The 144,179-nt window shown below is 38.0% G+C and overlaps 2 long non-coding RNA genes across 3 annotated transcripts; one reads left to right on the forward strand and one right to left on the reverse strand.

Moving 5' to 3' along the window:
* Positions 1 to 5,275: 5,275 nt before the first annotated feature.
* Positions 5,276 to 78,666, reverse strand: LOC105476227 (uncharacterized). Of its 2 annotated transcripts, XR_011610370.1 has the most exons (6): positions 78,332 to 78,666; positions 76,876 to 77,026; positions 62,001 to 62,139; positions 8,468 to 8,659; positions 6,172 to 6,263; positions 5,276 to 5,323 (listed from the first exon to the last, which is right to left on the reverse strand). It is a non-coding gene; the product is annotated as an uncharacterized lncRNA (long non-coding RNA). The 2 variants fall into 2 exon arrangements; XR_983970.3 differs by lacking the exon at positions 5,276 to 5,323 and having other exon boundaries at positions 5,838 to 6,263.
* An 89-nt stretch (positions 78,667 to 78,755) lies between these two features.
* Positions 78,756 to 116,159, forward strand: LOC139357383 (uncharacterized). Its single transcript, XR_011610371.1, has 3 exons — positions 78,756 to 79,995; positions 115,119 to 115,463; positions 115,867 to 116,159. It is a non-coding gene; the product is annotated as an uncharacterized lncRNA (long non-coding RNA).
* Positions 116,160 to 144,179: the final 28,020 nt, after the last annotated feature.

Genomic DNA, 144,179 nt, shown 5'->3' on the forward strand with positions numbered 1-144,179 from the left:
CACATTTCAACCATGCAAAGAGGAAACATGGAAGTTCTCCTTTGATAGATACAGTTGACACGTGGCCCAGGAACAAAAAAGCAGAGGCACTGTCAATATGTTGTAAAATATTAATGCATACAATTTTGGAAATAAGATTTTCAAAGGGTGTTATGCCCACCAAGATTTTTCAATACCTAATCAACAGTTAAATCATTTGAAATAAAAGAGATGAAGCCAGACTAGAGAATTTAACCAACAATATTGGGAAAACATTATTTCATTACACAAATCAATACTATGATTTTCTTTTCTTTTCAAAACATACTCTGTTTGTGTGTGTTTATGCTCGTGTGTTTGTATGTGCATATACATGACTTAGCTGACAAAAAAAAAGCTTCTTCAAAAATTAAAATCATGACACAGAGATTCTGAGGCATTCAGGGATGACCCCAGGCTTGCCGTCCAATTCAAGGTCACTGGTGCTCCTGAATATGCATCCAGGCAGCTGTGAGTACTGCAAGCTAAGAGAACTAGAAAGGCAATAGGAAACAAGAGAAAATCTCTAGCTTTGCAGGCTGTTAAGTTAATTTTCTTTAAAAACAAAAAATGACTATATACCATGAATACTGTCTAAGCCATAGATAAATTCAGTTGTTTATCTGGACCTGATGCTTAATGGATAAATGCATCTTTTAAAAATGCAGATTCTGGGCCGGGCGCGGTGGCTCAAGCCTGTAATCCCAGCACTTTGGGAGGCCGAGACGGGCGGATCACGAGGTCAGGAGATCGAGACCATCCTGGCTCACACGGTGAAACCCCGTCTCTACTAAAAACATACAAAAAAAGTAGCCGGGCGAGGTGGCGGGTGCCTGTAGTCCCAACTACTCGGGAGGCTGAGGCAGGAGAATGGCGTAAACCCGGGAGGCGGAGCTTGCAGTGAGCTTAGATCCGGCCACAGCACTCCAGCCTTGGTGACAGAGCAAGACTCCGTCTCAAAAAAAAAAAAAAAAGAAAAGAAAAAAAAAATGCAGATTCTGATTTAGTGTATCTGGAGTAGTACCCAAGATTTTGCATTTTAACCAGCTACCATGTGATGCCTGATCGGCTGATCTATGGGACACATTTGAGTAACAAGAATTCTATAGATCCTGTTTCTAGGCAGAATTGCTTTAAGACACTTTCCTTATGCTCTCTAGGAGAACGTTTTTAAATTATATTTTACTCATTTGTTCCAGGACCTCCTACATCTCACAGAAAGGGATTTTTTATAACTAACCTGAGGTTTTTCTACTACAATCAGTCACATTTCTTCCCATGTCTTTCTCAGTGAAGGATGGCTGGCTCTCTATCTTCTTAGATTTAAGGATAATGTCACAATATTACCCTGCCTCCTTCTCTGCCAGGATGATATATCCCAAGCTTTCTTTTATTTTCCTTTTTTTTCTTCTTCTTCTTTTCTTTTTTTGAGTTGAATACATTTTCAAATTGATTTAGAGATGGGTTTTGAGTGTTTTTTTCTATAAATTTCCCCAATTGGTTGTTTTCTACTGTTTATCTCTTGCCTATTTTGGATACAAGACATTCCACCACTGAAGAGAGTCCCTGGTGGCCAATAACACATCTATGCATCCCCAAGCAGCTACCATTTAGGGACATAAATGGAGGGATATATGGAGTTCCATTTATTTATTAAGGGTTCTGAGAAAATGCCAGCATAGGGATGCACCATGGTAGCATTCTCCAGATGTTGAGAAGTCTGACTTGGTTTGGGGGCCACTGGTGATTATTTCTCTTCTAATGTAATCATAGCACCTGAAGGGAATATTGGGTCTCCAAGCATGAACAATGCAAAGAAATCTTGAATTGAATGACCCCTATGGGTACAAGTCTAAGCTGACTGACTGTGACTGTGACGGTGACATTCATTTCCTGCCTGCTGCCAGTGCTGAAATCATGGTTAGAGAGAAGAGCAGAAGTTAATTGCCTCAGGGAAAAGATCCCTGTGCTAATCGTCACATTAAAGTTCACATTGCATTAAAGTTTCTAGCTCAGGTTTATTCCAGCAGCTGGGCTCAAACGAGCCATGGAATCTCATGTCTGTACATAGTGACTCTTCTCCAGAGAAATTTTCCACTTCCATTGAGACTGAAATGGGAAAACATTTAGTTTGAACTATAGTTTGAAGACGTCAGTGGGTCCAGGAAGCCCGGAGTGAGAGAGGAAACTTAATTTTGTCTTGTGTGGGCCAGATCATACCAAGAGGGGCTGGCTCTCAGACCTAGAGATTCAGGTAGGCTAAAGGGTCATTTATTAGACCTGATAAAGATGATTCTGAATCATGTTTTCAACTCACCACAGCAGGACAGATAGCAACCACAACCAACTTAACAAAGAAACCCCAGGAAATATCAACATTTGATTGGTTTATTGGGTGGAAGGCAAGAGCTTGAGATCGGGAGTTATCTTTTTTTTTTTTTAATAAATGGGGCCTGACCTATCACCCAGGCTGGAGCGCAATGGCGATTTTTATAGGTGCAGTCATAACTCACTAGAGCAAACTCCCGGGCTCAAGCAGTCCTCTGCTTCAGCCCCCTGAGGAGCTAGCATTACAGGTGTGCACCACCACGCATGGCACAAGTTATTTTTTATGAGTACTCAGCATATCAGAGCCATTCTCACCTTCCCTATAATCCGTACCCTTTTACATCTCCTTCATGTTACATTTATTATACAAGGCAAATCTGCAGAGTAAAGTCACCAAAGTGCTGCCAGGGTAACCTGGACTCTAATTATGAGTCCAAGTTAATCATTTAATAGTGCCGTGTGGTCTCAGACAAATTACATAGTCTATTTAAACCTCAGTTTTCCAATCCTCAAAGTGGAAACAATAACATTTATTTTGCAACTTAAATTTTTATTTTATTTTTTCAGCATTAAATGAAATTGTATGTAAAACAATTTTAATACTGTGCAGATGGCAGACACTTCGGAAATCTTCTTCAGATCTCATCTGTTTTGACTCCTTTCTTCTGAATCCTTCTAATCTGAAGCTGTCTAATTGTGTTCTGCTTGAGGTTTTTATATTTTGACTTAAATGTAGGTCATTTGTTTACCAAATATGAAAGTCAAGTCCCCAGGGATAATATTTCTTCATCTGTTGCTTTAAATTTCCCTGAGAGACCCAGAGAGTTTTGTTTATTTAAATGCACTTTACATTTTGAGCTTCTGCTAGTGCCAGGCATCCTACTGGGCACTGTGAAGTGCACAGCAATGAACAGGACATGGCAACTGTCAGGAGGAAATATGGTATTTATTAGAGAACTAGCTAATTATATTGTAAAGAAGATTCTGATAAACACCATAGAAAAGGTGGAATTAATGAGGAGGGAGAAGTTAATTATCTAGTGGGAGTAATGAAGAGAAAGAAATTAATTCCTTCTCAGGAGGTAGGGGAAGACTTTTAGAGGAGGTGGTATTTATGCTAGACCTTGAAGGAAAGACCTTTATTTCAACCTCTTGTTCTTCTGTACTTAGAAAGCAATCACTCTTTGAATCATGCTAAATTGCTAGTAGTCAATAGTGAAACCAACCCATAGCATTGTCTGTTGAATTCCTGCATCACTGCATTACGAAAAGAGCACTGGACAGTCCCGTAGAACTGTACTTCCACTTCAAGGCAAGGCATTCAACCTTTCAATGCAAGTAGCTGATTTTTTGTTTTTTGTTTTTTCTTGGCTTTACACATTGCTATGGTTTGAATGTTTGTCCCCTCCAAAACTCATGCTGAAATTTAATTGCCATTGTAACAGTATAAAGAGGAAGCACATTTTAGCAGTGATTAAGCCAGGAGGCCTCTACCTTCATGGGTGGGATTGGTGTAGATATAAAGGGTAGGTTCAGTCAGACCCCACTTTCCCTCTCCTGCCCTCTTGCCTTCCACTATGTGATGACATAGCAAGAAGGCTCTCGCCAGATGCTGGCACTGTGTCACTGGACTTCCCAACCTCCAAAACTGTGAGCTGATAAGTTTCCATTTTTATAAGCTACCCAGTCTCAGGTATCCCGTTATAGCAGCACAAAACAAAGACACATTTCTTTGCAACTTCCTCTACCTCAGTGTAGTTTAAAACCAATTTCCTCTCACTCAGTAGAAGCTGTATTACCATATGCTTCATATTCCAGAAGAAAATAAGTTTTTTTTTTTTTTTTTTTTTTTTTGAGATGGAGTCTCGCTCTGTCGCCCAGGCTGGAGTGCAGTGGCGCGATCTCGGCTCACTGCAAGCTCCGCCTCCCGGGTTTACGCCATTCTCCTGCCTCAGCCTCCCGAGTAGCTGGGACTACAGGCGCCCACAACCGCGCCCGGCTAATTTTTTGTATTTTTAGTAGAGACGGGGTTTCACCGTGGTCTCGATCTCCTGACCTTGTGATCCGCCCGCCTCGGCCTCCCAAAGTGCTGGGATTACAGGCGTGAGCCACCGCGCCCATCCGAAAATAAGTTTTTTAATGTAGTTAAACACAATACTATTTCAGCCATTATTTTAAAACAATTATATTATTGACTCATTATTCATCTTTATTTATTTTTAATTAATTTATTAACTAATTTATTTTGAGACAAAGTTTCACTCCTGTTCTCCAGGCTGGAGTGCAATGGCGCAATCTCAGCTCACTGCAACCTCCGCCTCCCAAGTGCAAGCAATTCTCCTGCCTTAGTCTCCCGAGTAGCTGGGACTACAGGCACTTGCCACCACGCCGGCTATTTTTTTTATTTTTTAGTAGAGACAGGGTTTCACTATGTTGGCTGGGCTAGTCTCAAACTTCTGACCTCAGGTGATCCACCTGCCTCAGTTTCCCAAAGTGCTGGGATTAGAGGCATGAGCCACATCGCCTGGCCTCATTATTCATCTTTAAATGTCTTCCTTAAACCCTGTCAGCTCCTTCATATCTCCTGTTTGTTGAAACATACAGAACTGGACGTAGGGTGCTGGGGAGGCTGCAGCCAAGATTTGGAATGAAGAAACTGATTATCCTCAGCTACACTTTGCTCAAGGCCCACCCATTTGTTCATGCAAATACAACCAGATATAAGCTGCCTTGAAAGAGTGTGACCCTATGCACTCTCTGTCAATTGACCTAAATTCCAAATTGTCTCAGTTAATAAAAAATAAAAATAAAACAAACAAAACTAGCCTTTAAAGTGTTTCTCTAGGTCCCAAGACTGTGTCTGCTTGCTTGCTGGGTGGGTGGCATTGGGCTCTCAGCCTCAGAGCTAGCTGAGAAGCAAGATATGCTCCACTTGCCTCCTGCAGAATTTCTCCCTCCTGGGTTAAATGTGTTTAACCTTTGGAATAAAGCAATATGATATTCAAACATCTTCTAATGAGGCTCTTCAACTTAGGTCTTTGAGTTTTTATTCACCTGAGTGATTTCCCTTAAGCTTGTAAAAATAGACAATTGCCAGGTTTAATACCATCTCTTCTTGTTAAGAAACCAGCAACCAAAACTGTCAGTCAGCTAGGACACTATAATTGTGTTAGTGCTTTAGCCACATGAAAGCACAGACACATTGCTGCTCAGTCTCATCTGAGGTGTAGCTTTGGTTAACACCACTGACAGTATCAACAGTCTTTCACAGACTCTAAAAAGAACTATCTTCTGAACCTGCCGAGAGAAGTAGGAGGCTACTATTTCTGTACATAGGTAATATGCATATTTACTATGACTGTTCCAGGAGAAGAAAAACTAACCCCCAAAAATAAATCTATTCCTAAATAACTACCTAAGGGAGTGTTATCTTTTAGGATAAACACTAAGGGGAAAAAGCATCCTGACTCTATAAAATGTCCTGTGTTTGAATTGAAGAGATAGGCTACAGATGAGCTCCAGAAAAGTCTAGTTTGGTCATGACATTCATTTGGGTCTTAATTTTGTTTGTGTTTTGACTTTGTTTTACTATGAGAAGGGATACTAATCTCTTTTCTCCCTAACGATTAAGGATATTGTGCACATTACATAACACAAAAGATGTAAAACATCTTTGAGAGTAAAAGCAATAGGAGAAAATTAGTAAGGCAAAAATACTTTTTACTTTAGCTCCCCAATTATATCGATGAAGTGAATCAGACTTATTTTGCATTACTTTTTCTACATCCACATCAAGGTTTTGTGGGTCGAGGATACCAGGCATACCTGAAGGATTCATAGTTGGGAAACAATGTGATGCTCGGAAAAATCACTGGGCTGATGATTCCAGATGGGAGAGAGGATGCAGGATCCTGGACCTAGGGAAAGAGCAGTAGAGGTACTGATGTCCTGCTTATTGCCTATTGCTTGGCAGTGTCTTTAGAATTAAAGGGACAGGAAGAAACAATTATATCACATTTTTAAGTTAAAAGAGACTTTTACAGATGAGCATCTCTAGAATAAGTCACACTGATACTAAAGTAACCAAGAGGGTTCTGTCCTAGGGGACTGAAGACAGTATATCTGAAAAAGGGTGACTATAGAATTGCAGTTTAGTGTTGTTACTCACATATAGAGCTCTTTACCCCCAACTTGATAAAAAACTGAGCACCATTTCTGGTCTTTGTCTTGACCCATATTTGAAGCCAAGAAAGGGGACATAATCAATGTTTCCTCAGGGACACAGAATTCATGGGCCTGGCTTCAGGAATCCCTGAAGACAGCTTGTCCTGGTGACTGGGCTTCTTCAATCCTCCTACCGAGGTGCATTTAGGCCATGCACAGGGAACGAGGAGTTCAGTGGTGTTTTGGAGGCAGGGCTCTATGACTTTCACTCTGGCTTCCATCTGATTGGAATCACAGTCTGCACAGGTCCTTATTGGACATGGGTCTTTTCACACTGCAGAATTCAGAGAAGTAGAGTATGGGCTTTGAAGAGCATAGAATATACACTAAAGAATAGGGCCTGGACTTTGGAGTCAGACAAATGTCAGGTCAAACCACAGATCTACCCATTATCCAGTCAATGACATATTCTGTCTTCATTTGTCAGTTGGTAACAATCATGTTTCCTCTGTGCTCGTGAGAATTAAAATGCAACCCAGCATATGTCTGGCACAACTAGAAAGTTCTGAGCACTAGCTCACTTCTCTCATGCAATCTTTATGACTGGTACACAGCAGGCACCTTGCTAGTGGGAACAATGGTTACAGCTGAATTTGAACAAGTTCAAGAGAAAATGTAATTTATGGTTAATAAAATGTTAATTTAGAATATTCCTAAAGGAGCAGGAAGCTGAATTCTCTAAACATGTTTAGTATTTTATAAAGTAACTCTTAAGACTCTACAATTTTTTGTTTTGTTTTTGTTCCTTTTTGTTTGTTTGCTTTTTTTCCTCCTAGCTGCTGAAATAAAGATAGTATCAGCATTACTATTTGCAAAACTTTATTCACAGCAGCGGCACATATCTCCCAAGCATCTAAGTAGCCTGGGGTCTTCCACAAAGAGTTGTATGCTTAATCAGCCCCCAATTCCTTGAGGATGAACTTGAGTATAAATTGTTAAGGTAGCTGCTTACCCTGGGAAATGAATTCCGTCTTTCTGGCATAAATGCCCCATCTGATAAATGAGAATATGAGGGTAATGAACAGAATTTGCAGTCCCTGTGCTTTCTGGTAGGAGGTGAATTACTAAGAGTGACTAGACCCCAAAACATGTGTTTCTGGTAACTCCTTCTCATTCTCTTCTCAGGAATGTCACTGTCTCCTCTCACTTCCTGATGATTTCCCCACAACCCTACCACCAATGGGTCCACCCATTCATTCCTTCTTTATTGACGAACAAGCTCTGAAGACTTAAACACAGCACCTGTTCACAGAAAAGCTAGGGTCCCTTAACTAGGTAAAGTCTAAGGTCAACTCACTGATAAAAAACTGTAGTGAAAATATAAATATAGCCAGCTCTGCAGCACCGCTGACTCTCACAGCAAAGCTAACGAGGTAGTTGAGGACAAGGCTTCTAGCCTGGGTCAACTTGGATTTGAGTTCCCTTTCTGCCATTTAATCATGATATGGCTTCAGGAATCTTAAGTCTCTGAAACTCATTTTTTTTGGTTTGTTTCTAGAGTGGATATCAAAATAGCAGCATTAAAAAAATTAACATTTAAATTAAAAAATACAGCAACATTACATATATACATATATATGAAGAGAGAGAGACATTATAGTGTCCCTCACAGCAAGTCCTTGATATGTCTCATTTTGTTTTTCTCTTAATTAATTCAATTAATATTTTTTATTATATGCAAGTGTCTATCGCTAGCAGTTGGGATGGAAAGTATGGCATGATTGATGTTATAATGGAGGAGAAAGGTGTTGCAATGATGGTAGAGTCTCAGAAATCCTCCAAGATTCCAGGAGGGAGGAAGGTAGAGTAGTTAAGAGTGGAGACACTGGCATGAGAGGATGCTTGTCAGTGAGGACTAAAAAGGAATGTTGTACACATAAAGATTCACTGAACATACGGATTTCAGGAGCTGCACAGTTTTTCAGACAGCACTGAGTCTCTTCCATCTTTTTGTGACCCAGATGGGAAGCGAGGCTTTATAGGATGTCCACTCTGGCTGTTGGAAAGTCCTGCTGGGTAGTCTTTAGAGTGCTTCTGGGATGATGCATCAATTCCACATCCTCCTGGAGTCCTCTGAGGGAGTGGTAGACTGGGAGGGGAAGAAGGAAGGACAAATGGAAATTAGAATCATAGGAGCTTCAGTGATAGCTCACCTTACTACAAGTTCCAATATCAAAGCAAGTCTTCTAATTTTCCCAGACACAGACAGGTAGCTCTGATGGTTCTGGAAGGTTCCCAGAGTACTCTGAGAAATAGATAGAGAATTTGCATAATTCCTGACAAATCTTCTTATATTTTAGGGGTAAACATACCTGGGTTCCATTTCCAGATTGGCCTCTTATTGGCTGTGCAACCTTACACAAGTATATTTAATTTCTTAAATACCCATTTTTCTCACTATAAAATGGAAATAATGAGAGAATACAATGGGTTTATAATTTTTGAGATGCACAAAATACATGATACTTTTGATATATTTTAGTGTCTGACCTTCAATAGACAGCAGCTATTGTAATTAATATTTATTTATTTATCTATTATTTGAAATGCCTATAGTCTGGCTCTATTAAGGAATCAGCCCATTTTAGAGATCAGGTCTATGAAAGATAAATGAACAGAAACTGCAAACTTTAACAAAGGAGAAGAAAAAAGGTTGGGACAGTTGCACGAGATGAGCTAGTCTGGTAGACTTGGTGAAGGGCCTTCACGCTAACAGGAAGGGGTTAAACACTGGTGCCACTGGAGAGAATGGCACAACAAGGTTTGTGGGGAGAGGGGAGGGCATGCATTTAAACCAACAGACAGAGAAGACGCCTTTCACATTTCCTACCTTCTAAGTCTCTGTGGAATTGGAAGAATTAATGAACTAATATCTATAAAGTACTTGGAGGCTATCAAATAAAACAACTATAGAAATCCCAAGTAGTAGTATCATGTTATTAAACATTTATTGAACATAGTACAGAATATATAGGAGCTATACTTTCTACCCAGAGGGTTTAGAACCTAATTGCAATATTTTATTCATCATCTTGAGGGCAGAGGGAATTCTAAATAAACAATAAGTTTAACATATCTCCAAAGGATTAAAATAGATATTGCATCTGATCACCATAATTTACTCCCTGAATTTCTGGAATGTAATTTTATTGTCATTATACAATACAAACAGTTATACTGATACTAATGATAATGATACAAATCAAATAAATTATATGCCAGACACTTTTCTAGGTACTCCGTGTATGTTATCTCCAATCCTGACAACAAATTCTGAAGAATGAGATTAATATCCTCATTATAAAAATGAGTAAATTGGGGCTTAGGGAAGTTATCCAAGATTACAGAGCTAGAAAATAATGTATTTGGCCCTATAAAACAGCAGAGACAAAGATATTCTAGCTTATAGATTATCTATCTTTTCCCCATAATCTTTTGAGATAGTTGAATAGTCTAGCTGTATACAAGCACTATAACTCTAGTATCTGTCTACTAAATTAATAACTAAAAGTTCTTAACATAGACTCTATAGATACTCTTTAAACTGTTCATGGAATGCTGTAAAATTCTTTGCAAATTTGTATTCCTAATGTGTTCTGCATTTTTCAGAGGAGTGGATTTAGAAACTTCATTAGATTATTAAAGGAGTTCACAGTCCAAATAAGATTAAAAACACTGAGCCCACCTTGGGCCAACTGTGTGTATTGGACAGGGTCCAGAAATATGCTTAGCATGAACCCCACCCTTAACTTCATATATAGCTCAGATATTGAGGGAGTCAGTGATCTACATGTGAATGAGAGATTCAACCTTCTTGCAGCTTTCCCCAGTTGATGTTTGTACTTCCTGTTTTTCAGTCACCCCTTGTGAGCCAGGGATATTAACTATACTACAAAGAGTTGTACCAGTCTAGTCCCAGGCCCCTGTCAAATACCATCTCTTCTGTAATATATTCCTTAACTCTCACAGAAAAGTTAATTACTCCTGCATTTATGTGTATCTCACTATAAACCCATATTCAAGACATTATATAGCATTGCAATTATGTATGTGTTTATCTCCTTCATCAGAGTCTGCAGTTCTGTAGGGCAAGAGCAATATCATAATTCAGTTTTTTTCCTATCTATATCATGGGACCTAGAATATAATCAGTACTCAACTAAAACTTAATAAATAGACAGGTAGTTAGACAGATGGATATACTGGCACATGAATATTCTTTTTATAGTATTGAAAACTAAGATATTGAAGGGCATGTATTAGGACATAAGAACCCACTAATTTTAGGCCAAGTTATACACAGACTTATATTAGTAAAAGTGGTTATGATCATGGGAAGAAGATGCCTGTCACACATTAATTGATGCTTTCCCTTTACTAATGGTTATAGAAGAATAATTCAATGCAACAGAATTTTGCAAAGGGTATAGCTTTTCCATTTAGAATAAAGTTAGGTGATTGGCTATAGTGTGCTGTAAAACTTATTTCAGTTTTCCAGTTCTCTAAAAAAGAAACACTCCAGTTGACTTTCCAGCTCCTGCTTTATGTAACTTGGCTTAATAGAGCAAAAACTTCTCATGATCACAAAAGCCTAATATTAGCACCTCAGTAATGTATTTAAGTTGCCACCTACCCATATAGGCTACCGATCCTTGGAGGAGCCTAATAGGACAGGAGAATTCCTGCTATTTTAGAGTGCCATTGACAGTGAAGAGGATAATAATCTTAAGCAATCTATCAGGCTTACATTTAGTGAAAATTCATAGCTTGTTAGCCTGGCTAATCTCTGAGTTACCTGTGTTTGTACAGAAAATCCTGTTATCTCTTATCCTATCTATTCCCGTGGTGATCAATGGGGCTGTATTCATGGCAGAAACCAGTCCTGATGACGTCATCCTCATCACCATGGGAACACTGTCTTTTTGCAAAGATGAGAGTTAAGTCCCTCCTAACAAAAGTCCAAGGGCTCTCTTGAAATATGATGAGAATTTTCCAGTGGGATTTAGCTATAATCCATGAGGGGTGACATGAAAGAATAAGCATTTATGAATTTTACCGAAAGCCCATGAATTCTAAGACTTAAAAAAGAAAATCTTATCTTCAAATAATAAAGAGATAAAAAGAATCCACTTTTACAGAGGCAGTTAGGTGTTTACCCAATAGAATAATCTGTGTGTTTTATGCTTTCCTCAGGTGTACCAGAATAGCCTTCCAACCCTTCAATCTACACTGCTGCCTGGCATCTCAGGAGAACCTGGTCCTAGAACAGAGAAATGTTTTCTGGACTATTTTGGTACAAATCTCTTATTTCTTCAGGCTGTAAAACAGAGTTGTACATTTATTACTCTTTGGTAAAGCATACTGACTTCATGAATTTGTGGCTTATTTTTTTCTCATTTGTTCAGTGGTGGCTATAGTAAGAAAGTTCTGAGATTTTCGCCCAGGCAAAAAAAAAAAAAAAATAAAAATAAATAAAAAATTATTGTGGCATGAAAGATAACTCTTTGGTTTCTAAATGGATATGTTATATATTCCTTGGATACAGTATTCTCTAGAGTAGGAGGCCCCAAATTCCGGGCCATGGACTGGTACTGGTCTGTGGCCTGTTAGGAACTGGGCCACACAGCAGGAGGTAAGTGGCAGGTGAGCCAGCGAAGCTTCATCTGTATTTACAGCTGCTCCCCATCACTCACGTTACTTCCTGAGCTCCACTTCCTGTCATATCAGCGGTGGCATTAGATTCTCATAGGACTGTGAACCTGATTGCAAACTGTTTATGTGAGGGATCTAGATTGAGTGCTCCTTATGAGAATCTAATGCCTGAGGATCTGTCACTGTCTCCCATCACCCCCAGATGGGACCATCTAGTTGCAGGAAAACAAGCTCAGGGCTCCCACTGATTCTACATTATGGTGAGTTGTATAATTATTTCATTATATATTACAATGTAATCGTTATAGAAATAAAGTACACAATAAATGTAATGTCCTTGAATCATCCCAAAACCATCCCACCTCCTTCCCACTCCACCCCCGGTCCATGTAAATATTGTCTTCCACAAAACCAGTCCCTGGTGCCAAAAAGGTTGGGAACTGCCGCTCTAAAGGAAACCTTGTCTGTGGCAATATGAAGGTCACAGAGAAATATTTTGTTTTATACTTTATTCTGTCACTAAAGTTTCATGTTCATGCATTTTCCATAATGTCAGAAGTCATGGATAAGTCTATGAGAAGCTGAGGATATGGGCATGATCTCTGTGTTGCATCCCTAAAAATTTCTGGCTGGTGGTTTCAACAGCCAATGGGGCCCTAACAAAGTAGGCAGAGTCCTGTCCTTTGATGCATGGAACCAATCACTCTGCTGTGGAAGTTGAGGAAAGGGGGACATAAGTACTAAATCCATGACTTCTGGGGTCATAAATCCCTGACTCTGAGATGCAAATATAAGAAAAATTTGACACTTCAGGAGTTAAAGGCACTTCTAAAGTGCAAGACATCATTTCCTCTTACATCTGAAACCCCAACGTCCCTCAGACTCAGGCTTAGAGAAGCAGAGTAGCTTACTTAAAATCCCAGAATTGATGGATGATAGAACTGGATTTGAAGCTGTACTCTGAGATCCATGCAAAAAAAATTTGAGTCCTTTTTAGTAAAAAGATTCAAAGCTGTTAAAGCTGTTCTTGTATTGTATCCAGACACCATTCTAGTCTGAGTTGCTTACCACATGTGCCTTATTCCCCACCTCACCACACATTATACTTTCATCTTCACAAAAGACACTGCAATATCAATGACGCAAAAGTTCATCTATTATTTTTCCAACATGAATAAGAGACAGGAAAGACCAGCAAAGTTACACAGCAGAGAAAACCTGAACTTTTACTTAGCTTCAGCATTGAATCCAGTGTAATTTTTGAAACTGATTAATTTTGGAAAGCTTTTGAAATTTTGCACTTACTTGGAGATTATACGAAATTGAATTAAGAGGCTCTTGACTCTCTGCTAGCTGGGATATAGATCAGGGCTCAGACTGGCTGCTGCCTTATGTTGGCAAAGTAATTTAGGCAATTCATCCACAGCCTGCCTTCTGATCTGTTAACATGGATGTAAGAACTCGTGATGGGTTTAGTCTTATTGATTGGGTGCTCGAGTGCTTGTGGGAACTAGGATGCTGTGATATTGCAAGCATAGTTCAACACGTGGCCCACAGTGTTGCTGATAAAGAACCCTTCTAAAACGTCAAGCTGATTCTTACTCTCACTCCCCACCCCAACACTCTAGTAACTTTCTTTTCCATCAGAACAATGCCAAGCTCCTTTTTCTGACATTCAGGTTAACCACAATCTGGCCCCACTTCACACCTATCAGCTACCCTTTCTACTACACAGACCAGCACCTGCTCCTTTGCAAATGCCAAATTCTTCATTTGGGACTTTATACTCCTCACTTCTCCAGGAACTTCAGGAAACCTTCTCCCTGTCTGCCTGAGTTTTGTAGGAATGTTTTCTTTACTAACACAGCATCTTATATATGGTATTCAGCACACTGTATTGTAATCAGTGGTTTTCTTGTACATACCACTACAATTCGAAGACTCTGGGAACAGGCACTCTCCTACCTACCATATATTTATTCCAAGTATTTACCTTGGTATATTTAGTAAACTAGTAAATGAATACTCAGGGTTCATACTTCAAGAAGACACTGGGGATACAAAATATACAACGGGACTTGCTTATCACAATTGTATAATTTTTTAATCTCAACTTTGGAAACCTAAGTAACTTATGTGCCAGGAAAAAACATGCACATTTGCTCTGGGCATATTCTATGACTTTACATTTGTGAACTGGCTGGCATTTGTGGTTCGGTTTCAGGTACCAACTGAATCCCCAGGTTCTGAGCTACAGCAAGGCTGAAGGTGAATTTTTTTAAAAAGGCAGCTGAGTATAGGCTCTAGAAGCAAACATGTAAAATTCAGAAGGGTTGAACTGGTGAGCTGATTGGTGGGAAGTGATGGCCACATCCAGAAACCAGTTAAATGTCAGTACCAGCATGTCGTGAATAAAAGAAACAGCCACACTATTTATCTGGAAAATCTCCAGAGATAGAAACTGGGCAGACTGTAGAAATGTTCAAAATAGCCAGAGACCTTTAAGGTATACCTTCCACCTCCAATAATGCATTGATTTATTTTTCCTCGCATATCAGTTCCTTCCATAGCTTTTATTATGTCTTTCAGGGTGCCACTATCTTCCCAATAACCTAAAAATATGACACTTAAAGATTTGGGTGATTTCTTATTTCCAGGAGGGAAGAAGGAAGAAAAAAGTTACGGTTGGTATATGGTTGTTTACATAACTGGTTACAGGGAAGTTGCTTCTTTGCTCAGAACCAGAGGTGGTGCCTCACAGAAGCATCGTTTCTTTGGATAAAAAAGATATATAGAGAAGGTGTGGTGCCCCTTGGAGATGCATCAGCAATTTGAGAGAAATAAGTACAAGGGAATAAGTACAACGGGAGAGATTAAGAATCTTAAAAAAAAGAAAAGAAAAAAGAAAAGAAACAAGATAAGCAAAGCCATATTTTATTTCTCTCCACACCATATGCATCATCTATTAAATTAGCTGCACTTGAGGATATGGTTAGACAAAAGCAGTCTATCCACAAAATGCCTTGGAATGGAGCAGAAAAAGCAAAACAAATGAAAACATTAAATTAACTTCATACAAAGTGTCTCTAAAAAAATAAACACATAAAATAGGAATAAAAGCATTTAACCTCTGGTTTCTGGTCTGGCATGTAAAGAGGTTAGAAATTACTGTTCCATTCTAACAACATGTAAAAGTCTAAACAAACTGAAAAGAAATAAGCAACTGTGCGTAGATCCATCACAGGGCAAACTGCTGCTCCTAACTTGGCAAGATCAACAGACAAATACAGAGAAGCACAACTTACTGGAGCAAAAACCCCGTAGGGGAAACCACTATGGGAATCAGTGCCAAGGTAGGAAAAATCTAAACTGTAATTGACAAGTTGCTTGAGGGTTACTGTGGACAAGTCTGAGAGATTAAAAATTTTAGCTTCTTATTAAGTCCTGCCCTCAAGAGAAACTTTTTTATTTATTATTATTATTATTTTGAGATAGGGGGTCTCACCATGTTGCCCAGGTTGGTCTCAAATTCCTAGGCTCAAGCAATCCTCCTGCCTCATCCTCTGGAGTAGCTGTGATTACAGACACGTTACTATGTTCAGGGGAAACAGTTTAATCATGCCCTAACCTGCCAGTGTTTTTTCAAAGCCTGACTAACCTAGGGAAGGAGAATGCCCAATTCCAGCTCCGTCTAGCCATCCTGCCTGACTTAACATGGCAGGAGGAACTGAGAAGCACTGGAAAAAATTCACAGTCCAAGGGCAGAGGCTCATCAAAAGACTAATACCTAATCATAGAGCTATCAAACGCTTCCCCTCCCTCTGCATCTTACCATATTACTAAGGCCTATTTACAACCTAGTACATCATGTCCACCTTTTGACAACAGCAACAACAAAATTACAAAGCACACTAACAAGCAAAAACAGTTTGGAGGATGGAACACACATCAGGACCAGAGTCAGATATAGCAAGACTTGGAATGATCAGACCAGGAATTAAAAAGCATATAACCTAAGGATTTTAATGAACAAATGCAGACAACATGCAAGAACAGGTGAATACCATAAAAAGAGAAATGCAAATTATAAGAAAAAATAAAAAAGAAATGCTAGAAATCAAAAAACCTTAATGGAAATAAATAATGCCTTTTGTGGGCTCGTTAGTAGACTGGACACAGAAAAGAATCTCTGAGTTTGAAGATATTTCAATAGAAACTTCCAAAATTGAAGAGAAAAGACAAAATACTAAAAAAGAATTCCCAAGAACCATGGGACAACTACAAAAGGTGCAATACATGCCTCATGAGAACACAAGGTGGGGGAGAGAGAGACAGAGAGAAAGAGACAGAGAGAGACACACACACACACACACACACACACACAGATGAATCTAAAAAAATTAAAACAGTAGTGACTGAGAACTTCCTTAAATTATTATAAGACACAAAGCTACAGATCCAGAATGTGCAGAAAACACGAGGCAGAATAAATGCTGAAAAACCTACACCTGGGAATACCCGATTCAAACTGCAGAAAATCAAATACACAGAAAAATATCTTCAAAGAACCTGGGTGGGTAGAAGGCCAGGGAGAACCGCTACCTACAAAGAACAAACATAAAAATTACATCTGACTTCAGAAGCCATGCAAGAAAAAAGAGAGTGGAATAAAATACTTAAGGTGTTGAGAGAAAACAACAACAACAAACAAACAAACAAACAAAAATCCCCACCAACTTAGAATTCTGTGCCCTATAAAATTATTCCTCAATAGTGAAGGAGGAAAAAAGTACTTTATCAGGCAAACAAACATTGAGGAAATTTGTTGTCAGTAGGCCTGTCCTACAAGAAATGTTAAAAGAAGATCTTTACAGAGAAGAAAAATAATGTAGGTTGGAAACTCAAAACTACATAAAGAAGGGATAAAAGAGGCATACCTCAGAATGAATACATGAAGGTAAAATAAAAACTTTTATTTTTCTTATTCTTAGTTGATCTAACAGATAGCTGTTTGTTTAAATAGTAATAGCAACAAAGTATTTGTGTACATATGCACATACTTATGGACACTTACAGATACTTATATATAAGTGAAATGAATAACAGCAATGATAAAACAAACAGGAATGAAGATTTAGAAAAATTTTGTTATTATGAAGTACTTGTGGTACCTCTGAACTGGAATAGTGTTATTTGAAAGTAGACTTGGATCCATTGTAATATATATCACAAACTCCATGGCAAGTATTTTAAAAAAGTGAAAAAGAGAAATATAATTGACTAAGAAAGGAGAGATAATGAAATTCTATAAAATGATCAGTTAAAACCACAACAGGCAGAAAAAGTATGGAAGACAAAAACAAGAACAAAGAGAAAAGGCAACAAAGAGAAAACAGTCACAAACATGGCAGATATTAATCCAACTATATTGACTTTAAATGTTAATGGCCTAAGTATGCCAATTAAAAGACAAAGATTGTTAGAGTGGATCAAAAACAAAACCCATGCATATGTTGTCTATAAGAAATCACTTTAAATATAAAGGCACATATATACTAAAAATATAGGGGTGAAACAAGATATATCAAGCTAATGCCAATCAAAAGAAAGCAGGAGTAGCTATATTAATTTCAGACAGAGCAGCCTTGCAAGAAGACATAATAATCCTTGATGTGTATGTGCCTAACAATAGAACATCCAAATGTGTGAGTCAAAAACTGATAAAGTTACAAAAAGAAATAGATTAATTCACTATTACTATTGAAGACTTTAACACTCCACCAGGCAAGAAATCAGTAAGGACGTGGATGGACTCAAAATCATCAATCAACTGGAAATAATTGACATCTATAGATTATTTTGTCTAACAACAGCTGATTATGCATTCTTCTCAATCTCACATAGAATGTTTTTCAAGATAGATCACATTCTGGACCATAAAACACATCTTAACAAATTAAAAAGAAGATATATCATATAGGATCTGCTTTTAGACCACAGTGGAATTAAACTAGAAATCGTTATCAAAAAATAGTGCGAAAATCCCAAAATACATGGAGCTTAAACATCATGCTTCTAAATAACAACTGGGTCAAAGAAGAAATCTTAAGAAAAAATTTAAAAATGTTTTGAACTAAATAAAAATTAAAATATGAATTGTCAAAATTTGTAAGACACAGCAAAACTAGTGCTTGGAGAAAAATGTATAGCAGTGCATGTATATATGTATTTAAAAGAGAAAGATCTAAATTCAATCTTCTAAGTTGATATTTTAGGAATCTAAAAACAAGAACAATTTAAATCTGAAATAAGCAGAGAAAAGACATAACAAACAGTAGTATAGAAATCAATGAAACTGAAAACAGGAAATCAATAGAGAAAATCTACAAACCAAAAGCTGATTAGTTGAAAAATCAATTAAATTTAATTTAAGCCTTTAGGCCAGGCTAAACAAAATTTTAAAATTACTAATGTTAGAAATGAAAGAGAGGATATCATTGCAAATCCCATGGACATTAAAGGATAATAAAGGAATATTATGAAAAACTCTATGCCCACAAATTTTATAACTTAGATACAATTATACAATTCCTTGAAAGACATAATCCGCCTAAATATATATATTTTAAAAAACACTCTGAATAGGCTTATATTTATTAAGAAAATTGAATCATAAATCAATAAACTCTCAAAACAGAAAGTAGCAGATGCAGATGGGTTCACTGGCGAATTCTAGAAAATATTTAGGAAAGAAATTATACCATCTATTTACAACCACTTCAAGAAGATAGAGCAGAGGAACACTTCCCAACTCATTTTGATTATGCTAGCATTTCCCTAATTTGAAAACTAGACAAATCATTACAAGAAGAGAAAAATACAGACAAATACCTCTCACTGACATAGATATATAAATCCATACCAAACTAATAATAAATCAAATCCAATGATGTACAAACAGAAGAATTCCATACCATGATCCAGCTGAATTTATTTCAGGTATTGAAGGCTAGCTCAACATTTGAACATCAATTAATGTAAATCATCACTTTGCCAGGCTAAAGAAGAAAAATTATATGATCCCAGCAATAGATATAGAAAATAACTGACAAAATCCAACACTTATTTATGATAAAAATTCTCAGTAAACAAGGAAAAGAGGGGCATGCTCTCTACTTGGTAAATAACATCTACAAAAAACTTACAGCTGACACTGTACTTAATGGTGAAAAAGAAGATGCTTTCCAGGTAGTATGAGGAACAAGGAAGTCAAGGATGTCTCCTCTTGTCACTGATTTTAATATTGTGCTGGAAGTCCTTGATAATTCAATCAGATGAGAAGAAGAAATAAAATGTACGCAGTTTAGGAGTAAAGAAATAAAACTATGTTTCTTCACAGATGATATAATTTGGAAATCCAAAGGAATTGACAAAAAAACTCCTGAAACCAATAAACAATTCTAGCAAGGTTGAAGGATACAAGGCTAGTATACAAAATCAATCATTTTCCTATATACCAGTAATAAATAAGCAAAACATGAAAAATTAAAAAGACATTACCATTTACACTAGCACTCAAAAAATAAAGTACTTAGGAATAAATGTCACAAAACACACAACAATCTATTTCAGAGAAAACGACAAGACGCTGATGATAAAAAATAAAAAATAAATATATGGAGAGATATTCTATATTCTTGGTTAGGAATCAATATCATCCAGATGATTGTTCTTCCTAAATTGATCTATAGAGTCAATGCAATCCCAATAAAATCCCAGCAAATTATTTGGCAGATACTGACAAAGTGATCCTGAAATTGATACGAAGATGCCAAAGACTCAGAATAGTAAACTCCATTTTGAAAAAACACCAAGTCAAAGGACTGACATTGAATGACATCAAGGCTTACTCTCAAGCTACAGTAGTCAAGACAGTTTAGTATTTGCAAAAGATTAGATAAATAGCTCAATGGAACAGAGTAGATACCTCATAAACAGACCACATAAAGACAGTCAACTCATCTTTGACAAAGAAGCAAAGTCAATACAATAGAGTAACTGGACATCTAAATAAAAATAAAATAAAACTAGACACAAACCTTACACCCTTCATGATCTACTCTAAAACTCCTAGAATATAACATCACACAATACCTAGATGATCTTGGATATGGTGATGACGTTTTATGTACAAGACTAAAGGCATAATCCATGGAAGAAATAATTATATACTGAAGTTTATTACAATTAAAACTTCTGCTCTGCAAATGATAATGTGGAATGACAAGACAAGCCACAGACTGAGCAAAGATATTTGCAAAAGACTCATCAAAAAAAATAGTTTCTAAAATATACAAAGAACACTTAAAACTCAACAATAAGAAAATGAACAACCTGATTAGTAAACGAGCAAAAGATTTTAACAGACGTCTTACCAAAAAAGATATATAGATGGAAATTAAGCATATGATAAAATGTTTATCATCATATGTGATTAGAGATTTTGAGAAGTTCAAGACTTCAGTGAGGAAGTAACTGCTAATGTGGTGGAAATAGCAAGAGAACTAGACTTAGAAATGGAGCCCAAGGATATGACTGAACTGATGCAATCTCATGATAAAGCTTTAATGGATGTGAAGTTGCTTCTTACGAATGAGCAAAGAAAGTGGTTTCTTGAGATAGCATCTACTCCTGATGAAGATGTTGTGAACATTGTTAAAATGACAGCAAAACATTTAGAATATACCATAAACTTAGGTGATTAAGCAGCAGTAGATTTTGAGAAGACTGACTCCAATCTCGAAAGAAGTTCTATTGTGGGAAAAAATGTTACCAAACAGGACTGCATGCTGTAGCAAACCCTTTCACGAAAGGAAGATCCAATTGTTGCATCAACTTCATTGTTGTCTCATTTTCAGAAATTGCCACAGACACCCCAAACTTCAGCCACCCCCACCCTGATTGGTCCCCAATCATTAAGATTGAGGCAAGATCCTCTGCCAGCAAAAGGATGACCACTGCTGAAGTCTCAGATGATCATTCACATTTTTTAAGCAACAAAGTATTTTACATTAAAGTATGCACATTGTTCTTTAAACATAATGCTATTGCAACTTAATAGATTACAGTATAATGTAACCATAACTTTTATTTGCATCGGGAAACCAAGAAATCCTGTGACTCAATTTATTGTGATGTTTGCTTTATCGCAGTGGTCTCAGACTGAACCTGCAATACCTCCAAGGTATGTATGTATATATACACACCATCATACTATACAGCTGAGACTTAAGGTGCAATAAGTAATGGACTAGTAATATGTAAATGCTGTATTTTCTGAAAAAAGATAAAATCATATAACTGAAAACTACTAGAAAAAAGGACAAAATAGAATAATATTGACTGTTGTGTAGTTTACATGTGAGAGTCTAAAACTACTGACACTAAATAGTAAAAAATTAAAATCAAACTGTAAAATATTGAATAAGAAAAAAGATTAGATATATGATTTAAAAAGAATACAAAGGTCATTCCCGAGAAAAATACAAATTTTTCTAAATTCCAAAATATACTTTTAAAAATAGCAGGAAGACATACTCAATAGAGAAAAACATTGTACATATAATATAAGCAGTAATCATATAAGTTATAATGCAGTGTTAAGGTCAAACATAACAATCATATGTTAAAGAAGAATAGTTTTGGCTCGCCTACTTATATAAAGTAGGTTTTCAAATTGGATAATAAAGTTAAACTCAATTATTCTGTACACAGGAGATATATTTAAACCATAAATATCTAAAATAAATAACATAATCACATTGAAAGGTGGGGGAAAAAGAACTAAACCAACCAATTTTTATCATAGAATTTTGACTATATGTTCTTAGTACTGGAGGAAATAGAAGTACAAACACATCTTGAACTTTTTGTAGGTTAAATATTTTTGTTGGTTGGATGTAGCAACTATGAAAACTATTTTGTGTATATTTTAGAATTAAACAGATGAGTGGCTGTGTGTTAATATTGTTAGAATCCAGAGTTCTTACTGTGGAAGAAATATGCAAATATGCAAATATGGAAGGTGGGAAGGGAAGGAGTTGTGGGGTTGAACTAGCAATGGAAGTGATGATGTGCTGGGGGCCCTGGGGCTCTGGTTTTAAGAAATTTTGCTTGGTTGAGGATACATTTCAGTGTATTCCATGATACAATCTTAAGTATATTTGTGCACTCGGTGCCTAAATATTCCAATTTTTCTTTATTACTAAGACATACCTGGGACGACCATATATTTCTCTTCCAATATGGACATTTTTCAGAGTGAAAGTGCTATTACTATAATAATAGCTACCCTGGGTCTGCCCCAGGCAAACTGGGATTTGCGACCATCCTGCATATATTCCTCAGGCTGCATGTGGTCCATTTGGTTTCTTTATCCCCATTTAACAGCTTTCACCTTGATAAATACATGGGTAGTAAGGAAAGGCAATCCTGAACTAGACCCATCATATATACTGGGCCAGCAATTATGGGAGGCTTAAGCTATCCTGGAACTTACATATTTGGATTGGTTAAAATCTAATGCCCATGATTAACTCATCAGAGACTGGTTTTCCTCCTTTGTAAAATGTGGGGAATAATAATTAGCTCTAGATTTCAACAAGATAATATAAATTACCTGGAATAGTTAATTGCTCTCAATAATTGCTTTTGTTATTTTTATTGTTTTTACTTTTGTTGTTATTATTTTTTTTCCTTAACATCAACTTCAAAGGTTAGCTTAAAAACATAATCAAATTTTCATTAATAACCCATTACAGATTAGTCATCTATGAATTTATTTAATCCCCTTTAGGAACATTAATTCCTGTTTTACTTCTTAATGAATTCCATAAACTTTATTACCTGCTGTGTAACATGGCATTTCCTTTAAATTGCTTTAACTTAGCTTTTCCAAGCATTGATAGATTCCTTAGAGTTCTAAAATCCAAGTATTTTGTATATAAACCTCTTTTGATCTAATTTCCCTTTATGAAACTATTACTGTTGCCAGTCATAGCCTTTCATATTCATTGTAATTCTAGAGCAAACGATTTTACTATTATTGTTCAAAATTACATTTGAACCCAGAAATCTGAAACTTAGCTCTAGCTTCATGAACATGATGGAAGAAGCAGGTCCTTGAAGGACGGAGTCCACTCCTTGGTCTTTCCCTTATGGTCTGTATTACCATAGCCTTTAGAATAGAGTTCTGAAGGTCTGGATGAACTTGGTCACTAACTCAATGGATTACATGAGAGAAAGTTATCCCTAACGAGGGATATTACTATATAAGTATCATGACACTACCACATCCATGTGAATTATCTCCCTCAAATCGAAGGGAGATTTCCCAGAGCCTTCCTTTCATTGCACCTACCTTTCTGATTTTAGTCTTGTTGAACTTCAAATAGAACATTGTTCCAAAGATTAGAACAGTAGAATCAGTAACATGCACTTATTGAGTGCGTTTTAGGGTTCAGTGCAGCGTTGTCTCTTTGTGAGAGAGACTTAAGAGAAATATGAGGTATGATGTTTATCTTGGTGGACCAAAAGTCTAACTGGGTAGACTAGATAAAGACACATAAAAGCTAGAAAACAAGACAGTACAGGCTACTTGTGCTGTACAAGTTTAGAAAGAAAATTAGTATGAGGAAGAAACTGATGGACCTCACTACTATATCCTGGGCAAGGGGAGGAATAATATAGGAGAAATCATATAGGAGAAACAATATACATCTATAGATAATGTACACACATATATGCATATGTCTATAATTGTTTTATCAAATGTAAATGTATCTATTCTTTATAAAGATTTTTATGCATATGGTTGAAAATCATAGAATCAAAAATTTATAATTTAAAAAGCAGTTCCTGGCCGCACCCCTCCTCAGCACCAATTCCCAGATGTGAATCATTTTCAATAGTTAGAGATTTCCCCCCCAATATTAGCCTCAATATTTCAAAAACATTTAAACATTTCTAATCTCTATTCTTTTAATTTTTCTATAGCTTCTATCAACTTTTTACTTTGTAAAAGGTTGACTTCAATTTTCACAACTATAAATACATATGTTCTCTCACATAAAAACATACAATCTTACACATATACTCTCAAAAATTTTACCTTCTCACATCTTCCCAATATAGCTATGCTATAACTTTTATTTAAAACACATCATTCTTCAAGCATTACTTACTGCTGAGCCACATTGTTTTAAATTTAACTTTCCTGTTGGAAATGTTGGTTTACATCTCCTTTCCTGTGCCTTCTTTTTATGTTCCTTGGTGTTGATGACAGAATGAATCTTCTCCCTCTCTTCCTCTCACTTTCTTAGTTTTCCAGGGACCTAATATCCCTTTATATCCCAACATTATGTCAGCAGAATAAATATTTTCTCAGAATTGCCCATCTTTATTTGTGGGTGCCCTCTGTCTTCTCCAGTTCAGCCTGGTACTTGCTGGCTTACTCTGCGCCGGCTGTCCCCCCATTGCCTTTGTCATCACGCGGGAGTTCCCCACACCTCTCTCCTGTATTGGATTCCTCACTTTTTGGATATCATCTCTTATTGGTTGTTGATTTGCTTCTTCATTGTACTAAAGCATGTCCTTCAGTAACCTCCTTAGAAAGAATACTTGGAGGCAAACTTTTGAGTACTCACACATCTAAAAACGTCTTTATCTTCACCTCATATTTATTTCATAGTTTAGCTGAAGGGAATTCTAGGTTGAAAATTCTATTTTCTTAGAATTTTGAAGACATTGCTACATTCTTTTCTGTCTTCTAATATTGATGTCGAGAATATGATTCCTGATTATCTACCTGTGACATTTTTTTCTATCTAGAAATTTTTAGAATCTTGTCCCCAAGGTTTTTGAAACAACATACTTTTACATGGCTCTTTTATTTTCTCAGTCATTATTTTGAGTATATGTTGAGCCTATTTAATCAAGAAACTCATGTTCTTTCATTCTGGAGATTTAACTTTAACATTTTTCTTATTATTCATTTATTTTATAGGTTCTTACTCTGTTTTTCTGTCCTTTCTTTTTGCTACTTATATCAGAAAAAAACGTTAGTCGGATATAGACGAACTGCATTTTCTAATTATTTCTCTTATTTTCCTAACTTTATTTTGTTTTACTCTTTTTTGTTTTCTGGGATATTTCTTTAGATTTAGTCTCCAATCTTGAACTGAATTTTTAATATCTGCATTCACATTTTTAATTTTAAGAGCTTCCTTGTTCTCTGAATATTTTTTCCACCTCATTTTCTTCTTATTTCAATGATCAATAAATTAAATCTTGTCCCTTTGAAGAATGCACATTTTTAAAGTTTTCTTCTGATCATTATATTGCTTTTCTGTCCTCCAGTTCCCTTTTTTAATATTTTTGTTTTTATCTTTGTCTTTTATATGAAAGATTTTCCTGAAATATCTGGGATTTCTTAGTTGACCATTCATATTTGAAATGTGACTGACTAAACATCCCTTGCAAGTCTGTACCCCTAGAGGAGCTTCTGGGCTGGCAGGTTTTCCTGACTGGGGTCATTGTGTGACCCCTTCCCATTAGTCTGTGCAGGTCTCAGTTCAGTATCTCAGAAAGAAATCTCTATTCTAGATCTCCAAACCTCTAATCAAGAAACAGGAGTTTCTTGGTTAAAGGGGTTCAACATATGCCCCAGATAATTTCGAGCATTACAAGCCTGGCTTTCAGCCTTTTGAGAGCCAAGAGGGCAGGAGAGCAGATGCAGCAGGGAGCAGTGAGTAGGCTCACAGTCCTCCCTTTCCAGGAAGTGAACTCTGTGTCCAGGAAGCAGTCCCTTGGGTGTGATGGTTCTATCCAGAAAGTTTCTGTTTCATCTCTTCTAGGAGTAGATTTCTAGTCTTCTGTCTGGAAGAGGAGAGACAGTTTCCTCTTGGTGCTGGGTGGGAGAGAGGATCTAGGGTAAGGCTGCCAGGAAAAAGTACAGGACACAGTGAAATTTCACTTTTTATTTTTTTCTTTTTGAAATGGAGTTTCGCTCTGTTGCCCAGGCTGGAGTGTAGTGGCATGATCTCGGCTCACTGCAACCTCTGCCTCTGCCTCCCAGGTTCAAGTGATTCTCCTGCCTCAGTCTCCTGAGTAGCTGGGATTACAGGCACGTGCCACCATGCCTAGCTAATTCGTTGTATTTTTAGTAGAGATGAGGTTTCACCATGTTGGTCAGGCTGGTCTCGAACTCCTGAACTCGTGATCCGCCTGCCTCAGCCTCCTAAACTGCTGGGATTACAGGCGTGAGCCACTGCGCCTGGCCTGAAATTTCACTTTAAGGTAAACAATGAACATTTTTGTTTGTTTGTTTTTGTATAAGTATGACCCAAATTAAAATGTGTATTTTACATTCAATTTTATTTTGATTTTTTTCAACTTTTATTTTAGTTTCTGGGGGTATATGCGCAGGTTTGCTGCATGAGTATATTGCATGATGCTGAGGTTTGGAATATGAAACCATGAAGTGAGCATAGTACTCAATAGGCAGCTTTTCATTCTTTACCCCACTCTCTTCCTCCTCCCTTTTGTCTCTGCAGTGTCTATTGTTCCCATCTTTATGACATTCCATTTTAATTGGGCATCTGCATTTTTTTATTTCAGTAGGTTTTTGTGGAACAGGTACTGTTTGGTTACATGCATAAGTTCCTTAGTGGTGATTTCTGAGATGTTGGTGCACCCATTACCAGAGCAGTGTACACTGTACCCAGTGTGTAGCCTTTTATCCCTCACTCCCCTCCCACCCATTCCCCCAAGTCTGTATTTTTGTTTGCTAAACCTGGCAACCTCAATCTGGAATGACTTTGAACTTTTCACTACTATTGTTCCTTCTAGGCCAATCTGCACCTCCACATTCCAAGGTATCTGGCTGGAATCACTAATATTTCAAGTTTCTGGAGTTCTGTGGTAAAAGACTGCATCTGGCCATTCTTGCCACCCGCCAACATAGGTTTCAGTTTTCTCTTAATAGTCAGCTAACATTTCTAGTTTGCTTCTGGAGTTTCAGGTAGTGTTATCGTTTCCTCTTAGTTCCTCTGTACTTGAGGGTTCATACTTTAAAAACAAACAAACATACAAACAAACAAACTCTTTGCTCACATTTTGGTGGGATCTCCAGTGTTCTTCAATTCACTATGTTTAGTCAAGAATATTCAATTATATTATTTTTAAATGTGTGAGTAATAAGTCGTAATGAAGATCATTTGCTGTCTGGTTAAACAAAGCGGTTTAACCACGTGCATTTATCTTCCCCTTCTTCCCTTTCTCCCTAAACCCCACTACATGACGCCAAAATTTTCTTAAGGGTAACAATTATAGGAGACCAAGTTTCAACTAGTTTTTTGGAAGACAGAACAAATGAAATGACTGTCAAGGACTGAGAGGACAGAGGGAGCTCCAGCTTAGCACCCGCACATGGTGAATACTGTCAAAGAACAGTCCATTTGCCCGCCCCACCCTAACTCTGCTTGTCCAACAGAAACACCAGGTGTCTTGGCAGCGGGAGATGATATGCTGAACTGACAAGAGGCTCCCTAGTTTAAGGTCCTTGTACTGGAAAGCCCCTCAGAGACCTTCCCATGTGCTGGGTGTCCAGACGATGCTCCCTTCACCCCACCCCACCCTGATGCAGGAATGATAATTCTCTGGAGATACAGAAATGGAAATGGAAAGGGCTTATCATGTGCATCAACACAGAAGACAGCATGAGTGAGGTATGAGGCCCAAAGTAGGGAAATGGTTTGAGAAATACCTACAGAGAGAACCTCAGGGCCCTTCCCTGATCTGGCTTCCAGAATTCTGCCTGGCATCTATCTTCCCATCTCATCCGCATCCCTCATATAAGGGATTAGGAGATTTCCTGGAGACATAACAGCCCAGAGCAAAGATTTTCCTGCATGTACTGATAGTGACAGGTCTCCGAATAAAAAGGACAATTATTATTCAATGTATTTTAGTGCCCCCAGAACTCAAGAGGCCCACACGTATCTACGCAGAAACTCACAGTCTGCCTTTTGTGGCCTTGCTCTTTAATATGAACAGACTTTAATGTGAACAAACAGGCATTACCAGACTTCAGAACTTTGAAGAAAATCTTTGACTCCAAGAAAAAGGGAGAAAAGGAACTAAGAGAAAAGTGAAACAATACAGAGAGCACATGCACACAAACCCCCTTCAAAACATCATGATTAATGTTTCCTGAGAACAAATCGAAGATATTGAATCCATCACAAAAAGCAGGGTGCTGTTAAATGAAATAATCAAACCAGAAAGAGAAGTGGTAAATATAACTAAAGTAAGAATAAAAGGTGGAAATATAAAATTAAGGAAATCTTCTAGAAAGTGAAACAAACTAAAAGAAGAATAGTAGAAAGATAATAAAAGTAAACTAAGGATAAATGAGTCCAACATTCAACTAGGAGTCCAGGAAAAATAAAACACAGAGATAAAAATTACCGAAGAAATAATGTGAGAAAATTCTCAGAACGGAAGGATGCTTGTGAGTCTTCAGAGCTCTCGAGTGCTCAGCATAATAAATCATGCACACATGCACACACATAGGCATGCACACACACGCACACATGTGCACACATATACACACATGCACACACACAGGCATGCATACACACGCACACATGTGCACACATATACACACATGCACACACACAGGCATGCATACACACGCACACATGTGCACACATATACACACATGCACACAAATGCACACACATACACACACGCATGCACACATGCACACACACATGTGCACACACATGCACACACATACATGGGGACATAAGCATATTATTTTGAAACTTCCAAACAATGGGGCAATAGGAGAGAAGAAAAATATAGAACATCGCACCAAAGATCTTGGATAGAATAGTGACAGATATTTTCATCAGCTATCTGATTTGGGATGATAATAATGTCTTAAAATCCTGCAGGAAAATAATTCCCAGTCTAGAAGTCTATATCCAGCCCAAACAGCTCTCGATGTTTAGAGAACTGATTCTCAAATCTTTATATGTAACAAGTCACCTGTAGGTGGGGATCGACACTCCGCGTCTCTTACAGACTCCCTGGTGATGCCAGTGCCGCCTGCCAGTGACCTACGCTTTGAGTAGCAAGGTTTTAGGAGATGAAAAACTAAGGGATTAAACCAGATAAGAAGAAGCCAAATAATCTTGGAAACAGGTGAATAAACACCAAGGGAAAACCCAAGATTACGGATATGCAGAAAGACTAGAGCTATCAGTTCAGACTTCAAGAGATGGAGGGAGATGGATGTAGTTTTTCAGAGAAAAACACCAAGAAACTGATATTTTCAGAGATGTGAGAAGGAAAGTATTTTCAAGGATTGGAGAGATATGGAGAAGCTAGAAAAATAGCCTCAGGTGAACAGAAAATACACACATTTAAAAAGGCACGGCAATTATTAATTCTAGGGAAAACAAAGCATTGTACAAGAAATAAAACACGCTCGTAGCACAACACGTGGCTCAGTATTAAACTCTGTGAGTCATTATTTCAATCCAAATTTCTGCTAGTTAACAGGAGGTTGGTAGAAACTGCAAAGTACATATTGGTGGGTAACTAGTATAAATGAAAATAAGTAGGGTCTATATAAAATTAGTAAAACATGAAACAGCAATGTAAGCACATTTGTTAAAAAATAGAGAATAACGAGCAAAAAAGAAGCGACTGATTCCTTTGAAAGAGGCTGCTTCTGGGGAGGAGAAGGAGATCGTGAAGGAGTAAGGCAAGGAGGGGCTGATTTGGGCATACACTTTCAGTATCATCTGACTTCAAATGTCCTATGTGTATGACTTTGATAAAAATTGAGCATGTGTAGTTCTAGTGACGGTAGGAAAAATGTTATTTTTGTGTTCATCCCACTGGATTGTGGCATTGTAGCTAATTCCATCATTTGTTACTCTCTGAAGGTGCCTGCAGGCTTAGAGAACTAGACACTGAAAACTCAGTGCCCATTCATTGCTAAGTCTAATGAGTTTGTTCTCCGTGTTCCATTCATCTCCACCAGCAGGCAGACCTCTGGCCCCAAAGGCCCAGGCAAGGAGATCAAATCAGAAATGGCAACCTGATCTCACCTGTGTCCTTTATTCATTCTGACAAGCCACAAGAAAAAGTCACTTGGTACCTTTTAACAGGCCACTAGCTAGATCCAGGAGAGAGGATTTTTATCAGTGAGGAAAAAAAATGCTGCTGTTCTGCAAAACTCCAAAAGTAAACAGAGACATTTTCTTTATAAACCATTTACAAAATGATATGGCAAGTTTGGAGCAAAAGAGACTGTGCATTTTGCCAAGGAACTGAGCCTCTTTTGGGGATGCTTTCAGATTTCCTAGCCATAACCATTTCATGTCAAGTGCCACACAGCCATTCTCAGAGATACACACTACATAAGGAAGAAATGCAGTGAAGCAGATAATCCCAAATACTTCTGAACCTTCAAATAATCATTTAAAATCTCCTTTAAAATTCACTTATTTTTCCAAAGGATTTCTTTTTCTTTTTTTTTCTTTTTTTGGCTGGACTAATCGTTGTTAGAATACCCTGAATTTATGCCTCCTTTATTGCTTGTGTAGCTAATACCATGGGAATATGTGCAGTTCAGAAGTCTGTTGGAAATGGGAAAGAAGGAAAACTAGCCTTGGCTTGATAATTTGCTATAGCTAATTCATAAGCCACACAAGAATGTCCATTCATAAATTACCTCTGCCTCTGCAATGCAGAGAAGTCAGATTAGCATCAGACTTCAGCTGAATCAGTATTTCCAACATTTTAGAATCCTCTATATTAAACAAATGTTCAAAAAAAATCAGCTGTCCTTTGAATTTATTCACCCCCTCCATCCTTTCATTCATTCATCTATTCCTTCATTTCTTCATGCATTCTACATTTATTTATTTATTCAACAAATACATATTGAGCATTACTATATCCCAGGATCTATGCTGGCTACAGGGAAAATAAGGAGTAAGTAAGTCATGAATAATCCTTTCCTTTATGAATGAAGCTTACAGGCTAGTCTAGAGCATTAAGCACAAGATTCATCTGGTGAGCTTATTATAATGCATATTCCTAGGTTCCATCTCTGTAGGTTCTAGGCAGTAGATATGGCTTTGAACACAGAAATGCGTTCTAAGGGGAGACTGAGGAAAACAATCCTACAACCTCACTTTACAAATCACTGGGAATAGAATTGCTCCAAATATCAGTGTAGAAGAGGTCATGGATTATGTGGCAGTTGATCTCAAGGAGAGTCTTATAGACATACGACACCATTTGTACATATTTGTCCCACTGCTGCCATTCTCTCTACTGCTGGACTAGCTGAGGCCAGTGTTCTGGAGCAGTTGTTTGAGCTCTCATGGGTGCTCCACAAGCCCAAAGAGTGTGTTAAGAATGGTGCTACATGGACCACCATAAGCTACAGCTGCTACTATGCCATAGGGACAGCAGTTAGACTCTGCTAGCAGGGGCTGCCAGTGCTGAGACTGCTGCTATATCAAAGCAATCTAACCAGATGGTAGATGGCAATACCATTTGAAGGCGGGGGTAACACTACCATTTGAAGTGTACTTCCCATAGAGTTCCCTGTGGATCTCTGCAGAACAAATACCAGAAATGTATTGACTGAAGCAGAGGTTCTCAAACTTTGGCAGGGATCAGAATCACCCGGAGGGCTTGTTAAAATCAGATTTCAGGCCCACATCTCCCAAGTACTTGAGTCAGTAATTCTAGGGGTCACGGTGGGGGTTCTGAGAAGTGGTAGTTCCAACAAGTTCCCAGGTGATCCTTGTTGCTGGTCTGGATTAGGAAGTCACGCATGTTAACAGAGTAGGCTTCAAGGTGCTCCATCCTACGTGGCTCTTTGAAAAAGACCTGCCCAGATGCAAATGACTGTAGAATCTGGAAGTGCCATTTGCAAAAATAAATAGTAAACAAATGAATAAATATGGTGTACCTTTTGCAAAAATGATACTACTTTCTTCAGGAAGGAGAGGCAAAGGCAAAATTATAAAGCCCACATTCCCTGCATTTGCTTTTTCTTTTCCAGTATAGAACCCTGCAGGTTGGGAACTATTTATCACGATTTTGAGTAAAACCAATAGGTGCAGCTCTTTTTCTATACCTCAGCTGAATATGAAATTATACTTGGAATTAAACTATACTGCAAGTTTGATAAGATATGTCTTTTTACTCTCCTGTTTCTTTTGCTTTTTAGTTTTTAAAAGAGTAATAAAATAACCTTAATAATAAACCTAACCCAGACTCATTTTTAACAGCTAAATAATTTTATTTCCTAATTATAAAAGTAGCAAATGCTCATTTTTGGAATATACAGAAAGTTACAAGTAAGGTGTGTTTTCACTTAAATATTTGATATATCTGAGAAGAATGTTCCTGCATATGACATTACGTCATAAGCATTTTCTCATAGCATTAAACTATTCCTTGGAGAAAGTAATCTATTCATAAAGTGTGAGAAGAAAAATATGGCTGCCAAAAATATAGTTGTATCTGTGGAGAGGAGACAAGGTAAAGTTGTAGATAGAAGTTAGCTTTTATTGTTTAATCAAGTTCTACAACAAGACATTCAGAGATGAGAACAGAACACAAAGTGCAATTTCCAAAAGAACAGTTGTCCTAAACTGTCATAGCAATGTAAACAAACAATTCCTTTTCATCTACCTACAGCTCCTAGATGAATTAATAAACAAATCTCCCTACTCTTAGTCTAACTTTTGCTGCTCTGTTAGTGTGTAAATATTACATAGCTACCTCTTTCTATCCTAAAGTCTTTTCAACCATACATCTTTACCCAATAAATATATATTTTTAACACCTTGTGAAACCATGAATCAAGCCATTATTTGAGCTAGTCAAATAAAATATTTCTTTTTAATTAATCAACATACCCTTTGTTAGTGATTCTCAAATTTGGCTGCGCAGCAGAAACACTGGGGTGCTTTTAAAAAATTGCTAAAGCCAAGAACCCATCCCTCAGAGATTCTATTTTAAATAGTGTGAGGGAGTGAGAATGAGAGATATCTGGACTAGCATCACAGGCCTCACCTGGGAATTCGTTTATAAATTTAAACTCTCAAGCTCCACTCTGGATCCAAACAATCTGAAACCCATGGTGGGACGCAGCCATCTGTGCTTTAACGAGCCCTAAAGGGGGTTGTTAAAACACAGATGGCTGCGTCCCACCCAAGGTTTCACGTGATTCAGATGCCCACTAACGTTTAAGAACTGTGGCCTTAGGCCATCAAACCATTTAGATACATTTTTAAAAGGCCAAAGTATTTGTTTGACTTTACAAATTATCATTAACCACTTAACAGTTAAGAGCATTCACTTTGTGGCCAGATTCAGTGGCTCACACCTGTAATCTTAGCACTTTGGGAGGCTGGGGTAGGAGGTGGGATGATTTCTTAAGACCAGGAGTTCGAGGCCAGCCTGGACAGCACAGTAAGTCCCCATCTCTACCAAAAAAAAAAAAAAAAAAAAAATTAACTGGGCATGGTGGCGTGTGCTTGAGCCCACTGGGAGGTTGAGCATGCAGTAAGCTATGATCACATCACTGTACTCGCATGGCCTTGGTAACAGAGTGAGAACTTGTCTGAAAAAAAAAAAAAAAAAAAGCATTGACTTTGCATGAGGCCTGGTACTGACTGATTGTTTTACATGACTTTATATTGATCCTTTCATCAATCCACCAAGGAGGTACTATTTTCCAGTTATTTCAATGAGAAAAGAGACACAGAAGTAAAGTTATTTTCCAGGTGCCTATAGCTGATAAGTGATGGATTTAGGATTTAGGATGTAAATGTGAGTAGTGTAATTCTAAAAACTCAAGCTCTGAGCCTAACGATAGCATCACAAGGACTCTAAATATATGCCCCAATTTTGCCCACCTTCTGGCAAGTTATCTGACCTCCACACTATCAAAACGTTAATTGTGGTTTAAATACATAACCCTTTTAAGTAACCGCCTTCATCAGCAAACTTTAGAGGGCTCTCCAGTCAGGCTCTCCTTGCCATTTGGAGTGTCTTGGTCAGTGTAACAGGAAACTAGAGGTGTCTTTTTGAAAGGGGAAAACAATCTGAAGTTCTGATGGAATGACTTCCATCTAGACCATGCATACCTTTGGTAGGGTCAAAAACACTCTGAAACTAGAGCCCTTTGCATTTCAGTCCTACGTCACTTAAAGTTCTCATACAGACTTGACCTTGGTTTCTGGACTCGAACTTGGATCTTTGGCTCATGAGCCGGCACAGTGTTGTCCTAGATAGCTCTGAAGAGATCTGGGTAGTAATCCTTTTGATTCAGTAAGTGGTATAATGTAGGGGAAAGTGCCTTGTAAGTAGTAAGCTCTGTATAACTGCAAGGCATTACCGTAAAGAACAAAAGAACATGCACCACAAGGGAGAGACTTAAGCAATTAGGAAAGAAAAAGAGTTTGGCTTATTTAAAGAAAGACAGATTCTCTACAAAATAACTTCAGGTGATGAGACGGACGCTTTCTATCTCCTTTTTGGCAAGGCACAGGGCACGAGGGAAATCATCCTGTATCTTCGGGTCTCGGTTCAAGTTCTGTCCTTGATGTTAACATTTTTATAACTGGATTTGACAAGTCTTCTCTCTTTCTCTGATTTTCTGAGCTACCACTGCAGTAAAACATTGTTGTCCTATATCTACAATTTTCTCCCCAGAAAAATCCCTAAGTGGGCTTTTTTCCTCAATATCATTTCCTCCTTTTCTATGACCTAGAAGCACATTCTCCTCTATACCGACTCAAGAGGCCCATCTCTCTGTCCTCTCATGGGCCTGTGAGTTGCTTCTGGTCCTCACTGGACTGTGTCCTGCTATGCTCTCGATTATTTAGACCTGGCTCACCTGGGGCTTTCAATGGGCCAGTGGTTTTCTTACTACTGGGATACTTTGTGCTTAGCCCAGAGAATTGCTTTCCAACAATTCCTTCACAAATCCTTAAAAATACAGTTGAAAAAAGGAAAAAATGGCTATGATAATTCCAGAACATAAAAAGAAATGACTAATACAATTTAAAGCCAAATTGGGAAAATGATCCAGAAGTGTATCCATCCAAAGATAATTCCGTGTTGCTGTCATCAGAATTCACCTCGAGCTTTATCTTAGTTTTCCAACTAGGCTTGTTTTTTTTTAATTATTATTATAGCGGTCCAATCAATATCAGCCTTTTATTGTATCTCAGAGCCATGCTATAATAGATTACTGAAAAGAATCCAAAAATATTATTATCAGTCCAATACTTGTGTTAAATCCTTATAGTAAATAATATAGTGAAGAGAAATGCCATGATAATTTCCACTCAAGGTGAAAAATGAAAAAATAAAACAAATTTTGCAAAACCATTCTGTTCTTTGAAGGTCAAGGCTAGGCAGATTGCATCCCATATCCTTCCAGGGTAAACGCTGACCCTTGAACAGATGCCTGGTTGCGTGAATGTCAAGCTGGCAAAGGGTTAGATCACTTGATTATGTATGGAACACAATGAAATATAGAAGCTTGCTTTCTTTGAAACTGTAAAACTTTAATTTTATAAATGGAAAATTTTATAAATTTCAACTATTCATGTGAAATAATTTGTCATTAAGGCATCTCCCAGGAGGAGCAAGGGATAGAACGGCCACAACCCTTTATCTAAGGGAGCTGCAAACTTGCACTGGAAAAGAAAAATCAGGCAGGCTAAACAGAGAAGATGGGCAAAGTCTCTCTGTTCTTCTAATGTCTTTGCTTTTGATCCAATTCAGTTTGTGTTTTTAAAACAAAATCTACCCCTAGATTCCGTCTCTGCTTTTATATGGCAGCAGAAAGAGAAGCAATCACTATGGACACTGAACATGTCATGTGCTAGCTGAAGAGAATTCTGACTTCTCAGATAAGTGACTGGATTAAAGACAGAACATGTTTTTGTTTCTGTTGCCCTTGTCAGCTTTTTACCCAGATTGCCTTTCTTGTTTTCCTTTCACTTTTTGCCTTTTTGCCTTCAGCATTCCTTAGTTCTTCGTTCAGTGGCCAATCCTTGGTCATAACCTCTCACTTGCCTGATAACGAGCTAGTCTCTTTTTTTTTTTTTAATACTTTAAGCTCTAGGGTACATGTGCACAACATGCAGGTTTGTTACATATGTATACCTGTGCTATGTTGGTGTGCTGCACCCATCAGCTCGTCAGCACCCATCAACTCATCATTTACATCAGGTATAACTCCCAATACCATCCCTCCCCCTCCCTGCTCCCCATAATAGGCCCTGGTGTGTGATGTTCCCCTTCCAGAGTCCAAGTGATCTCATTGTTCAATTCCCATCTATGAGTGAGAACATGTGGTGTTTGGTTTTCTGTTCTTGGCGATAGTTTGCTGAGAATGATGGTTTCCAGCTGCATCCATGTCCCTACAAAGGACACGAACTCATCCTTTTTTATGGCTGCATAGTATTCCATGGTGTATATGTGCCACATTTTCTTAATCCAGTCTGTCACTGATGGACATCTGGGTTGATTCTAAGTCTTTGCTATCGTGAAGAGTGCCACAATAAACATATGTGTGCATTTGTCTTTATAGCAGCATGATTTATAAGGTACTTCCACTCATCTTTTCCTGGTGTTTCAGCATTCTAGTTCACCCACTATTTTTTGGCCATATCTTTCCTGAGCCAGGGTCGACAGCTCAAATATAGGAATGAATGATTTCTGCTGGTGCACCAAGTCAGATTGGTGACACCTTCTCTTGTCCTGTGCCTGGAATCCATAAGCACAGTAAAGGAACTATAAATCAGCCCCTGTTTACCCTGCTTCATAGTGCATTCAGATGGAATTTTCTTTCTAAACAAACAGCAAATGTATTTGGGTTAAAAACTCAGACATTAGAATGAGGAATTGTGTTTGCATAAAGACAGAGAGACAGGTTCTGATGCTAAAGAAATATTAGGGAACTAGGCTTTCATTGAACAATGATGATATAAACCCTCCCATGACCTTTATGCTTTATGTCTGTTCCATCTTTTCAGAATGTACTTTGGGATCTCTTGTCTTTATCCCCTCCCATGCTGCAGGTGCAGCCTGGTGGCTGCTGCTGGGAGCAGTGTGGTCTTCCTCATTCCTCCTTTGAAATACGGGCTCAGCCTGGAAAGAGGAGGTATGCTTAGGCTGTTTATGCTACTTTTAAATCTAGGCTTTGAACATTAAAAACAAGCTTTCTGGTATTGCTTGAGGTCCAGTCTGTATCACTTCTAAAAATCACATAGGAAGGGGCCTAAAGCCCTGCACAGAAATTAAGTAGAAATTAAGGAATAGTCATTTGCTTGGTGTATCCCTCTGTGAGCTCAATTGACCAAGGGAACCTGAGACAACAGCAGAGAACTAGCGAATGTTAGAGGTTTCTTCACCCTGGCCTGAACTTCATCTATCCTGTCTAGCTGGAAATAAGTGAAAACATGGTAGCAGAAAAAAAAGAAAAAGAAAAACAAGAAACAAACAAAAACCAACTTCTAATAGCCAGAGATCCTCTTTCTAGTTTAGACCTCATGATTTGCTAAGCAAGTCACTTTGAGGAAATCAGTTGGTGTTTCCACTGTAAATGTCATGGTTACCAAATAAGGATAATGATGTCCTGTTGGAATTGTTCAAATGAAACCAAGAATGCAAAAATAGTCAGGAAATGTAAGGCACTGAAAATTACTAAGAATTACTAAGAATCATGGGTTTTATTTGACAACAATGTGTCTTTCCTATTAGATGATAAATCTCCTTGAGAGAAAGTATTTGCTCGATACTTGTTTGTACCCCATAGAGGGATGGGGAGGTCCGGGAGTAGGCTGGTCCAGCACCATAACATCATAAGCATTCAATAATTACCTGTAGATGGATTGCCCATCTTCATGCTCTTGCTGAATGGGAATATACTCAATATGGTGTTTTTACTTAAGGAGGAAAATTTCAGGCAATTATTTAACAAGATGATCAGGTTGATGCCAGAATTTCAGCTGTCAGCTTCATCTTCCTTCTAAACTAAAAATGACATCCTCCCTTCTTTTCTTGAACTAAGTTTTCTGCAGACTGTAGAGCAACTCCAGGGGGTGTGGTTATAATGAGGCATCAACTCCCTGGGGACTCAGGCATTGGTTCTGTGCTCAGGCTTTACCCCCTGGGTATGATTCCATCTTCATAACTTCCTCTTCTTCTCGACTCAGCCCCATCCCAACAGTTCAGACATTCTCACTGCTTACTCATTTAAATAAAATAACACATTTTAAATAATTGCAAAATTGCAAGTTAATTATGTCTTATATTTGTAAATGCAATTGTTTCAGGCACTTTAATCCCAGCCTTTCCTGGGAATATTAGATTCGATGCTGCTGTCCTCAGTTCTGCCTCTGAGGGCAAGCCTACTGGAGAGCCCAGTGCCAACAGAGGATGCAACTCAATTAGCTCAAATCTTTACAGTTTTACAGCCTGAGTGGCGAGAGACAAATCCCAGGAGCCCCTCTCAGGAAATCAGGATATGCGCAACGATGCAAGAAGCCTGAGATTTACAGGGTCACTTTTTGATTACTGTTTAGTATGAAGTGCAGATAGCTTTGAAGAAATGATAGCTTTGAAGAAATGAAACCCCAGAGTACACTTACTAAGAGTAGGATGATCAGGCCCCCTATAATGGTGGTTGGTACATGATCTACATAGGTCGCTGCAAGAATATTGCTAATTCCATGGGGAAATTTGTCTAGAATCAGTTGAAAGAGGGATTGCCCATCTTCATGCTTTTGCCTATTTTCTGATTTTTAACATTACCAAAACTGAACTAAATGCACAGGTATTTGAAGAACTTCCTAGTTTTCTTTAAAAATGATGACACTTATGAAAACTTTAGCATACTTTCCAACTAGTAAGCAACACTTTTTTGGTTCTTACAAAGTACTCCATAGTAAGCTAGGCATGTGTGGTGGGTATCCCTAAATTAGGTAGTCAAGGACCTACACCATTTGGGGAAAAAAAAAAGAAATAAAAGGTAAATAATGAATGAAGCCAAAAACATCACAACTATGAAATTTTACAAACCCCCTTTGCCCAATAATAAGGATTGTTATTATTTCATTTTTTTAAGTTATTGCACACTCCCTCTCTTAATCCAGTGTGTAGTACAGCACTTAACATGTAATAGATACTTAACGACTGTTGGATAAATATATGAATAAATGATAAATAGTGTGGGGCAAACTAAAAGTACTCAATGATATAAGAGCTGCAGGAAATGATTGGTACCCAAAGTAGAATAGTATATCCAGGAGTTGGTAGAGAACTGGCAGAACATCATGATATTGCTGCTTTAAAAAAAAAAAAAAAACACAAACAGCTTCATTGAGATACAATTTACATATCATACAATTTACCCATTTAAATTATGCACTACAATATTTTGTAGTATATTCATAGGCTTTGCACAACCACAACAGAATTTTAGAACATTTTAATTTTTCAAACAAGAAGTTCCGTATCCATTAATCATCACTTTCCGTTCTCCCCACCCCAACCCTGGTTCTGGCCATTGATGATCCTCTTTCATTATAGATTTGCCTAACCTGGACATGCCATACAAGTAAAGTCATAAAATATGTGATATTCTTCCACTGATCGTGTTTTTAAGATCCATCCATATTTTAGCATATATTAATATTTCTTTCACTTTTTATAGCCAGGCAATATTCCATTTATGGGTTCACATTTTATTTATCCACTCATCAGTTGATGGACATTTGGATTATTTCCACTTTTTAAACAATTGTGACTAATGCTGCTAGGAAAATTTATATACAAGTTTGTGTAGATTATCTTTTCATCTGTCTTGGGCATATACCTAAGAATGGAAATTCTGGGTAATATGTTTAACCTTTTGAGGAATCACAAAACTCTTTTCTAAAATGACTTCATCATTCTATATTTCCATCAATAACGTGAGCATTCCACTTTCTCAGCATTCTTGCTAATATTTTTTAAGGTCAGTCTCTTTGATTATAGCCATTCTAACGGATATGAAGTGGTATCTCATTATAATTTTGATTTGCATTTCCTTAATGCTTGATGATGAGCATTTTTTCATGTGCTTATTGATAATTTTTATATTTTCTTTGGAAAAATATCTATTCACACAGTTTACACTTTTTTTTAATTTGGGTCATTTGTCTTTTTATGGTTGAATTGTCCAAATTTTTATATATTCTTGATGAAATCCCCCATCAGATGTATAACTTTCAACTGTTTTCTCTGAGTTTAAGTTGTCTATTTATTCTCTTGATGGTATTGTTTTTAGTTCAATAGTCTTTAATTTTGATGCAGTTCTAATTCATCTCTCTTTTTTTGTTTGTTTTTGGCACTACTGGTGTCATATGTAAGAAACTATTGCCTAATTCAAGGTCAAGAAGATTTATGCTTTCTTTGAATAATTTTATGGTTTTAAGTCTTACTTTTAAGTTATTTATCCATTTTTGTGTATGGTGTTAGGTAGGGGATTCTAAGTTCATTATTTTGCAGGTGGATATTCAGTCGTTCTAAGGCAATTTGTTAAAATAGCCATTCTAATGAATTTTCTTGGCATCCTTGTTGAAACTCAATTAGCCATATGAAATGGGAAAACTCCCTGACTCCCATCGCAGAATGTGCAACAGGGGTGTGACTCAACTGTTCGACCACCACGTTGTCAGACCCCTTACAGGAGGGGGAATACCTAGATGGGCAGGTGCAGGAGCCGGGGTGAGCACTTTTGGGCTCCGTCCCCACAGTAGCATCTAGGGGTGGGTGCCTGTGACTCCTGAAGTCCCAGTGGGCACGTTACAGTGCTCTTTTATCTCTGCCATCTGCAGATGGCTTAAGTGTTAACCAGCTCAGTGCCCTCTTGGTACCCGGGCTCTTGTCTTGCATCCAGGAAGAAGCAGGTCACATGGACAAATTAAAGGATGGTAAGTGCTGGGGATTTTATTGCCAGATGGAAGTGGCTCTCAACAGGATGGATGGGGAGCTGGAAAGAGGATGGAGTGGGAAGATGATCTTCCCCTGGAGTTTGGCCGTTCCGCGGCTGATTTCCTCTCAGATTGTCCCCAGCTGAACTCCTCTGGACATTCAGATGCTCCTTCTCTTCCCTCCTTCTCTGCCTCACTGCTCTGCTACTCTGTAGCTATTCTATTCCTCTGCTCTTCTGCTCATGGAGCCTAGGGCTTGGAGTTTATGTGGGTACAGGAAAAGGGGGCGTGATGGGCCAAAAGGCAACATTTAGGCACAAAAGCAAAATTGCCTGATCCCATTTAGGGCCATGAGTTTCTAGGCTTAAGGGTGGGGCCTTTGCAGGGAAACTACCCTCTTCCACCCAGTATTTCCCTGCCTCCTGTCCATATCACATGCATGTAAGGCTTTAATTCTTGACTCCTAATTCTAATCCAGCACCCTATTTGCGCATCTTTGTACCACAGTGTTTTAATTGTGGTAGCTTTGTGGTGAGTTCCAAAATCATGAAATGTGGCTTCCTCCAACTGTTTACTTCTCTTTCAAGATTAGTTTGCTTATTCTGGGTCCTTTGCATTTACCTAGGAATTTCAGGATCAGATTGTCAATTTCTGCAAAAAAAAAAAGCCAACTGGGATTTCACCAGGGATTGTGTTAAATCTGCCAGTCAATTTAAGTAGTATTGACATTTTAACAATAGTAAATCTTCTGATCAATGACCATGGGATTTCTTTTCATTTATTTAGATGTTTTAAAATTCCCCCAATATTTTGTAGCTTTCAGTATACATCTTATACTTTTGTTAAACTCATACCTAAGTATTTTATTCTTTTTGATGCTATTTCAAATATAATTCTCTTAATTTCATTTCAGAATGTTCATTTCATTGCCAATGTAGAGAAATACAATTGATCTTTGCATATTGATCTTGTATTCTACAGCCTTGCTTAACTCCTTTATTGGTTCTAATAATTGTTTTTGTTTATTTCTTAGTATTATGTATTTATCATGATGCTTCTTAAAGCTTCTACCTGGGTGGAACTCACGTCATGATGTTAACATTCCATTTGCCAAACCATCTTACCTAGATAAGCCTCAAGTGTTTATGCATTCATTTTATTTTGTCACACAGAATATTGACAGTAGGGGTAGTCAATGGTCAAGATTTAATGACATTAAAAATTTTATTAGTTTATCAAATTCCATTTTATGTGGAATTTTTTATTTTATTTTATTTTTATTTTTGTTAGATGGAGTCTCACTCTGTCACCAGGCTGGAGTGCAGGTGGCACGATCTTGGCTCACTGCAACCTCCACCTCCCAGGTTCAAGTAATTCTCCTGCCTCAGCCTCCCAAGTAGCTGGGATTACAGGTATGTACCACCTTATGTGGAATTTTTTATAAGCACCTAGCAGCATTGCAATGACGACATACACACAGTTTATTTCTACTACATTGATTCATGCCTTGGTTCAGTTTTCAACACAGTGACAAAGGAGAATAATATTTTGGTATTAACATTAAAATAGTTTTCAAATAGTGGGCCCATTAAAAGGACCTCAGAGACTGCTGGGTGTCTGTGGACCCAACATTGACAACTGAGAATTGCTCCAGTATACTTTGGGAGGTTTTAGAAGAAAGAGAGGAGGTTCTTCAAGATGACCAAAGGTGTGATACTATATGTGGAAGCAAGCAACGTGTGTTTATTTGGACTTTAAGAAAAACAACTTTGCTGAAAAGAAGACTGCATATTTTAAAAGATCCTGTAGAGAAAGAAAGAATGAGGACAGATAAAATATTCAGAGGATATTAGCTTAGTATAGCAGGGAATGAGAAGCCTTGAATGGTTGGCAATAATGTTCAGGAATCTAGAGATTGATTTTTTTGTTTTTGTTTTGCTTCATTGGTTTGGTTTCTGACTCCTGAATCAAGTAGAATTAAATGGCCTCAGAGTCATCTTGTCATCCATTAACCCAAGTTTAAGGCCCATATACATATATGTAGGTGTTCAGCCCACGCTGTATCTTAACTGGCTTTAGCACTTGACTTGGTGAGTGATGGATGCCCCAGGATTAACCCATGTGCTGTAAGGACATCTGTCTGGGCCACTGACAGTTATGGATTCATATTATGTTAAGGCACAGGGTAGTTAATTCAATTCTAAAAATAAGCAAATACTTTAAAAAGAGTTCAAAGACGCCTAAAGCTAGATAATAAGGGGCATTCAAACCTGTAGTTCCTCCCCAAAGGAAAAAACAAACTCAGAACTGTCAATAAAATGAAAAAAGCAGACATTTTAATGAGAGGAAAACACATTACCATCTTTAAAGAAATAAAATCCCATTATATTCCCCGTAGGGCTATAGAGATCAAATCGCCTGATGTTGTCCAGCCCTGTGGATTTGATCTGGAGCTTCAAAGCTTTGAAAATACTCATTCCTCTTTCTGTGGCATAGTCATGCCTTAACCCATCAAGATGTATGAAGTCTCCAGAGAGACACTAAGACAGATAGTGGGAGAATGGAGAAGACTGTTTTTCAGTTTCTTCCACACTGAAGATGTAGGAAGGGGTAGATTTGCAGCAGCCTATCCACCAACCATGAAAATCCAACCTTTCTTATTGATAAAGGGGATGTCTGGTAACCCACATTCCGCACATCTATGGTCTCTCATTCCACTTCTATTTATCCACTTTTAAACTGACTATTTTATCAGGTAAGAGAGGTCATACTCTAGGGCTCCGACTATTGATCTTATATTTCTATTTGTGTATGCGTGGTCAGGTAGACTAAGGCTATGCATTATTCTTTAAAGTGCTGACAGCAAATTGTACCTATCTGGGGGGAATGGGCTATGTCTACAAACTAAGGTAGTGGGCAGATGAAGGCACTTACATTTTCTTGAGTAGTTTCCCATCCTTACTTGGTGACAACAAACAAGATCGACAATGGGTATGTTCCTACAACATACAATAACTATGGGGAGCAATATGTCCAATGGAGTGTTCTTGAAAAAAATTTCCCTCTAAAACTAGCATGCTCTTAGATTTTTCCCTTGCGTCCATATTTCCCATCTTCCTCTCATTGGTTTGTGGTATGTATTTAGCCCAGTCACACTCAGAAAGATGGAGATGGGACTTTAATTTTTAATCCCTCTATGGTTTTAACTGTTTTGTTTTTGTTTTTGTTTTTACTGAAGTGGATATAGTAAAAAAAAGAAAGAAATATAATTTCTTAAGGCTTTTATTTTTTCTGAAGAAGCAAAGATTGCTTTGCTAACCTAGAGACCTAGAAGACTCACAAAATCAAATAATGTATTTCTCAGCTCCTCTGGGGCCCTTAATTTAGGTGAAGGCAGTGGGTATAATCCCTAATATATAAGTTACAGGCTAAAGATATAAACTATTACTATGGAATAGTGGCATACCACGGGGTTTTGAGTCAGAATTTCAGTGTTGTTTGCTACTTTCACTTAAATAATCTAAATTTCAGTAACTCAAAAGTAAAAATGAGGTAACTGATACATATTTCAAAGATTTGTTCTGGTTAAAAAAAAAAGACGATGTGGATCAAAAGGCTGGTAAACTAAGAATAACTTCAAAATCTATGTTGTTAATAATTTCTGAGGAAGAATTGTAACTTTGTATGAAACCTAATTTATCCTCCTTATGTAAAACATTCAGTGGGGCTCCCAGGTAGGCAGCAATTACCATGTGAAAGTAAATGACATTTTTGTTTGCCAGTCCTCAGCATTGTTTTTATGCATCCTTTGACTCACATGGAAGCTAGGATAGGAATGTCCTGATGAGGACATTCTGAACCATGCATGCACTTAGGGCTTAAGTGTATGCTTGGTAAAATTGTGGGCCCCTATTGGGAGTTCAGGGCATCTGTGAGGAAATCTATCACAGGGAAATGAGTCAGGCAAAATAGATGGACTTGAAAGCCAGGCAGAAGAATAAAATAGTGCAATGTTTCAAATCACAATATGGTGGCTTTTGTTAAATTCCACCCAGACTCAGCCCTCCTTGTGTTCTGTGTGTGCCTTAGGGAAGGAACAGCTTTGTATCTGAAAAGTGTAAATGTCAGGGCCCAAGCAAATGTACTGAAGAGTCTCTTTCTGAAGGCAAAATAGAGGAAAGAAAGTTGTCTTCTAAATTGGGGGTCAGGGGTGGGAAGAGCAACAGTAGCCTGAACTGGCAGCAGTGGGAGCCCTGGGGCAGCCCTACAACACTCTGCCTGTGGCCACCAAACCACCACAGTGAGGACAGAGGTTCACCAGAGAATGCTGTCTAAGTCAGGCCATTCCCGCTGTGTTCTTAGTAGCCTCAGGAGAGCTGTCGGTACAGCCTGGGAGATATTAGTACCAAGATAGAGGTCCCTGGAGAGATCAACAGCTTAGAATTTGGGGGCAACACGACAACAGCAGCTCACGCCAAACAGAAAACAGTGGGCTGTAGTAGGCAATGGAAGAAACATGGGCTCTGGCCAAGAAAGTGTCCAGAGAATAGTTCTGAGCAGGGTGACAAATGAAGCAGACACTCAAGAAAAGATTCATGATTAATACTCAGAGCAGAATGGAAAGTCGGGTCTTAGCCGAGACAGATAGGACTTCAGAGCACAGATGAGACAGCTACAGAAGACTGACTGTATATTACCAGGGCAAAGCCTCAAAAGTAAGCATTCAGGTCATCCAGGTGACATAATATTACACAGACATTAAATAATTAACCAATCAATTAATTAACATTAAACTCAGCCCCACCAATATGTACTGTGCACCATTTATGTAAAGTCACTGTGAAAAAAGATTCAGATAAAGAAAATCATGTAAACTAATCTATCTTTCCTCTCTTAGAAAGAAAACTCCTGAGTTCTCAGACCTAACCTATCTCAGATGCTGTTTCATCTCACTGAGTGGAACAGTACCCAGTAGACAGTAAGTACTCAATATGTATTTACAGAATGAATAACTAAATGACCAGATGAAATCACAAGGCAATGTAGTAAATACAACAATATGAAGAGGAAATAGGGAGGAGAGAAGAATGTCTATTGAGAAAATGAAGGTGTCAGGGAAGCTTTGCAGAACAGATAATGAGAAAATCATTTTATTTTTAAATAATAATTTGCTAGATAGATAAGTCAGTGCCAGAGCAGGAGCTAAAAAAATTAGAGCATTTTATGCACATGGAATCATGTTTACTAAGGTATACGTTTAAAGAATTACTAGAGAAATTACCTAAGATCTTACTCATTAAAGAACTGTTGATTATTGCAACCCCTGAAATAATGACAGCCAACAGAAATCTTTGGGTAACTATTTATTTGTTGACAAGTTACTAGGATGAGAAAAGCCCATGGAATTCATTAATAAGATTGATTTATTTGCGCAGAGCACTCATTTTAATTCTTTCAGTTTCCTGGATGAACCCCTTCAGGGAAAGAAAACGGTTTTTACAGGTCTACTGAAAATTGCCTTGAGGTTTGAAAAGGCTAAGGTGTCTAAACATCCAGTCCTGGGTCTTCAGATTTTGGTCAAATCCTCCTGTGCATTAAGTTACGCATGTAATTTTCTAAACTCTAGATGTAAATTATGAGGACTGACTTTCCAAGAAGGCTTTTCTTCTTAAAAGGATTTGGGGACATTAATCACCCTGTCTTATAAGGTACCATGATTGATGTGGTTGGCCCTGTAGCATGCAAGATTACTAGCATGGATATTCCTGTTCACCTTTCTTGATGTGACACAGACTTACTTTTCTGGAAAACGCAAGTTAATAAAGATTAGATACTGCTCCTGAGTACAACCACTGCTACTGACAAGGAAAGAAAGTTCAAGCTCTGCTAATCTCATTGTCAAATTTGATTTGATTTATCTAGAAAGGTAGTCGAGCTGGAGAGATGACCTAAGTTAAAGTTGGGGAATTCGCTTATCATTGTAGCTTCTCTAGCCAGTTATTTTTTTCTGCCTTATTTATGTAAGTATAGACCAATATTGTCTCTCAATTTGCAACTTTGGAAACGGAGAACAGAAAAACCTTAATTATAACCAATCATGGGAAGTTAAAATTGAAGCCAAGACATGTTGCCAAAGACTGGACTGCAAAGATAATGTTTAATCATGTCTGAGACTCGGTTTGATCTCGATGACAGTAGAAAGGTGGAAGAAAGACAGAGTTTTAACTTACTGCTTTAAAATTCTGGGTGGAACCTGGGCTGGGTGCCTCATGCCTGTAATCTCAGCACTTTGGGAGTCAGAGGCTAGTGGATCACCCGCGGTCAGTAGTTTGAGACCAGCCGGGACAACAAGACAAAACCCTGTCTCTACTAAAAATACAAAAATTTTCCAGGCGTAGTAGCACACGCCTGTAATCCCAGCTACTTGGGAGGCTGAGGCACGAGAATCGCTCAAACCTGAGAGGTGGAGTTTGCACTGAACCAAGATCGCGCTGGTGAGCTGAGATTGCGCCATTGTAGTCCAGCATGGGTAACAGAGAGGGACTCTGTCTCAAAAACAAACAAACAAACAAAATTCTGTGTGGAACTATGCACTCAACAGCACCACGTATCAAAACATAGCCCAATTTGGGGACCTTCTGAGATGAATGGGAATTTCTGTGATCATTTTTAAATCCCTTTTGTAGTCTCCAAGATATTAAAGATTATCGACAACTATTTCTTCTGTAAAATTATTGTTTATAGTCATACCATAGAATGAGTTAATAATGACTAAAATTCATTAGGATTCACTGGCTCATGAAAACAAAGGAGATCCACTAACAATGATTAAAAATTTTCATCACCATCTACAAAACAACACAATTTACTTGAACCAATCTCTCCAAGCCAAAGTCCTTCCCTCTTATTACTTGGAGGCCGTGGGGGGTACTTGTATGGCAGACATACCTGACAGCAATATCTTAACTTAAGCATAACCTGAGAATGACCCTATGGTCTAAGAAGAGTGTGTTGTTGGTTCCTAGCTAAGGAATCTAGGAGTGGCCAGCCTGAAGATTCATTCCTTATCTGTGAGAAACATCTGAATGCCCATCCCATCCCATGGTATGTAGGTCGCACGGGTTGGAGTCCCTTTGTTTTGGGATGGTTGTCAGGTGGAGTTTGCTAGGGGGAGGGTGCTAAGCGAAAATGCTATATAACTGAATTTTTTTATGATGTTAATATTTTTTTATTTTTATTTCTTTTTTAATTATTATTATACTTTAAGTTCTAGGCTACATGTACACAACGTGCAGGTTTGTTACATAAGTATATATATGCCATGTTGGTTTGCTGCACCCATCAACTCATTTTTTACATTAGGTATTTCTCCTAACTCTATCCTTCCCCCAGTCCCCAACCCCCCAACAGGCCTTGGTGTGTGATGTTCCCCTCCCTGTGTCCACATGTTCTCATTGTTCAACTCCCACTTATGAGTGAGAACATGCAGTGTTTAGTTTTCTGTCCTTGTGATATTTTGCTGAGAATGATGGCTTCCAGCTTCATCCACGTCCCTGCAAAGGACATGAACTCATCCTTTTTTGTGGCTGCATAGTATTCCATGGTGTATATGTGCCACATTTTCGTTATCCAGCCTATTATTGATGGACATTTGGGTTGGTTCCAAGTCTTTGCTGTTGTGGATAGTGCCACAATAAACATACGTGTGCATGTGTCTTTATAGTAGCATAATTTATAATCCTTAGGGTAAATACCCAGTAATGGGATTGCTGGGTCAAGTGGTATTTCTAATACTATGTTTTTCATAAGGGATTGTGGTTCTCCTATCCAGCCTGCTGCCAATGGATTGCTTTATATGTAAGTCCCCTCAATAAACCTTTGTCTTGTTCGCTAGCTCTGGTCTCTTTTTTAGCCTCTCGAGTATGGTCCCATCTCTACAGAAGTCAATAGGGGTGCTGCACAACAGTACTTCACACCTCTTCACCAATAGCCCTGTGGTATTTTCCTGAAGCTTTCTCCAGTGTCACATTGACTTAGGTAACCCCTTTATAACCAGGAAATGCTATTTAAGAAGAAGATTAAGACCTATCCATCTTTTTATGTGGTAAGATCATATCAATTAAAAATGATGATGAAGAGCTTTTAATAGTGTCTGTAAACCTTTGGGAGAACATTTGTTTTTACTTTACTTTTTAATTTATTCTCATTGTGTGTGTGTGTGTGTGTGTGTGTGTGTGTGTGTGTGTGTGTGCGCATATTGTTTGGTTTTGTTTTTACCATGAAGGCCCTTAGGGTTTTCCATGATCCTACCAAGTACTCTAAGATAATATTGGCTGTCACCCTGTGAAGAGGCAACCGCATGCATCGTATGGATCGTATGATCATGGGTAGGAACTGTGCCAAACATTTATGTATTTTTTCATTTAAAGATTAGAGCTTAAGAAGAAGCCTGCTATCCCTAGTTAATTCTGTCTCTCATTTTTTATCTTGTTCTCACACTAACTCATTTGTGTGCACATACACAGACACTCATGGATAGACACACAGGAACACATGGTACTGGGTGAATAATAAGACAGTTTTCCATAATCCAAGTAAGAAAGCCAGGCTCATCCCTTTATAGGCTGTCCTTTTACTATGAAATTCTTTGTGCTTTATCCCACCAATGTTTCCTTTTTACTTCCTGCAATCTCTAGCTTATTTTTTTTTCTTCTAGGGCTTAAATTAGCCTTCTGAAAATCCTTAAGGTAGGAAAAAAAATCCTCCTCAGGAGAAAAAGTGAGGACCTTGTATCCCTAAACTTTGATGAAAATTCTGCTTCCCAGGCAGCAGTCCCAGGCTTACAAACAAGCTATAACACCACGAGATGCACCGGAGACAGGCCTGTCTGTTCCCCCCACCTCCCCTTGCCTGGCTACATATTTCTAACCAGGTTTCACTGCCAATAGAATGCTCCTTGGGTATCTAAGCAGGAAATGGAAATGTCACTTAGAGGTTAAAGGCAGCAGGGATTAACAACTGTAAGATATTTAATGGCAAGGTCAGCATTTGTGTACCAAAGAGATGGGTATGAGGAGAAAGGAGTAGAGAGTGGGGGTAGCGGTGAAATCTGCCCAGTTAATTCATCTCCCCCGACTGGCATATTGTTTGATGGAAACTTACATCACTGGCACCATTTTCTCTGAATCCACAATCAAATAAGAAGGAAAGAAGTAAATGATTGGTATTCCTATTTTACTGGTTTAAATTATTTTAATATGACTTACATTATTTTACTATCAACAATTATTATTGCTAATAGATTTTAAATTATATTGCTAAATTATTATTGTTTATTTAAGGAAAAAAATGGCATCATGCCTTTTCTCCGAGATGGGCGGAGAGCCTCCGGCAAGCACCATTCAAATCTAATTTATACATTTGTGGAAGGATGAAGCCAAGAGTCTCCTCAGGCCATTAACCTAAACTGGATTTCAGAGATGAGAATCTCACTTATACAATTCAAAAGGCAATCTTTGTGGTGTTACAGCTTTAATTTTTTTAAAGCTTTGACTCTTCACAGGAAACTCTTTACCTTCTACTTTGTTTTCTCTCTCTGGGCTTCGTTCTTCCTTCTCCCAGAGCACATGTCTATTTATACCGCCCCACGCTGGCATGAAGGTACACTCAAAAAGACTGTAACCCAGATAATAATTGTTGGTTGCAGATTATCCAATCATGACTTCACTTATTTCTCTAAGGATTACTTAGGACTCTTCTTGGCTGCTGTTTGGTTCTTTCTGCAATCATTGCAGGCAAGAGGGTAAAATGGCAATGCATTAAATTTTTTTTTAATAAAAATAGAAATGAAAGACAATCCCTGTAGACAATCCCTTCATTTCCAAATGAGGATAGAGGGGTGAACTTATAATAGCCAAAGAAAGCTCAGTAGTCAGGAAACTAATAGCCTGAGAGTAGGTGACACTGCCATCCAGATCCACGGAAAATAACAGAAAAGCATCCGCATCGAAAAGGACTCCCAGGAATAAAAAAGGAAGTATGATTCTCCTATAGGATCCATTCAGAAACTTTTTGCTTCAAGTTACTGAGATCCTTTCAGGAATCCTGATGAGCAACATGAAGGTGAAATGGCACAGGGAAAATGAAGTTATAACAAGTTAGAGAAAATGTCTGCAAAATTCAATATTTGCACATTTCATCTCATCTTAGTCATGCTCCTACTGTGTGCTCTGGGAAAAAGGAAATTCTTCCTCTTTTGCAATGTTCACATCTTTAGAAAGGTATGTTAGGAAATGAGAAAACTTTAAATTGTCTTTCTCTCCACTATCACTATCCTCTCTACATTTTATTCACTTCCTAACTTCCATTCCTTCTGCTTCTGTCTTGCTTTTATTTTTCCTGAGTTGTCTTCCTTTGCAGACTAGACAATCTGCAAAGGCAATAAAGGAAATAAAGGGATCATCATTACCACTGCTGGTAAAAAGAGTGAGCTCACAGGCTGCATGAAAGTCAGAGTTGATAACGATTTAATCAAGCTGAGAAAAACAAGGGAAGACTAGAATGCTAAATAATTATCTATACATGTGAAGTCTTGCATATAGGTAAAAATCAATTGAATCAGTAAACGATAAAGAAAAAATTCCTTGGCTAGCAGGAGGTGAAAATGATGTGGCAATGTTAGCTGATGTTAAATGTAATAGGAGTCATGAGTATGATGTGTCATTGTGTAAGATAGAACAGAGTCTGGAATAAGGGAGGTAAAATCTCATTTTGCTCCATGCTAGTCTGACTGTATCTAGAGTACTCAGTATATATTGTGAGCATCACACTTTAAGAAGACTCAGAGAGAAGAGGTGAGATTTTATAGAACAGTGAATAGAATGGACACACGAAAGAGGAATGTTCTACCTGATAATGAGAAGACATACCATTATGAGGAACAGCCAGAAGCCTGACAGCCGCCTTTTAGGTTTTCATTACTTCCAGGGCTGAAAAGCCAGCAAACTGGTGCTACTCTAAAGAGTAGAACTAAGGCCAGAGATGGGCAAGTCTAAATTTCAAAATGCCATTATTTAAACTACTTGGATCTTTGAACCTAATAATCCATGAGTTTAAGAATGAGGCTTTTGCCTTTGTTTTCCCTCTGTGTCTTTAGGCAAATGGGTTCATATATTTATACCTCAGTTTTTCCATCATGGAAGTGAGAATCAATGAGCCTAATGTATGGGTTTTTTAAAAATGTATATTTTGTAAAATATTTTGAAGTGAACAAAATGGTATGTATATGCCAAGAATTAATTCACACCGGCCTCTGCAGTTCGCCTTAGGAAACTAGAGGGCTCTTAGGGTTCCACGGAGGTGGCTGGGAAGGCAGGAAGTAATGAGAAGGTGCTCTCCACTCTTCAGGCGCATTGCCACTTTTCAATTATTTATGCAGTTTAATCCTATTGAAAAAGCACATTTTGCAAAGAACACCCTCAGGTTCTCTGCATGCTGGAGCTGGCAAAAAGTAATATGGGAAAAATGGGAGTGAGGGTTATGCTTAAAGGAGCTCATCTGCCCTTCCTCAAGACCCTTAATATTAAAACAGGCAGGTTGCTTAGCTAATAATAACTATGCTCAGGACTTGTCATCTTCAAAGAACTTTAATTAATCCTCATAACACCCTGGTGGGCTGCAGAAGGCAAGTGTTATTATCTCCATTTCATATGAGGAAAACGCAGGCACAAACAGCGAAGGGAAATGGCGTATGGAGATAGCAAGCATAAAGTTAAATTTAGCACTAAGGAGTACCTGAGGCCACATGCCTTCCTGCGGCAGAGTCCCTTCAGTAATGAATCTGGGACAGAACATGTGGGGCCACTCTTAAGAGCTATAGAGCGGGCAGGTGGAAAGCCATGGCCAGACCAAAATGTGTAACTTGAGACATACAAAGGGAAAAAAGGATAAAGAGTTAAAAATCTAGGACAGGAAATTTCATAGAAAAGGAAGGGAAATAGTGACACTCTCCAGTTTTGGCCTGAACATATACAATTATCTGCCTCTGAAGCCCTGAGATGCTAGGCCAAAATAAAACAAAACAAATAAAATAAAACATTAGGATAACTCCAAAACCTTAGTTTCTACATAAACAGGAACTGAGGAGGAAACTGAAACATTGGGCTGCCTAGGTAAATGATCGTTACAATGTCTCTGGGTGGATGGATGAGAGACTGGGAGCAGCTTCTACTTCTAAATCTCTTGCTTCCGCTTCTAAATCATGGACTTCTCCTATCATCTACCTAACAATGTTGGACCCTGCAATTTCAGCCTGTGAATTTTATGATATTATTATATGCAGTTTTCAAGCTCTCTTAGTTTGCTTTTTCTTAGATGGAGAAAAGACTCATTCAAGTTGATGTTGATAGTGGATATCACCCCACCAGAGACTGTGATCATAAGATTAGAGCTTGGAGAGCCCCAAAGAGCATCTGGTCTTCTTTTTCAAGCTGAGGATACAGAAAGCCCAGGAAAAAAAAAAAAAAAAAAAAAAAAAAACACATGATTTGCTGAAGGTTACCTACATAGTAAGTAAATGCATGAGAACGGGAAAACAGGTATTTTGCTTTCTGTGATCATTCTTATCAGAGGAAATTCTTATGGCTGCACTTACGACAGCTGCATTAAGAGTCTGTACAATGGAAAGCTTTGCAGGAGCTATTAAACATATGGAGTCTAAGGAAATGAGAGGCAGAGAGACGGCTTCAACTTATCCCTTATCTATTACTTAGCAGTTTCAAGAGCTCCAACCGCCAAAGCTACGGTCTGCTTTCTGAATTGGTGAAACCACGGTGAAAAAGGAGAAATAATAGGAGTGTACAGTTTTTGGTGTGTTCTTTTGGCTTTCACATTTATCTAGTCCAATAGATTCAACAAGTATTTCATTGCAAGTTGAATGATCGTGTACAACTGTGAAGTATATTTTCCCAGCCATTTCTCTGAAATAGAGTAAATAATGTTAAGAGAATCTCTCAAGGATCATCTTGTGCCTTCCGAGTTTCTAAAAATAATATATTAAAAAAGTAAAAAAAATATATATATATCAGAAAAGACCAACCTTATCCTAAGGAAGCAATTTTAAGTAGGACTTAAAATGGAACGTAAAATATGTGTCCATTGGCTCAGTGCACTAAGAGCAATTGCCCCCAGCTCACCTCACATGATTTGATGTGTGTGTTGGAAGTGGAAGCGTAAGAGAAGAGAATAAAATCATGAAAATTTCATATTTGGACATATATGAGTTGTGGGAAAGAATAAACTTTATTTCTCAGCAGTCCCAGGTAGAATGACAACCAACACAGAAAAGAAAAAAAGATTGCAGTCACCATGCTAAATTGAGTTAAGGAGAGCAGAATTTGACAGGATAATGTGCATCTGTTTTGTGTCTGAGTCGACTGTTTGTTTTAGGTTCAGGAGGGACGCTGGAAGATAGGTTTAGTCTGAGTGGATTGGTTGTTTTTCACTCACACGTTTGTTTCAGAATGAAGCATCACTCACTGCCTCTGCAAATGAACACACTACGTGAAACTCACGTCTCCACTTCCCAGTTCTCACACAAAATAGACACTTTCAAAGGCAAGTTATATGGGGGCAGTGGGCATACGAAGACCTAAGAAGTGGCCCATGATGAGTGTAAGATGGCCATGGTCATGTAATGCCAGGGGCTCACTGACAAAGGAGATTCCTGTCCACGTGATTCTCATCAGGGGCCTTTCTCCCTTCCAACAGTACCCACTCAAAATGTTTAGTATGCGGCTGGGCGCGGTGGCTCAAGCCTGTAATCCCAGCACTTTGGGAGGCCGAGACGGGTGGATCACAAGGTCAGGAGATCGAGACCATCCTGGCTAACATGGTGAAACCCCACCTCTACTAAAAAATACAAAAAACTAGCCGGGCGAGGTGACGGGCACCTGTAGTCCCAGCTACTCGGGAGGCTGAGGCAGGAGAATGGCATGAACCTGGGTGGCGGAGCTTGCAGTGAGCTGAGATCCAGCCACTGCACTCCAGCCTGGGCGACAGAGCAAGACTCCGTCTCAAAAAAAAAAAAAAAAAATGTTTAGTATGCTTCATCTACTAGAAGAGTCCAGTGAAAGGAAGAATCAGGTGACATCTCTGACAATTCCCCAGATGTATGTCCTTTCCTGTAGTCTTGTAAGACCCATTGTCTTATAAAGAAATGCCTCTTTAGGAAACTATACATTTCTAACATAATATATGCATCGTCATCTTCCCAAACCAACATGCTTTTTTGCAAAGGACATTAAATTGAATCATACATTTATTTTGAAACTCAGTAGAGTTGGGCTGAATCGAAGAAAGAAACATTTGTCATAAGGTTTAAGTGGGTTGTTTTTTTTTTTTCTATTTTCTGTGGACTGATTATTTATTTTTTCATGCTCACTATCCTAGAAAAACCGTCTTCCAAAAGCCAGTCCACACCTTACATGCACTTTCAGCACTTGACTCAGTTCTATTTATTCTTAAAGTTTTCGCCCTTCTAAATGTCTCTGATTTAATTGCTCCCTTTTTTGCCTTCCCATAATATTTTGTTGATACAAGTGTCATTAATGTCAATTAAGTAAATGAATGTACTGACCAATGAGCACAATGACATACTTTAATATGAGGGTAATGACTTTGGATTCAAAAGAATCTGAGTTTAAATTCTGGCTTTACCATTTAGGAGCTCTTTGACAGTGAGTAAGCCTCTTGCCTCTCAGTGCCTCGGAACCCTCATCTGTGGAATGGGAATAAAATAGTTACCCTGCAAGGTAGTTGTGACATTTAGGTGTCATACACAGAAGGCACACAGCACAGCTTACTTAAAAAGGGCTCAATACATGCTATTATTAGCTTACTGTATTATAGTTAATTGTGCATGCAATTTTATTTTATAAGCAATAGAGAGTCAATGAAGCTTAGTAAGCAAGGAAGTGGCATTAGAAAGGTGTTTTGGAATCCAAACTAGGAAACAGTAAGGAAATGAAGAGCTAACAAGTAACCTAGATAAATAAGCAAGAATAAAATCATACACTTAGTTATATCACCCTGGCAAAATGAACACAGCCTGAGTGAAAATGCCTAATAATTAGCAAAAGCTGTTCCTTGGATCCTTGCCACTTCCTCTGTGAATGAGGACTGGAGAACAGGCCAAAGAATTAGAAGACTTGGTTTGTGCTATTTTTCTCCTACTTAGCAGCTGTGTCCCTAAGGAATCCACCTAACCCGAAGACTGTTCTTGGTTTCTGGGTAGCTATCCTTTCCTCTGTTTCCTGTATCCGAGCATGGAGCTCAGTATCATTGCATAACTTGAGCTGAAGACATCCTGCACTCTCTCTGTCCCAAAAGTTCAGCAAAAGCCAGTAACGTGTAGCCCACGCTCCAAATCTCTAATTCTCCTTAGTTGTACTTCAATATTGGTGATACAAGACCAAAAAAAAAAAGATTAAAATTATGAAGATGGGATATTTTACACGTAAAATGTGTGATGTTTCAAATTGTAGCATTTTTTTTTCTAGGGAAGCAGGGAATAGATTTGCATAGGGCATTGTTGAGCGGACTGCCTCACTATTGCTGAATAACGGAGAGGAGGAAAGGAAGGCAGAGAGACTTAAAAGGAAGGATTGGAGTTAGACATTATGGGGAATGCCTTGAATTTCAGTATGGACATATAGACAGGCTACACAGAAAAGTTTTGAAAATCTTCTTCCCTAACATGCTGAAGAATAGGGGAAAAGAGTCTCATACATCAACAATCTCAGGTCACTAGGGTCGACGTTACTACAGCATTCTGAAGGGCCATTGGAAGCCTTGATCTTCTGTGTCTTTGGATGTAAACCTAAGAATAGAAACTACATTTCGAGTGGAAAATAAACTTCTACTGTGAACTCCTGTAGTCTCAGCTTGGGCTCTGAGAATCCAGAAGAGGTATCACACCTTGTAGGTTTTTCACCACCAATGATGTGCTGACACTACTTAAATAAAACCAGGGCCCCTAAGACTTCATTACTCTGCTTCCAAAATCTTGGTGACCTTCGCTGGCAACAGGATGTGGATCACAGGGAGCTGAAGTAACCCAATAACACAGGCATCTTAACCATTTTAGGAGAGTGAAAACCATTTAACCCCCAATGTAATGGCTGCAGTGTCTGTCTGAGAAAGAAAGAAATTGGTTTCAACTTACACTGCATTGACTTGCGAGAGAAATAGAAAGGCAAAATAGGAAGGCAGAATTGTTGAGCATCTCTCAGATCTACCTGTTAGCAGTTTGTGACTTTAGACCCAAGAAGCACTGGCATGGAGTAAATCTAATCACATTTAGACATAGCCCTGTAGTAAATAGAGGGAAAAAGAAAGATATTACAGGACTAGAATCTTCTTGGAGATGTAAGCCGAAAAGGAAAATCCAGTGAAGGATGATGAAGTTAGCTGCCCTGCTGTTAAACACAGAAGAGTTACAGAGGTGAACATAGCCTGTACAAGCCCAGTGTATATCTGGTATTGACAGGGCTTTTAGTGGCAAAGTCTGTAGAACTGGAGGTAGCCTGTAATGCTACCCTAGTTTAGCAAGGGCTGGAAGCAGCTCAGCAGCGAGCCTTGGGCTGTAGCTGCCTGTATTTGTCACCTGCAAATGATTACAAAGAAGTAACTTGAGAGACAGCTGTCAACACCTGCCATATTCCTTGCCCTGTGATGCTCCTGTCTATGTTGTTATTGGCACATGATCTCCATCTGCAGGCTATAGTGTCATCTTGATGGCAGCACCAATCCTGTCCTTTGTCAATGAGGAGGTAAAAGCACTAGATAAATGCTCAGTATTTGGCATCAAGGTGGTCACGTTGCTGGCTCATTCTGACCTTGCACTGTAATTCTGGAAGTTTGATCCTAATGTAGTTCTCATACTTGCTATTTTTATGATTATATACAGTCAGGCACATGATCATAACACGACCTAACGATGGGGATACATTCTGGGAAATCGCACTGTTAAGTGATTTCATTGTTGTGCAACATCATAGAGTGCACTTACACAAGCCCAGATGGTACATATATTTATATATACATTTTTTTAAATACGGAAAACCAAACATCCCAGCACCATTACTAAATACCAATAATTTCCCCTACTTGATCTGCAATGACAATATCGGGTTTCTCTATATGCTCCATTATAATCTTATACAACTACTGTCATACATGTGGTCCATTATTGATTGAAATATCTTTATGTAGCATGACCACATATATAAATATAACATATAATGTGTATAAGGATTATATATAATTATATGATATGGTACTGTATATTACACATAATGAAAGCAGTCACTCTGAGAACTAAACTATTATGTATATATGATTATGTTATGATTTAAGTTATATATAATTATATAATACATAACTTAATATATTATATGTATATATAATTTGCATTGATATACTTACGTAGTACTCAATATATAGTTACAAATTATTTATATACATTATTTATATATACTGTATGGATACATATTAAGGTTTGAATGTGTTCCCCAAAGTTCACGTGTGGAAACTTAATCCCCAATGCAAGGCTGTTGAGAGGCGGGGCCTTTAAGAGGTAATTATGTCACAAGGAATCCTTATGAATGGATTAATGCCATTGTTCCAGGAGTACGTTATCACAGGAGTAAGTTCCTAATTTAAAAAAAAATGAGTTTGGCATCCTTTCTCTCCCACAAGTATGCTTTTTTGCCCTTCTACCGACTGCCATCAGATGATGCAGCAAGAAAGCCCTCACTAGATATCGGCCCCTCAACCTTGGACTTCTCAGCCACTAGAACTGTAAGAAATAAATTCTTGTTCTTTTAAATTACCCAATCTCAATTATTATCTTATAGCAGCACAAAAAGGACTAAGACCATATATATACACACACACACACACATATATAAAAACACACGTGTGTATATATGTAAATATGTGTGTCTACATATATTTATACAAACATACACACACTCAAGTAGAAGTACATATCTTGCTCACATAAATTTTCAAGCAAGCAGCTGTCATTCAAACAATGGTTGGAGGATCCCAGCTCTACCTTTTTTGGGCTCTATCACCTTGAACTGTAGCTTCCAGTCTCTGTATCCAACTGCAACAAGTCAGCAGAAGGCAAAAGAGCAAGAAGAGCTGTGAGGAGAGTTTTTATGGACCAGACTAGGGTGAGTGTCTTTGGTTTAAAATCCTGCCTACATTCCTTTCATGTTTATGTGTAGTTTTAGGTGACAGCTGTATCCACTCCTGCAAATATTTTTATCCTTTAGTGAACCACATTTTAAAGGTATTCTTGGAATAGAACCTGGACCAAATAAGTGAGATTTTCATAAACTGCCTTTGTTCTTAGTTCTGTGAAATATTCTGCTATGATAAATAGTAAGCCTTATTACCATCGATCTTTTCGGTTTAGGTAAAATCTGTAAGGCCTCTCTCTCTGTATGGTTTTGAAAAGGGAATTTTCCCACTGCCTAATTTTGTGATGTACTCTTCTGACTGTGCAAAGAGAAAAAGCAACGCTTCAAAATGGGAATCCAAGAATTCTATTTCAAATTACACTTATTCACACAATAATTATTGTTACTATTAATACTGTAGTACTTACAGAGCATAATTTATTTGCAAACACTTCATAAACAGTTTCTAAACAAAATAATAAATTAGCAAATATTAATTACAAAGTCATTAAATGAAAGAATAGTTGAATGGGGACTGCAATTTGAGGTTAGAATCCCCATTCTCGGGGTTTCTTTCACAGACACTCACTCTATCTCTTTGGGTTCTGTAACTTCCTTACTTGAAAAAGGAGGGCTATAAAATCTCAGTGATAAGAATCAGATCCTGTTTGAGCACTAACAATAGTCCACATTAAGGGCCTGCTACATATTCATAGCCTTGGAGAGTGCAGATAAAAATATGACTTTTGAAATTTTGATTTGTGATCATTTCTGAATCCATATGTACTCATTAAATGCCACTGAATACATTTTTAATAATGAGGAGGAATTTGACAAACGACCTGTCTGAGCTGAACAAAGAGATTTCACACAGTGCATTTCACACAGCAGAGAAAATACCTAGAGAGTGTTAAAATCCCATTTGTTAAAGTATATTGTATTATGTTCAAACTATCCATTTGAAGACTGGTTGCTTATAATAATTATTGTCATGGTGACTTATATGCCTATCTTAGTGACTAACGGGGAAATTTACCCCATATCTGCAAAATAAATAGGTTTGATGCGAATTTTGAGTCCACACACTTCCTAACAGTATTTTTACTGCAAGGGAAACTGTTCTTATTGTCACATTAAGCTCTCCTTTAGAACAAGGTTTCAACATTTTCTTTTTGTATTTGTAATCTCTTTGTTCTACAAGAATTCAAATCAATAGAGAAGAAGTGACCTTCATATAAATTAAGAAAATAAAAAAGGAACCTGTATTAATAATCAAGAAAAAAAGAGAAAAATCAATATTTATTGAGCTGTTTTGTGCCAGGTACTGTGCTAAGATATTTGTGCCCTAGGTTATTTCAAGTTGGGGATGGCAAACAGAGACAAGTTTATTTAGTTAACTTTCCATTATCCAACGGATTCATTTGTTGACTAGTATTACTGTTATTATTGTTGTGACATATTATGCATTTTTAAATTATTTAATTACAGTCTGGTCTTTCTTCTTCTATTAGAAAGTTCAGAACTCTTCATCCTCATACCTCTCAGCTGATAATTACCTAGAGAATGTGAATATTTAATTTATAATGCTTAGTTTATAATGGTGTAATTCAGAAAGTATACCTGCAAAATAAGTAAATCAAGGTGTAGTCCAAACTCAAATATAAACTTTTTTTATTACTTAATATTTGAATTCTCATCGATGATGCTAAGTTCTATTAGTGTGGCTAACCAAGAGTTATCTGTAGAGATTACTGTATTTCCACCAATTTCGTCTTTTGGGAAGCAGAAGAAAACCACATGGATCTCAGTTATTTAAAGTTCATTTTTAGCAAATAGCAGATATAATTCCAAAATAATTGAAAACTGGTAAAATACAGAAGGCAATGTGGTAAATAGGATAAATACAAAGAAATAGGACTCTAGACCTAGGTAGATGCTTGGAGATCATACGGTCCAGCTTACGTTACAGGTTAAAAATTCAGAACAAACATGTTAAATGATTTGCCCAAAATCAAACAGTAGGGGATACCAAAGGCTAGCATTCTGAATTTTTTTAAATAGCTGATTAGTTTTTTATTTCCCTAAACACAACAATAGGCAGATATCTTGCTGCTTTATTAACTCTTATTTTTGCAAGTATCAAATACCAAAGGAAAAATGCATTTTTACAGCTAGTAAAACCATATCAGGCTATTTTGGTTTTGATCCTCAAAAGGTGAAGTAACACTAGAGAGAATATAGTGAACAAATAAGAAACTTTGTCCCAAGTTATGGAAGCATTGACAAAAGTAATAGTTTTTGTACTGGGTAATACCAGAACAAACAGAACAAAATCTCTTATTTATTTTAAAAATATTTAATTGACAAAAATTGTATATATTTAAGATGTGCATGTGATAATTTAATATATATATATACATTGCATCATGATTACCTGAGAATGCTGTTTCTCTGCCACATCTCAAAAAGCGATGGTTTATTTGTGAGACTGTATTCCTTCATGCGGAAAATAGGGTGAGTATGATCTTTTGTCTTTAGTGACATTTCTAGATGTCTCCCTTCCCCATTTCCTCCTGAAACAAATGAATAAACAAACAAACCTTTATGTTAATGGCATTGCCCCTTCCTGATTGCTTTTTAGTAACCTTCTCTGTCTTTCTGAAGACTGGACTTTTTTTCTTTAACATTCAACATTTTCAATTGTTCTTTAATATAGCTCAATACCCTAATCCCCTCTGTTTCAATGACCTTTCCTACAATCAGCCAATCAGTCCCCTGACTGCCAGTTCTGAAGAAGAAACTCACGCTCAGACTCACAATGCTTCTTCTAGTCTCTTACTCAACAATCAACACAGAAAGCTTCTGTGACCAAATGTGAAGGATGGGGTTTCCCCATACACCAGTCAGTTCTGCAGCAGACACCAGTTGGTGTAGTCCAAGTCAATTCTGACATTATTTACCTGGCAACAGTGTCAGATCCCACCTGCTGAAGGCTCAGTCCCACAAGACTGCCCCACTCTCCATCAGACACCAGTCTGAAGTCTGGGCCTCAGGGACTTCTGACTTCTGACACTGGCTTCAAGTTAGGGCTCCCACAACCCCTTCTTTAGATTTCATCAATTTGCTAGATCAGCTCATAGAACTCAGAGAGACAATTATGTTTACCAGTTTATTACAAAGGCTATTACAAAGGGTAGAGATGAAGAAACACACAGAGTGAGGTAGGGAGAAGGGGTGAAGCACTTCCACACCCTCCTCGGGCCCACCACCCTCCAGGAACCTCCAGAAGCTCTCAGAATCTAGAACTTTTGGGATTTTGTGGAGGCTTCATTTCCTAGGCATGATTTATTAAACCATTGGCCATTGGTGATCAACTTAACCTTTAGCTTCTCTCTCTTCCCTGGAGTCTGGGGAGTAGAACTGAAAGTCCCAGCCCTCTCATCCTGGTGTAAGCATTAGTCTGCGTTGGTCGTTCTGGTGACCAGCCCCATCCTGAAACTATCAATCAATCACTAGCAAACACAAAAGACAGCACTTTCAAGATTCCAAGGATTTTAGGAATTGTATGCCAGGAAATTGGGTCAAATATCAAACAGGCCGGGCGGTGGCTCAAGCCTGTAATCCCAGCACTTTGGGAGGCCGAGACGGGCAGATCACGAGGTCAGGAGATCGAGACCATCCTGGCTAACACAGTGAAACCCTGTCTCTACTAAAAAAATACAAAAAAACTAGCCGGGCGAGGTGGCAGGCACCTGTAGTCCCAGCTACTCAGGAGGCTGAGGCAGGAGAATGGCGTAAAAACCCGGGAGGTGGAGCTTGCAGTGAGCTGAGATCTGGTCACTGCACTGCAGCCGGGGTGACAGAGCGAGACTCCGTCTCAAAAAACAAAACAAAACAAAATAAAACAAAAAACAAATATCAAACATACATTTGTCAATATCACACTGGTGTTTCACCTTTGTAATCTTTATACCAAGTATTCCTGTATCTAATTCTCACTCTGCTGCAGTTCATATCACATCTAAATCTCCAATCCATGAACACCATCAGTTCTCTCTATTCCTAACCTCCCTCCTATGTTCACTGTACTCTTTGCCCAGTTTAGATTTTATGATCCATCATTAGATACAATCATTATCTACTATTCCCTCCCTCCTTTCTCTCTTCTACTCCAGTAAAAACTCCAGCTCATCAGAACTAACTTTCCATCTTTTCTGTGCCTGCACTCAAGCAGTTAAATATTACAAGAAAATGGTTTGATGGGGATGACTGGATTAATACTAAATTCATAAATACTAAGCCATAATAGGCAGTAAACATGTTGAAAATCCTACTTTGGCAGAAATTTTGATTTTGTGTTCTTTGACGCATGCTTTCTCCTCTCTTCTTACATATATCCTACATGCCACACATCCTGGCAGTTGCTGGCGTGGCCTCACACTTCACTGAGGAAATAAAACCCATCAAGCAGGAAATCCTTTACTTCCTTCCACCAAAGCCTCAACCATCTCCTCCAGCATTTCTCTTGTTATGCTGGAGTGATATTTCACCTACTGTTAAATGCTGGCTCCTCCACTTGTGCCCATGATCTTGCACCAATTCAAGTTCCTTATTCCTTCAGTAATGTTTTCTCCCATTCATTTATTTATCCAACAAATATTATTTGAGATTCTATAAAATATAAAAATTCCTTTGGCTTTATGGAGACCACAGAAAGGAACCTGTATTTTGTTTCTTTCGTGAGTTTGACCAGGATGGTGGCATGATGTGATTCACTTTTTTTTTTTTTTTTTTTTTTGAGATGGAGTCTTGCTTTGTCACCCAGGCTGGAGTGCAGTGACACAATCTCGGCTCACTGCAAGCTCCACCTCCCAGGTTCAAGCAATTCTCCTGCCTCGGCCTCCCAAGTAGCTGGGACAACAGGTGCATGCCACCACGCAGGACTAATTTTGTGTGTGTGTGTATTTTTAGTGGAGACGGGGTTTCACTGTGTTAGCCAGGATGGTCTCGATCTCCTAAGCTCGTGAACTGCCTGCCTCAGCCTCCCAAAATGCTAGGATTACAGGCGTGATCCACCGCGCCCGGCTGTGATTTACATTTTAAAAGATACCAGTGCTATTGTTGAACTATAGAGTTAGAACGAGAAACAAAAGAAACATCCATTGCCACAGAGCAAGGAAGAGAAGACAGTGGCTTGGACTAAGATGGCAACAGTTGAAGTGGTGGGAAATGGTAGATTCTGGAGATATATAAATAGGTATAGACAGATAGATATAGAAACATAGACACAGATTTTTTGAGACAGGCTAGAGTATAGTGGAATGATCATCTCACTATAACCTCAAATTTCTTGGCTCAAGCAATCCTACTGTCTCAGCTTCCCAAGTAGCTAGGAATGCAGGCACACACCATCATGCCCAGGTAATTTTAAAAAATATTTTATAGAAATGGGGTCCTCATTACTTTGCCCAGGTTGGTCTCAAACTACTAACCTCAAACAATCCTCCCACCTTGGCCTCTTGAAGTGCTGGCATTACAGGCATGAGCCAGTGAACCTGGCCATAAGATTTATATTTTGAGCTAACATCAAAATGACTTGCTAACAGCAGAGATATGTGTGTGTGTGTGTGTGTGTGTGTGTGTGTGTGTGTGAGAGAGAGAGAGAGAGAGAGAGAGAGAGAGACATGAATTATGAATACAACCTAAAGTTGGGGCCGGGGAAATTGGGTGGAGAGTGGGATTGGTTACGCAGGTGAGGAAACAAAGAGGAGCAAGTTTTGTTGGGAGCAAGAGTGGGGAATCAAAAACTTGTTAGGCTAAGTTTGGAAGATCCATTGGATATCCAGATGGAGATGTGGAATAGAAGTATGTACATATCAGCCTACCTCTCAGGGGAGACAGAGTCCATACACAGATGCTGCTTAAAGTTAGAGATCTTGATGAGATCAACCAGGAGACAAATTCTCTGATCAAATTCTCTAGACTCATTTCCTCTACCTCTCCAGCTATCATTTATTAAAAAACTAAGAATGAAGAAATATTCCAAACATATATAAAACTGCAAAAAATAAGATAATAGTCAAGCAATCCCTACAAAGATTGAAAGATAATAACATTTTTTCTGTATTTTCTCAGATGTCTCTCTTTTAGTTTTAAGAATTAAAGTATTACAGAAATAACTAAAGGTCTGTTCTACTATATTTTGCCTCCCCAATCTAGAGGTAACCATTTTCCTGAAGTTGATGTATATCTCTCCCATGAACATTTTAAAATTTCATGTTTCTATATACATATACACTCACAATTTTTTAAACACTATGCCATGTCTTTAAATTTTTGTAAATGATATTTATGCTATTAGTAATAATTTTCATTAATTACCACTGTTATTACTATTATGCAATTATTGACAATGCTCTTTAACTCAACATTTTGTTTTGAAATGTATTCACACTGATATAGATTTTCTTATATTTTACTTCCTATCTATATTATATCATTGTTTGAATAAGAAAATTTTAGCCATTCCATGTGGATGGACAGTCAGACCATCTCCCTTGAATCTCTATTATCCCAGGGCTTCAATGATCACTCTTGCATATGTCACTTGTGCATGTGGGCGAGTTTCTCCAGGGTACATACTGAGAAGTAAGGAGCCAAGTCATATTGATAGGTATACTCTACTTCCCTGACTCCTGTATTTCCAAATTGCCTTCCAAAACAGGTTTTCCTAATTTACAAAGCCTCCTGAAGTGTATGTATGAGAATTCCTGTTTCCTTACATGCTCAACAGCACTTGGTGTAATTAATTTGCTTAATGTTTGCCAATTTGTTGAATATGAAAGGTTATTTTGGTGTTGTCTTTTTCTCTTTTCTTACACTTCTGACTTTCTGTCTTGCCACTCCACTAAATTGTCTGCTTTCAGCCATCAATGATTTCCGTGAAGTTAAATTGAATGGAGCATTCTTCGTCTTCCTGTAGCTCTACAGGCCAACAGCATCCAACTTAGTTGATCACTCCCTGTTTGAAACACTCTCCTCTCAATCATATGGAGAGAATACATTCCCCTTATCTCTCTGACAGATCCTTCTTAATCTCTTTTCTGACTAACTTCTCCTGTTCTGCAAGGGCTGACATAGGCTATTATTATTTTTCTACCATTCATTCTTAAATGATATAACCCTTCCCCATGACTTTAAATACCCACTTTATAATAATGCCTACCAATGATATTGTTCGGCAATTCTGTGTTTCTAATTTTTGCTTGATATCTGTACTTTGACATATAATAAATACCTCAAACTCAGCATGTTAAAAAATGGAACTCTTTACTACCAGTTCCTTCACCACCTAGACTTCCCCCAAAGTGTGTCTCTTTCAGTAAATGACCCATCCTCATCCATTGATTTACTAATTCAAAAGCCTTGGTGTCAGACTCTGCACTTCTGTTCTCTCAGCTCCCATATCTAATTTATAACCTGGACATGTTTTTTTTTTTCCTCCAGAATGCATTCTGTATCACTCCACTTCTCTCCTTGGTCTCTGCCACCACTTCAGTTCAAGTTTACCACAATCCTTAAGTTTCTGTTTCCTCAATTCAGCTACTGTCCCATGAAAGGCCATTTCTGTATGACAGCCGGAGTAGGATTTAAAAATGCAAATCAGATTATGACCATTTCCTGTTTAATGTGTCCAATAATTTCCTATTTCACTTGTTGCACTTAGACTAAATTTAGCATATTTATGGGCTTAATCCTTTTGTCATCTTCTCCGACATTATCTCACTCCCCATTCCCTCCCTCTCACTACGCCTTACTCACACTGGTGTTCCGGCCGTTCCACAAACACTCTCTCCTGCCTTAACACAAAGGTTACTGCTATTCTCTTCCATCAAGATATTGTTCATATGATTTGCTTCTTATCCATCAAGTCTCAATTTAAATGTAACTTCTTCACAGAGATCTGCTTGAAACATAGCATCCCAGGGCAGTGGGAGTGAGAAAAAAGGAAAGTGAAGTAGGAAAAGATGGGAGGCGGATCCAAGGAGATGTGTTGCCCTGCCAACCACTGCTTCTCTGCTTCCTGACAGTGAGGAAACACAGCTCCACACTTGCACCTGCTTGGCCACAGTGAACATTGCAGAACTGGCTGGGTATCAGAGGGATCAGAGAATCAGAGCTTTTGCCCTGTTTCCTCCCGTCTTCTCTCTCCCACTGGTCCATGTTCACTTTGCAGGGGAGCTAATCCTCAGCACTTCTGATTTACGCCACGGAGCCTTTTAGCGTCAATACAGGGAGCCAAGCCCCACATCCTGCCTTGAATTTGACCTGAGTTCTGGAAGTGGCAGGAGGTGCTGCAAAGCCAGGGCATGTGCCTGGAGGCGTCTGGAGATAGCAGCCCGTGGACTCACATGGAATTCAGCATGTGGTAGCATTTTCTGTGTCATAGAAGTGCTGAGCAGACACAGGTGAGACCAAGAGAATAAGAACAGTACTTCAGATGTGTCAGATCCACATGTTGTCGGTTTTATCTCAGGTACCAACCTTAGATAAGTAGAGGTAAGTGGCTGGCACACTCACAAGGGTTTTGCTTAAGAAAGGGAAGAAATAAAGTTACCCAGAAGGAATGATGAAGAAGCCAGGACTAGGAAGAGTGGAAAGCTCTTATCACTCCTTGTCCTAAAAGGGCAAAGGGAGGGAACACTGACTTCAAAACCTGGTGAAAGCTGCAGCTATGACAAGCCATCTACTAAGTGCTGTAGCCTCTAGGAAGATGGTAGTTATTATTGGAGCCTTGGCAGGGCAGGGAGGGAATAAAGGGAGTAATAAATACTCTCTCCAGCAGCCATCCAATCTTATACCAGTGTCTCTCGTTGGCCAACTCCAACCAGAAGCTGGAGGGAAAGGGAAACTAGGGCAGTTGCAAAGGTGAGCATCTCAAGAAAAAAAGTGAAACAAGGAAGACTGAAAAAGTAGATCAGGGGATGGAATGCTAACAGAAGCATTCCAGTATAGGAGGACAGACTTTAAGTGACAAGTGGACAGGATTCATTTATTATTCATTGATGGTCCTGCCACCTGGTACAAGTTCACCAGGTTATTTTATTTCAAATGAATGAATGAATGCACTTAGAAAGTATGCTTCCAGTCTTCAGCTTTGCATATAGAAACTGTAGAAATTGTGCAACTCTATAAGGCTCAAATTTAACATTTCCCTGGGAAAACAGAGTTGCTGAAATAATATATACAAATAAATTGCGAGTTTTCACTCCTGTCTCCAGCATAGAAACCAAAGTAATCAGGATTTTAAAAATGTAAAATTCAACACATCAATATAAATTGTACACTTTTATTATAAATTACATTATATATGAGACGTGTGTGCATGTAAACACATGTATATCTATCTATCTATCTATGTATCCATCTATCTACCTATAAAGGAATACCTCACAGAGGTATTGAGAATTGACTCCAAACCACAGCAATAAGGCAAATACTACAATAATCTATCATATACATTTTTTGTTTTACCCATGTTTATGAAAGTTACATTTACACTATACTAACTCAGGAAGCTTGTACTAGCATTATGTATAAAAAGAACAATGTACTTGCTTACCCTCACTTAAAAATCTTTATTGCTAAAAAAAAAAAATGCCAATGATTATCTCAGACTTCAGCAGGTGGTAATCTTGTTGCTGGCAGAGGGTCTTGCCTCAATGTTGTTGGCTGCTGACTGATGAGGGTGAAAGTCACATCTTACATGGATGGCAGCAGGAAAAGAGAGAGAACTTGTGCAGGGGACTTTTCTTAATAAAACCATCTGATCTCATGATACTTATTCACTATCATGAAAACAGCATGGAAAAGACTTATCCCCATGATTCAATTACATCCCACCAGGTCCCTCTCACAATACATGGGAATTATAGGAGCTACAAGATGATATTTGGGTAAGAACACAGGACCAAACCACATCATTCTGTCCCTGGCCCCTCCAAAATGTCATGTCTTCACATTTCAAAACCAATCATGCCTTTCCAACAGTCCCCCAAAGTCTTTAACTCATTTCAGCCTTAACTCAAAAGTCCACAGTCCAAAGTCTCCTCTGAGACAAGGCAAGTTCCTTCTACCTATGAGCCTGTAAAAGCAAAAGCAAGTTAGTTACTTCCTAGATACAGTGGGGGTACAGGCATTGAGTAAACACAGTCATTCCAAATGGGAGAAATTGGCCAAAACAAAGTGACTACAGGCTGCATGCAATTCCAAAATCCAGTGGGGCAGTCAAATCTTAAAGCTCCAAAGTTACCTCCTTTGACTCCATGTGTCACATCCAGGTCATGCTAAAGCCAAGAGGTGTGTTCCCATGGTCTTGGGCACCTCTACCCCTGTGGCTCTGCAGGGTACAGCCTCCCCACTGGCTGCTTTCACAGGCTGGCATTCAGTGTCTGGGGTGTTTCCAGGTGCAGACCCCCTCTGTGTAGGGGGTCCAGCCCCACATTTCCCTTCTGCACTGCCCTAGCAGAAGTTCTCCATGAGAGCCCTGCTCCTGCAGCAAACTTCTGCCTGGACATCCAGGCATTTCTATACATCCTTTGAAATCTAGGTGGAGGTTCCCAAGCCTCAGTTCTTGACTTCTGTTCATCCACAGACTCAACATCACATGGAAGTTGAAAAGGTCTGGGGCTTGCACCCTCTGTAGCCACAACCCTAGCTGTATCTTCACCCTTTTTAGTAATGACTGGAGCAGCTGAGATGCAGAACACTAAGTCCTAGACTGTACACAACACACAGACCCTGGGCCCGGCCCACAAAACCATTTCTTTCTCTTAGGCCTCCAGGCCTGTGATGAGAAGGGCTGCCATGAAGACCTCTGACATGCCCTTGAGGCATTTTCCCCATTGTCTTGGGGATTCACGTTTGGCTCCTTGTTACTTATGGAAATTTCTGCAGCTGGCTTGAATTTCTCCTTGGAAAATGGGATAGTCTTTTCTATTGTGTGGTCAGGTTGCAAACTTTCCAAACTTTTATGCTCTGCTTCCCTTATAAAACTGAATGCCTTTAACAGCATCCAAGTCACATCCTGAATACTTTGCTGCTTAGAAATTTCTTCTGTCAGATACTCTAAACAATCTCTCTCAAGTTCAAACTTTCACAAATCTCTAGGGCAGGAGCAAAATCCCATCAGTCTCTTTGCTAAAACATAACAAGAGTTACCTTTGTTCCAGGTTCCAACACATTCCTAATTCTCATCTGAGACCACCTCTGTCTGGACTTTATTGTTCATATCACCATCAGAATTTTTGTCAAAGCCCCATTGAGCAAGTCTCTAGGAAGTTTCAAACTTTCCCACATTTTCCTGTTTTCCTCTGAGCCCTCCACACTGTTCCAACCTCTGCCTGTTCTGTTACACATTCCAAAGTTGCTTCCACATTTTGGTCTCTTTTCAGCAGCACCCCACCCTGGTACTAATGTACTGTATTAGTCTGTTCTCACGCTGCTGAAAAAGACATACCTGAGACTGGGCAATTTACAAAAGAAAGACATTTATTCAACTTAAAGTTCCACATGGCTGAAGAGGCCTCACATCATGGCAGAAGGAAGGAGCAAGTCATGTCTTACATGGATAGCAGCAAGAAAAGAAAGAGAACTTGTGCTGGAGATCTCCTCTTAATAAAGCCATTAGATCGCATGAGACTAATTCACTATCATGAGAACAGCACAAGAAAGACTTGCCCCCATGATTCAATTACATCCCACTGGGTCCCTCCCACAACACATGGGAATTCAAGATGAGATCTGGGTGGGCACACAGCCAATCCATATCAAACCCTCAATGTTCTCCATGAGGATTGGAATCAACTCCTAAACTCTAGGAAATGTTTACCTTTTGACCTCCTCTCATGAATTACGAATATTTTTAATGACGTCTTAAATGGTAAATTTATTCTGGAAGGTTTTCAGGTTACTTTGGCCAAATCCATAAGAGGAATCACTCTCTATGACAGCTGTAGCCTTACAAAATGTATTTCTTGAATAATAAGACTTGAAAGGTTGAAATTGATCCTTGCTCTTTTATCCATAGGCTACAGAATGAATGTTGTTAGTAAGCATGAAAACTACATTAATCTCCTTGTGTATCTCCATCAGAGCTCTTGGATGACCAGGTGCATTGTCATTGGACAGAAATATTTTGAAAGCAATCTTTTTTCTTAGTAGCAGGTCTCAACATTGGGCGTAGAATATTCAATAAACCATGCTTTAAAAAGATGAGCTGTCACCCAGGCTTGATTGTCCTATTTATATAGTACAGGCATAAAAGATTTAGTGACATTTTTAAGGGCCCTAGGATATTTAAAATAATAAATGAACATTCGCTTCGACTTAAAGTCACCAGCTGCATTGCGTCCAGATAAAACAGTTAGCCTTTGTCAGCTTTAGCTAAGGCTTTGAAGCTTTGAAGACAGGCATTGACTTATTCTCTTTAACTATGAAAGTCCTATATGGCATCTTCTTCTGAGAAAAGGCTATTTTATCTACATGGAAAATCTGTTGTTTAATGTAGCCATCTTCATCAATGATCTTAGCTATGTTCTGGATAATTTGCTGAGGCTTCTACATCAGCACTTGCTGCTTCACCTTGCACTTTTATGTTATGGAGATGACCACTTAAATTTCATCAACCAACCTCTGATTGATAGATTCAAACTTTCCTTCTACAGTGTCCTCTTGTCTCTCAGCCTTCAAGGAAGTGAAGAGAGTTAGGATCTTGCTCTGCATTAGAACTTTTCTTCAGGGAATATTGTGCTGGCTTGATATTTTATCCACATCACTAAAACATTCTCTATATTGTCCATAAGGCTGTTTTGCTTTATTTTCATTTGTGTGTTCACTGGATTAACACTTTTAATCTTCTTTGAGAACTTTTCTTTGCAGTCAGAACTTTGCTAAATGGTAAAAGAGGTCTAGCTTTTGGCCTGTCTAGGCTTTCAACATGCCTTCCACACTAAGCTTAATCATTTCTAGTTTTTGATTTAAAGTGAGAGACATGTGACTCTTTTTATCATCTGAACAGTTAGAAGCCATTTTAGGTTTATTAACTGGCATAATTTTAATACTGTTTTGTCTCAGAGAATAGGAGGGCCCAAGGAGAGGGAGGGAGATGGGGGATCATCAGAATGCACCCAACATTTATCAAATAAGTTTGCTACCTTATATTGTTCCCACATTGATCAAGGGTTGGGCTACTTATTCTCACAGCCCAATAATAAGATGCAGATGAACTGGGAAAGAAGAGAGTTTATTTCTGTACCTGAGTACAGGGAGAAGGCTGGGAAACTATTTCCAGACCAATTCAAAATTAAGAGGTTTTCCAGAGCTTACATACCTTCTAAGCTATATGTCTGTATGTAAGTATGTAACTTCTAATCTGTAACTAAGGTTTGAGTCCTGAAGACCTTCCTCTGGAGCCTCAGTAAATGTACTTCAGCTAGACGGGTCCAGTCACTAGGGTGATTCCCTTATCTTGTCTCCTGGTAAATCATGGAGGCCTGGGGAGTTCCTTCAGACCCCAATACAACTTGTTTGTGGAGGGCTGGGGAGTTTCTTCAGATCTGCAATAAAACTTGCTTAATCCTAAACAAGTCCTGTTAAGAATTTCTTCATTATGTTGCCATATTCAAGGCCCAGGAAAGGCCTGTGCAAAACTTGATGGGCTATTGTTACATTCCAGCCTTTGTATAAGGGCACTGGCTGTCTCAGCTGTAATACCTAACTTCACCACTTAGTCAGTGCTGAAACAGTTGTCATGGAGGCCTGCCTCTTCCACCACTAGCAAGACCTGGCCTGCCACAATATGGGCATATCTCGTGGTATCCAAAAACAAAATGGGTTTTGAGGAAAGTTAGTATTTGTGTTTTCTATTATGAGCAATGTAAGTTTCTCCAATTATTTAGGTCTCTATTTATTTAGGTCTTCTTTAATGTCTGTCTATTTTATACTGATATAATGATTTCCACAAAAGTCTTGTACTTGTTTTGAAAATCATTTTTCCAAGGAATCTTATGTTTTCTTTGGAAATGGGCTTCTTTTTTCTCAGTTAGATTGCATATTCTAACTGTTGACTTTTCTACATTGTTCTTGTACACTAATTAACAATAATCAACTGTTTAAAATGAATTTTAGTAAATTTATCTGTAAATTCATATTATTTGAGAGTAATGATAATTCTGTTTCTTCCATTCCAATAATTTTTGTACTTTTACTTTGCACTGACCAGAACCTGAAATATAATGCTGTTTAGATGTAGCAATCGTTATTCTGTATTTTAAGGAAATTAAAATGTTATCTTAAAAGTTTTCAATTTTTAGCTTCAAAGCTACCTTGGAGATAGAATTATATGCAGTCCAAATTACAAGAAGAGTTAACTCAGATTCAGTCCTGTCTCCTCTAATTTTTAGCCAGACATATTAGAAAAGTGAGGCACAGAGGGAATGATACTGGGGAGAGAGATAAAGACAGCGACAGAGACAGAGAGACAGAGAGTCAAAAAGCCAGAGAGACAGGGACAGAGGGAGACACACATAGAGACATATAGAGACAGAGAGGCAGAGATAGATGGACAAAAGAGAGGGAGAGAGAAATAGAGGGAGAGAGAGGGGGAGAGAGGGAGAGAAAGAGAGAGACAGAGGGAGACCGGTTCTCTGTTTACCTACAGATTGATAAGAAGGGTAAAATTCTGTTGAATAAGCTCAACTGCTTCTGGAATTGGTAGTTATTTCAGAAAGGAAAGTAGATACTTAGAAATGAGGACAAGAGGCAGAGGGAGGCAGAGAAATGAGGAAAAGCTGAGGAAACAATCATTTACTAGTTTGGTTGTTTTTCCAACTATTCTCTTTCCAACATTTATATTCTAGCATTGCCACTTGTTATACATCTTCCATTTCTGTCCATTCCTTCTTCACTGTGCTACTGATTTCTGTTCTCCTTCACTTACATGACTTGGAAAAATCAGGCAGACTCCATCCTGGGACAAGGGGAATTGACATCTGTTATACCAATAAGCAATCAAGGCACCTCCCAGCACCTGCCTTTGGTCCTGAGAAGAAATAACCCTATACAAATTAAAAAAAAAAAAAAAAAAAAAAAAAAAAAAAAACTCTTCTATTCAGTATTTCTAACTATTAAATGTTCCCATTATTTGAATTTTCCAGATAGCTAAGGCTTCATAATTTAAATATACTTTATATATATAATCATTTTGATGGAAATCTTTCTAAAATGTATTGCAAACTTATTTTCCTTACTAAATAGAATATTCTTGACATAAGTTAATCTTTTCTTGATGAGTCAGGGCCATTGGTATGGCTCAAATATAGAGATGCCCTGAGGGATGATTGTGGAACTAAGGGCTGTGTGGCCAACACTTACTGGCCGTAGGCTGTTAGACATTTCCAGTTAATGTATCTTCTGTCCCTTCTGTTTCTGACACTTGTCACTTTCCAGTGCGCTTGCTTCTAACAGCACCCCTCCTACTTTTCTGCTTCTAATTTGTTCTCCACTGTAACTTCGGAAGAACTGGTGGTTGCCAGGGGAAACCAGGAAACCAAGGTTATGAAATCAGTGCTCTGAATATCCTTGGCTGTGGCCTGGGGAGGGTTTCATCCTTTGCTTCCAGAATAGGGAAGAATTCAGGCATTAGACAATTTTCTTTTTTGAGGTCCAGAGGTCTGGTTGGGGTACTTAGGACATTTCACTTTTGAAGCTGTAGCAAAAGGAATATAACCCTATTATAAAGGCTTGGAAATCTTTGAATCATTTGTTCAGGAGAACAAATATGGATTTTTTTCTTTTTGTGAAGTGTTGGTGAGGGCTCAGTATGCCCTTTATATAGGGATCACCCTAGGTTGAGACCCATATTAAGTATAATTAGTAAAACAGAGCCATGCATACTCTATCAACGTTCTAAAAAGGGGTCCAGTCAGCAGCAGGCCCTGGTCAGAAATGTTTCCTGAAGTCAACAAGTCTCATAAATGCAACTGTGGGTTACCTCATTTGAAGAAAGTAATGGATTATTTCAATTTTTATTTGGCTGTTAGACATTTGGAAATCTTAAAAGAAAACTAAACATTTAATTTCTTGAAAAGTTGTGGCCTAGGCGCAGTGGCTCATGCCTGTAATCCCAGCACTTTGGGAGGCTGAGGTATGCAAATTGCCTGAGGTCAGGAGTTTGGGACCAGTTTAGCTAACATGGTGAAACCACATCTCTACTAAAAATACAAAATCATTAGCCGGGCATGGTGGCATGTGCCTGTAATCCCAGCTACCAGCTATTCAGGAGGCTGAGGCAGAGGAACTGCTTGAACTAGGGAGGTGGAGTTTGCAGTGAGCTGAGATCTCACCACTGCACTCCAGCCTGGGCGACAGAGTGAGACTCTGTTTCAGAAAAAAGAAAGAAAAAAAGAAAGAAAAACAAAGAAAAGTTCTAGAAGGTAGGTCAGCAGAACTGGGGGACAGCATGTAAGCTCAAAGTACCATTTTTGATTAATTAAACTAATTTCGCAGATATATATATTGCTACCAACAATCTTCTGATATTAATGTGGGATATTTTCTTAATTCTAAAACTCACAAAATAATGAACATCTGAAGACTTGCAAAATAAGCCCCAAATATATAAGAAGTAGAATTCTATCAATGGGTTATTCTATTCTCTCTCGTTCTTATTTTTTCTGTCTCCTTCTGACTCTGCCTGTTTCTCTCTGCTGTGCTTGGACACAGTACAATGACAGGAACCTGGTAATATTGAGAATTGGATGTTGGAGGTGAAATCTAATTAATTAGGCAGTGACTGATCTCCTTAAGTACAAAATCTGGAGAAACTGACAACCAATTGACTCAATGCTGTGTTGATGCTGGAATAATGGGAATCTCTCCCATCTAAGGTATAACTGGACCTTTAGAATAAGAAGGGGCTGATGGCTCAGGAGAATGTCAGATAGTACTTTTCTAGCAGAAAAAAATGTACCCAGTAGGTGATGAGAACCAGGTAGTGTGTATAACACAGTTCTCATGCTGGCTGCTACTTGTGCCTCTGGCTAGAATGAAAAGTCAATTCTGATATGCTTCTTATGAGACCAAAGTTGTTTAACTAAGACACTACAAAAAAATTACGATCCCTGTAAATGTTGAGCAATATGGTTTCCAGCTTTTTCCTAATGACTTCCTCTCGTGCTTTCCTGATGGGTGGAAGTTAAATCTCTAAGGTCCATTTTATGTCCTTAAAGGGGTTTGACAGCCTCGATTACCTGGGATGCTGAATCTGTTCCTTGTGTTCCTTTAGATCCAGGTTACTTCTTTACCATTCGGCTTGGTGACATGGGAAGCTGATGTCTATGTACTGCATCAAGAAGTTCTCCTGTCCTTTGGCTTCTTGTTGATTTTGGCTAATTCCAGGGACTAGCAAGGGATCAAAAAGTGGAGGAGAGTAAAATCAGAGTATTTATTCTCTTCTTTCCCTCCATTCCATTTCACCACAGCTTGGCTGTTTCCTTTTGCTGAGAAACCCCCTCTACCCAGGTTCTCTCCCCTGTGGCAACAGACTGTTCATCTTTTGCTTTTCATCCATTGCAATGACAGCTGTGAGTTATTGCTAACCCTGGCAGACTGATCATCCTCTTCTGTTTTCCCATATTCCACTCCCCATTTTTGTAAAACGTCTCTTTACTAAAACTATTTCATGACCTCCTTTGAGTGTGTTATTTCTTTCTGCTGGAACATCTAGCAAAGGTGGAACTACAGAGAGGGAGGTTTCATGGAGAAAGAAGATGGAGGCTGAGGACATAAAACTCGTGGAACTTGCTCTGGTGGAGAAAGTCCTAATTATACTAACACTGAGAAACAGGATGTAGGACAGTCATTGAAACAAAAGGCAAACATTGAAACAGATGATATCTTCACTGAGCATAGTATAGTGACACAGTATAGTGACAGGATATTTGAACTAAAGTCAGAAAACGTAGAGCCAAATCAAAACTTGACCTTTTTATCACTGCATGTATTTTAGAGAGTCATTTAATGTCCTTGAGCTATTTTTCCTATAAAATTGGTCTAAGGAATAAAAGAGCTAATGAATGAGGAAGCATTTTACAAACTACAAGACACATACAAATGTTCGTTATTATTGTTAATCTCACAGATTCTCCATTTCTCCCCATTCTTTTTACAGCACGTTCCAAATTGTATTCTGTGGAACACTGGTTATGACAGATACTTTAAAAAAAAAAAAAAAAAAAAAAAAAAAAAACAAAGAGACCAGCCTGGGCAATATGGTGAAACCCTGTCTCTACTAAAAATACAAAAAATTAGCTGGGCGTAGTGGCGTGTGCCTGTAATCCCAGCTATTCGGGAGGCTGAGGCAGGAGAATCGTTTGAACCCAGGAGGCAGAGGTTGCAGTGAGCCAAGATTGTGCCAATGCACTCCAGCCCGGGCGACAGAGTGAGACTCCATCCAAAAGAAAAAGAGAGAGAGAGAAGGGGATTTAAATCCAAAAAGGTTTGAGAAATATTGCATATCCCCGTAGTCTCTTTGGAGATTCATAATACAACTTAGTTTACTAGAGAACCTGAAAATTATGGCATTAAAATCACTCAGTTAACTTAGTTTAAACTATTTAGCAATTTCCAAACCAACGCACCAAGAAGGCCTCCATGACCTGGAATTTGTAGGGCTATTTGGTGGAACTAGCAGTTCATGGAACATACCTGGTAAATGCTGTCACCTAAAGATTTCTGTTTACCCCGGATCCATGGGGCCTTCCCACTCCAGACTTGTCTTCACAGGTGCTTGTAGGATATGCACTCAACTCCTTAAACCCCAGGGCCTCAACCCTTTCTTCTCCCAGTAAAAAAAAAAAAAAACAAATGTGGCCGGTCGGGCGCAGTGGCTTTCTCCTGTAATCCCAGCACTGTGGGTGGGAGGATCACGAGGTCAAGAGATCTAGACCATCTTGGCTAACATGGTGAAACGCCGTCTCTACTAAAAACACAAAAACTAGCCGGGCGCGGGGGCTCGCGAGAGTAGTCCCAGCTGCGCGGGAGCCTGAGGCGGGAGAATCGCGTGAACCCGGGAGGCGGAGCCTGCAGTGAGTCCCAGCTACGCGGGAGGCTGAAGCGGGAGAATCGCGTGAACCCGGGAGGCGGAGCTTGCAGTGAGTCCCAGCTGCGCGGGAGCCTGAGGCGGGAGAATCGCGTGAACCCGGGAGGCGGAGCCTGCAGTGAGTCCCAGCTGCGCGGGAGCCTGAGGCGGGAGAATCGCGTGAACCCGGGAGGCGGAGCCTGCAGTGAGTCCCAGCTACGCGGGAGGCTGAGGCGGGAGAATCGCGTGAACCCGGGAGGCGGAGCCTGCAGTGAGTCCCAGCTGCGCGGGAGCCTGAGGCGGGAGAATCGCGTGAACCCCGGAGGCGGAGCCTGCAGTGAGTCCCAGCTACGCGGGAGGCTGAGGCCGGAGAATCGCGTGAACTGAAGAGGCGGAGCTTGCAGTGAGCCTAGATCTCGCCACGGCGCCACAGCCTGACAGAGCAAGACTCCGTCTCAAAAAAAAAAAAAAAAAAAAAAGCAAATGAATCGGTATGGTATCAACATAGATTTAACATTGATTCGATTTTCACTCATTTTTAAAGTGATTTTTTTATATACAGAAAAACTGTTTGCTACAGATCTCTCAACGCACTTTCAACAGACACGCTGAAGAACAGATGGTCTTTAAACAGATATTTTCCTATGGTAACGATGAGGCTCTGGCGGGCATTCCAGCCACTGGGGAATATAAATGTAAGGCTACTTTCTCCGAAACATTTTGGATATAAAGAGAGAAAACAGAAGTTGCTGGTGGTGAACGTCTGACTTGTGTCACCGAGACACTGTTTGTTCAAAGTGAGGGGTTTTCTTTCCTGAATAATCTGCTTTCACTCAATACATTTCTATTTCAATAGTTTCCACTGATTCTGGTTTTCTCAGAAGATTCTCGGCATTGTGATTTTAAATAGAACTGAGCTTTGAGAGCAAAAACAAAGACATATTTAAACTTAAAGGGGAAATATCTGCATCCCTACATCTTTTGATTTCTATTTTATTGTGATAAGAATACTTAACATGAGACCTACCCTCGTAACAGATTTTTAAGTGTACAATACCGTATTTTTAACTATAGACACAATGTTGTACAGCATATCTCTGTTAATTTAGCACTACTGAAACCTTATACCTGTTAACTAGCACCTCCCCATTTTACTAATCTCTCTTTATCTACTAGGCTGGATAAGCACTATGAAAACTTCTGATTGATGATGGAATTGTCTCTGCAATAGTCAGATAATGACCTGAATTTCTGAGATTCCCAAAAGATTTTTCTGGGAACAACATCGCAGGTAACTAGATTTGTATTCACATTCATTTAGTGTAGGATTATGCATGCACTTCACATATGCCAATATGGATAGTAAATGCTGTTTATGGGAATTTTCCAAGTGAAGGTTTTGCAAGGAGTATTTTGACGTTGATGTCATTATGTTTCATAATTTGTTTTTTCCTCTGATTCTTATCCACTCATCCATGAGAAGCAGTAACACTATGAATTTTTCAAATGAAAACGCCAAGGTACCTGACTTATATAATACCACTATTGTACTCTGACAGTAGCTTTTCGAGGTCCAGGCATAGTCCAGTATGATTCTTCTTTTTCCCAAGTCCACTGTGAGTGCTTATCCACAAAAATAAGCTTTTAGAGAAAGGCTTGCCACATTCTTTAGCCTAGAGGTGGATGCTGTGTTCAAAAAATAGTACAAGACCATCTACAGCAAGAGAATTCAATAATTCTTTGACTACATGGGACTTGTATGCTGAAGTGCTTGTGATTGGGTGAAGTGTGAAATAGAGAGTCACTGATTTGCTGTTCATTATGGGAAGTAACGAGATATGTTTATCGCTAAGTAGACAGAAAAGACCTTATGGATTCGAAAGGAAGTAAAATGCTTGTCTTGGAAATGTTGGCGTATCTTTAAGTGAAAGCTTGGTCCCTAGCAGGTCTGGTGGGAAAGATTAGATTCATTTCCCATTTATTCCAATGGTAAAATAAAATCTTGAATATGAACAGGGAGGTTTGAGATCTGAGACCTGGGCATCATTTTATACAAGGAACGAATGGTCCCTGTCTCAAATAGTGACTCATCTTTTTGTGACAATATGATTTACCTTTAGAATATCAACAACCATCTGTTTTCATTAACTGTCTGATTTTGGGATGTGAAGTATACAGTTTAAGCCCTTGCAGGAAGCAATTTTATCTTTCTTTATTCTCAGAGACTGCTGAATTAGCGCACACAGGCATTTTGCTTTCATAGTCATTGCATTGAAATAAGCTTGTGCTGAAGACTCATTTAAAAGTGATCACTGTTTTAATTGTAATTATCAAAATTAAGTTATTCTTAAGTATTTATATGTATTCATGCTATAGTGGCAGTAAAGACTTCACTGCATTCAACTAACAAGATTAAAACATTGCCAAAGCAAAACTAGGTTAAATAGCCCTAGTTACTCCCTGTTTTCTCTCTCTCTCTTTCAAAAAACACGTATTGATATTTATATCTACACATACACATATCACCTACAAACACATATTCATACGTTTCTCATGACATCTCTTTTCCTACTCAATACTTATTGTTTCATGCCTGAATCCACCTAGAAACAAGCTTCCAGTGTTTCCCTAAACAAGAAAATTCTAACCAATATGGAGAATCTCTCTGATTGTATATGCAGTTTTTCATGTGGCTAATAAACTTCACAAGGGAATTTTTTTATTACTTCATGTACTGTCCTTGCAGAGGGTGCCCAATTGGTTTAAAGCTCTGACCTTTAAATACCTCTTTACTCACCCTGCTTAGAGGAGAGGAAAAGTGGCTTTACCTAATAGATAAATTTGGGGAAAACAATTTAGGCATGCTTGGTTCAGCTCCTCTCCTTTTCCTTTTGGGGACCTGCTTCCTAACAGAGCAGAAATTTACCTGTCCTCCTATACAGTCATGCTCTGCATTGGAACATGAGTTGCCCTTCATGATCTAGAGCTCTCTCAGAATGGGTCAGTGCATTATTTCCAGGGTTTAGTTAGTAAGCCCTTTAAGCCACATCCTTCAACTTATACTTTATGATGAAATTTCCCAAATGAGATTCCATAAATGGCCAAAGACATACTGAGACAGGAAAATAGAGTCTGGGGGTAGGGAACCTAAGGCCCATTCACCTTGACTTTCTAAAACAGAATCAAAAGGAAAACCCCACCTCTCTACACCAAAGTAACAAAAGGATCAGAGGCTACTCCCTTTGCACTGTGTGGCAGATGATAAATGGAAAGTACCTCTGATTGTTCCCCTCCTGCAACCAACCAGACTTTTCATGGGCCAAGTCTTCTTATGTAACTTTGAACTTCACTTCAGCCTCTGATTGGTGCCGTCTCATGACCAATCAGACTGGTCGTAGGCCATTCCTTCATTTACGTAGGGTATAAACAAGTAACCAATGGGAAACTTCTCGAGGGCATTTAAACCCCAGAAAATTCTGTAAGCAGCCCTCTTGAACCATTTGCTTGAACCTATTCCTACTTTGTGGAGTGTACTTTAGTTTCAATAAATCCATGCTTTTATTGCTTCATCTTTCATTGCCTCCTTTGTGTGTTTTGTCCAGTTCTTTGTTCAAAACACCAGGAACCTGGACGACTCATAGCCAACACCCTCCACTGGTAACTATACCAACATATGATTTCCCTCAGGACTTAGGGTGGCTGGATGGGATCCTGTGGTTACTGTGACTTCATACCATTCATCACCGGTCATAGGAAGCCTCATTTGCTTATCTGTGTTTCCATAAAAACATTATCATTTTCTATATGTGCCCTCAGGATTAAAACAAGTTTGGGAAACAAGCTTTTTGTTGCAATTAAGGTGATATATTTCTTTCTTCGTATGCCACTGTTTTGTCTTAATTTGTTCGGACTAGAGAAGGGAAAGCAACTGCTCTTTATTGAACTGACTCAGAGATGTCCACTTTGGTTTCTACAGTGCAATCTTCATTTAGGTTTTCCTCCTCCTTGAGACATTTTTCATTTTTCTCCTGATAAGTCTAGTCTTCATTCGGTGAATATGTTCACTTTGAGTGCTCTCGTGATGTTCAATGCTTTCTTGCCTTCTCTCTTTCTTACCTTATTTTCCCCATATTCGTAACAATTGGCATTTTCTATATTGGATCACAGGCTCCACCACTTGTCTGTACTTCTTTATAATAATTGATATTTTTCAATAAGGTGTATGGTGAATAACACGGGCTATAGAGTCAGATAAACTTAGTTTTAATTCTCCAACACTTCATTTGACATTGGACAAAATCTATAATCTTTCTAAAACCTCAGGTTTCTCATATTTCATTGGAGACATTAATGGGGCACTCCTCTTTTTGTTGCCAGGATTAAATGAAATTAAGTGTATAAGTGTAATACTTAATATGATTTGTATTTGATAAGTATTATCTGTTATTGTTGAACAAGGATATGCTAAACATTAAAAATTTAGAGACCCTAGGAATACGCTGTATCTACTGCTTTATTTTAAAAGTTTTATAATTTTGTTACATCATAGGTGATTCAAAGTCATAAATAAAATTAAAAATCAATGTGGTCCAGTTATAAAAAGATTGGCATATTGACAGAAAAATTGTAAGAACTGGCTAAAAGGTTACAATTCAGCAGTCTGAAGTTGTTCAATGTAGGGGGAAACAACGTTCCATACTTAATCGTTTCTGACAGTATCACCCTTACAGAAAACTAGAAAGATTAATGTTGATAATTTTGATCATGAAACATAAATAACATGTCACTGTATTCCACGTAAAGAAAATGCTAAAGCATTTTAGGACATTTTAATCAAAATAGTCATAAAACTTTACAGAAAGGTGGAGACTCCATTTCTATGAAAACTAACTCATATGAAACACTCTTTCTCTGATGATACCAATAAAGGAGGTATTATTTGAAGAATAACTTCTATACCTGTATTGCTTTTAACTGTTCAAAAGACTTCCGTATTTATATATCTTATTTTGATCTCACAAATGTATATGGTATTTGTTCGGTTATTGTAATCTTCATATGCAAAAAGAAATTTAGGTAGGGAGAACTGAACAGAACACTTAAAGTAGAGGTATCTGCAAAGATGGCACAGCTGAGAAGCTGAAGCTTCATTTTTCTGTTAGAGATGGTATTATTATAATTATTGAATAGTTTTTTCTGGTGGACCATATTTTATTATTATTGTCTTATTTTTATTTGGGCTTTTTTCTTCTCTCCGTTATTTAAGATACCGTTCTATTTTATGGAGAACAACATAAATTGTGTCTTGTTTAGTGAAGTGGCCATGTTGGTTGAATATTTTTAACATGATGATATAGAGACAAATAAGGAAAACAAAGTTACCACTTCTTGAATACCATATAATGTCTATATACTGGCTCATTTACCCCTCACAATAGTTTTGCAAGACAAGTATTATTATCCCCATTGTACATATTAGAAAAACACAAAAAGATGAATCCAGGTTCTGTAACCTCAAGTCCGAGTTTTTTCTGTCCTCACTTGTTATCTTCCACAATGAGTCTCAAGAATAACTCAAAGCCTGAACAGGAAAAAGTTTTGAATTCATCTATAAATATCTTTGGCTCACCTGCAAGAAAATGTGAAATCAAAAGGAAGCATAAGTGAGAAAGCCTGATACATGCTATCAGATTTGGAAAATGTTTCAGCTTTTTCAAGGGGCGCACTCAACACACAGAACAGCCTCCAAAAGTCAGTAGAACCTGATCTGTAATTGTTCCCAAGAATCCAACAGGAAGTATCTGCTAAGTCAAGGAATATTTGCAGAGAGTTTTCAGGCACTCATAAACCACAGCACCATCAATCCCATCCACCCTAGCCATAACCTTTTACGGGAGCATGCTGAAGTGCAGTTAATCAGATTATAGTTAGCAGAGGAAAAAAAAATAAAAGACAATGAAGAACTGGTCAGGGTGAGAGTAAAGGGCAAACCCCAATCAGCTGCCTTATTTCACTTCCTTTCAAGGACATAAATATCACCTAACAGTCTCTTTATGTCAAAGGAGCTAGGGATCTAGAGAGTCTGCAGTTCACAGAGAACCAGAAACTCCTTTCTCAAATTATGCTTTAGGAGCCACCAAATATCTAACTCTTCTAATATGACTCTTTCAGACAGTTAACATATGTCATTTTCTTACCATGAACAACATACTTTTGTTAAAGGCTCAGGTTATTAGTTCAGGAAACAAGACGGCATTGCAATTTCATCAGTCAGTCTTAGTGTACTTGCTACCTAAATGGGACTCATGCTTTTTTGGTATTACTGATTATAGGAATAAAGAAAATAATTGCTTAGAATATGACTTGGTATACACTCTACGATTTTAGTCAACTGGTCTATCACTGCACTAAGGAACAGGAGCCAGATGAAGGAAAAACTGAGATAGAGACTTTGCCCTAGTGGATTTAACAGGTTTTTTTTTTTTTTTTTTTGGAGAGACAAGTCTGACATCAATGAAGTTATTACTTACACTGATGCTGATGGAGAGTGAAAATGTTCTTTCTCAGTAAATCACAACCTAAATTGGACAAATAATATACTGTGTGAAACAACTGGAAATGCACCCAAGTGAACTTATAGGGCTAGCATCCTGGTATGACTAACATAATGAGAGTTTCAAGTCATACTGTGACATGCTGAAGTGTTTTAGCAGAACCTTTCTGGAGTAAGTAAATGTTCCATAGAGGGATATAATTCTGTTAACTGCCCAATCTTTTGATCTTGCTTCACCTGATGGTCTGTGTGTTCTCTTGTCCTTTCCAGTCCTTTGATAGAGGATCTTGAATAACTGTAATAAGGAGTCCTAGGCCTAAATCCCTTAGGTATGACACCTTCCACTGCTCAGCATTTGAGAAAAGTGATGTCTGTGCCTGTCTTCCTGCCAGCTTTCTCTCGCTAGAGATTATTCCTTTTTCTTCTTTCAGCCTCAATGCTTTACATTGCCTAAGGATAAACCTGGCACTTTTTCCCGTCCATGATCCAATTAGCAGAGAAAGGAGCAGCTCTGCTTGCAACAGCACACGGATTCTGGTATGAGCCCCACAGAGAGAAAGCAACACGCTAGACATGCTTTGTGCATAGCTGCCTGCCTATTCTCTCTGTGATCTCAGAACAAAGGCCCAGGCACTTTGCTAGCTGCCCAGGGCTACCATTCACATCTGGAATTGATGGAAAAGGAATCATGTGACATGTTTCCATTGGTGCAGGTTCACTAAATACTTCCTATAACCTGAACTTTTCTAATAACCATTTACTTTTTTTTTTAGAGTGGGCAATGGGAAAAGAGATTTTACTTGAGGATAAAACTCCCAGGAGAGAGCGTATTTCTATGTTGAACTAAAGGCATGAGTATGCATAACTTCTCATATTTTTCTATATGAGACTTTGGGAATTCTGCTTCCTGTATATAAATCGCCTATAGATTGAAGATAAAGAGATTGTGGTCCTCTTTTTGGAATGGATCAGAATTCAAAATAATATTACTCATTTAATTTTTTATGAGTATTGCTCATAGGACAGTCAGTATTTGTTAAGAACTGGAGGAGATACAAAAAAAACACAGGATTATTTCCCGCATTCTGGGTCTGTATGTTTAAGTGATACACTTACCATTCACTCATTCTCAATTTAGAATTTTTAGGCATCAGCTGGTCAAGTGGTTAACAAAAAAGTGCAGTATTACCACCCACCAGAGTTTTTTGTTTTGTTTATTTTAATAATTGGGATAGTATTATGATCTAGCCGCAATAAGTGATATGTGATACAGGCATTTAGTATTTAGGAATTAGTGATGCTAACCAATTGCAATGCTCCTCTAAAGGAAAAATTATCTAATCCAAAATGTCAACAGCAACTCTCTCATTAGGACTGAGAAACACTGGGTAGACTATTTCACATCAGCCCAGGGTGGTGGTGGTGGTTTTTTGTTGTTTTTTTTTTTTTTTTTTTTTTTGCCATAGTCTATCTGATATAGCTTGGATATTTGTCACTGCCCAAATCTCATGCTAAATTACAATCCCTAACACTAGAGATGGGCCTGGTAGGAGGCATTTGGATCATGGGAACACGTTCCTCACAGCTTTGTACTGTCTTTGTGATGGTGATAGTGAGTTCCTCATACAATCTGGTCATTTGAAAGTGTGTGGCACCTCTCCTGCACCTGACTCCCTCTCTTTCTTGTTCCCACTCTGCCATCATAGAACAGTAAATCCTCAGACCCCCAACCCCTTGGATCCAAATTTCAGAAGAAAAAGGGAGAAGTGCGTACTCCCCCTTCAATTCTGTCATGTTTTTAAGCCTCTTGAGACCTCCCCAGAAGCAGATGCCACTATGCTTCCTGTATAGCCTGCAGAATCATGAGTTAATTACACAACTTTTCCTATCAATTACTGAGCCTCAAGCATTGTTTCTAGCCATGCAAGAATGGCCTAACACACACCCTTGACCCCCGTCTTTAGGATAGCAAAGCAGAACGCCTCTGTTAGAGGTTACATCAACCAGATTAGACTAAGCTATGCTGTGCTAACAAACAGTCCCCAAATCTCAACGACCCTTAACACTAAGGTTTTTTTCTTACTTATGCCCCATTTTGGGGTCTTTGATAGCTTTTCTCTATGTAACCTTGTGCCTGGGATCCAGGCTAAAAGAGAAACCCTTTCTGGGATATTGTCAGCTGTGAATCAGAAGAGGGCATGGTAAAATGATGAAAAATGCTTGTAAACTTTTGCTTGAAATAATGCATATCATTTCTACTGACATTTCATTGACTAAAGCAGGTCACATGTCCAAGCCTGATATCAGTGAAGCGCAAATGTAAAAATCCTGCTTCAGAAAGGTACAGCAAATATTTTGAACAGTACAATCCACATTAGAAATAAAACAGAGAAAGATGATTCTTGTATGACAATACTTCTTAAAATGGGCTCTGGAAAGAAAATCTGCTGCCCATCACAGAACAAATTAATTCTCAGACCTACCTTGGATACAAACTGTAGAAGAGAAAGGTGGAAACCCAATGGGAAGAATAAAATCAGATCAATTTTGTTTATGCCAAAAATACATTTCCATCTCTACTAATCTCCCAGGCCCAGGCCATTGGGTTTTTTCTTCTGGTTCAGGTTATATTCTCTTGCAGGTGAGTGCACCTCAGCAAGTATCTCCAGAGCAGCCAAAATCCTGGTTCCTGTCCTTGTCCGGCTGTTTTTTGACTAAGAAGTGTGAATAATCTCACAGATTTTATTTCTAGCCCTCACCTTTTCTATCTTTGTGCTTCCCTTAGAGGCTGTGTTTAATTTTGATACTCCACTGATCAATAGAAGATCCTCAGATATGAATATCCGTTCTTCTAAGCTTCAGTGCAACCTTTTTTTTTTTAGCCACTGAACATTTTCATCTTTAAATCAACTATATCTGAAACCAAGATCGTCATCAACACCCCTTATTCTCCCTCACTTTGCTTCTGCTGCCAAACCAGATTCACCTAATCCTATTAATGATATTACCAATATCCGAGTCACATAGACTTAAATCTTTGTGTTAGCTTTTGGTCTTAATACTTTTTTTCCTCCACTCAACTCCACGCAAATAGCCACCACTTTCCATTAATTATCCATATATACTTTCTCTTTCTGTCAGCCTTTGCTCATGGGAGTCTAAAGCACATCTTCTCCAAATGAGAATTGTATTCATTTTTATTAGTAGTAGGATAGTTAAATCACCTTCATAGAATAACTTACGGGTTTTTAAAACAAATCTGAAAATTTATTTGAAAGTTATTAATGCTAATTTTATTATTAAAATTGTAATAGTCTTACTCTAAAACATTGATGATATGGTGCATGAACAATATTATCATAGCTGCAAGATTAATTCTACAGTCACTGTATTAAACATTGGCAACAGTACTAAATAGACACACTCAAGTGGCACATTAATGCTATTGCTAACATTTTTGTCTATAATAGAATTTGAATAGGAAGAAAAATTTAAATTACATGTTTTCTAAAAGAAGGTAGAAGCAGGGATTGTAAATTGGATAAATATAAAAAATCCTTCAACTACTGAAAATGGTTAGCAGTGTACAAAATGATTTTGACAAGCGTGGTGTTTAAAATGGTAACTTCTGTAGACTCACACCTATAAGGAAATGTCTTATTAAACAACATGTGCAATTCGTGCTGGTTTACAGTTTGACTGGTATGAGCAAATTTTCTTCAGAATCCTCATATTACTTAATTTCATAGATTTAACATGATTTTTCAGGGACGTTGTGGTATATGATTTAGGAATTTTTTCTTCTTGTTAAATTTTGAAGTATGAAAGTTGAAATTTTGATCTTACAACATCCTTATAAAAACAAAGAATTTCAAGATAGAAATTTCAAGATAGAAATGCAATAATAAATAAGAGTTAACTACAGTTCTTAATATTTTTAATGTTATGAATACTAGAGTAATAAACACATCAATCAAATTTAGATTTAAAATATAATAAAGTGGCCGGACACCATGGTTCATATCTGTAATCCCAGCACTTTGAGAGGCCAAAGCAGGATGATCATTTGAGCCCAGGAGTTCAAGACCAGCCTGGACAACAAAGTGAGACCCGCCCCTGCCACCTACCTCCAAAAAACAGTGAAAAAATTAGCCAGGCATGGTGGCACACACCTGTAGTCCCAGCTACTCTGGAGGCTGAGATGGGAGGATTGCTTGAGCCCAGGAGGTAGAGGGTGCAGTAAGGTGTGATTGAACCACTGCCCTCTAGCCAGGGTGACAGAGTGAGACACTATCTCAAAAAATAAATGAACAAAATAAAATATGCAAGGACCTATTATTCTGCTTTGGGTTATTATTGAAATTTTATAAGCATTTATTGGTTCAAGAAAAGCATAATATTCTTACTTAAGTTATTTAGCTAATACCAAATCTCTTCATAGTCACACTATCAATCTATTTACCCATTTATTCATATCTTGAAATTTTTAAATTTTTATAATTGAAGTTAATAGCTTTTAAAACCATTTTGGCACTTTATTCTTCTTTATAGCGTGTCTTTACCCCTTCCTGTCTGTATGACCTGTGGTAACTTACGGACATCTCTGCCTCAGGTTCCTCATTTATTAAATGAGCAAAATATAAAATTCTTAAACATATTACTGGCATATAGCAAAACTGTATATCATAGGAGTGTTAAGTTTTGTGGCATATATATCAGGCACATGTCCTTGCTAACATAGGTAATTGCAAAGTAGTTATTCTGATTTATTATTGAGCAAACTAAGGTTCAGACTAACCCAGAGACTGACTTATGTTAAGTAGCCAGAGCTGGTCTGAACCCAAGTCTCTATGGTCCTGTCTTGGTCTGTTTTCCGCTGCTTTAAAAAGAACACCACAAATTAGGTAATTTATAATGAACAGCAATTTATTTCACACACAGTTCTGGAGCCTGGGAAGTTACAGACTAAGGGGCCAGCATCTTATGAGGGCCTTCTTGATGTGTGGAAGACAAGAGAGAGAAAGAGAAAGAAAAAATAGGATTGCAGTTATCCTTTTGTAAGAAACCCATCCCCACAATAACAGCATTAATCCATTAATGAGAACAGTGCCTTCGTGGCTTAATCACCTCTTAAAAGCCCCGCTTCTCATCTACCTTGAGAGGTGGATACTGTTACAATGGCAGTTAAATTTCAACATGAGTTTGAGAAGAGACATGCAAATCATAGCTGGCCCCAAAGCCTATTTTGTGCCTCTGATGCTCAAGATCAGTGAATCTTTTTCTTATAACTTAGCAAAATAGGAAGAACTTAGAGAAAACAAGATACATCAACAGTCAAGCATTTGGAAGATAGTGCTAAAAACCTTTCCCTCATTTCTCACTGAAGTACACACTGCCATGTACTATTATTTAAATTTTCCTAGGTGATATGTCTCATTCGCTGAGTAAGTTGTAAACTTTCCGATGGAAATTAAGTGTACTTTGTGCTCACTTGCAGCACTTAGTAAAATGTTGTGGCAGTAGCTTAAATATGAGTATTTTTAGTAGTTTAAATGGATTCAGTTGAACTTCAAAGAACACTGAAAAAAGCAGGAAAATATCTTATCTTTAATTTACTGGTGAGGAAATTTAGAAATAAAAAGGGCAAAAAGTTTATCTAAGATGACTCATCTTGGTCATAGAAACCTGGGTCTAATGTTAGCAGTAAATCCTCAATAAATACATGTTAAACTAATAAATTTATTCTAGAGAAGAAAAAATCATGAGTATGGAGCAAAAACAGAAGAGTAGCTTAATAAATTTGCAGAATGTATAAAGGCTTTCATAGTTTTACCTCCGGAGTTAATTTTACTTCAGAACTTTCAAATGATGTCTTAAGAATAATAATAATAATAATAAGTGAAAACTTGCATCTAGTTAATACTTGCAATGTCCTACTACTATGTTAAACATTTGCATTAATTATTTTATTTCATATTCAAAACTCTATGAAGTAGATGCAACTTTTTGGCACTTTTTGTTTGTTTGGTTGATTGGTTTTAATTAGTAGCCTTTATTTATTTATTTATTTATTTAGAGTAGTTTTAGGTTAACAGAAAATTGATCAGAAAGTAAGGAGTTCTCATGTATCTCCCTCTCTCCTCCTATAGTTTTTCCAGTTATTTACATCTTTCATTAGTGTGATACGTTTGCTACAATTGCTGAACCAATGTGTACGTTATTTTTGTTAACTTTTATTTTAAGTTCAGGGTTACTTTTTGACATGTTTATTGAAGTATAAATATGCATAAAGAAAAAGTGGCAAATTGTAAGTAAGTTTTCTCAAACTGAATACGCTCAAGTAAACAATACCTGAATCAAAAAAAAAAAAAAAAACGAATATTAAGTTAAACCCAGAAGTTCTTCTTCTGTTACCTACCAGACCACACTCTCCCCAAGATAACATAGTCTGACTTCTAACCTCACAACTATCCTGACTTCTCACACTGGAGATTAGTGCTCCCTGTACTTGAACTTCATATAAGTGGATGATACAATCTGTCCTCTTAGGTGCTTAGCTACTTCTACAGCTTCTTATTTTTTTTAAATAAACTTTACTTTTTAGAGCAGTTTTAGGTTCACAGCAAGCTGATAAGAATCTACAGAGATTTCTCTATATACCCTCTGTCCCCATACGTGCATAGCCTTCTCCACTATCCACACTCCCAAACAGAGTGGTACATTTGTGACAACAGAAGAAACTACATTGACACATCATAATCACTCAAATGTCATAGTTTACATTAGGTTCACTCTTGATGTTTTACATTTTATGGTTTTTGACAAATGTATGATGACATAAATCCACCATTACAGAATCATACACAGGAGTTCCACTGCCCTCAAAATCCTCTGTGCTTCTCCTGTTCATCTCTTCCTATTAACCTCTGGCATCTATTGGTATTTTTACTATATCTCAATAAATTTAGTTTTTTTAAGAATGTCCTGTAGTAGACTCATATAGTACATACCCTTTTCGTATTAGCTTATTTCACTTGGTAATATGCATTTAAGACAACTCCTTGTCTTTAGCACTGAATAATATTCTCTTATCTGAATGTATTACAGTTTATTTATCCATTCACCAAATAAAGGCCATTTTTAAAACAGTAGAACGTCATTTATATAGCATGCCAAAGTAGACTAAACAATACAATGTTTAGGAATACATAGATACATGCTAAAACCATATAGACAAGGAGAGTGGAAAAAGAAAGATATAGTCAGGGAGAATACACGGTTGGCTTCAAAAATGTTGGTTATGTGTTTTTTTTTTTCTTAAGTATTATATAAGCACGTGGGTGTTTATTTTACTTGTATTCGCTAACTCTGTAGATGCGTCAAAAGTACTATTTCTCACATATGAAATAATTTCTCATTTTAAAAGTAAGTAAATACATGGTTATGGTACAAAACGTTAAAAATTCAGAAAACTATATGAGCAAAATAAACATTATCCAAAATTATATTACCCTGAGATAACTATAGTATTTGTTGCTTTTTATTTTTATTTTTTTATTTCCATAGGTTGTTGGGGAATAGGTGGTGTTTGGTTACATGACTAAGTTCTTTAGTGGTGATTTGTGAGATTTTGGTGCACCCATCACTCAAGCAGTATACACTGCACCCTATTTGTAATCTTTTATCCCTCGCCCCCTCCCACCCTTTTCCCCAAGTCCCCAGAGTACATTGTATCATTCTTATGCCTTTGAGTCCTCATAAGTTAGCTCCCACGTATCAGTGATAACACACAATGTTTGTTTTTCCATTCCTGAATTACTTTACTTAGACTAAGTCTCCAGTCTCATCCAGGTTGCTGCAAATGCTGTTATTTCATCCATTTTTATGGTTGAGTAGTATTCCATCGTATATATCCACTCGTTGATTGATGGGCTTTTGGGTTAGTTACACGTTTTTGCAATTGAAAATTGTGCTGCTATAAACATGAGTGTGCAAGTATCTTTTTCAAATAATGACTTATTTTCCTCTCGGTAGATACCCAGTAGTGGGATTGCTGGATCAAATGGTAGTTCTACTTTTAGTTATTTAAAGAGTCTCCACCTTGTTTTCCATAGTAGTTGTACTAGTTTACATTCCCACCAGCAGTGTAGAAGTATTTCCTGTTCACCACATCCGTGACAACATCTACTATTTATTTATTTGATTATGGCCATTCTTGCTGGAGTAAGGTGGTACCACATTGTGGTTTTGATTTGCATTTCCCTGATTATTGTGATGTTGAGCATTTTTGCATATGTTTGTTGGCCATTTGTATATCTTCTTTTGAGAATTGTCTATTCATGTCCTTAGCCCACTTTTTGATGGCATTGTTTGTTTATTTTCTTACTGATTTGTTTGAGTTTGTTGTAGATTCGGGATATTAGTCCTTTTCAGATGTATAGATTGTGAAGATTTTCTCCCACTCTTTGGGTTGTCTGTTACTCTGCTGACTATTCCATTTGCCTTGCAAAAGATCTTTAGTTTAATTAAGTTCCAGTTATTTATCTTTGTTTATATTGCATTTCTTTTGGATTCTTGGTCACGAAATCCTTGCCTAAGCCAATATCTAGAAGGGTTTTTCCAATGTTGTCTTTAGAATTTTCATAGTTTCAGGTCTTAGATTTATATCCTAATTCATCTTGAGTTGACTTTTGTATAGGGTGACAGATGAGGATCCAGTTTCATTCTCCTACGTGGCTAGCCAATTATACCAGCATCATTTGTTGAAAAGGGTGTTTTTTCCCCACTTCATGTTTTTGTTTGCTTTGTTGAAGATCAGTTGGCTGTAAGTATTTGGGTTTATTTCTAGGTTCTCTATTCTATACCATTGGTCTATGTGCCTATTTTTATAAAAGTACCATGTTGTTTTGGTGACTATGGCCTTGTAGTATGGTTTGAAATCAGGCAATGTGATGCCTCCAGATTTGTTCTTTTTGCTTAGTCGTGCTTTGGCTATGCAGGCTCTTTTTGGTTTCATATGAATTTTAGAATTTTTTTTCTAATTCAGTGAAGAATGATGGTGGTATTTTGATGAGAATTGTGTTGAATTTGTAGGTTGCTTTTGTCAATATGGTCATTTTCACAATATTGATTTGAGCCATCAATGAAAATGGGGTGTTTCCATTTGTTTGTGTCAACTATGATTTCTTTCAGCAATTTTTTGTAGTTTTCCTTGTAGAGGTCTTTCACCTCCTTGGTTAAGTATATTCCTAGGTTTTTTTTTTTTTGAGGCTACTGTAAAAGGGGTTGAGTTCCTGATTTAATTCTCAACTTGGTTGCTGTTGGTGTATAGAAGAGCTACTGATTTGTGTACATTAATTTTGTATCCTGAAATTCTGCTGAATTATTTATCAATTCTAGGAGCTTTCTGGAGGAGTCTTTAGGGTTTTTTAGGTAAACAATCATATCATCAGCAAACAGCAACAGTTTGACTTCCTCTTTACTGATTTCGATGCATTTTATTTCTTTCCCTTGTCTTATGGTTGAAGGCTAGCACTTCCAGTACTATGTTGAAGAGGAGTGATGAGAGTGGGCATTCTTGACTTGTTCCAGTTCTCACAGGGAATGCTTTCAAATTTTCCCCATTTAGTATTATGTTGGCTGTGGGTTTGTCATAGATGGCTTTTATTACACTGAGGTATGTCCCTTGTATGCCGATTTTGCTGAGAGTTTTAATCATAAAGGGATGCTGGATTTCGTCAAATGCTGTTTCTGCATTCACTGGGATGATCATGTGATTTTTGTTTCTAATTCTGTTTATGTGGTGTATCACATTTACTGAGTTGCATATGTTAAACCATACCTGCATCTCTGGTATGAAACCCACTTGATCATGGTGCATTATCTTTTTGATATGCTGTTGGATTTGGTTAACTAGTATTTTGTTAAGGATGTTAGTATCTAAGTTCATGAGGGATATTGGTCTGTGGTTTTCTTTTTTGGTTGTGTCCTTTCCTGGTTTTGGTATTAGGGTGATACTGGCTTAATAGAATCATTTAGTAAGGGTTCCTTCTTTATCTTGTGGAATAATGTCAATATGATTGGTATCAATTCTTCTTTGAATGTCTGGTAGAATTCTGCTGTAAATCCGTCTGGTCCTGGACTTTTTTGTTGGTAACTTTTTTTATTACCGTTGCAGTCTTGCTGCTTGTTATTCATCTCTTCAGGGTATCTAATTCTTCTTAATTTAAGCTAGGAGGGTTGTATATTTCCAGGAATTTATCCATCTCTTCTAGGTTTTCTAGTTTATGTGTGTATAGGTGTTCATGGTAGTATTGAATGATCTTTTGTGTTTCTGTGATTTCAGTGGTAATATCTCCTGTTTCATTTCTTATAGAGCTTATTTGGATTTTCTCTCTTCTTGGTTAATCTTGCTAATGGTCTATCACTTTTATTTTTCTTTTCCAAGAACCAGCTTTTTGTTTTATTTAACTTTTGTATTTCTTTTGTTTCAATTTTATTTAGTTCTGCTCTGCTCTTGATTGTTTCCTTTCTTCTGCTGGGTTTGGGTTTGGTTTGTTCTTGTTTCTCTAGTTTTTGAGGTGTGACCGTAGATTGTCTATTTGTGCTCTTTCAGACTTTTTGATGTAGGAATTTAGGGCTATGACCTTTCCTCTTAGCACTACCTTTGCTGTATCCCAGAGGTATTGATACATTGTGTCACTATTGTCTTTCAGTTTGAAGAAGTTTTTAATTTCCATCTTGATTTCATTTTTGACCCACTGATTATTCAGGAGCAGGTTATTTAATTTCCATGCATTTGCATGGTTTTTAAGGTCTCTTTTGGAGTTGATTTCCACTTTTATTCCACTGTGGTCTCAGAGAGTGCTTGATATAATTTCAGTTTTCTTAAATTTATTGAGGCTCATTTTGTGGCCTGTCATACAGTCTATCTTGGAGAAAGTCCCATATGCTGTAGAATAGAATGTGTATTCTGCAGTTGTTGGATGGAATGTTCTGTATATATGTTAAGTCCATTTGTTCCAGGGTATAGTTTAAATCTATTGTTCCTTTGTTGACTTTCTGTCTTGATGACCTGTCTAGTGCTGTAAGTACTTGGGCTTGGAGTATTGAAGTCCCCCACTATTATTGTGTTGCTATCTATCTCATTTCTTAGGTCTATTGGTAATTGTTTTATAAATTTGAGAGCTCCAGTGTTAGGTGCATATATGTTTAGGATTGTGATATTTTCCTATTGGACAAGGCCTTTTATCATTATATAATGTCTCTCTTTGTCTTTTTTAACTGCTGTGGCTTTAAAGTTTGTTTTGTCTGATATAAGAATAACTCTGCCTGCTCACTTTTGGTGTCTATTTGCATGAAATGACTTTTTCCACCCCTCTACCTTAAGTTTTTGTGAATTCTTATGTGTTAGATGAGTCTCTTGAAGGCAGCAGATAGTTGGTTGATCAATTCTTATCCATTCTACAATTCTCTATAAGTGGAGCATTTAAGTCATTTACATTCAATGTCAGTATTGAGATGTGAGGTACCATTCCATTCATCATGCTATTTGTTGCCTGTATACCTTGCTTTCTTGTTTTTGTTTTTTTAAATTGTATTTTTGTTTTATAGACCCTGTGAGATTTATGCTTTAAAGATGTTCTGTTTTTATGTGTTTCCAGGATTTGTTTCAAGATTTAGAGTTCCTTTAAGCAGTTCTTGTAGTGCTGACTTGGTAGTGGCAAATTCTCTCAGCATTTGTTTGTCTGAAACAGACTATCTTTACTTCATATATGAAGCTTAGTTTGTTGGATACAAAATTCTTGGCTGGACCAAGCGTGGTGGCTCATACCTGTAATCCCACCACTTTGGGAAGCTGAGGCAGGTGGATCACGAGGCCAAGAGATCAAGACCATCCTGGCCAACATGGTGAAACCCTGTCTCTACTAAAAATACAAAAAAATTAGCTGGGCATAGTGGCGCGCACTTATAGTCCCAGCTACTTGAGATGCTGAGGCAGAAGAATCACTTGAACCTGGGAGGGGGAGGTTGCAGTGAGTTGAGATCATACCACTGCACTCCAGCCTGGTGACAGAACAAGACTCCATCTCAAAACAAAACGAAAGAAAGAAAGAAAGAAAGAAAGAAAGAAAGAAAGAAAGAAAGAAAAGAAAAGAAAAGGAAAAAAAAAAGAAAAACAAATTCTTGGCTGGTAATTGTTTCATTGGAGGAGACTGAAGATAGGACCCCAATCTCTTGTAGCCTGTAGAGTTTCTGCTGAGAAATCTGCTGTTAATCTAACAAGTTTTCTTTTGTAGGTTACGTGGTGCTTTTGTCTCACAGGTCTTAAGATTCTTTCCTTCATCTTAACTTTAGTTAATGTGATGACAGTCTGCCTAGGTGATGATCATTTTGCAATAATTTTCCCAGGTGTTATTTGTGCTTCTTGTACTTGGATGTCTAGGTCTCTACTAAGACCAGGGGAGTTTTCCTCGATTATTTCCCCAAATATGTTTTCCAAATTTTTAGATGTGTTTTCTTCCTCAGGAATGCCTATTACTCTTAGGTTTGGTCGTTTAACATAATCCCAGTATTCCTGGAGGCTTTGTTCATATTTTCTTATTCTTTTTTCTTTGTCTTTTATGAATTGGGTGAATTTGAAGACCTTGTCTTTGAACTCTGAATTTCTTTATTCTACTTGTTCAATTTTATTGCTGAGACTTTCCAGAGCATTTTGCATTTCTATAAGAACGTCCATTGTTTCCTCAAGTTTTGATTTTGTTTATGCTATCTGTTTCATTGAATAGTTCTCCCTTCACTTCTTGTATCTTTTTTTTTTTCATTTCCTTACATTGGGCTTTGCCTTTCTCTGGTGCCTCCCTGATTAGCTTCATAAGTAACCTGAATTCTTTTTGAGGTAAATAAGGGATTTCTTCTTGGTTTGGATCCACTGCTAGTGAGCTAGTGTGATTTTTTGGAGGTATTAAAGAATCTTGTTTTGTCATATTACCAAAGCTGGTTTTCTGACTTCTTCTCATTTGCGTAGACTTTGTCAGAGGGAAGGGCTAGGACTGAAAGGTGTTGTTCTGATTCTTTTGTCCCACAGGGAGTTCCCTTGATGTAGCACTCTCCCACTTTTCCATAGATGTGGCTTCCTGGGAGGTGAGCTATAGTAGTTGATATCTCTCTTCCGAATCTAGCCATCTGGTAAGTCTACCAGCTTCTGGGCTGGTACTGGGGATTGTCTGCACAGAGTACTGTGATGTGAACTGTCTGTGGGTCTCTCAGCTGTGGATACCGGCACGGTATTTGAGGTGTCTCCTGGGTCCTGCAAGGTCAATCCACTTCCTTCAGAGAGTTGTGGTTCCTCTCATAAAGGGAATTTTGATTGCTTTCAAGTTTTGGCAATTATAAATAAAGTTGCTATAAATATCTATATGCAGTTTGTTGTATACATAAGTTTTCAACCTTTTTTAGTAGATACCAAGAAATGAGATTGCTGGATTGTATGGTAAGCAAATGTTTAATTTTGTAAGAAACTGCCTGTCTTCCAAAGAGGCAGGACCATTTTGAATTCCACCAGCAATGAATGAGAGTTCCTGCTGCTCCATATCCTCATCAGCATTTGGTGGTGTTAGTGCTCTGGACTTTGGCCATTCTAATATGTGTCTGGTGTATCTTATTCTTGTTGTAATCAGCATTTCTCTGATGACATATGATCTGGAGTGTCTTTCTGATGCTTATTTTTCATCTGTATATTTTATTTAATAATTTCTGTTAAGATATTTTACCAATTTTTAATATTGGATTGCTTCTTTTCTTATTGCTATTTTAAGAGTTCTTTGCATATTTAAAAACAGTATCTTTTATCAGATGAATGTTTTAGAAATATTTTCTCCCATCTTGTGCCTCGTCTTCTCATTTGCTTGGCATTGTCTTTTGCATAGCAGAAGTTTTAAATTTTAACAAAGTCCAGCTTATCAACTCTGTCTTTTGTAAATCATGGCTTTGATGTTGTATCTAAAAACTCATCTTCATACTCAATGCCTTGTAGATTTTCTCCTAAACTATCTTCAATAGTTTTATACTTTTGCCTTTTACACTTAGGTCTATGATACAATTTCAGTTAATTTTTGTGAAGGCTGAAAATTTTGTGTATAAATTCACTTTTTTTGCTTGTGGACATTCAATTATTCCAACACCATTTGTTGAAAAGCCTATCTTTGCTCCATTGTATTTCCTTTACTTTGTCAAAGATCAGCTGACTATATATATGTGGATCTGTTGATAACCTCTATTGATCTATTCATCTGTTATTTTTGCTAATACCACACTGTTGATTATTGCAGTTTTATAGTAAGTTTTGGAGTTATGAAGTGTTGGTTTTACAACTGTATCCTTCTTATTCAATATTATATTGGCTACTCTTAGTCTTTTTCTTCTCTATATAAGCGTTAGGATTAGTTTGTTCACATTTACAAAACAACTTGCAGGCCAATGTCTTTGAGGAACATCAATGTGAAAATCATCAATAAAATACTGGTAAACCGAATCTAGCAGCACATTAAAAACTGATCCGCCATGATAAAGTCAGCTTTGTTTCATCCCTGGGATGCAAGGCTGTTTCAACATATGCAAATCAATAAACGTAATTTATCACATAAACAGAACCAAAGACAAAAACTACATGATGATCTCAATAGATGCAGAAAAGGCATTCAATAAAATTCAACATTCCTTTATATTAAAAATAATAAACTATGTATTGATGGAACATATCTCAAAATAATAAGAGTTATTTATGACAATCCCACAGTCAATATCATATTGAATGGGCAAGACCTGGAAGCATTCCCCTTGAAAACTGGTACAAGACAAGGATGCCTTCTCTTGCCACTCGTATTCAACATGGTATTGGAAGTTCTGGCCAGGTCAGTCAGGCATAAGAAAGAAATAAAACGTATTCAAATAGGAAGAGAGGAAGTCAACTTGTCTCTGTTTGCAGACAACATGATTCTATATTTGGAAAACTCCATCATCTCAGCCCAAAACCTCCTTAAGCTGATAAGTAACTTCAGCAAAGTCTCAGGATACAAAATCAATGTGTGAAAATCAGTAGCATTCCTTTACACCAACAATAAATGAGCAGACAGCCAAATCATGAATGAACTCCCATTCATGATTGCTACAACAAGAATAAAATACCTAGAAATACATCTGAGAAGGCATGTGAAGGACCTCTTCAGGAAGAACTATAAACCACTGCTCAAGTAAATAAGAGAGGACACAAACAAATGGAAAAACATTCCATCCTCATGGGTAGGAAACTTCAGTATTGTGAAAATGTCCATACTGCCCAAAGTAATTTATAGCTTCAATGTTATTCCCATCAAACTACTATTTACATTATTCACAGAATTAGAAAAAACTACTTTAAATTTTATATGAAACCAAAGAAGAGCTTGTACAGCCAAGAATAACCTAAGCAAAAAGAACAAAGCTGTAGGCATCATCCTACCTCACTTCAAACTATACTGCAAGGCTACAGTAACCAAAACAACATGGTACTGGTACCATAACAAACATATAGACCAATGGAGCAGAACAGAGACCTCAGAAATAACACCGCACATCTACAACCATCTGATCTTTGATAAACCTCACAAAAACAAGCAATGGGGAAAGGATCTTCTATAGAGTAAATGGTGCTGTGAAAACTGTTTAGCCATATGCAGAAAACTGAAAGTGGACTACTTCCTTACACCTTATACAAAAATTAATTCAAGATGGATTAAAGACTTAAATGTAAACCCCAAATTCATAAAAACCCTAGAAAAAAACCTAGGCAATATCATTCAGGACATAAGCATGGGCAAAGACTTCATGACAAAAATGTCAAAAACAATTGCAACAAAAGCCAAAATTGAAAAATGGTATCTAATTAAACTAAAGAGTTTCTGTACAGCCAAAGGAACGATCATCAGAGTGAACAGGCAACCTACAAAATGAGAGAAAATTTTTGCAATCTACCCACCTGAAAAAGGTCTAATATCCAGAATCTACAAGAAACTTAAACAAATTTACAAGAAAAAAAAAAACAACCCCACCAAAAAGTGGGCAAAGGATATAAACAGACATTTCTCAAAAGAAGACATTTATGTGGCCAACAAACATAAACAAAAGCTCAGCGTCACTGATCATTAGATAAATGGAAATCAAAACTACAATGAAATTCATCTTATGCCAGTCAGAATTGTGATTATTAAAAAGTCAAGAAACAATAGATGCTGGTGAGGCTATGGAGAAATAGGAACACTTTTGCATTGTTGGCAGGAATGTGAATTAGTTCAACCATTGTGGAAGACAATATGGTGATTCCTCATGGATCTAGAACCAAGAATACCATTTGACCCAGCAATCCCATTACTGAGTATATACACAAAGAAATGTAAATCATTCCACTATAAAGATATGTGCACATGTATTTTTATTGCAGTGCTATTTACAATAGCAAAGACATGGAACCAACCCAAATGCCCATGAATGATAGACTGGATAAAGAAAATGTGGAACATATTCACCATGGAATACTATGCAGCCATAAAAAGGAATGAGTTCATGTACTTTGCAGGGATATGGATGAAGCTGAAAGCCATCATCCTCAGTAAACTAACAGAGGAACAGAAAACCAAACACCACATGCTCATAAATGGGAGTGGAATAAAGACAACACATGGACAGGGAGGGGAACAACACACACGGGGGCTTGTTGGGGTGTGGGGATGAGAGGAGAAAACTTAGAGCATCAGTCAATAGGTGCAACAAATCACCATGGCACATGTATACCTACATAACAAGCCTGCACATTCTGCACATGGATCCCAGAACTTAAAGTAAAATTTAACAAAAAAGAAACATGAAAAGATAAAATAATAAATAAATTCTCTGATAATTTCAACATCTTTGCCGTGTCTCATTATGATGCTTGTTCTTTCTCTTAAAACTGCGATTTGTTTTGTTTTGTTTTGTTTTGTTTGCCTTTTGATATGCCTTGCAGTTTTCATTTTGTTTTGTTTTTGTTTTTGTTTGATAGCTGAACATGATGTACTGGTTAAAAGATATTGCCATAAATAGTTATTTAGTAATGTGGTGGTAAGATGTGGGAGTAGAGAGAGTGTCCTGTAGTTTATAGTTTTGTAACCACCCAACAGGTTCTTCTTGCCTGCTGCACAGGTTGAAGCCAATTGACTGAGACAGAAACATTGCAACAGATAAAGAGTTTAATTATCTCAAGAAAGCTGAATGGAAGGATGGGAGATTTTTCTTGAATCCACCTCCCTGATAACTCAAAGGCTGGGAATTTTAAGGATAATTGTACAGGCAGGGAGTTAGGGAATGGGTGCTGACGATTAGTTGTGGATGAAATCATAGGGATGTTAAAAACTGTCTTTATGTGCTGAACGAGTTTCTGGGAAAGGGGTGGGGGAGTCACAGGACCAGTTGAGTCAGTTCCTTGGTGTGAGTCACAAGTCTGAGTGGAGTTAGTCACCAGAATGCAAAAGTCTGAAAAATATCTCAAAGACTAATCTTAGATTTTACAATAGTGATGTTATTTCTAGGAGCAATTAGGGAAGTTACAAATCTTGTGACCACCTGCTACATGACTCTTGAGCAGTAAACTATTATAGAAAAGCAAGCTAGGGAATAGGCTGGTAATTGTTTAACTGCACCTACATTATAGCAGAATTCAAACCCCTTTCATAATTCCAACTTTACAGCCTTTCATTAGTCTCACAAAGTGACTGGCTCTTAGTTTCACAGTGGCTGGCTCTTAGTCACTGCGTGACCTCTTGGAACTCATGCCTGCTTTCTTTAAACAAACCGATTAAAATTCCCTGTGAGAATACTATTTGAATAATGTCCTAGGCCCAGTAAAGGCAATAGCCCATGGTTCCCTGTTTCTCTCCCTGCTTGCCTTGACCTGCATGTCAGTGGCCTCTGGACATGCCATAAACCCTCCCCTCCAGGACCTGTAAGTAATAAAATTTCATTTCCATCTTGTGTCTCTCCTAATCATTGGAAAGGTGCTCTCTGTCCTTAAAGATCTTAAATTAAAACATCCCTCCAAAATCGGTTCCTTTATCGTTTTTGACACAGAATTGTCCATACTGAGACTAGCAATTTTTAATTTACAGTTCAGTTTTTCCAACCCTGGCACTGGTTCCCAAAGCAATTTCTACTTGTGAGTCTCTGCTCTGGTAAGGGGTGACTTCTTATACCCATCTGTCTCTCTCTTACATCTTGAGGGCAGGGTTTGCCCTATGCCCCTACCTCTTTTATAGACAAAGAGGTTTTTTTTTTTATTTTTCAGACTGTTAGGCTTTTTACCTATTGTTAAGATGGGGTGGCAACTTCCAAATTCCTTACATGTAGAACTGGCAACCGTAAGTTTATCAGGGATTTTTTTTAGGGTAGTGAAATTATTCTGCATGATACTTTAATAGTGGGTACAAGAAAATATCAATTTACCAAAACCCATAGAACTTTATAGCACAGAGAATGAATCTTATTGTTAATACATGCAAAGGTTAAAGTATAATTCAAAGGTCTGAGGGGCTCCAGGATGGAATGTTAATGTGTCAAATTATCTAAGTGCATTACAACCTTATTGAAGTGGGTGGATGAAAAAGGTTCCGACCTAAGTAACTTTGGTATTGAGAGGAGTCTTTTAGACTAAAGGACAAAGGAAATGTACATAAAAACTATACTCTCACAAAGTTATTTCTTTCAGTAGTATGGGTTAACAGTTCTGAAAAGACTATACATCATACTGAAATTGAACAATTAAGTAAATAGATGTGGAGGATAGAAATGAAGTTTCTCACTATTGAGAAAGATGTTACAAATAACAAAAGTAAGATGCCAGGATGACCTATGTGATAATGGGTATATATAAATACACTTAATATAGTTAAATACGGAAATATGTGTATGTATATACATGAGTTGGTATAAATACAAGGATTAATATATACCTTACTGTATCATCTAAGGAGCCTAAAAACAGTGACACACCACATGAAAAGATCTAGAAACAAGTAGACTTAGTGTTGAGGCTTTGACTTCTAATACAATTTTCAAAGAAATAAAACAGAACTTCTTGGAATAATGAGTGATTCTAGGAATGGGGAAGAAATTGTACAATATGAGCCTGGAGCATCTTGTAATGCCAGAAAATAAAAATAAAAATTGCTAAAACAAACAAACAAATAAAATGAACAAACAACAACAGCAACAAAAAACCACACTGATGACAATATGCCAAAGAGACCAATATGGTTTGGCCTTGTCCCCACCCAAATCTCATTTTGAATTGTAGTTCCCATAATCCCCACATGTCATGAGAGGGACCCAGTGGGAGGTAGTTGAATGATGGGATAGGTTTCCCCCATGCTATTCTCATAACCATAAGTTCTCACAAGATCTTATGGTTTTATAAGAGGCTTCCCCCTTTGCTTGGTTCTCATTCTTCTCCTTCCCACTGCCATGTGAATAAGGACATGTTTGCTTCCCCTTCCATCATGATTGTAAGTTTCCTGAGGCTTCCCCAGCCCTGTACAACTGTAAGTCAATTAAACATGTTTTCTTTATAAATTACTCTGTAGGAGTTCTTTATAGCAGCATGAGAACGGACTAATATAGAGACACAGGAGCTAATGACAGAGCTTCAAAGACCAAACATGAAATGATTTGAGTAGCAAAATAAATAAAATTGTATTGAATTATAAACCAAAGTAAACAGTAACAGAATAGGGAGAGACAACAATTCTCCCACACAAAAGAATTCCAGATAATGCATGTAAATACTCTCTCCTCACAGAAGTAGAACATAACTTTCCACGCCTTAATAGGGGCCTGTGCATAGTGACATTTTTCCTAGGAGTACAGTTGAAAGGAATTGGGGAGTAACTTTATAGTAGGTAACATGGCAAACACTACCTCAGCCAGGTGATAAAGGTTAACATCACAGTGTAATGCATGTTGATAGTATATGCCCTTGAAATGATGTGGTGAGATCTCTGTAGTTTCCCTTTGCCAAAACCAGAACTTCAGTCTAATCACTGGAGAAATGTCAGACAAATCCCAATTGATGGACATTCTAAAAAATACATGACCAGGTTGCCTCAAAACTGTCAGGGTCATCAAAAATAAAAGGTTTTGCAAAACTATCTGTCAAGAGGAGCCTGAGGAGATGTGGTAGCTAGACTAGACTTGTATTGTGGATGATATTCTGGAACAGAAAAAGGACATTAGCTAAAAACTAGGGACATTTGCATAAAGTACAGATTTTAGTTAATAATAATGTATCACTCTTTTGTTCAGTAATTGTGAAAAAGGTACTATACAAATGTAAGATGTTAATATTAGGTGAAATTGGTACAAGGTACCTGGAAACTCTGTGTTATGTTGTCAGTTTTTCTCTGAATCTATTCTACTCCAAAATTAAAAATTTTTTCAAAGCATGAAAGATAGTCTACAAGATGCAGTAAATAAGATTCTTCATGACCCCCAAAAAAGAGATAATTAAACAAAATGAATGAGATTAAGATCCTTAAGATACATGAAGAAATATTATCCAAGAAAAAGAATGGAAGTACTAAAACAAGTTTAGGCAGCTGTGAAAAAGAGCCAGAATCTGTAATTTAGAAAAATATGACCTTCGTCAATTAGTTTGACTCAACTAAAAAAAATTCATAGCCACCTTCAAGTCTTCCTTGATTTACTTGTTCTGCTCAAAAACAGAAACCTGATTTTGATAGAATTCAATAGGGCAGTGTTAAGAAGTTAAAGCAGCTGAGTATCATGTGTTGTAACTTGTTCAGAATTGAGTTAAATTTGAGGAAGCTGAAAAATGGAGAATTAGATAAAGTTTGTACTAATACTCCAAGTGCACATAACAAAGGCTGATGTCATGAGAAGATGGAGAGTATAGATTTTAAACATTAACCTTTGTGACTGATGATATATTCATGTATATTGAGGAGGGAGTGGTATATATTAAATGGCTATGTTAACAATAAAGCTATTAAATAAGAAAAATGTATACATTCATTCATTGCAGACATGGGTCTTGCATAGATTCTTGAGATAAAACACTGAACAAGACAGATGCACTTCCCATTTTAATGGAGCTCACGGTCTACTGTAAAAAAAACTAAACAAATAGTTATATAAACACTGTTAACAATGACCATTAAATACGCTATGAAACTCAAGTGTTTTAGAAAAATAGTAAGTTAATCACACCAACTGTGAGGGTTAGAGAAGATTTTCTGAGAAATGCAAGAAATAGGAGGAAGAAAAAAATGTTAGGACATAAAGCTGATGATTGTTTTATTGGACAATTTTAATTTGTAGAGCCTTTGGTGCAAATATCCTGTGGGATAAGTGAAAGATGTCTATATTTCCTTCAGAATGTTTGTATCAAATGAGAAATACTAAGAGTCATTTCATATCACAGGTTGGCAATATGCCAATATCAGCCCTATAGCCCTAGTACATGTGAACCCTAATTTTTTAAAGCCTATCACCAAAATCACCATCCCCCCCAAAAAAAATTGGAATAATTACAGGAGCATTAGGGAAGTGAGGAAGGTAAACATTTGGACAGAGAGCCATATTAGGCATATCACCATAGATGTGTTTTTGTTTTCTTGAAAAGCAATGTCATTTTTCTGAAATGAGTGAGACAAGAATCTTCCTAGAAGCAGGTGCCTTGAGGGCAAAACTCTAGAGAGTCCTTTCCGGCATTTGAACACAGACGTCCTTGCTTCATCCCTGTCTTTCAATCAATGTCTTTTTTCTTGTTTCTACTATCTTTAGCTCATATTCTAGCCCAGAGCCCTGCTTGAAAAGTTCCAATTCCAGAGACTATATTATTAGAAAATGATAAAACAGGAAGTAGAAAAAAATTCTAAGTATGTAGAGAAATGTTTTCTCTAAAATTCTAACTCTCTCCAGCCATTAGTACCAGTTCTAAAATGGAGATAATAGCTATTGTACAGAGTTGTTTGAGGATTACATGAAATCGTGCATGTGAGGTGGTAAGCAGAATAAGAACTTGAATGTTAGTGATGATTAAAATTATTACTGTACCATTATTACTATGCAACCATATTTTCCATAGAAAGTTATCTGTAAGAATTTGATTTCTTCTTTCCCCTAATCATTTTCTTTCCTGCTTCTCCTCTAGAAGGTACTAGTACTTTCTCACTTTCAAGTAAATTTAAATATTAATGACACTTCAAATGTCTTTTGGGGGAATTGTGTAGTCTTAAAATTTTTTATTTGGGCTGCCTCATTTTAGGAAAGTGCAGGAGGGAGATACACACACAACAAAATACTTTTAAATCTCCCACAAACTGAAATAAAAATTTATAAAACGGGTCTATTTTAAGGGATACCTTTTTCATCAGATACATTATGAGATTCTGGAGCCTGTGGTATGTGTACAGAGCAGATGACCCCGGCAAGCCTTGTTCCATGGGCCAAGTCCAAATTTGCAAGTTACCCAGGGAGCTTGAGCTTTCTATATGATCCATAGGAGGCCACATAGTTAAGTCCAACTTGCTCCACAGCTGGTTACTTCTCAGGGGGGAAGGTGAGATACACCTCTCTGCAGCTGGAAGACCCAGCAGAAACCTGGAAGGCCGAGCCTTTCTCTGCAGGTCTGGAGTAACCCATTACTCCTGGAGCAGTGGCATACATGAGGTTCAGTGGGTGATTCAGCATGGCCGGCTCATGGAGTGGCATCTGGGCTGTCTGCTATCCTGTTGCCCTGGCTGGGCAAGTGAGAGTTCATATGATTCTTAGGGGCATGTTAAGCTCATGAACATTTGATTGTAGTAATTACCTGGGAACCCCCCTGACTAAGTTGCACACCCAGCATACAGTGAGGGAGACCTTATTTCTAGGGAGTGATAAATGGCAACTACTTAATTGTTTGGAGAAAAGGTGGTGTAGTTTCCATTTGGCCTGGTTCCCAGTCTGTATAATCATGAGTGCATTCCAAAACAGCATCAATAATAACATTCTGTAGATAGCTAGACCCCACTCCATTGATATTTCTTATAGGCATTATTTCTTATGTATATTCTCAGGGGAAGGCTAGTGTAGTATTCCTAATCTATTTTTCCCATTAGGGAAAATTAGGTATATGAAAGCAATGGGAAATGTTCAAAGTCATATAATAAATGTCAATGCTAGAGGCAAAAATGAAACCCAGATGACCAGTTCCTTAGTAAACTAAATTGTATGAGAAGGAATGGTATAGGATATTGTATCTGAAGAAGTTTTTTCCCCTTGAAATGAGAATGAAGAAGGAACGGTGTTGATATTTATGAGAACTTAGCACAGACCCTTGCACATGTTAGCTAAGCTAACAAACACTCGTTTACTTTCCTTTTCTTTGCCCCCCTTCCTTATCTGTCACCTTTGACTTTTAATCTCTGCAAAAATTATTTCAATCTCATCTCAATCTCCCAATGACTCTACCTTCCCAGAAATTGAAAAATATCTACTGTCTCTGCCTCTTCCTTCCTCCTCCCTCCTTTCTGCTCCCTCTACTCTCCTACTCCACCCCACACACACACTCAAGGTGACAAAGATGGCACCACGGAAAGAGTTAACCAATCAAAGTCAACAGATGGTGAATCAGTACAGCAGATCCTAGAGAAAGAAAAGATGAGAGCTTCCTTTTTCCCTTTGGCCTTTGGGAACTTGAGAAAAAGTGGGGGGAAAATCAGTCCTGTGGGTTAGTGTTTGATTTTTCACAACTTCATGTTCCTGTCATTCTTGGCTAGCCCCACCGCCTGCCGGAGTCTGACCTGACAGAGTTAAGGCTAGCCTGACAGGAAGTGCTGAAAGGATGTCGACAGAAAAGTTCGATGGTAGAACACGCTGTGCTCACAGCCAGAGTTTTCTTGCACACCTGTCCAATTAAGAATCTGGGCCCATCCTGAAAAAATTACGTGGCAGCTTTTGCTCTGAAGTGAAAGGAGAAGTTGTGCCCCTGCTGGAACCAGACACCTCCTGGGACTGTGGCAAATGCACCTGGCCCAGCGTCCAAGCAGAGTGGCGCTGGTCTGCACCATCCAGGTGTGTTGTAAGCTCCCTGCCTGCCAGAGTACACACCACCTGGCAAGCTGCCTGCAAGTGTGCCAGAAGCTCATTTCTCAGCAGGCTGTGTGTGCTAGCAATTTGTCTTCCATGATCAGTTCTCTGCACTCATTTTCATGGTGGCTGGAATGCGTTTCTACTGGGTGATGGGGAACCCCACACACAAACCACCTGATTCAAATATGAAGTAGTCTTCATTTTTAGTTGTCTTCCTCAAAAGAGGACACTTTCTCAGGTTCAATTTCCATGAATTTAGAAATGACAAAATACAGGTACGCCATATTTTAAAGTTGGTCATGTCTTATGCTTCCTGGTTTGTGCTCACTTTATCATCATATCACATATAAGTGACTATTATCCTTTCATATATATATATATGTATAATGTTTTTATTTTTATTTTTATTTTTTTGAGACAGAGTCTCGCTCTGTCGCCCAGGCTGGAGTGCAGTGGCGTAATCCCGGCTCACTGAAAGCTGCGCCTCCCGGGTTTACACCCTTCTCCTGCCTCAGCCTCTGGAGTAGCTGAGACTACAGTCACCCACCACCCTGCCCGGCTAATTTTTTTGGTATTTTTAGTAGAGACGGGGTTTCACCGTGTTAGCCTCTTCTTTACATAGTTTTAAACACACACACACACACACACACACACACATATCTTACTACTTGCTGTTAATGAGGACAGTACTGTGGCATCCACTTCTGGGCATTTTCCATAATATCTATAGTTAATCCGTGAGGGAGGACCCAGTTTGAATCCAAGTTGTGTCTACATCAGATACCCTATGTTTGCTAATGGGCTTATAGAGGAAAAAATCATCAAAAAGAAATAAACTTCAGGTACATAACTTTGACCCAGTAAAAATGCCTCAGATGTCAGAGGGGAGCAAAGAAGTCCTAGCAAAATAGAATATCTGCTACTCAGATTAGTTCACTGGTTTAACTTTTATAAACTTAGAAACACAGCTGCAGGGATTACAGGCGTGAGCCACTGCGCCTGACCATGGGAGGCCGAGGCAGGTGGATCACGAGGTCAGGAGATCGAGGGTGAAACCCTGTGTCTACTAAAAATACAAAAAAATAGCCGGGCGAGGTGATGGGCGCCTGTAGTCCCAGCTACTCGGGAGGCTGAGGCAGGAGAATGGTGTGAACCCAGGAGGCAGAGCTTACAGTGAGCTGAGATCCGGCCACTGCACTCCAGCCTGGGCGACAGAGTGAGACTCCGTCTCAAAAAAAAAAAAAAAAAAAAAAAAAAGAAAGAAAAGACAGCTGCCGCAAGTAAGAAATGGAAAGGGCTGATTAACTCTATATGAGAACTGAGTGCACAGGATACCGTAGCTTTGATGTCTATTTGATGGAATGAAGCACAGATGGAAAGGCCTCATTTCCATTAGTCAAGGAGCTTTGGCTTTGAGGCATCGGAAACCACTACGTGTGACCATTTCTTCATCCACGGTGCGTTAACGACGTGTGGCTCTGGAGGCAGCAGCAAGTATGTGTGAGGACCGTGGGGGTAGGGGCATGGGCAGCTCTGGGTCCATGTGGCAGGAGCCTCCTTGGTATGAGCCTTCATACTGGCAGAAAAGGTAGAATGATGAGACAACCCCAGGAAGCCATCTCAGTGGCAGAGTCCTTCTCACAGGGGACAGTAGACAGTGACAAGTGTCAGATGGAACTTGTGAGATAGACTGGGAATTCCCAGACATGACTGTATGTATTCTTTCAATATCAGTTGGGTTCAGGTTATAAAATACAGCATACTCCCTCTTTATTCTGGGGTGGTTATATCCTGAAGAAACAGTGTTAGGCATGAAATAGCAAAATGTTAGGGCTCAAAAACACATGAAAAGATATCAAGAGAAATGCAGTAAACTGTGAAGGGTCACAAACCCCCTGAGAGGTAATGCTGTGGGTGAAAACAAAGTACTCGTATCTCTTACAGAATGTATCCTCTTGTTACTTTTGTGCAAGATTATTTTCACCCTTTAAAGTATAATACAACCATATACGAGTGGCAGAGTAGTCTCCGGTCTCTTATAAATGTGGTCTCCGGTGTTTAAATCCCCAGGTTTGAATCCTGGCTCTTCCTCTTCCTAACTATGTGACTTTGCACTAGTTTTTTTTTTTTTCTTCTTTTTAACTAATTTGTCTGTCAGTTTCCCAAAGGATACTAATACATTATGAGTTTGTTGAAAATAAAATGAATTCTTATAAGTAAATATCTTAGACAAAAAGTTTACATGAGTAAATCTCATTAAGAAAGATTGAATTTTTTTTACTAGGAATTATTCTAGAAGAAATTAAAGAGCCATAGTAATTCTAACTCAATGGATGAAAAATCTAAGACATTAGAAGCTGAATGACTTGGAAGGTTATGTCTACAAACACCTACTATGCATACACATTGGAGGTCGTTTAAGAGTCAAGAATAACATGTAAGAAATAGTTCAAAATAAAGCAGAAATGTACGTGATCTATGGTTGACCTTTGTCATGTACCGAGAGAATGGAATAGACTTCTACAAGGTTGGCAAGAGTCGTCATTACAGTCTAAATTATTTCTAAAAATATTTTATGGAGGAGGTAGGAGACAGTGGAAAGTTAAAATCATTGAATTGTTAAGTGCCCAAGCAAAATTTTACAAAGTGCTTTTTATTGACTGACAAAACCCTTTGTATCTATTGTTTATACCATTTAAATCAACTTAGAAGGAGTGGCAATCACTGCCTATTCTCAGAGTGCCCTTGGAAAATTAGCCATGCAGCAGAGCATCACCAGGCAGATGGAATTCTTCCTTAGAGTTTTCATTTGTTTATTTACAAGACTTTTATGGAACTCCTATGATGTACCCACACACTGAACAAGAAGCTGGGGACATAAAGTAGCTGCCAACAATGAGTACCCAGCCTTGAGGAAATCGGACATGCTAATAGGTAGCTAGAACACATTCTGACAAACGCTTTGATAGAACACGTGGATGAACAATCCAGGCTGGTGCTGTGTGTGGTTGAAGGGGAGAAAAGGAGAGGGTGTAGGGGAATAAAAACTCTGGCTTGGGTTTGTAAGGGTGAGCAGTAGCCAGCCAGGCATACAGAAGTGTGATATTCCTCACACATGAATTCAGGGAGAAAAGACAGAGCATGGATACTAAGGGAACTGGGTACTGCTCAGTGCACCTAACCACGGGGTGAGAGAAGTGGTTGAAGAAAGGACGGCAAAAGCCTGTGAGGTGAGGACATCAGGTCATGAGAAACCTGTGTGCCAATCTAAGTGGCTTGGACCTCTCCCTTGGTGAAACTCAACGCAGGAAGTGAAGAATTCTGGAGATGGTCATGGTCAAGCAGGGACTCGGGGGCCTTGGCCGGGACAGCCCCTTAACCCCAGTGGTGTAGAAGCCCATAGCAGAGCATGATGGGGCCAGACTGCTGGGGTTAAAACCAGGCCCTGTGCTTAGCAGCTATGTGGCATAAGCGTTCTGTGACTCAGTTTCCCTAACTGTAAATCAGCATTTGGCAGAAGGTTGTTTAGAGGATGGACTGAGTCTGTGCATGTGCAGCCCTTAGAACAGAGTATGGTGTATAATACCCATGAGTGATTACTAATACTTCACTGTTCTCATTGGAGACATGGGACTCTCTTGGTGTCAACTGAGAACGTTACAAAAGATGTGGGCTAAGACCAACTCTGTTCTTTATTCATTTAATTTTTTTTTTTTTTTTTTTTTTTGAGACGGAGTCTCACTCTGTTGCCCAAGCTGGAGTGCAGTGGCATGATCTCGGCTCACTGCAAACTCCTCCCACCCGGTTCACGCCACTCTCCTGCCTCAGCCTCCCAAGTAGCTAGGACTACATACAAGCACCTGCCACCACACCTGGCTAATTTTTTGTATTTTTAGTAGAGACAAGGTTTCATCGTGTTAGCCAGGATAGTATCGATCTCCTGACTTCGTGATCCGCCTGCCTCTGCCTCCCGAAGTGCTGGGATTACAGGTGTGAGCCACTGTGCCCGACTGTTCTTTAAAAATGAGGAAGAAACCGTTCCGGAAGCATCATCGTCTACAACAATAAGCATCGTCTACAACAATAAGCATCCATTCAGCGCTTGTTACTCTAAGAAAAATACCGAATTTGATGTAGCAATGTTGGCTGTGTCGACTTGCTAAATGGATATTTACTGAAATGAAATAAATGAAATCCACTCTGTTAGACTTCTTAGAGCTTTATTTAAAGCTTTTTAAAAAATACGTAATACAGGTTTCCGATAAAAAATTCAAAAAGTATGAAAGGTTATAAAGTTAAAAAAAAAAAAAAAAAAAAAACCTTCCTGGCCTTTTTCCTGGTCTCCTGCAAACATCTTTTCCTCCTTTGAGGTAACTAGCTTTTATTTTGTTTTGTTTTGTTTTGTTTTTTCCTCTTTATATTCCACTGCCTAGAAATCATGTATCATTTAACACACACAGACAAAACACACACGGAAACAGAAACAGAATGGTAATGATAGATACACATTTTCTATAAATGATATGCACTGACATGTAGCTATTTTTTAGGTGAAACAATATATCTTAGAGATATTTAAAAAGCAATATATACTGAATTATCTTCTTAAAAACTGCATACTTTTCTATTGTATGGATATATTATTATCTGTTAACCTAATCCTATATTGATAGAGATTTAGATTGTTTCCAGTGATTTACTTTTATACAAAATTTGCCAATTTATATACCAGAACATATATTACTTTGCTTAAGAAAAATAGTACCTACACGTGATATTTTTGAGTCAAAATTATGAGGATTCTTAAGTATTATACAATTGTCCTTCAAATGAAAAATCAAAATTACTATATTTCAAAAAATCTAAGAAGTAAAGCAAAGTAATATCAATTGTTTAATTAACATGTAGTTTATGTAACATTCAGGTTAAATGTAAGATAAAGCACGGTTCTATTTTGTATGTGCTTCTGATTTTTTTGGTCAGGTCCTCTTGTGCATAAAATACATATACCTAATTTTTAAAACTTAGAATATACTTTTACCATTTCAAATAAGTATAGGTTTTTACTGTTGTATCTTTGCTTTTATTATATAAACTGGTCATATAAATGATTCATTTGGTGCTGACCTCTTGTTCTGAAATGTAGCCTCAGATCTCAACACTACATTTGTAAAACACAAATTTGATTATATCAATCCAGGGTTTAAAGCCTTTTAGTGTTTTCTCATCAAAAACCTCCTAAATTAAAAAAAAAAAGTCAAAACTACAACAACAAAGGAAAACAGGTCAGACTCTGTGCACAATGCCAAGGAGCTCCATCCCCATTGTATTCGCTGTGCTCAAAGGGGCCAGTCACATGTCATGCAATGGAATTCAGCAGCAGAGTCACTGCAAAGAAAGAAGCTCAGAACCTCTCCACTTTAAAAGGATCATTGTTCCCTTCTAAGGAAAAATCCACAAGCATGACTTTGAAGAGGAGAGCCGTGAACTTTAAAGTCAGGTCAGCACTTGACTCTCTACTCTGTATTTACAACATGGCTAAGCTCTCCTTTCCACTTGTGTAGATAGGTAAAAATCATATGGTACCTAGCAAGAGTTTTTATAATGAGTAAATCAGATAACACGTGCAAACAGGTATTCTGTAATTATTGTCTTTTCACTTTTCTGATCACAGAAATTGTTTATTTATGAAATTATTGTTTCAGAAATTGGCTGTAAAGTAGTACACTCAGGAGATCAAGACCATCCTGGTTACCACAGTGAAACCCCGTCTCTACTGAAAATACAAAAAATTTACTGGGTGTGGTGGCATGCGCCTGTAATTCCAGTTGCTCAGGAGGCTGAGGCAGGAGAATCACTTGAACCTGGGAGGCAGAAGTTGTAGTGAGCCAAGATCACGCCATTGCACTCCAGCCTGGGTGGCAGAGTGAGACATCATCTCAAAAACAAAAAACAATAAAGTAGTACAGTCCAGATGAGGAGTTGACAAACCATACCTTGCAGGCCAAATACTGCCCATCACGTGTTTTGGGATGGTCCATGACTGTGAGGTAAGAACAGTTTTTACACTTTTTCTTTATTAAATACTAACTTATACATGCATATACGTAATTGTGAATTTTATGAATATATAATGGCTATGGGAAATCATCTTTTTGAAAGCATGTTGAGAATTTCAGTAGAATTTAAAGCTTGAAAGGAGAAGGATTATGAACTTAAATCTCAGAGAGATTTCATCTTCATGATGTGAATTAAATTCTCTAGTAAATAAAATTCTTTTTTCTTTCTCTATCAAAAGATATGGGTATAGTGTGTGCCTATGTCTGTATGTGTGGTTTGGTGGGGGTATGTGGGTAAAAGTACCACTCTGGGTGTCAACCTAATCCAGGAGTAGAAAAGTGCTTTTCTCATCTCATCAACCTATTCATCTCAGTCCCTTTTAATTCACAACAGGGAAACCTCCAGCAAGTTTAAAGTCCAAAAGAGACTATGAGTAGGTGCCTGTCTTAGACCGTAGTCTGAGTCTGTAAATTGATATTGAATGAGGAACTGCAGAGGATACGTTGCCACACCTCAGAAAATCACAGAGAAATGAGACATTCTCATGAATGACTTTTTTCCACAGAAGAACAGCATTAACAATTGGCTACACCTAAATATATGCAGCACACAGTTAAAGGTAAACACTGTTGTTGAGAGTGATACAAATGTTCTCAAAAATAATTTAATCTATTCACATTCTACATTTTAAATGCTGGAAAGGTCAAAATAAATATTTTGTGACATGAGAAAATTATATAAAACTCAAATTTCATTGTCCACAAGTGAAGTTTCCACGAGAACACAGTTGTGTTTCATTCCTTTACTTGTTGTCTGTGGCTGTCATTATACGACAATGGCATGGCTGAGTTGTTGCAGCACAGACATTGCTACATGGACTTTGCAGCAGAAACTATATGTCCTGAAAGGCCTAACATGTTTATTATCTGGCCCTTTACAAAAAAATGTCTGTTGATCCCTGACCTGGACAATGTTATTATAATGTGTGTGTTCATAGATACATTTATGTACACATGTTTGTATACATGTGCATACATTTCCATATTTAATGTTTATATACGATATGTGAATTGGCTAAAATGTTTCAAAGATACACTCCATTCTTGTATAAATGGAGTGCTGGGATGTCATCTATCACCTGCACCGTTATTAGGAAGCTCCTGAAACTTGTTCCTAGAGTGATCCTATACCTAGCCACATTGTGGGATTTCTGTTTGGCTAATAACAACTATAAGAATCAGAAAATCTTACCCTTGGAAAATTATTGTGACTACCTTGAATAAATTTTTTTATACTAGTGTGGTTGCATCACCCAAAACTACCAGAGATTTTGTAAATGATTGCATGATCTGTGTCTCTTTACTAATTCTTTCTCTTTCTTTCTTTCTTTCTTTCTTTTTCTTTCTTCCTGTCTGTCTCTTTTTTTTTGTTTGTTTTTGGAGATGGAGTCTCACTCTGTCACCCAGGCTGGAGTGCAGTGGTGGGATCTCAGTTCACTGCAACCTCCACCTCCCGGGTTCAAGTGATTCTCCTGCCTCAGCCTCCTGAGTAGCTGGAACTACAGGCATGTGCCACCACGCTCAGCTACTTTTTTGTATTTTTAGTAGAGATGGGGTTTCACCATGTTAGTCAGGATGGTCTCAATCTCCCGTCCTCGTGATCTACCCTCCTTGGCCTCCCAAAGTGCCGGGATTACAGACATGAGCCACCATGCCCAGCCAGGATATTTTCTTTATATATGTTTGTGTGATGGAGAGAATTTGGTCTGACGTTTTAATTTATCGCAAAGTGGTAGTAAGATTGTATAATAGATAGGTAACTAACCATCACCTACTTCAAAATCTTAGCGTTCCCTAAAAGAATCAAGAGTTACATATAACCAAATTGACTTGGGAAAGTTCATAAAATCCACTTGATATTTTGTTGACGATACATGTCATACTCAACCAGTAAATCATATAGCAATTATTGAGTGTTTGCCCATCTTTTTTTAAAAAGAATCAAACAGAAAAATGAAAAGTGCATAAAGCCACGTTTATTTTTGTCTTTCTGTATTCTCAATATAGAGAGAACTAGAAAATATATGAGTGAATTCAGTGAAGGGTCTTCAATAGGAATCCTAAATGATTGAAAGCGGAACATGAAAAGCAGTGAGAGACAGGACCTGTGGGTATTATTTCTACGCAGGAGAAAATTAGCTGGCTGGTCAGGCCAGTGTTTCCAATTTTTACTCTTTTTTGCTCTCCCTTGTTGGTTCCTTTCCCCAGGTTTACAAGATGTACACGAAAACTCATTTTGTGGGTGCTCACATGTGGAAAACATTCTTTATGTTAGAGGAGTTAGCTGAAATGAATATTCTATGTAAATTACTTGGATCAATCCTAAAATTAGCCCTTTTGTTGTTTATTCCTCCATACAACCAAGAGACATTCATTACTGTCCATAGGGTGTGCCAGGAAATTTGCTGAAAAAAAAAAGTCACACCCAAAGTCTACATTTTTGTAAGGCTTTACAGCTTACAAAGATGGCTCCCAGTCTGCTACTTCTAATTTGTCTTCATCTAATCCAAACTTCCCAGCCACCCTCCTGCCTGCCAGTAGAAACAAATAACTCTAATTCTACTTTTCATTGCCCCTGCCTATATAATCAAGTACATCAAGATTCCCCTTCTTTCTCTATACCAGTCATTTCTGGAAATACCCAGAGGTATCTTGTTTGCAGTGGTGCCAAAACCTGGTGTTACAGGATCCCCTTATTTTTCCTGGTGTTCAGTGTCCATGAAGTCAGAGGAGAGCAGTGATTTGTGCTTCCAGCTACCGTGGCTCTAGTGCTTCCTGAGATGCAGGTTCTCTGGACACCACATCCTGACAGTTCTCAAAGAAACCAGAGTAGTGCTTCAGAATCCCTTTTCATTCTTTCAGACTGCCTTCTCTACAGCCAGGCTGTTTTCTCGGAAAAAATAAGGACACAGCTCATCTATCCCACTCTGTCATACTTTTTCACCTGGACATCATGATGCCTGTGTCCTGTGTCTCAGAGAGCTTTCAAAGAAAAGAGCCCTCTCAGCAATGCCTGTAGTAACTCTTCCCAAGAGAGCTCAGGCATTTGTTTTCATGGTAGGGAACAGGATGGGGAGATAAGATTCCAGTCTCTCTTCTCCATGTCCCATTCCTTCAGTTATACCTACCCTTTGGTGCTCAGACTCAAACGTCTATCTGAACCTCTTTCCCATCTTGCAAACTAAGGTCTGCTAATGAAGCCCTGTGGTCTTTTGGGAAATACACTTCATTTGCAGCAATTCTTGAAGATAGACAGAATAAGCACATTCATACCTTGTAAGAATCCGAGGCCGGGTGCAGTGGCTCAACACCTATAATCCCAACAATTTGGGAGGCCAAGGCAGGCGGATTGCCTGAGCTCAGGAGATCAAGACCAGCCTGGGCAACACAGTGAAACCCCATCTCTACTAAAATACAAAAGAAATTAACCAGGTGTGGTGGCATCTACCTGTAGTCCCAGCTACTCGGGAGGCTGAGGCAGGAGAATTGCTTGAACCCGGGAGTCAGAGGTTGCAGTGAGCTGAGATCACGCCACTGCACTCCAGCCTGGTGACAGAGCGAGACTCCATCTCACAAAAAAAAAAAAAAAAAGAGAATCCAAGTGATTAAATAACACGTCTTTAATCTCACAATTAGTAAGTAGCAGAGTAGGCACTTGAATCCATCTCTTTGACCTCTGCACATGTTCTTTTTCAGCTTCTGACCCCAAGTCTGAAAGTGGTTGATTGAGTAACAGCCTTTGTTGCCTGGCTTTTCATCTCTTACCAAATTTGTAAAAAAGAGAAAGATAGCACTTGTTCTTATTCCCTCGTCTTTTTTGTTTCCCTAATGAGAAGTTCTGCAGACTGCCCAATGCTGAATATAAATCAAAAGTGGAGGAAAAAAAATCCAGTTTGGTTATGAGGTAGCATCACATCCTTTTTATTACTGCTTATTCCCCTTGTAGACAATGACTGTGGAAGCACATAATTGGAAATAAGGGCTATTTTACCCCTGATCTGCCATCTGAGGCTTGAAGAAGAATAAAAGCGTCTTGCTCTGGAAGGGGTTTAGTGAGGTCAAAAGGTCCAGTTGCCTGGATTCTGCATTAATGGATATTTATGGCTTAAGTTCATGTTGAGAAGTCCTAAAATATTCAGAACATCTTTTCCCTTGTGTCCTAACTGTGATACTTTAAAACACTGAGAATTCTTTTCAAAAAGAAAGATGTGTGTGTGTGTGTGTGTGTGTGTGTGTGTGTATGTGTGTGTGTGTGTGTGTTTACCAGCTGAGGAAGAAAATAATATAGAATACACAGTAAGAATATACAGAAGTACATAATAAACAGGAGCATGTTATTTTTCTAGTTTAGTTGAAGCAAATGAAAATACCACCACAAAACCTACACAGCACAAGTTGGTGGATAAACTAAACAAAACTGATTTTTGCTTTGTTTTCTTTTGTTTGAAGTTACAATACACAAGGGTTATTAAGTTTCTTTGTGCCATGAACCACTTTAAAAGTCTGATAGAGCATATCAATCTGTTTTCAGAACAATGTTTTTAAATGCACACAATAAAATACACAGGATTACAAAGGAAACTATTTATGTTAAAATGCAGTTATGAAATTATTTGGAAACCAATCATATCGTTTATGTGTGCTCCTTTATTAATACATTAAAAAAAGCAGACTGACAGTACTGATATGAAAATATGCATGGCAAAGTCACAGTACTGCTAATAATACTTTTGTAATTTGTTGCCTTCATTAATAATTAAAAGAAATGTTAAATTCCATAAGAACTTAGTGAAAATAAAAATTCAACATTTTCTCCATCCAAGTTCATGGACTCCCTGGATTCTTTCCTCAGATCTTTCAGAGAGTTCGTGGGTTCTAAGTGGAGAACTCCTAGAGAGAGACAGTGGGGAGGTTGGAGGCTGAAGATGACAGCCAGGTCTGGACATTTCTTGGCTTTTCTGCTAGGAGAAATTAAATGTAATTAAGTGTTCAGCAGGTGCCCTACTTCTCTCTCTTTGAGGTCCTGCTTTTTTTTCTGGCTGCAGCTACCAGCTCCTTCCCCATTAGCATCCCAGTCACATCCTCATCCTCTATGTCTCTCTAGTCCTGATATTTAAAAGCCACTCCACATATATATGGCCTACCTGAGTTCCCCTGGCCTGGCTGAGACATAATCAGCATCTTCAAATAAATCCTGTTTGGGCGCAGTGGCTCACGCCTGTAATCCTAGCACTTTGGGAGGTCAAGGCGGGTGGATCATGAGGTCAGGAGTCTGAGACCAGCCTGGCCAACATGGTGAAACCTCATCTCTACTAAAAATACAAAAATTAGCCAGGCATGGTGACGGGCACCTGTAATCCCAGCTACTCAGGAGGCTGAGGCAGGTGAATCGCTTGAACCTGGGAGACAGAGTTTGCAGTGAGCGGATATTGTGCCACTGCATTCCAGCCTGGGCCACAGAGCAAGACTCCATCTCAAAAAAGGAAAGAAATCCCTAGCAAAGAACAAGGTCCCATTTAGGGAGAGGCCTTTCAGAACATAGTGATCCCTGTATGCTTTTTTTCTGTATTTGAACCAGCACTTGTTGATGGTGTCTGCAGCTGGCTTTTGGGAGAATGAAATGGCTTCACAAAAGGGTGGTTAAGGAGACTGCACAAGTCATGGATCATAGGAACAAGGAGAAGCAGCAGCTGCCACATACCCAGCACAGAATGAGAGTGCAGAGAGAAGTGAACCCCCATGATCAGCCAGTCAGCAAGCTCCACGCAGTTTTGCAGATTAATGAGGAATGATGAGCTCAAGCCCTCATGTACACTCCATTACAGAGACATAGCTAGGTAGGATATCCCTTTTCTCCTGCTGGCTCTCACAGAGGTACACTGCAGCACCTTGTACACGGGTTCCTCTCATCAGTGCTTTGAACTGATCAGCCTGATATTTAGCACTTCTTTCTTTGGAATCTCATCTGGCTCCATTTCAGGATGGTTTGGGGCATTCCTTGCCTCTGACTTAGGGGCAACTCCAGTTGTAGGTGTGGTGGGATGAAACATCTACCAATAATTAGAACCTAGAGACTAGATCTGTCATGTTAAGAAAAAAATTTTCCAAAGCCTATAGAAAGTGCTATGAGGATGATTGCCTGTCCTTTCAATGTCATTCTGGAGCATGATTTAACCATGCCACCCAAGAAATATTTAATTTTCTAGGAAATTGTAGCATTGTTTGACTTTGTTTATTTACATTCCCAAACTCTGCAAAGCTAGATGTTAACTTGTAGATTTGTGTTTCATAGAGATGCAAGTGATTTTAGGTCTCATAGAAAAGATAATCTCCAAAGTTATGTTTTTATTGCGCCATGGGGTACTAACAGATTTACTTCAAATATTATTCTACCATCTCTCTTTTTTTTTTAAGTGCCTATAAATATCTCATTTCTATGTTTTACCATCATTACTAGTTTCCTCATTCATTAAGGGATTGAATAGAATCTTTGACATGTACAAATTTTATGTTTGTATGAGTCATGATTTTAACATTTTGGAAATTATATTTTTAAAGTAGTTTGAACTAACTCATTATGAAGTAACATTCTGAATCATCCCCAGGATTTTGTCCACCAGTCACAAAGGTCTTTTCTCCAAGAAACAAGGGAGTGGTCCTAACATAGCTCTACACTATGGTACCCTGTTGAGGACCTCTAATGGATCAGAATGGGAGGAGTTTAAGGAAAATAAATTGTTTCAGTCACAAATTGGACCAGTGGTTCTCAAAATTCATAGTGAATCATCATCATCATCATCATCATCTGGAAGACTTGTTAAAAAAGATGTTTTAGCCTCACTAGAAGAGTTTCTGATTCAGTAAGTCTGAGGTGGAGGTTGAGAACACACATGTCTTACAAGTTCTCAGTTATTGCTGATACCACTGGTCTCGGAGATGACCCACGTTGGTGGAGGGGAGGATGAAGATTCAGCTAGGGCACAGAACTTCGTTTTCAGAAGGATTTTGCTCTGACACACTACCAAGAAAGATGCTTTCTGCTTGGTAACTCAGTCTCTGAAACTAATTCCTTTTCTCCCAGGAACTTTTTCTGGTTTAGTTAGACTTAGGGGCATATCCCCTTGCATTGTATTCTGAAATTATTTTCTTCCCCTACCTCTCTTCCTTCTTCCCTGCAAACAACAAGAGGCATTTGCAAGTTTGGCTTTGTGCACACTCACAATTGGTCCTCTGCCATCAGCACTGGTGCACAGATTTTCGGGACTGCCGGTATTCCCACCAGTGAGGGCTGAAAAGTAATGGTGCCCTGACTGCTGTATCCATTTACCTGATGTATGGGTGCAATCTACCCATCTGACAAAGGGCTAATATCCAGAATCTACAAAGAACTTAAACAAATTTACTAGAAAAAACAAACAACCCCATCAAAAAGTGGAGAAAGGATATGAACAGACACTTCTCAAAATAAGACATTTATGCAACCAACAAACATATAAAAAAAAGGCATCGTCACTGATCATTAGAGAAATGCAAATCAAAACCACAATGAGATACTGTCTCACACCAGTTAGAATGGCAATCCCATTACTGGGTATATATCCAAAGGATTATAAATCATTCTACTATAAAGAAACATGCACATGTATGCTTATTGTGGCTCTATTCACAATAGCAAAGACTTGGAACCAACCCAAATGTCCATCAAAGATAGACTGGACAAAGAAAATGTGGCACATATACACCATGGAATACTATGCAGCCATAAAAAAGGATGAGTTCATGTCCTTTGCAGGAACATGGATGAAGCTGGAAACCATCATTCTCAACAAACTAACACAAGAACAGAAAACCAAATATTGCATGTTCTCACACATAAGTGGGCATTGAACAGTGAGAACACATGGACACAGGAAGTGGAACATCACACACCAGGGCTGGTCACAGGATGGGGGACTAGGGGAGGGATAGCATTAGGAGAAATACCTAATGTAGATGACAGGTTGATGGGTGCAGCAAACCACCATGGCACGTGTATACCTATGTAACAAAACTGCACTTTCTGCACATGTACCCCATGACTTAAAGTATATATACATTTAAACATCCCAACTAAATCAGGCAGGCACTCTATCTTCCAGGAGGGCATAATGTTTTTTGGCGATATTAAGCCACCTCACACCACAGCCAACCTCCACCTAGTTTCAGACCACATCTGTTTGAAACCTGTGCTTTTCTTAAGACCTCCACCACCTGGACTCTGGTCTGGCATTGCCTCCTGCTTCTGTCCTGGGAATCTCAGGCTGATGACCTTGCCTTTTGTCAGCGTGTGTCTCTGGAGTATCCAGGACATTTTTATTTCTCCCTCTTGAATGTCTTTGCCTTCTATGACTGGGTTAAGACCAGAACTGCATCCCAAGAAACTAGGAGAGGCCTGCTGCCTGACTTCTTCCTGGTAGCTGTCTCAAGATCTTTTCTACTTTTTTCTTGTGTAAGAGTCTTGAAATGAACCTATTCCATGCCAGATATACTTGTGATATCTGCTAGGAACTTCTGAAGTCATAAACCCAACACATGCCGGTGCACTTGGTCTGATTGCCACACCAGTTGTCTGCCCCTGCCTGAAGCTCCTACTGCTCCCCCATTTGACCTCTGTTCTTCTCCCTTTCTTCTAAGTCAAGTTATGCATGGTCTCTCTGGGCAAGCCCCGAAGTCAGTGCTGCCCGTGATGTATTCTAACATGATGCAAATCTTTTTGTATCCCTTTCATAGTTTCCCTCCGTGTGTTCCTCTTTTTTGGCCATTGTGCTTCTGGGAGAAGATGACTGTAATAGGACAAAATCATTACATTTCATTCTCTGCTCACTTCACCTGTTATCTGCAGATTAAAGCATATGGGCAAGGCAATTGAACGAGCATTTTGTGAAAGGAGATAGTCTACTTTGATGTTCTTTTTTGGTTGGGGATTGGTTGAAAGGGCAGGTGTAACAGAGAAGACCTGTGTCTTCTAACAATCAGAGGCATGGGTAAACCAAAATGAAGCACTTGATCTGCACTGATCTCTACCTCCTCTCCCACTGTAAAATGTGAAAGTCTCCGTTGACTCATTATGGGATTTATGAGTCTCACTTCCGATTCCCACAACCTCCTCCCCTGAGCCACCCTTCACCGCCCTTGCTGTGAATGAATGAAGAGATTTCCTCTCAGAACACCGTCCAAATCACTTGTTTCATGTTTAGAAACAATGTTTGCTGAATCATGTTTCTTCCTTGAAGTTTGTCTAAATGCTGCATCTGGATTTTAAAGCATCCTAGGAATGAGACATGGCAACTTCTTTGGAGGCAAACTCACCTGAGTTTAATTTCTAGCTCACTCATGACTAGTATCTTTTCTGGAAAAAACTGGTTAATTTCAAATTCCTTATTTGCCTAATGGAACTAATGATACCTATATTGGAAGGGCATTGTGAATATTAACTCAGCCTTAAGTCATGTAGTACTTTATATCCCTGGCAAATTGGTGTTCTTTACCTGGTAGTTGTTAGTATTATTTTTTTTATTATTATTATCATTATTATCATTTATCAAATTGATCCCCCAGGAGTGAAAAACATAACATAATTTGGTTCACCTGGAAAGCACTGCACCGATATGAATGACAAGATACGAGGCCTGTATCTGGAAGCTTTGATAAGACTGAATACCTGCTTAGGTGAGCCACAGAGATTGTCTTTGGACTAGGCAAGAGACACCCTTAGGAATAATAGCTATTGCATTGTGTAATAAATACATCACAGAGACCTGGATAAAAACGTTCCCAGTGGCTGTATAGAGTATGGAGCAGACACCCTATTGTTATTGTGGGTTTTTGTTTCTGTTTTGTATTTTTGTTTGCCTCCCAATATCTAGGTTATGTTTAAACAGTTGGGGGAAAAAAGTACTTTCTGCTTTGCAGGTTTTGATTTCCAAGAATGTTTATCACTTCAGTTCAACTGGAGACAAAAATCCTTTTCAATTTCCGCAGTCTCCAATTATTCATGAAAAATATCAAACTGAGAAACAAAGGCTTTTCTTTAGGGAAAAAAAATCACAAAAAACAAATGAACTGGTGTTTTTCAGTCTCGGCAACATCAAACAATCTTTCACATTGAATGGTGACAACTTCAAGAGAAAGGGCTGTGATTCTAGCATTTTGCTAAGGAAACCCTTCTTTTCCTGGTGTGCTTTCGTGTTAATAATTTAAAAGTCAGCAATTTCCAAACCAAATTATTCTTTGCTGCCAGGTAGCTCTATGTTAGGATGCAGCCCAAAATCCTAGGGCTAAAACATGACATGAATGAATCAATATGCAAATTTTAGTGGGAATAAAAAATAAAGTAACAAATTTAGTGGATCCTTTCTTGAACATTGGTGTTTTGGTTGCATCAATCAAAGAAAAACAGGGAATTGTAATGTTTGCAAGGATGTGCTGTCCCAAGGGAAAAAAATAATTTAATCAACATTTATTGTTACTATTATGTGCTCCAACAAAGATATGCCAATTTTAAGAGAGATCATGTTTATTATGTAAATATCTACAATTTTTTAGTATTGGGGAAGTACTTTAAATATTTCCGTTCCTAAGTTTTCCATGCTGACATTGGTTAATGCCTGTCCACTCAACTTGTTAGATGCATATTAATAAATGGCAGTAGGCTTAGTCAAGACTCTCAGGCTCCAGAGCCCCAGCTCTGCAAATACTAAGCATTGTGATCAGTGCTCTGAGGATTCAGGGCATGAGACAAGGATCACCACTCTACTAGCAAAGGGGCCAAGGATTTCACTGGGAAAGCAAGAGACAGAAATGCATTCAACTGACTAAATTTAAGTAATAGAATAAGAGGATGCCATAAAAGCAAAGCCATGAGGCAAAATGTGTTCGAGCCCAAGTTAGCCACTTGGACTTTGGCACTGTCAGTGGGAGGAGAGTAAGATCATGACAGGTTGAGATTAAAAGGACCATCCTAGGGGCACGTGGGACCTGAAGCAACAGAATTCTACTGCATTTTCACTTACTTCACTGAATTTAGACAAAGAATCAAAACCGCTCCAGGGGAAGCATTTTGTTTTTGTCATAAAGTAGGATTTATTCGAAGAAAATATACTTTATTTTTAACGTGAGAAAGATCTATCATCACCTAAAATTGTCCATTTTATATAACTTTGGGGTAAAATTGACATCTTTATAAAAGTTAGCACTGAGTTCAAAATACTGAAAAGAATTTATGCAGTCTCAGAGTATTAAACCTGGAAAGAACTCAGCGTGTTACTAATTGAAGACTTTCCCTTTTATAGGCTGCCCCCCGCAAAAAAACAAACAACAACAACAATAAAAACAGGGTTTAGAGATAGAAAAATTTGGAGTGACTTGCCCAAAGACTGAGGGACACCCAGCTCAGTGGTGAAAGAGCAGAGTTAGATTTGGTCAAGTGTTCTGTGGCCAAATCGAGGTCACTTTTTATTATAACACATTATCACTGTCCATTTCATTTTGCAAAGCAGAATTTAACATAAAAATGTGTAGAGTGCAGAGCTTAAAAGGGAATTATTTGTTTGTCCAAATCACGTTTCCAGTCAGCAGCCATACTTACCAGTTCTCAAGAACCCATTTGCCTAGTTTCTTAGGGCCTTATCCCTCTTGTTTCTTCCATTCTGAACCAGGATAAAAAGTGAAGCTCAAATAGAAAATAAGTAGTTTTTCAGTTGCCAAGAGAGTCATTGTGTCTGAAATGAAGGAACCTGGACTGGGACCCGTTCCAGTGACATACTAGCAAAATCCCCAAGCCTTGGTTTAATCATCTGTAAATTGGAAGTATTCATAGTACCTAATTCAACCAATAAATGTGTTGGTGTGTGCAAAAGTTCTTTCTACACAGAAAGGGCTCTACAGAGGTAAGTTAACGTCTTTATATTGGATAAAGCAGTAAACCAAAGACCCATTTATGAGAAATTGCCAAAGGATTTTCGTTTTCATCTGCAGTAGAGAATTATTTATGTGACAAATGTTACTTTTTATTTTAAAAAGAAAAGAGAAAGAGCTTATATGCTTGGATCAGAGAGTTAGTTAAATATAACTTAAGGAGGCTGGGAGCAGTGGCTCATGCCTGTAATCCCAACACTTTGGGAGGCTAAGGCGGGAGGATCACCTGAGGTTGGGAGTTTGAGACAAGCCTGGCCAACATGGAGAAACCCCATCTCTACTAAAAATACAAAAATTAGACAGGCGTGGTGGTGTGTGCTTGTAATCCCAGCTATTTGGGAGGCTGAGGCAGGAGAATCGCTTGAACCCAGAAGGTGGAGGTTGTGGTGAGCTGAGATCATACCATTGCACTCCAGCCTGGGCAACAAGAGCAAAACTCTGTCTCAAAAAAAAAATATATATATATATATATATATACACACACACACACACACACACACACACACAAATATACGTGTGTGTATATACACACACACATACACACACATATATGTGTGTGTGTATATATATATATACATATAAAACTTGAGGAAAAATATTATTCTTTTGGAAGAAGTGTGTTTGAGGCAATTCAGGGGGCCATACCTTCAAAAGGCAGAGCCTTGCTATCCTAAGCCTTGTCACACCCCCTCTCCCTGAAGATGATGGTTTTTTGTATGCAGTAGGTGCTTAATAAAGTATGTTGGATGAATAAATGGCTGAATGAATAAACAAAGATAGTCTCCCAACTTAGTATCTTTTGGTGCCAAAAGATTTGCATCATTTTAAGAGAAATTTCCTCCTATGTTATCTATATAAACATAAGCTAGACTTTTCTCAGACCCTCGAATGTATAAGGCTGTCTCACTTGCTATCTTATTTTCAATTTACCTCCTCCTAGGAGATATGCCGGTGGGTCAGCAAACTTCCTGCAAAAGGCCAAAGAGGAAATATTTTAGTATTTTGGGCTTTGTGGGCCATAGGGTCTCTGCATTAGTATGGAGCCAGCTGCACAGACATGAGTGAGCATGACTGGATTCTAACAAATGGACATTGAAAATGGAATGTCATGGAATTCTCCTGTGTCATGAAATATTATTCTTCTAGGGGTTTTTTTTTTTTTTTCAAACTTTAAAAACATAACAGCCATTCTTAGTGCAAAAACAGGTGTCAGGTTGGATTTCACCCAGAGTAGGAGTCTGCTGACCCCTGGCCATTTCTGAAGGCAAGGAAACAGGAGAGTTGTCCTTTCGGGTCACTGTCTAAGCTTTCTGGCAGTCTTGGGAGTCCTGGAAGGAGCCCATCCTAGGGCATACGTAGAACACCTTCCACACAGTGGAATTCTCTGTGGAAGGGGATGACCAACCTCGCCCAGATGAATTAACCTCTTCGCCGTGTAATGATGGTAACTTAGCAAAGTCGAGTTGTGTTCTTGTATCCTGAGGTTCCACCCCTCTTCCCTTTTTCTCTCCTCTCTGGTCTCTTTTCCTGTCAACCTTGAGTTCACAAAGACCTATTCAGGCAGGTGATAGACTTTCCCTAATTCTCCCGAGGATTTCAGGGACAGAGAGAAGACACATTTAATGCAACTCTCTGTTATTGTAGGTGAATAAGATGCAGCCCTAGCCTCGTTCAGCCTTCGAGCTGGGGCTGGCAGTCCTGATTCTTTGAGCAGTTCTCAGAGGCTTGTTATAATAGAGTGACGAGATTCCGTTAAAATAGACCTGGCAACTAATCTAGTTAATGTTAAATAATTATTCCTGACTGAATGAAAGAGGGGTAAGAGGTTGGTTAGCTGTATGTGTGTGTATATGTGTGTGTGTGTGTGTGTGTGTGTGTGTGTGTGTGTGAGAGAGAGAGAGAGAGATTTAAAAGTGTAACAAGAAGATCTGCAGTGGCTTTTGCCATGGGCACAGTGCTTTTGTTGGAATGGCTCAGTCGTGTCCCATCTGAAGTAGAAACAGTAAATGTCTCCAAGCATCTTCCTTGCACTATGTGAACTTGGAAGTCTCTCCTGCTCTGACATTTGGTGATTCTGATATTCTGCTGATAAATTATCTTAGAAATAGGAAGCATCTGAAAAATACTTCCATTTATTCTTATTTTGCCTATGGCATTATTAAGCATGTTGAAGGGATAGTCAATACCAAGAATGAAGTGGGAGGAGGGTATGAATAAAATTGCAGGGCAAGGATCAGAAAGTCTTTTATTTTTTTTTAATTCCAGAGGTTGTACTTTCATGTCTAATTATAGAAAAATAAAAATCTGTGTCTTTCAACACAAAACTATTTGTGATGTTTTGTATATCATTGGCATATGAATCTTGAGAATTTGGAACTTCTAAAATCCAGTGTTTGTACAAGGTGTCTCCTTCTTTCATTTTACCTTTTATTTCACTTAACCCTCCTCCTCCCTCTAACCTCCCACTCCCAACTACACACCTGTTTCTATGATTCCTAATCATAAGCAAAGGCCTCTAACCTGTGGAAAAACACATCTTTATCATTCTCACACCAAACACCCACAGATACTCACAGAAACACATACCCTTTCGAATACATTAACATCTGGTCCACACTCTAGAAATACAAGATTTGTTTTTGTTAAATATGCTGACCTGAAGTTTCTGGCTGTAAAATTTATAAAATGCTGTAACTAATGTAGCCATGTACCTCCCAAACCCGGCAAAAACATTGCCCAGATGCTCATCAGGCACAGCTGTTGGCTGTTTTTAGCTATTGCATTTACTGATTCCACAGCATGTTCCCTTTTCTATAGTTCCTCTCGAGCCAGGGTGGTGAGCTCAAATCCAATAATCACCAGCCCTTGTTATTATGGCTGCACTCCTTCAAGGATAATAGAGGCCCCTCTATGATGATCAGGGCTTGAAGAGAGGAATCAATTTTCTAATTTGGCTTGCTGAAAATGGATGTAAGAGTTCCAGAAAGAATAATATCTTGGGACACAGAGATCCTGTTTTCTGTTTAGTGGTGTTTGTTTGTTTGTTTGTTTGATTGATTTTGCTATTTTTTTTCTTGCCTCTAACACTGAGTGGCAGATCGTGAGAACAGCAGAGTGGGAAACAATAGCATAATACAACATAGAGTGATTAAAGAAAATGGGATTTGGAGTTGGAAAATTGGGTCTCAACTCTTAGTACATCCACTTATCAACTGCGTATGATGTTAATTCAATTCAGTTCTCTGTTCCTTAATTTCCTCATCATTAAAATTGGGATTATTGTAGTTCAAATTTATTTATTATTCATTCAGTTGTAAGCAATAGAAAATTCTACTTAGCCGACTTAAACAATAAAATGTTTTATTGGCCTGTGTGTCTTGAAGAACAGAGGCATGATAGTTGCCAGGGTTTGTTTGATTCAGTGGCTCAGTAATGTCATCAATAATCTAATTCCCTTTCTTCTCTTTATTGTCTTCCACTGTGGCACTTTATTCCAATTTGACTTCCTTCATGGTGACAAAATGGCTGTAGCAGTTGCAGAGCTCATGTGTCTACAATTTGTTAGCCAGAAGACAGACACCTCTGCTCAGCATTCCAAACAAGATCACAAAACAACCTTGAACAAATGGCCAAGGCCAGGGGAATGGAATGTGGTGACAAGTTGGGGTCAGCAGGGACCCAGTCCTTGACCTGGAACTGCATTCAAAATTTTTAATAGCCAAGACTAACATAGCTCTACTAACAGTGATAAAGATAGTGAAATCATAGAGATTTAATGTAATAGAAGCTAATTTCTGGTTCAAATCATAGTCTCATGTTGGTCAAACAACTCTCTTCTAAGCTGTGACATGGAATTCAGGATTAATTTGGTGTTGTATCTCCTCCATCTTGTTGCTTCCGATGCTCTCCTAAATTATCTCTCTAGCTTGTAGGGAGAAGAGGACAAGGGTTGGGAAGCCATCAGACATGTAAATTACCAGTATTTCCATTCACACTCCATTTACCAGGACAAGTGAAATGGCAGATACAAATACAAGGAAGTCTGAAAAACATAGAAGACTACATGGATATTGGTGAGCACTAGTGGTTTTTGATCTGGTCTTAGAAAATCTTTCTTTTTTTCTACCTACATATAGAACCCATTCACCTGTTCCTCAAAGGACAGACCCGAAAATATTCACTTCCTGCATCCATCACAAAATCCAAGTGGTGTATGGGCATCTCTATCCAATCTGGATGTGTCTCCTGCTAGACTGTCAACCTGTAAATTAAAAGGCAGAATTACCCATTTCCCCACATATACATTCATTATATAATCAATCTGGATGGAAGAACCATACTGTGTATCCCATTTGGAAAAGAGAAAACTGAGAAACACAGGAGACACTGATATCAGCTGGATTCTGAATTTTGAGGTTCTGGAAACATAAAATTTCTATGCCTGAGTGATGGAGGAAGTTATTGGATTGGATTCTGCATTACTCTGTCATAGATAGGGGATAAATTTTCCATCCATGTTCACCAAGTCTCCCAGCTCTGCTGTCATGGAGATTCTGTCATTCTCTTTGGTCTCCGTAAGGCAGTCTACACTGGGCTTTGTAAAGCATGCCCTCTTTGAGGATTCTGCAAACATCTAAGCCTGCATTGTAGTTAGGAGTGGTTTGGGAACCCCAGGGTTTTTTTAAAGACTCAAACATCAAAGCCTTTTTTGTCCATACTTTGTGAGATTTTTTGTTACACTTTCACTATAATTTCTTACAAAAATTATGATACTTCTTATCCATTTGCTTCTGTTCAGTTTCATGGCCAATAACCATGAAGTTATTTTTTGGATGTAACTCTAGAACTTGACTAATTTTTTTTCATAATGCTGCATCCCTTCTCCTTTTAAATTTAAGAGCTACCCCTTTGAAGGTATCTAGAACAGTAGTTGAAAAGACCACACTCTTAATCTGATTGTTGCTTTCAGTAATTTTTTTTCTACTGATAAGTTGAACATTGAGTTGTTTTGACTGACTGAGAAGCTTTATTAGACCTTGGTTTATCAATGCCTTTTTAAAACTTAAATCTTAATAATCTGGGACTAGACACATAAAGATTGTCAGTCGTGGAAAGATCTGAATTTCTGTACTTTATTTATTTATTTTATTTCTTCCTGCAAACCATTCAGTTTTTTCTTAGTCTTATCTTGGTTCTGTAATACCTTTCCTAATATGCCCAATAGTAGTTGGCATGCCCTACTAATAGTCTGTTTTCCAATGTCTTCCCCTAGAGTTATAAATTCAATAGGTTTGGTCTATCTTTCTAATTATAGCAGAAGTCCCTTTTATAAAATGTTTTTGCATCTGCATAATATGGATCTTCAATTTTCCAGGCTCAAACATGAGTTTTCTTACCCAGTGCTTCCTGATACATAAACCAAGGCCACATGGCTCAGGCTTTATGTTGTTGTTGTTACAACAGTGTATCACCCCTAGTGCTGATTTTTTAGTTATTCAGAGTAGAACAGACTGTGCCATAGTAACCAATAATACCTCAATTTTCAGAGGCCTAAAACAGTAGAAGTTTATTTCTTACTCAGTCCAGTGTAGGTTTAGCAACTGTCCTCTAAGCAGTAGTTTGTATCACAAGATGCTTCAGTCTTGTGGCTCTACTATCTTGTACATTCCAGGTCACCTTTACATTATTCAGCTGTCAGAGAGGGGCAAGATAATGGAAATAGAGGAAGCACACTGATGCTAAACAACATGCCTCCCTGAGCCTAGAAGTAGTACATTTTACACTTACATTGCACTGGCCAAGATTTAATCAGATTGCCAACCCAATTGTAACAGAGAAGAGAAATTAGAGGAGCCCAAGGATATTTTCAGAAGCTAGTACATCCAAAGTACACGGAAACTTCTGTTTTTTAAACGTAGAATAAAATAGATACTTAAAAAAGGAACTGATAATGTCCACTGCAAGGTATTTCAACAGGTTGTTCTGAAGACTAAAAAGCATATTGTATGCGAAATAATTAACACAGTACCTATCACACAAGTGCTCAGTACACTGTACTTACTCTTTTTATGCTTGTAATCACCACTCCCTTAATATGGAAATGTAGATGCAATATATACATCTTTTGAAGATTTCTTCCAGCCCAAACATCATATAATTCTAATTTTCTCATTTTGTACTGTGGATGAGATCTGGAAAAAAACATTTGCATGAAGATTTCCAATTTCTGTAAAAATGTCCATTTTACAGGTTTTGTCAGTCAGCTTCTCTGATAGTTATATTCTATTTGTTCCTAATTTATTTTTTTCACATCAAGCCATCACTAAGATTGAAAAAATAAATTGATCATAGATATCTCTTCTCTTCTTAAAGTCAAAAAGGGTGTGTTTGACCTGGCTTCTATTTCTTGATGAGTGAAACATTTTGTGTTTCAGCTCAACATGAGAGGGTAAAACAGACACTTGACTCTTCAGGGCCAGGGTGGTATGGTAATGCTATGGATACCCTAGAAATTTGGTTTGTACACAGGAAAAGTGGTGGCCTTTGATATTTATGATATTGTCAATGTTTCTCATCTGTGATTTTTGAGCATGCAATAGAGGACAAGAAGAAAAAGTCAGTCTTCCCTTGCAAAGAGTGTTCCCTTAGTGCCTAAGGCCAGGCTATGGGAAGTTACAGAAGAAATAGATCAATTTTCTCAAACCTCAGGAACACTGTATTTAAGGAAGAGTCTAAACAAATCTAAGATGTGAATAAAAATTAAACAAAAGAATATTTCAGTTATCTAATGACACCTATGTTGATATATGCACATAGTACCAATAATTAAAAAATAGAATAAGTGAATGTCATGTGATTAGTTATAGGTAGTGGTTAAAGGTAAATGGGAGAAAATTTATGAGCAACCTAAGACAATGATCACTGCTTAAATGCAAGCCTCTTTGTCTATGCCCCTCAAATATAACAGAACCATGGGAAAAGACAAAACTAGGTAAATTATAAGACACAATGTCCATGCCTTCATAAACTATAAACAAAATAAAAGGGAAAAACCCTACCAAACTGCAGTGAACAATTACTTGTACTGCTATCACAAAACAGGTGTAGTCTGGGAGAATAAAACAATTCAAAAATAACAAAAATATGAAAATCCCACTACGCATGGAAAAGAGAAGATGGGAGATAGTGCCAGGCTTAAAGTTTTTCTGAAACTTGTGTGAGAATGAAAAACTTCACACTGAGTGTGAAAATACTAGTAGCTGAGGACACTGAATTCACAGCTGGGAATTTTAGGTATATGTGATTTTACATAGCAGGTTTCAAATGATGTAGTTTCTAAGGGAGACAAAAGCAAAAAGGAAAAAAAAAATATCTTATGGAAACGTGATGGAAGAGGTAATTTCACGGCCCTGCTAAACAAAGAATATATTGTAGGCCCCACAAACTCTTCTATGACACACACACACACAAAGACTTGGCAAAAAGGGTAGACTTGCTATACTGGTATCAGTGAATACCAATAAACCAGGATCTTTACCAAAAGAAAAAAATTGAAAACAAGAAACAAACTCTTAAAACATCATTTCTCTCTATCACTCTTCCCTCCCGTCAAAAAAAAAAAAAAGCAGACAGGAATTGTAACAACATTGCAAACAAAGTTAAACATACACAAACAAGCATTTGGAGATATGGAAAAACATTCTGAATCAGAAATTCAAAAATTAAAGGCAAAAAAGGACCAAAAGAAATGCAGAAAGAAAGTGAATCTATTAAATTCAAGAAAAATGTTTTTTAAAAGACAATGTCGTATAGTTTGAAGTCAGGTAGCGTGATGCCTCCAGCTTTGTTCTTTTGACTTAGGATTGTCTTGGCAATGTGGGCTCTTTTTTGGTTCCATATGAACTTCACAGTTTTTTCCAATTCTGTGAAGAAACTCATTGGTAGCTTGATGGGGATGGCATTGAATCTATAAATTACCTTGGGCAGTATGGCCATTTTCATGATGTTGATTCTTCCTATCCATGAGCATGGTACGTTCTTCCATTTGTTTGTGTCCTCTTTTATTTTACTGAGCAGTGGTTTGTAGTTCTCCTTGAAGAGGTCCTTTACATCCCTAGTAAGTTGGATTCCTAGGTATTTCATTCTCTTTGGAGCAATTGTGAATGGAAGTTCATTCATGATTTGGCTCTTTGTTTGTCTGTTACTGGTGTATAAGAATGCTTGTGATTTTTGCACATTAATTTTGTATCCTGAGACTTTGCTGAAGTTTCTTATCAGCTTAAGGAGATTTTGGGCTGAGACAATGGGGTTTTCTAAATATACAATCATGTCATCTGCAAAGAGGGACAATTTGACTTCTTCTTTTCCTAACTGAATACCCTTGATTTCTTTCTCTTGCCTGATTGCCCTAGCCAGAACTTCCAACACTATGTTGAACAGGAGTGGTGAGAGAGGGCATCCCTGTCTTGTGCCAGTTTTCAAAGGGAATTTTTCCAGTTTTTGCCCATTCAGTATGATATTGGCTGTGGGTTTGTCATAGATAGCTCTTATGATTTTGAGATATGTTCCATCAATACCGAATTTATTGAGCGTTTTTAGCATGAAGGGCTGTTGAATTTTGTCAAAGGCCTATACTACAAGGCTACAGTAACCAAAACAGCATGGTACTGGTACCAAAACAGAGATATAGACCAATGGAACAGAACAGAGTCCTCAGAAATAATACCACACATCTACAGCCATCTGATCTTTGACAAACCTCAGAAAAACAAGAAATGGGGAAAGGATTCCCTATTTAATAAATGGTGCTGGGAAAATTGGCTAGCCATAAGTAGAAAGCTGAAACTGGATCCTTTCCTTACTCCTTATACGAAAATTAATTCAAGATGGATTAGAGACTTAAATGTTAGACCTAATACCATAAAAACCCTAGAAGAAAACCTAGGTAATACCATTCAGGACATAGGCATGGGCAAGGACTTCATGTCTAAAACACCAAAAGCAATGGCGACAAAAGCCAAAATTGACAAATGGGATCTAATTAAACTAAAGAGCTTCTGCACAGCAAAAGAAACTACCATCAGAGTGAACAGGCAACCTAGAGAATGGGAGAAAATTTTTGCAATCTACTCATCTGACAAAGGGCTAATATCCAGAACCTACAAAGAACTCAAACAAATTTACAAGAAAAAAACAAACAACCCCATCGAAAAGTGGGCAAAGGATATGAACAGACAGTTCTCAAAAGAAGACTTTCATATAGCCAACAGACACATGAAAAAATGCTCATCATCACTGGCCATCAGAGAAATGCAAATCAAAACCACAATGAGATACCATCTCACACCAGTTAGAATGGCAATCATTAAAAAGTCAGGAAACAACAGGTGCTGGAGAGGATGTGGAGAAATAGGAACACTTTTACACTGTTGGTGGGATTGTAAACTAGTTCAACCATTATGGAAAACAGTATGGTGATTCCTCAAGGATCTAAAACTAGAAGTACCATATGACCCGGCCATCCCATTACTGGGTATATACCCAAAGGATTATAAATCATGCTGCTATAAAGACACATGCACACGTATGTTTATTGCGGCACTGTTCACAATAGCAAAGACTTGGAATCAACCCAAATGTCCATCAGTGACAGACTGGATTAAGAAAATGTGGCACATATACACCATGGAATACTATGCAGCCATAAAAAAGGATGAGTTTGTGTCCTTTGTAGGGACATGGATGCAGCTGGAAACCATCATTCTCAGCAAACTATTGCAAGAACAGAAAACCAAACACTGCATGTTCTCACTCATAGGTGGGAACTGAACAATGAGATCACTTGGACTCGGGAAGGGGAACATCACACACCGGGGCCTATTGTGGGGAGGGGGGAGGGGAGAGGGATTGCATTGGGAGTTATACCTGATGTAAATGACGAGTTGATGGTTGCTGATGAGTTGATGGGTGCAGCACGCCAACATGGCAACAGGTATACATATGTAACAAACTTGCACGTTATCCACAGCTACCCTAGAACTTAAAAGTATAATAAAAAAAAAAAAAAAAGACAATGTCATCTCACATAAGAAGAACAGATTCCACATGAAAATTTAACAAGAGGCTTTGAAGAAAGTTAGGAACCAGCTAAGAAAAGTAAAATGAGACCAACAACAACAACAACAACAAAAAACAAGTAAAAAGGGTCAGAGATAAAATGGTGGAAAAGGAAGATAGGCAAAGAAGGAATAACATTAGTATAGTTGCATCCCCTGAAGAACCTAAGCAAAAGAACAGTAACAAAATTAAATTAATACTTGAAATTAGAATCTGAAAACACATTGCAGAAATGAAAGAAGGCCTGAATCTGTATAGCGGAAGGGTCAATAGAATACCTGGAGAAAATTATCTGAAAAAATCTACTCTGAGACATTTTCTATAAAACATAGCTTTTTTTCATAGATTAAGAAAAATAATCTAAATACTTTCAGGCAAAAATATCAAATAGTAACTTGTAAGGCAAAATAATTAATTACACCGGCATTAGATTTCTAAAATTAAAGAAAAAGAAAAGCAACCACCACAGAAATAAATTGTTTCAGGCAAGAAACATCAATACTAAATGGTGGGTAAAAGTATGATGAGAAATGGGATATTTATATAGTCTCAAAGAATTATCTGCAGGATGCTTATTAATTACAAAGTGAAGAATAAAAATTTTAGTTAAAAAACCTTGCAGATCTCAGCTTTAATGAAGTGATTTAAGCTAACATTACCAGGAATGTGACAAATCAACACTTATGTGCCTTCAGCTATTAGGCAATAACAGGAAGACAACATCGCTTTTGTTGTATTCCTGCCCAAAATCCATAAAATTAAGCTAACCATGAAGAAACATTAGACAAACAAATCTGAGACATAGTCTTTAAAATACCTAGGCAGTACTCTTGAAAAAATCTCAAGATCATAAAAGAAAATGAAAGTCTGAAAAATCTTTTTTTGGAGAAGACATAAGGACATGAAAACTGATATGGTTTCACTGTGTCCCCACAAAAATCTTATCTTGAATTCCCACATGTTGTGGGAAGAACCTGGTGGGAGATAATTGAATCATGGGGGTAGGTCTTTCCCACGCTGTTCTCCCGATAGTGAATAAGTCTCATGAGATCTGATGGTTTTGAAAAACAGGAGTCTCCCTGCACAATCTCTCTCTTTGCCTGCTGCCATCCATGTAAGATGTGACTTGCTTGTCCTTGTCTTCCACCATGATTGTGAGGCTTCCCCAGCTATGTGTAACTGTAAGTCCAATTAAACCTCTTTGTTTTGTACATTGCTCAGTCTCCAGTTTGTCTTTATCAGCAGTGTGAAAACAGACTAATACAACAACTAAGTGCAGTGTGTGATTGTGTGATCCTGGATTGGATCATGGGCTAGAAAAAGTACATTGCCTTAGTGAGACAATGGGTAAAATTTGAATAAGATCTATAGATTAGATAATAGCATTTTATCAGTATTAATTTCCTGATTTTGACTACTTTAACAGAGTTTTATAAGAAAATGTTCTTGTTTTTAGGAAACACAAACTGAAATATTTAGAAGTAGAAGTTTATCGTACCTACAACTTAATCTTAAATATTTCAAAATATATATATTTAAATGTGTATGTGTTAATATGTATATATTTGCATACATTACATAAAATGTATGTGTATGTGCATATATACATATGTGTATGTGTATTTATATGTGTGAGGTAAGAGAGAGAATAACTCATAAAGCAAGAGAAGTGGAAAACATCTGGAGAATCTAAGTGAAAGATGTCCAGGAATTCCTTGAGCTATTTTTGCAAACATTTATAAGTAAAAAATAATTTCAAAATAAAAACAAAAACAAAAATAGAAGTGATGACTGGGCGCTGTGGCTCATGCCTGTAGTCCCAGTACTGTGGGAGGCCGAGGTGGGTGGATCAACTGAGGTCAGGAGTTAAAGACCAGCCTGGTCAACATGGGGAAACCCCATCTCTACTAAAAATACAAAAATTAGCCGAGCTATCCCAGCATTTTGGGAGGCTGACGTGGGCACATCACCTGAGGTCGGGAGTTCGAGATCAGATTGACCAACATGGAGAAACCCCGTCTGTACTAAAAATACAAAATTAGCCAGGTGTGGTGGTGCATGCCTGTAATCCCAGCTACTCGGGAGGCTGAGGCAGGATAATCACTTGACCCGGGAGGCAGAGGTTGCAGTGAGCTGAGATTGTGCCACTGCACTCCAGCCTAGGCAATAGAACAAGACTCCGTCTCATAAAAAAAAATAATAATAATAAAGAAAAATAAAAGTGAAGTGGAGGCAACCTTTTTATGTAAAGAATAGTGCTATAACATACTGACTAAATCATTAAAGAAATTCATAAACAAAATAAGCTAACCCTGAGATATGAAATGTAATTGACCTGTCTGGTTCAAATTCTGTAAACAGACTTACATATATACTCATACATGCAAGGATTCACACACACAAGCACACACATGCCCACACATGCTTTTATTTTCCCAAAACAACCTGAAATGGCAATATATGCTGCAGCATTTGACAATATAAACCAAGAATCAGTCAATCAGCTTTTGTGGAAAATATAGTTAACACAACAATAGTACTCATCACAGACAGCTGCCTTTATGGTATTAGAATTTAGCCTTCATGGTTTGCAAAGAAAAAGATAGGCAGCAAAACTAGTAATGATTTTATTTAAAGTCAGATCAAATAATGCTAATGGTTTCAAAACTACATACATTTGTCTTCTCATTTGTGACTGAGCTAGGAGACCCATTCATAAATTGACATATCACCCTGCATCTTGATTCATTTTCAACATAGTCCATAGCTCTGAGGGAAGCATAGAGTTGAAATAATTTAGCGTTGAAATATCTGGGTTATAGAATCCTGGGTTATAGAATCCTGGTTTTCTCATTAACAAGGTTTGTAACTTTTATCAGGATCCTTCACTTCTCTCAGCCTCAATTTGAATGCATATAATTCTGTAAAGTGTGTATAATTATAATTATCAAAATATGTGAATCAATCAAGTCGTATTAATTATGTGACAGTACCTTTTAAACTTTTAAACTTTTAATCCTATTTTTATATATGTTTACATTTCAGTGTCTTTAAAAATACGAAATTGCATTTATTTATAAACATCATCTTAGAAATTTAGTTAAGTTAAAATATTCAGTCTTTTATTCTTTATTACATATAAACCTTAGCATGCATTTTTGACATATTTGGCCAGGGTTAGGGATATAGATGTAACTTAAGAGTTTTGCATGCATGTGCACTTTGTTCCTTTTTTTTTCCCATTAGTGAAACTTGCCCATAAAGAGAACAAAACCAGACCTTGTTCTCATTAGCACCACATTCTAAACCATCCATCTGATAATGGCAACTTTATACATATATTTACATCTCAAATAGGTTTATTTGTTTGATTTACCCCTTAGGTAGGTAGGCATTACTTACCTACTGCTGCTGTGACAAACAAAAACAAACTTAGTGGCTTAATACAAATTTATGATCTGGTAACCCTGGAGGTCTGAAGTCTCACTGAGCTAAAATCAAGGTGTCAACAGAGCTGTATTTCTTCTGGAGCCTCTGAGAAATAATCCATTCCTTGCCTTTGTCAATTCCTAGTACTAGAAGTTACCCAGTTACCTTGACTCATTCCCTTCCCAGTCTTCAAAGTCAGCAATGGAGGGCTGGGTTTTCACACTGAATCACTCTGAATGGCCTGCCTCCTTCTTTCACTTATAAACACCTTTGCGATTGCGTTGTAGTCACCAAGACAATTAAAGATAATCTTCCCATTTCAAGATCCTTTACTTTACCACACATGTAAAGTCCTTTTTGCCATGGAAGTTTACATATTCACAGATTTCAGAATTAGTATATGGATATTTTGGAAGTGATTTTGTTCTGCCTACCATACCACACAAGTGTGCATTTTTACAGAATCCATACATATCTAAAATACCTTCCAGGTTTTAGTTTACATATTTCCATGAGATGTGTATTGGATAAACATCATCACTGTCACCATAGTTGGAAAGACTGACACTCAGGAAGGTTAGAAGACATGCGTATAGTCAGTCAATGAGTCAAGGGGGAGAAATACTACATCTTCAGCTCTTGATGGTGTTTGTATACCAATGCAACCCAATATTTTTATTTCTGCCTAGATTTTCTGCCACATATCTCATGTTGAAATCGGGTTCCCAAGAGACCTAGTCATTTATATTTTCCAGAGAGTTTGCCCCATGCAAAATTGAACAGTCTTGTGTTTGGGAGATGGGAATGTTCTGGGTGGGCATGGATAATGCTGAAATCCTTTGTTCTTTAGTTGCTTTTATATCTCTGTATTTAATGCTGCCACAAACTCTTTCAAAATATTTGAATTCATTGTGTCTCTATTTATTGTGTTCACACCTTGAGGCACATCTGCAGAGAGTGTAATTTTTAAATTCTGAAAAAATGAATTAAATGGAAACATATTTTGGGAAAGGAGCTCTAGAGGTCACATAGTTTTGCCTCCAGCCTGCAGGCAGAATTATTCTCAAGCCCCTCTTATATGAGTTGTTATTATCTTCCTACCACAGGGTACAACAAGAAATAATCCAGTAACTATGTCTAGCAGAATACTTTAGCAGAAAAGAAAACAAAGAGAATAAATCTCACCTTAAAATTGTTTTTAATGCTTTTATCCACATGGTCTTACCACCCACAAAGCATTCAGGGTTTAGATTACTATCTTAATTCATAGAGGAGACCAAAAGCTGGTGATCATTAAAGTTCACTAGAGGATCAGGGGTGTGTGAATTATTTTGATCAGCATTTCATATGCGTTTATCTTATGACTTTATATTCTAGTTAGAATGACAAACAAGAAGTGTGTGTCCTCTTCTTTGGTTTTCTGATGTTCCTTGTATGCTGCAAAGTACCTTTACTAACACAGGACAATAGCCAGCCTGCCCCCTTTAGTAAAAGTCTAGGATATTTTAGCATTTATTTTGTTCCACAAATAAATAAAGGATTACCCAATTCTAAAGTAACATGAGGTTTTAGCTATATGGGTAATATCATTTATTTGTATGTGCATTTGTTTGCTTAACAAACTTGCTTATCATCTTTTTTTTCTTTCTTTTTTTTTTTTTTTTTAAGCAGAGTCTCACTCTTCACTCTTCACCCAAGTTAGAGTGCGGTGGTGCGATCTCAACTCACAGCAACTTCTCAGGTTCAAGTGATTCTCTCAAGCCTCAGCCTGCCGAGTAGCTGGGATTACAGGTGTGGGCCACTACATCCGGCTAGTTTGTATATTATTAGTAGAAATGGGGTTTTGCCATTTTGGTCAGGCTAGTCTCAAACTCCTGGCCTGCAGTGATCCACCCGTCTTGGCTTCCTAAAGTGTTGGGATTATGGGCGTGAGCCACCATGCCCAGTCTACTATCTATTAACTTCTATGGCAGATACTGGGGGTAAAAATAGTAAGGCAAACCCTTTCCTTTAAAATGATTTTCAACTTTTTGCCCATGATCCACAGTAAGAAATGTGTTTTACAGTGAGACCTATGTACAAACTCTCATAAAGCAGGAATAAAATCCATGAAATAATACCTTTACTGTGTTAAGAGCGCTTTTACATTTCATCTTCTCTTTAAGGTTCTATTTTTTGTGCTGCTATCTGTCTCTATTATTTTCTGCTGTTAAAAAAAATGCTGTCAGGAGTCACTAAATAGATTTTATTATCCAATAATGGGGAGTGACCTGTGCTTTGAAAAATATTTCTCTAGAACCATGCTACCTTTAGTATAGTCTAAGGACACAGGAGTGCATTAGAATTGCAGAGTTTCAGCCTCCACCATCTCCAGATGTATAGAATTAGAATCTGCCTTCTAACAAGATCCCTCAAATAATTCACACACATTTGAATTTGAGAAATAATATTCTTAGACTTATTTTAAGTGTGTGGTATTTTCTATGCTCAGAAAGAATTTTGAGGAAAAAATGTAGACACTCACACAATTTAAAATTGATATTAGTATTTTTCATCATTAATTATAAATAGTTGCAAGAAACAATATTTGTGTTTTAAGTGTTGCTATTTTAAATTAAAACTCTTGTATATCTATCAGATGGAACGTAACACAATAGTGCTTTGATACCCATGTTTATTCATTTATAAAGATATATAAACAAATGTTTCTTTAATAATAAAAATTTGCATCCTTTATGCATTTCTAAAATTATATTTTAATTTATATTTTCTAATAACTTTTATCCTCATTTGATAGTTTTATTCTGGATAATCTTTTATTTTTTCATTGAATCAAAATCTTTGCTATAAAAATACCTATACATCTAATTTTTGAAACTTTATTCTATTGGTCAAGCAGAATTTATTTATTACAAAATTTGATAAGTAATTATTAAATACAAGAGGATTCTTTTGACAATTTATCTCATAAAGAAAGAGATGGGGACATATGAGGCTTTGAGTAAAGGAAGATTTAGCCAACAACTGTACTTCAAATTATATCTTGCTTACTCAGAGTGATGTTCAAATTAAGATGGGGTAAGAGCTTTTGTTAATTGTGAGTAATAAGAGCAATGATGAAAGAACTGTGATAAAAGAGAACCAGCA

This window comes from Macaca nemestrina, chromosome 12 (assembly GCF_043159975.1).
Source record: "Macaca nemestrina isolate mMacNem1 chromosome 12, mMacNem.hap1, whole genome shotgun sequence".
In the NCBI taxonomy this organism is placed as follows: domain Eukaryota; kingdom Metazoa; phylum Chordata; class Mammalia; order Primates; family Cercopithecidae; genus Macaca; species Macaca nemestrina.